Source organism: Bolinopsis microptera, chromosome 13 (assembly GCF_026151205.1).
Source record: "Bolinopsis microptera isolate Bmic1 chromosome 13, MBARI_Bmic_1.0, whole genome shotgun sequence".
Classification (NCBI taxonomy): Eukaryota; Metazoa; Ctenophora; class Tentaculata; order Lobata; family Bolinopsidae; genus Bolinopsis; species Bolinopsis microptera.
The window spans coordinates 4,073,841-4,218,019 of record NC_087084.1 but is presented as its reverse complement, the minus strand read 5'-3'; the positions used below and the strand labels follow the sequence as shown (position 1 = coordinate 4,218,019).

Below are 144,179 nucleotides of genomic sequence, written 5' to 3'. Positions count from 1 at the left end.
TGTTATCTTATTTATTAGCTAACCTGATAAACTGTTATCTTGTTTATTAGCTAACCTGATAAACTGTTATCTTGTTTATTAGCTAACCTGATAAACTGTTATCTTGTTTATTAGCTAACCTGATAAACTGTTATCTTATTTATTAGCTAACCTGATAAACTGTAATCTTATTTATTAGCTAACCTGATAAACTGTAATCTTATTTATTAGCTAACCTGATAAACTGTAATCTTGTTTATTAGCTAACCTGATAAACTGTTATCTTATTTATTAGCTAACCTGATAAACTGTTATCTTATTTATTAGCTAACCTGATAAACTGTTATCTTGTTTATTAGCTAACCTGATAAACTGTTATCTTATTTATTAGCTAACCTGATAAACTGTTATCTTATTTATTAGCTAACCTGATAAACTGTTATCTTATTTATTAGCTAATCTGATAAACTTTTATCTTATTTATAAGCTAACCTGATAAACTGTTATCTTGTTTATTAGCTAACCTGATAAACTTTTATCTTGTTTATTAGCTAACCTGATAAACTTTTATCTTATTTATAAGCTAACCTGATAAACTGTTATCTTGTTTATTAGCTAACCTGATAAACTGTTATCTTGTTTATTAGCTAACCTGATAAACTGTTATCTTGTTTATTAGCTAACCTGATAAACTTTTATCTTGTTTATTAGCTAACCTGATAAACTGTTATCTTGTTTATTAGCTAACCTGATAAACTGTTATCTTATTTATTAGCTAACCTGATAAACTGTTATCTTATTTATTAGCTAACCTGATAAACTGTTATCTTGTTTATTAGCTAACCTGATAAACTGTTATCTTGTTTATTAGCTAACCTGATAAACTGTTATCTTATTTATTAGCTAACCTGATAGACTGTTATCTTATTTATTAGCTAACCTGATAAACTGTTATCTTATTTATTAGCTAACCTGATAAACTGTTATCTTATTTATTAGCTAACCTGATAAACTGTTATCTTGTTTATAAGCTAACCTGATAAACTGTTATCTTATTTATTAGCTAACCTGATAAACTGTTATCTTGTTTATTAGCTAACCTGATAAACTGTTATCTTGTTTATTAGCTAACCTGATAAACTGTTATCTTGTTTATAAGCTAACCTGATAAACTGTTATCTTATTTATTAGCTAACCTGATAAACTGTTATCTTGTTTATTAGCTAACCTGATAAACTGTTATCTTATTTATTAGCTAACCTGATAAACTTTTATCCTATTTATTAGCTAACCTGATAAACTGTTATCTTGTTTATTAGCTAACCTAATAAACTGTTATCTTGTTTATTAGCTAACCTGATAAACTGTTATCTTGTTTATTAGCTAACCTGATAAACTGTTATCTTGTTTATTAGCTAACCTGATAAACTGTTATCTTATTTATTAGCTAACCTTATAAACTGTTATCTTGTTTATTAGCTAACCTGATAAACTGTTATCTTGTTTATTAGCTAACCTGATAAACTGTTATCTTGTTTATTAGCTAACCTGATAAACTGTTATCTTGTTTATTAGCTAACCTGATAAACTGTTATCTTATTTATTAGCTAACCTGATAAACTGTTATCTTATTTATTAGCTAACCTGATAAACTTTTATCTTGTTTATTAGCTAACCTGATAAACTGTTATCTTGTTTATTAGCTAACCTGATAAACTGTTATCTTGTTTATTAGCTAACCTGATAAACTGTTATCTTGTTTATTAGCTAACCTGATAAACTGTTATCTTGTTTATTAGCTAACCTGATAAACTGTTATCTTGTTTATTAGCTAACCTGATAAACTGTTATCTTGTTTATTAGCTAACCTGATAAACTGTTATCTTGTTTATTAGCTAACCTGATAAACTGTTATCTTGTTTATTAGCTAACCTGATAAACTGTTATCTTATTTATTAGCTAACCTGATAAACTGTTATCTTGTTTATTAGCTAACCTGATAAACTGTTATCTTATTTATAAGCTAACCTGATAAACTGTTATCTTATTTATAAGCTAACCTGATAAACTGTTATCTTATTTATTAGCTAACCTGATAAACTGTTATCTTGTTTATTAGCTAACCTGATAAACTGTTATCTTATTTATTAGCTAACCTGATAAACTGTTATCTTATTTATTAGCTAACCTGATAAACTGTTATCTTGTTTATTAGCTAACCTGATAAACTGTTATCTTGTTTATTAGCTAACCTGATAAACTGTTATCTTATTTATTAGCTAACCTGATAAACTGTTATCTTGATTATTAGCTAACCTGATAAACTGTTATCTTGTTTATTAGCTAACCTGATAAACTGTTATCTTGTTTATTAGCTAACCTGATAAACTGTTATCTTATTTATTAGCTAACCTGATAAACTGTTATCTTGATTATTAGCTAACCTGATAAACTGTTATCTTATTTATTAGCTAACCTGATAAACTGTTATCTTGTTTATTAGCTAACCTGATAAACTGTTATCTTATTTATTAGCTAACCTGATAAACTGTTATCTTGATTATTAGCTAACCTGATAAACTGTTATCTTGTTTATTAGCTAACCTGATAAACTGTTATCTTGTTTATTAGCTAACCTGATAAACTGTTATCTTATTTATTAGCTAACCTGATAAACTGTTATCTTATTTATTAGCTAACCTGATAAACTGTTATCTTGTTTATTAGCTAACCTGATAAACTGTTATCTTATTTATTAGCTAACCTGATAAACTGTTATCTTGTTTATTAGCTAACCTGATAAACTGTTATCTTGTTTATTAGCTAACCTGATAAACTGTTATCTTGTTTATTAGCTAACCTGATAAACTGTTATCTTGTTTATTAGCTAACCTGATAAACTGTTATCTTGTTTATTAGCTAACCTGATAAACTTTTATCTTGTTTATTAGCTAACCTGATAAACTGTTATCTTGTTTATTAGCTAACCTGATAAACTGTTATCTTGTTTATTAGCTAACCTGATAAACTGTTATCTTGTTTATTAGCTAACCTGATAAACTGTAATCTTATTTATTAGCTAACCTGATAAACTGTAATCTTATTTATTAGCTAACCTGATAAACTGTTATCTTGTTTATTAGCTAACCTGATAAACTGTTATCTTGTTTATTAGCTAACCTGATAAACTGTTATCTTGTTTATTAGCTAACCTGATAAACTGTTATCTTATTTATTAGCTAACCTGATAAACTGTTATCTTATTTATTAGCTAACCTGATAAACTTTTATCTTATTTATTAGCTAACCTGATAAACTGTTATCTTATTTATTAGCTAACCTGATAAACTGTTATCTTATTTATTAGCTAACCTGATAAACTGTTATCTTATTTATTAGCTAACCTGATAAACTGTTATCTTGTTTATTAGCTAACCTGATAAACTGTTATCTTATTTATTAGCTAACCTGATAAACTGTTATCTTGTTTATTAGCTAACCTGATAAACTGTTATCTTGTTTATTAGCTAACCTGATAAACTGTTATCTTGTTTATTAGCTAACCTGATAAACTGTTATCTTGTTTATTAGCTAACCTGATAAACTGTTATCTTGTTTATTAGCTAACCTGATAAACTTTTATCTTGTTTATTAGCTAACCTGATAAACTGTTATCTTGTTTATTAGCTAACCTGATAAACTGTTATCTTGTTTATTAGCTAACCTGATAAACTGTTATCTTGTTTATTAGCTAACCTGATAAACTGTAATCTTATTTATTAGCTAACCTGATAAACTGTAATCTTATTTATTAGCTAACCTGATAAACTGTTATCTTGTTTATTAGCTAACCTGATAAACTGTTATCTTGTTTATTAGCTAACCTGATAAACTGTTATCTTGTTTATTAGCTAACCTGATAAACTGTTATCTTGTTTATTAGCTAACCTGATAAACTGTTATCTTATTTATTAGCTAACCTGATAAACTTTTATCTTATTTATTAGCTAACCTGATAAACTGTTATCTTATTTATTAGCTAACCTGATAAACTGTTATCTTGTTTATTAGCTAACCTGATAAACTGTTATCTTATTTATTAGCTAACCTGATAAACTGTTATCTTGATTATTAGCTAACCTGATAAACTGTTATCTTGTTTATTAGCTAACCTGATAAACTGTTATCTTGTTTATTAGCTAACCTGATAAACTGTTATCTTATTTATTAGCTAACCTGATAAACTGTTATCTTATTTATTAGCTAACCTGATAAACTGTTATCTTGTTTATTAGCTAACCTGATAAACTGTTATCTTATTTATTAGCTAACCTGATAAACTGTTATCTTGTTTATTAGCTAACCTGATAAACTGTTATCTTGTTTATTAGCTAACCTGATAAACTGTTATCTTGTTTATTAGCTAACCTGATAAACTGTTATCTTGTTTATTAGCTAACCTGATAAACTGTTATCTTGTTTATTAGCTAACCTGATAAACTTTTATCTTGTTTATTAGCTAACCTGATAAACTGTTATCTTGTTTATTAGCTAACCTGATAAACTGTTATCTTGTTTATTAGCTAACCTGATAAACTGTTATCTTGTTTATTAGCTAACCTGATAAACTGTAATCTTATTTATTAGCTAACCTGATAAACTGTAATCTTATTTATTAGCTAACCTGATAAACTGTTATCTTGTTTATTAGCTAACCTGATAAACTGTTATCTTGTTTATTAGCTAACCTGATAAACTGTTATCTTGTTTATTAGCTAACCTGATAAACTGTTATCTTGTTTATTAGCTAACCTGATAAACTGTTATCTTATTTATTAGCTAACCTGATAAACTTTTATCTTATTTATTAGCTAACCTGATAAACTGTTATCTTATTTATTAGCTAACCTGATAAACTGTTATCTTGTTTATTAGCTAACCTGATAAACTGTTATCTTGTTTATTAGCTAACCTGATAAACTGTTATCTTGTTTATTAGCTAACCTGATAAACTGTTATCTTGTTTATTAGCTAACCTGATAAATTGTTATCTTGTTTATTAGCTAACCTGATAAACTGTTATCTTGTTTATTAGCTAACCTGATAAACTGTTATCTTGTTTATTAGCTAACCTGATAAACTGTTATCTTATTTATTAGCTAACCTGATAAACTGTTATCTTGGTGGTACCCCAGCAGGACCCTGAGATAATTATTTTCAACTAATAACTGTAACCTTATAAAGTCGTTTAAAAATGTTACTGAGTAAATTAAACGGATTAAACGATTCAAAAATAAAAATACAATGGTAATGTCTGACCCAATATAAAGCGTATTTGCACCCTTATTCAAAAATGAGGTATGCAAGAAAATTAGAATAAAATTAAAAACACCATTTAATTATCAATAATGAAGAGAGATCAAATGCCTTCCAAAATATTTTGATTGAGACTCATGTTTCATATTTTATGTTGAAACTTTGAATAATGAACTTACCAATGCTAGTCACAAATAACAACAGGATCATCATGGTTACTAAAATAGTTACTAAAATGGTTACTAAAATTATAACTAAAATGGTTACTAAAATGGTTACTAAACTATATTTTGTAGATAATCACACTAATGTGCTGTTTACAAACTACAGTAAGCCCTAACGTCAGGAATACAAAATAAAGCCAAAGGGAAATTTCAAGAAAACTTATGCAGCAATGTACACTTGAGGTGTTTGCACGGAATTGGCACAGCTTTACCACGTGACAACATGTGTAAGGTAAGTGAGTGGGGAAGTTTTAATTTTAACTTTTTAATTATCCCGGGAGAGAGTGTTATAGATTGTAACATTTGCTCCGTGATCAAAAGAGGTTGCAGCGTGTGTCAATAACATTTGCTCCGTAATCAAAAGAGGTTGCAGCGTGTGTCAATAACATTTGCTCCGTGATCAAAAGAGGTTGCAGCGTGTGTCAATAACATTTGCTCCGTGATCAAAAGAGGTTGCAGCGTGTGTCAATAACATTTGCTCCGTAATCAAAAGAGGTTGCAGCGTCTGTCAATAAGATTTGCTCCGTAATCAAAAGAGGTTGCAGCGTGTGTCAATAACATTTGCTCCGTGATCAAAAGAGGTTGCAGCGTGTGTCAATAACATTTGCTCCGTGATCAAAAGAGGTTGCAGCGTGTGTCAATAACATTTGCTCCGTGATCAAAAGAGGTTGCAGCGTGTGTCAATAACATTTGTTCCGTGATCAAAAGAGGTTGCAGCGTGTGTCAATAACATTTGCTCCGTGATCAAAAGAGGTTGCAGCGTGTGTCAATAACATTTGCTCCGTGATCAAAAGAGGTTGCAGCGTGTGTCAATAACATTTGTTCCGTGATCAAAAGAGGTTGCAGCGTGTGTCAATAACATTTGCTCCGTGATCAAAAGAGGTTGCAGCGTGTGTCAATAACATTTGCTCCGTGGGGTTGTCGTAAGATAATGGGGAAGATCACAAGTGTTCTAAAAAGGATGAGATATTAATTGATTTGAGAGATCACAGCTGCAACTGCGGCACAATTTGTTAAGGGAACATGCTACCTGACTCACCTGAGGTTACACATTTGAATGTCACATTTGAAAGTATGACATTATGACAATCCAAATAATATTCTAAATTTTTTATTGAGTTTGGCTTCGCGATAACCACTATTTGAGCTTTGTAAAGTCACGATGGTACTAATAGTATCCTATGATAAGCCCCACCCATTTCTTTTATCATAATATAGATTACCAAAATATTAATAGCAATGGTTATGTTGGTGAGTATCCACTCACTGTTTCAAAACAAATTAGTTGTAGACGTTTCGGCAACATGCCTTTGTCATAGACAGGACGTTACAATACCAGCTTACAAAGCTCAATGAGAGGAGCGAGCAATAGACTAGCAAGCTAAGTAAGGTTAAGACTGGATCTGGATCGAGGAAGCTCTACAGGAAGCTCCTTTATACGTGAGAGGAGCGAGAAATAGACTAGCAAGCTAGGTAATCATGTCTCAACTTCATTCACACACTTGAAAACTTAAAAGAAACATATGACGTCATCAAACTACATTTAGACCACAAGTCAGTGTTCAACATATTTATTCTAGATTTGCAGGTAGGAAACTTTAAAATCATTAATTATTAACTATCCTACAATGCTTACAGCACAATACAATGCTGCATGTTTAGTCACCAATCATTATAGCTCAATGAAAAATATCTTTAATTTTATTTACTACTACTATATTACTATATTACTATTTTGCCTTAATTCAACGTTTTATCCGTAATTTATATTTCAATGAATATTTAACAAGTGATTGACTGAATTGATTAGTTCTTAAGTTAAAACTGTGCATGCATGATGCCCCCCGATGTGCCATTCCATTGCTCTTACTATGCAGAATTAGTCACTTCAAATGCCATGATCAACCGGAGGCGTTTAAGGTAAAAAGTTTAACTTCTTTAATCACATGAAAGGTAACCTGTCGTTTCTTGTTGTGATTTTGTTCGAATCTCCAAAATTATTTAATTGGTACGTCTTTTTCACGTAAAAAATTCTGAATGATTCTGAAAATGCGGCTCTAAATGAATTACATTTAATAGAGCGTTTCTTCGTTCTGATTTATGCTTGCTACATCTTAATATTGCTTAGTATTTCTTTTTGTTGCAGTGCAGTTGTGTGTAGCGAACGTATGTACGATGGATCTTACTACAATTAAACGGTAAACACTCTTCACCGCTCAAATTGCAGCCTTCATCTCAAATTTTATTTGGCTTTATTCTTTTACTGTTGTGCTGTTTAACTTCAAGTCAACACTTAAGCCTGTTGGTTTAATCAAGGATTCTGTTTCTTTAGGTTTACGTTTGGATTCTATTGTTGGCTTTTGTTTGCATTTTAACTTTCCTTGACGACAATATACAAAAGTTGTATATAGATCTGGATTGTAACGTGGAGATTAAGAACATATTATTAACATATTATTAGCATATTCACATCACAGTCCACACCAGTACTCAGTATCCGGATCTATTACTCACGAAATACACGACCCCTCAGTGACGAGACACATGCTGATCATCTCCGACAAGCCTATGGGTTTGATATAGAGCAGTTGCAGGAGAAGGTTATAATCTACCCGGTGGGAGTTGAGGATCTTGATTATGAAGGATGGAGTACTTTCCACCATGCAGCAGCTGCTAATGATACTGAGGTTATACTTTTATATTTTAGTTTTCGAATAGGTTTTACATCAATGTATTATGATATTACATTTACACAAGACCAAAATATCGATAATGATTTATGAAGGTTAGGGAAATATCAACACTGTCAGACAGTGAGTGGAGTGAGAAAATGTAAGTAAAATCTATTTCGGCTAAACGAAATCGTGGCGGTTAAACCATAATTTGACATAGTTATCCCTTCTAACCCAACAATATATATCATTAGATATTGGAAGACGTGATAAACCAAGATGGTTTCTGTCATCTTGAGTCCAGAACAGACATATCAGATGGCTGCAACATGACACCTCTACTTTGTGCGGTTAAAGGCAACGCTGTGGAAACCTTTAATATACTCATATCAAATGGTGCTGATATTGCAGCTAAAGATCTGAATGGTCATGGCGTAGTGGAAGTGGCGGTGTCGTTTGCTAGCATCGATGTCTTTGAGCATCTTCTTGTGCATAGGTTTTGTAAAATACTCTTATAGTGGAGTTCAACTTCAAAATACCGTTATTTTTATAAATTTTGTGCTTCACTATTTCTCACTCTGGAGAATGATATTATAACTAAGGTTTAACATATCAACCAGATACGAGCTAAAAGATCTTGATGTATGGCAGGGGCTACTCTCCATGCTCTTCACGAGGGACGGAGAAGAGACAAAAGCAAACACTGACTTCAGACACTCTGCTTTACAGATGACTGAGATCTTAATGAACCGGGAACCGCGTTATGTTGAGAGCTTTATACAAAAGGGAGGGTTGGGCTCCATTAGAGATTTGTCGGCAGCCTGTGCTGATAGAAAGAGAATGAAGTTGGATAAGGAGGCAGTCACTGAATATAGCAAGCTCAAGGTAATTAATCAATAATCAAGTATGTAATTAAGATTTCTCAGATCCGTCACTACAGTAATACGCAAATGTCATTGTCAATCAGGTCTAGCTGGTTGTTTATTTCCCAAATAAATGAAAAATAAAATAAAAAATAATAAATAAATAAGGCCTCTCTCTTTTCTCTAGCTGATAGAACAGGAGGAGCAAGAGGAAAGATTAGACCAGGTGTATTTAAGAACTTTAAAGACATTGGAAGGGATTCTGAAACAAATGACAGTGGAGCAAGGGAAGATTCTGTCTTCTCACTACAAAGAGATTATCATGTCTCTTGTAAGGATCATGAATAAAGGTTTGTACAAATTACCAAATTTGAGTTATTTGTTGAATTCCTGGTAGCACATTTTATAGTCGAATTGTTAGTGGAATTTGTTTGAGTTTTGGACGTAATGGATAGTGTGTCGTCACGTGAGGAAACTCTCATTTTAAATACCATACTATTTCAATCCACCATGTAGGAAGTACAGATGTTGAGTCCCAAGAGGAGTCCCAGTTGGCAGGGCAATGTCTGCAGCTGATAGCTGGAGCAGATGAGTGGGGTGTGGTCTGTCTTGCTAAGAGTTGTACTATTACCCAGATACTGAGGAGTATTCTGTTAGATCCGTACTCTCTCATACAGTTCCAGATCATCAAGACAGCCTATAGGTCAGTCAATGGAACGACCAGCTATTAACCGGCTAATACCCGGCTAATACCCGGCTAATACCCGGCTATTAACCGGCCAATACCCGGCTATTAACCGGCTATTAACCGGCTATTAACCGGCTATTAACCGACTATTAACCGGCTATTCACTGGCTATTAACCGGCTATTAACCGGCTATTAACCGGCTATTAACCGGCTATTAACCGGCTATTAACCGGCTATTAACCGGCTATTAGCCGGCTATTAGCCGGCTGTTACGGTAAACAATAGCGAAACGTCAGTAGCTTAGGGTATTTCTTATAGTGTTACATCATTTAATTTTCTAGAGCAAATTAGGACTCATTTTTAATGTCCCATAAACTTTTTCGATCAAACTTATCAAGGTTTTGTGAAGATTGTCAAACATTTAAATTTTTAGCGAGAATCCGACGACGTTACTGGACAACATATCGTCCTCTGAAATAGAAGTTATGCTAACCATTATGGAAACAGAAAAACGAACAGATATTAAGAAGTTTTTCATTTCTCTTCTGAAAGATTTCTTTAAAAGCGGAAAGTCAAAGCACCACTTGTACGGGGATAGTGGGATTGAAACTTTACTATCAGGTTTTTATATTGATCTATTAGTTGTAGTTCTAGCATGACATTACCAGTTATTATAGTAACATAATGACACGTCGTCGGTTTAACAATTATATTTCAATCCAGGTTTATTTGGAAACACGTTTCTTTTATAGGAACAAACGAGCCAATTGATTATCTCCTACGCGGAACCAATTCTTATTTCTATATTTAACTATTTAACGAATCCGAGCTTGTCGCGGTATTTCACCAAAAAAATGCTCAGACGAGAATTATAAAAGGATACGGCTTAAACTAAATAATCATGAATATATATCTCTGATAAATATTTCTGATTAACCATCTCCGTACTGAAAGTAACACTGTTATACTCCACAAGGACTGGATGGACCAGATACTGAAGCAACAGCTATCAGCCTGGATCTACTGTTACTGATAGCAGGTGACGAGGCAGGAGTACAGGCTATATTCAAGTCAGCCAACAGTTTTACATACTTAGTTAACAGGGTCATCCTGGAAACTGAAGACAGGTTAGTTGGTAGCTGGTAATAACAATAAAATAACAAATAAATAACAATTAAATAACAATTGAATAACAATTAAATAATAAATAACTTACTTGGGGAACTTATAAAGTTTATTGATATCAGAGATTCTGTAATTTAGATCTATATATTAGTCTCTATAATCGGGCAGTATTTGTGACACTTTCGCTGGTATATGATTTAATTTGCTGATTGCTCAAAAATAATATATCATTACCATTTTACTATCCAGAAGGATAGTAGTATTAAACGGTTACGTCTCATTTGTGACTAGAATAAAATGTTTTACAGGTTTGATAAGTGCATAAAGCTTCTGTGGAAGTTGATCCAAAGTTTCAGCAACCTCCAAGATTCAGTGAAAGTCATTGAAAACATCGGTAATATTAATTTAACTAATTAAAATAAATGTTTTTCCATTATATGACTCATTAGTTTTTTATTTTACAAAGCAATAATTCAGCCCCACATATCAAAAATGACGAAAAATTAACAGGAATGACGACAGTAACTTTACAAATTAACAGGAATGACGACAGTTATCAGGATGCTGGATAGTCACGATAGTGAGATCGTGTGTATTGCTTGTGAAGCTGTCAGAATACTGCTCAACTCTGATAAACACGACTACAGGGGTGACTTAGTGAGGAGAGGTGGGTATTCTTTATTTTTTAGATGATGTTTTTAATCATATTTTTAATTTTTTAATCATATAACAGGTAAAGTATGGACAATAAAACCTACATTTTTTTTAGATCTTAACTTTTTAGATGATAAGGTGATGGTATCTCAACTGTAACACTGAGCAGTAAACTGTAAATAAAATACCATAATATTTATTTAGCCAACTAATTAAACAGAAATTTTGAGGAAATATAAACCCCTCCGTAATATGAAGGACTTGTTTTAATTATATGTATATTGTATAATATGAATAAACTCTACTCAGAAGTGCACCTCTAAGTGCACCGTTATCCTCTCAGAAGTGCATCTCTAAGTGCACCGTTATCCTCTCAGAAGTGCACCTCTAAATGCACCTTTATCCTCTCAGAAGTGCACCTCTAAGTGCACCTTTATCCTCTCAGAAGTGCACGTCTAAGTGCACCTTTATCCTCTCAGAAGTGCACGTCTAAGTGCACCTTTATCCTCTCAGAAGTGCACCTCTAAGTGCACCTTTATCCTCTCAGAAGTGCACCTCTAAGTGCACCTTCATCCCCTCAGAAGTGCACCTCTAAGTGCACCTTTATCCTCTCAGAAGTGCACCTCTAAGTGCACCTTCATCCCCTCAGAAGTGCACCTCTAAGTGCACCTTTATCCCCTCAGAAGTGCACCTCTAAGTGCACCTTTATCCCCTCAGAAGTGCACGTTAAGCTGGTGAAGCTGCTGTCAGGGTTCTCTACAGGTCACGTGTTATACTGTGTGATGACGTCACTAGCCTCCCTTGCTATCTCCTGGTCCTCCCTGCACCCCGTACCAGCTGTTCAGGTTTTACTATTTTCTGTACTGTCAACGTAAATTGATATACCTTAATTGAATTTATTTGAACGGACATTAATTGAACAATGGAGGCCCCAGCGTTCATTTTAATGTCTTCTTAAATAAAGTCTACTATTTACTGATTGTTATCATAAATCATTATAGATACTCTCAAAATGCAATTCCCATAAAAAACATGACCTCCAGTACGAACAATCTGCTAATATTAATGCTAACAATAATGCTAACCTCTCTTTACTCCCCGCAGAATTGTGTTCTGCAGCACGACTGCCTGGGTAAGCTAGTCCAGATCGCACACACCAGCAAGCTCAACAGTTCTAACCTGCAGAGCGCTGCATTCCTCCTCATTGCTGCTACTTTACTCGGTCAGTTAGCTTAACTTTAAATATTACTCACATGTTTAATTTAGTGGGGAATGTTTTGTTTTTAAACATAGTACGTTACATAGTAAGTTAAAACGTACTATTTGATTTCTTGATTTGACTTTTTATGAGATTTTCAAACATCCTTTTTAGTGGTCTAAATATATTCTCGACCCACTTACATAACGTGGCTGTTCACATATTTTTAAACAATGTCAAGATAGTAAAATTACGTGAGTGACTAAATTTCGAAACGATGGATTTTACAGTTTTTATTTCAGGGAATCCGATAACAGAAAAACGGTTATCAGAACTAGATATTGACATAGAGGGTGAACTTTTGAAACAGAGTAAACATAACGAACAATCAAGTAAGGACTGTTAATTTCCTACTTATAGTACTCTTCGTGTAAAATTATAAACTAGCCGCTTATTTATTTGTTATTTCGTAAGACTTTGAGTTTCATTTGTTTATCCCTCAATCCTATCTGGGGTCGAGCATGTCTTGCTGTACAATTCAATAAGCGAATCATTTACTTTATCGTTCATCTAATAATCCCTTCTCCGCACTAGTGGTTACCGTAATGGGTGCCACTTGTGTAGGTCTGTAGAAGCATTAGTATCGGGCTTGTCTGCTACAGACTATCCCGAAACTAGAAGCTTGCTTTAATGATAATCCCTTCTCCGCAGTGCAGAACGCAATAAGAGCTATCAGCATGTTCAGATACCACGCCTTACTTATGGACAATGATAAGTACAGGTTCAGATGCCGGTTTGAGAATGACACTACCGTTTCTCTATTCAATGTGAGTGCTCAATACTTGATTAGGAATTAGGAAATGAAGCCACGAAGACATCGTTTTATTTTCAGTAAAGCAGTGTGGTAAATCAAATTTATCGTTCCGCTCGTTTAAATAACGTGCTGGGCATATCGACGAAGAAATGAAGGTTCTTTACCGATAGTTGAAATTCGACATCTAACGTCATCTAGCGCTAGATTGCGCTAGATTGCGCTAGATGACGCTAGATTGCGCTAGATGACGCTAGATGACGCTAGATGACGTTATATGACGCTATCTAGAGCTATTTGCATAGAATTTCTGGCCTTTTTGTGGGCGACATCTAGATGATGACATTGGAATGGTGCCATGCAATTGGCGGCATTGTGCTATAACGGGTGATGACTAAAAAATGGGACTTTTTTCAAGGGTCTTTTTAGTGTCGATAAAACTATTTTTGGTTCAAACCAATGAAACAGCGTTGTAAAACGGGCAATTTTAAACGAGTATGGTCAATGACAAGCGCCCATGAGCCCATTTTGATTGGTTCAGGAGGGCTTCTTTCATCAAGCTCAAAAATCCGTCTGTACAGTTGGGCCTAAAATCGTGTTGGCGCAGTCTCTTCTTTTGTGCCCTAAGGCCCATGTATGCTTGTAAGCCATATTCCGGGCATGTACATGTGTTGCCAGGACTCTAAAGAAGTCCTCTATGGGTTGAGATTGTCAAAATTTACTTTGGTCGATAACTTTTGGGACGAAATTGGCCCTTATGGCAAATAAAGATGTGGTTTTCCCAGAAAAATACGATCTAGCCCCATCCTAACGAACCACCTTCCACCCTTAGGGATATTTTCTTGTAGGAACAACACCTGGCAAGGCTTCAAGCACTTTGATTTTTACGTGGTACCGTTATAGACCATGCTAAAGCCGATAGTGGACCTAGCCTCGATCTTTCACACGGTAAAATTTTACCCCTCAGGTGGTTTTGAGCTCAAATATCTTCTTACTGGTTTTAGCTACGCTGATGGGTGTTGAACCCTCGTCTTAAGCATAACATTCGGCATACTCTCTGCTAAATATTTTTTGGTATGGAAGCTTTAACTACCTGTGAGGCGACTTCTGTGAACAGAGCTTTACTGTAAAGTTTTTATAGGACCCCTCCCCTAGTTCGAGACCATTATCGGGGACAAAGATCAACCAATTTTATCAAATGGGGGTGGAAACTGTTCGAGTATCGTTCAGAGTAACTGGTGGTTGTGGTAAAATATCAAAATTTTGTTCAGGTGGAATCTGAGGGCTAAAAAACATGTAGTCCCATTTTTTATTCATCACCCGTTATAGTGCTATCTAGTGCTATCTAGTGCTATTTATTGCTATTTAGTGCTATCTAGCGCTATCTAGCGCTATCTATCGCTATCTAGCGTCATCTAGCGTCATCTGACGCTAAATGACGCTAGATGTCGAATTTCAACTATCGGTAAAGATACTGCGTATCCTCAATTATTATCGGAATTTTAAAATTCATTCGTTGTCTTAATGCGGGAAACATTGATTCTTGTATCTCCAGATAATCCTGGGAAATTTATCCAGCAAAGACAAAACATCAAAGATAATGGAAATGTTAGAACACCCCGACATAGAAGCCTATATTTCCATGTAAGTACAGATCTTTACGATCGCAGAATATTCCTCCGAAAAACTAACAAACTTATAGGTTGAACCTATATTTTATTTATAATTGGGCTGGTTGTGATTCTAATTACTTTTGATCACCAGAAACATTTTTATTTTATTTAGTACAGTTTCATGTAGATGTTTCTACGTGAAGTTATTGTGATCAGATAACAGGATTAAGCACTGATTTTAGCTGGAAGATAAATGACTCCATCTGATCACATCCTGTTTCAGAGCTACACTGAGCAAGCTGAAATCGTGTGCTGATGACGTAGTGAAACACGGAATTGACTTTTTAACAAAAGCTCTATACGAAGGGAGTCTTAGAGTTCAGGAGTCAGCTGCCACTGCTATCGCATCTTTATCTTATACCAAGGTATGCACACATTATGTGTCACCAATGATATATATATATATCCACCAGCGGGCTATATTTGCGCCAGCAGGACCGTGCAGCCCGCTAGTTAGAAGACATGATATATCCCGGCCCGCTCTCACAGCCCGCTGATATAGCGGGAGCCCGCTATACCATCGGGCGATATAACATCAACACTGTTGACTGTAATCAGCTGTATTTCTTGTAGTCGGATATGAACCAGAGCAACTGGTTAATGCATCCAGCTCAAACATAACATCATATTTTATGAAAGCTAAATAGGATGAATACCTCTACAGAAGATCATCAATAACCTATTCCAACAGTCAGGAGTAAGCCAGCTACTGGTTGAGACCCACACTAATAACCTATTCCAACAGTCAGGAGTAAGCCAGCTACTGGTTGAGACTCATACTAATAACCTATTCCAACAGTCAGGAGTAAGCCAGCTACTGGTTGAGACACACACTAATAACCTATTCCAACAGTCAGGAGTAAGCCAGCTACTGGTTGAGACCCACACTAATAACCTATTCCAACAGTCAGGAGTAAGCCAGCTACTGGTTGAGACCCACACTATAATAACCTATCCCAACAGTCAGGAGTAAGCCAGCTACTGGTTGAGACCCATACTAATAACCTATTCCAACAGTCAGGAGTAAGCCAGCTACTGGTTGAGACCCACACTAATAACCTATTCCAACAGTCAGGAGTAAGCCAGCTACTGGTTGAGACCCACACTAATAACCTATTCCAACAGTCAGGAGTAAGCCAGCTACTGGTTGAGACCCACACTAATAACCTATTCCAACAGTCAGGAGTAAGCCAGCTACTGATTGAGACCCATACTAATAACCTATCCCAACAGTCAGGAGTAAGCCAGCTACTGGTTGAGACCCACACTAATAACCTATTCCAACAGTCAGGAGTAAGCCAGCTACTGGTTGAGACCCACACTAATAACCTATTCCAACAGTCAGGAGTAAGCCAGCTACTGGTTGAGACCCACACTAATAACCTATTCCAACAGTCAGGAGTAAGCCAGCTACTGGTTGAGACCCACACTAATAACCTATTCCAACAGTCAGGAGTAAGCCAGCTACTGGTTGAGACCCACACTAATAACCTATTCCAACAGTCAGGAGTAAGCCAGCTACTGGTTGAGACCCACACTAATAACCTATTCCAACAGTCAGGAGTAAGCCAGCTACTGGTTGAGACCCACACTAATAACCTATTCCAACAGTCAGGAGTAAGCCAGCTACTGGTTGAGACCCACACTAATAACCTATTCCAACAGTCAGGAGTAAGCCAGCTACTGGTTGAGACCCACACTAATAACCTATTCCAACAGTCAGGAGTAAGCCAGCTACTGGTTGAGACCCACACTAATAACCTATTCCAACAGTCAGGAGTAAGCCAGCTACTGGTTGAGACCCACACTAATAACCTATTCCAACAGTCAGGAGTAAGCCAGCTACTGGTTGAGACCCACACTAATAACCTATTCCAACAGTCAGGAGTAAGCCAGCTACTGGTTGAGACCCACACTAATAACCTATTCCAACAGTCAGGAGTAAGCCAGCTACTGGTTGAGACCCACACTAATAACCTATTCCAACAGTCAGGAGTAAGCCAGCTACTGGTTGAGACCCACACTAATAACCTATTCCAACAGTCAGGAGTAAGCCAGCTACTGGTTGAGACCCACACTAATAACCTATTCCAACAGTCAGGAGTAAGCCAGCTACTGGTTGAGACCCACACTAATAACCTATTCCAACAGTCAGGAGTAAGCCAGCTACTGGTTGAGACCCACACTAATAACCTATTCCAACAGTCAGGAGTAAGCCAGCTACTGGTTGAGACCCACACTAATAACCTATTCCAACAGTCAGGAGTAAGCCAGCTACTGGTTGAGACCCACACTAATAACCTATTCCAACAGTCAGGAGTAAGCCAGCTACTGGTTGAGACCCACACTAATAACCTATTCCAACAGTCAGGAGTAAGCCAGCTACTGGTTGAGACCCACACTAATAACCTATTCCAACAGTCAGGAGTAAGCCAGCTACTGGTTGAGACCCACACTAATAACCTATTCCAACAGTCAGGAGTAAGCCAGCTACTGGTTGAGACCCACACTAATAACCTATTCCAACAGTCAGGAGTAAGCCAGCTACTGGTTGAGACCCACACTAATAACCTATTCCAACAGTCAGGAGTAAGCCAGCTACTGGTTGAGACCCACACTAATAACCTATTCCAACAGTCAGGAGTAAGCCAGCTACTGGTTGAGACCCACACTAATAACCTATTCCAACAGTCAGGAGTAAGCCAGCTACTGGTTGAGACCCACACTAATAACCTATTCCAACAGTCAGGAGTAAGCCAGCTACTGGTTGAGACCCACACTAATAACCTATTCCAACAGTCAGGAGTAAGCCAGCTACTGGTTGAGACCCACACTAATAACCTATTCCCAACAGTCAGGAGTAAGCCAGCTACTGGTTGAGACCCACACTAATAACCTATCCAACAGTCAGGAGTAAGCCAGCTACTGGTTGAGACCCACACTAATAACCTATTCCAACAGTCAGGAGTAAGCCAGCTACTGGTTGAGACCCACACTAATAACCTATCCAACAGTCAGGAGTAAGCCAGCTACTGGTTGAGACCCACACTAATAACCTATTCCAACAGTCAGGAGTAAGCCAGCTACTGGTTGAGACCCACACTAATAACCTATTCCAACAGTCAGGAGTAAGCCAGCTACTGGTTGAGACCCACACTAATAACCTATTCCAACAGTCAGGAGTAAGCCAGCTACTGGTTGAGACCCACACTAATAACCTATCCAACAGTCAGGAGTAAGCCAGCTACTGGTTGAGACCCACACTAATAACCTATTCCAACAGTCAGGAGTAAGCCAGCTACTGGTTGAGACCCACACTAATAACCTATTCCAACAGTCAGGAGTAAGCCAGCTACTGGTTGAGACCCACACTAATAACCTATTCCAACAGTCAGGAGTAAGCCAACTACTGGTTGAGATCCACACTATAATAACCTATCCAACAGTCAGGAGTAAGCCAGCTACTGGTTGAGACCCACACTATAATAACCTATCCCAACAGTCAGGAGTAAGCCAGCTACTGATTGAGACCCACACTAATAACCTATTCCAACAGTCAGGAGTAAGCCAGCTACTGGTTGAGACCCACACTAATAACCTATTCCAACAGTCAGGAGTAAGCCAGCTACTGGTTGAGACCCACACTAATACCTATTCCAACAGTCAGGAGTAAGCCAGCTACTGTTGAGACCCACACTATATAACCTATCCCAACAGTCAGGAGTAAGCCAGCTACTGGTTGAGACCACACTAATAACCTATTCCAACAGTCAGGAGTAAGCCAGCTACTGATTGAGACCCACACTAATAACCTATTCCAACAGTCAGGAGTAAGCCAGCTACTGGTTGAGACCCATACCTAATAACCTATTCCAACAGTCAGGAGTAAGCCAGCTACTGATTGAGACCCATACTAATAACCTATCCAACAGTCAGGAGTAAGCCAGCTACTGGTTGAGACCCACACTAATAACCTATTCCAACAGTCAGGAGTAAGCCAGCTACTGGTTGAGACCCACACTAATAACCTATCGCAACAGTCAGGAGTAAGCCAGCTACTGGTTGAGACCCACACTAATAACCTATTCCAACAGTCAGGAGTAAGCCAACTACTGGTTGAGATCCACACTATAATAACCTATTCCAACAGTCAGGAGTAAGCCAACTACTGGTTGAGACCCACACTATAATAACCTATCCCAACAGTCAGGAGTAAGCCAGCTACTGGTTGAGACCCACACTAATAACCTATTCCAACAGTCAGGAGTAAGCCAGCTACTGGTTGAGACCCACACTAATAACCTATTCCAACAGTCAGGAGTAAGCCAGCTACTGGTTGAGACCCACACTAATAACCTATTCCAACAGTCAGGAGTAAGCCAGCTACTGGTTGAGACCCACACTAATAACCTATTCCAACAGTCAGGAGTAAGCCAGCTACTGGTTGAGACCCACACTAATAACCTATTCCAACAGTCAGGAGTAAGCCAGCTACTGGTTGAGACCCACACTAATAACCTATTCCAACAGTCAGGAGTAAGCCAGCTACTGGTTGAGACCCACATTAATCACCTATTCCAACAGTCAGGAGTAAGCCAGCTACTGGTTGAGACCCATACTAATAACCTATCCCAACAGTCAGGAGTAAGCCAGCTACTGGTTGAGACCCACACTAATAACCTATTCCAACAGTCAGGAGTAAGCCAGCTACTGGTTGAGACCCACACTAATAACCTATTCCAACAGTCAGGAGTAAGTCAGCTACTGGTTGAGACCCACACTAATAACCTATTCCAACAGTCAGGAGTAAGCCAGCTACTGTTGAGACCCACACTAATAACCTATCCCAACAGTCAGGAGTAAGCCAGCTACTGGTTGAGACCCACACTAATAACCTATTCCAACAGTCAGGAGTAAGCCAGCTACTGGTTGAGACCCACACTAATAACCTATCGCAACAGTCAGGAGTAAGCCAGCTACTGGTTGAGACCCACACTAATAACCTATTCCAACAGTCAGGAGTAAGCCAGCTACTGTTGAGACCCACATTAATCACCTATTCCAACAGTCAGGAGTAAGCCAGCTACTGGTTGAGACCCACACTAATAACCTATTCCAACAGTCAGGAGTAAGCCAACTACTGGTGAGATCCACACTATAATAACCTATCCCAACAGTCAGGAGTAAGCCAGCTACTGGTTGAGACCCACACTAATAACCTATTCCAACAGTCAGGAGTAAGCCAGCTACTGCTTGAGACCCATACTAATAACCTATCCCAACAGTCAGGAGTAAGCCAGCTACTGGTTGAGACCCACACTAATAACCTATCCCAACAGTCAGGAGTAAGCCAGCTACTGGTTGAGACCCACACTAATAACCTATCCAACAGTCAGAGTAAGCCAGCTACTGCTTGAGACCCACACTAATAACCTATCCCAACAGTCAGGAGTAAGCCAGCTACTGGTTGAGACCCACACTAATAACCTATTCCAACAGTCAGGAGTAAGCCAGCTACTGGTTGAGACCCACACTAATAACCTATCGCAACAGTCAGGAGTAAGCCAGCTACTGGTTGAGACCCACACTAATAACCTATTCCAACAGTCAGGAGTAAGCCAGCTACTGGTTGAGACCCACATTAATCACCTATTCCAACAGTCGGGAGTAAGCCAGCTACTGGTTGAGACCCACACTAATAACCTATTCCAACAGTCAGGAGTAAGCCAACTACTGGTTGAGATCCACACTATAATAACCTATCCCAACAGTCAGAAGTAAGCCAGCTACTGATTGAGACCCACACTATAATAACCTATCCCAACAGTCAGGAGTAAGCCAGCTACTGATTGAGACCCACACTAATAACCTATCCCAACAGTCAGGAGTAAGCCAGCTACTGGTTGAGACCCACACTAATAACCTATTCCAACAGTCAGGAGTAAGCCAGCTACTGATTGAGACCCATACTAATAACCTATTCCAACAGTCAGGAGTATGCCAGCTACTGGTTGAGACCCACACTAATAACCTATTCCAACAGTCAGGAGTAAGCCAACTACTGGTTGAGACCCACACTATAATAACCTATCCCAACAGTCAGGAGTAAGCCAGCTACTGGTTGAGACCACCACTAATAACCTATTCCAACAGTCAGGAGTAAGCCAGCTACTGATTGAGACCCACACTAATAACCTATTCCAACAGTCAGGAGTAAGCCAGCTACTGGTTGAGACCCATACCAATAACCTATTCCAACAGTCAGGAGTAAGCCAGCTACTGATTGAGACCCATACTAATAACCTATCCCAACAGTCAGGAGTAAGCCAGCTACTGGTTGAGACCCACACTAAATAACCTATTCCAACAGTCAGGAGTAAGCCAGCTACTGGTTGAGACCCACACTAATAACCTATCGCAACAGTCAGGAGTAAGCCAGCTACTGGTTGAGACCCACACTAATAACCTATTCCAACAGTCAGGAGTAAGCCAACTACTGGTTGAGATCCACACTATAATAACCTATCCCAACAGTCAGGAGTAAGCCAGCTACTGGTTGAGACCCACACTAATAACCTATTCCAACAGTCAGGAGTAAGCCAGCTACTGCTTGAGACCCACACTAATAACCTATTCCAACAGTCAGGAGTAAGCCAGCTACTGGTTGAAACCCACACTAATAACCTATTCCAACAGTCAGGAGTAAGCCAGCTACTGGTTGAGACCCACACTATAATAACCTATTCCAACAGTCAGGAGTAAGCCAGCTACTGGTTGAGACCCACACTAATAACCTATCGCAACAGTCAGGAGTAAGCCAGCTACTGGTTGAGACCCACACTAATAACCTATCCCAACAGTCAGGAGTAAGCCAGCTACTGGTTGAGACCCACACTAATAACCTATCCCAACAGTCAGGAGTAAGCCAGCTACTGGTTGAGACCCACACTAATACCTATTCCAACAGTCAGGAGTAAGCCAGCTACTGCTTGAGACCCATACTAATAACCTATCCCAACAGTCAGGAGTAAGCCAGCTACTGTTGAGACCCACACTAATAACCTATTCCAACAGTCAGGAGTAAGCCAGCTACTGGTTGAGACCCACACTAATAACCTATCGCAACAGTCAGGAGTAAGCCAGCTACTGGTTGAGACCCACACTAATAACCTATTCCAACAGTCAGGAGTAAGCCAGCTACTGGTTGAGACCCACATTAATCACCTATTCCAACAGTCGGGAGTAAGCCAGCTACTGGTTGAGACCCACACTAATAACCTATTCCAACAGTCAGGAGTAAGCCAACTACTGGTTGAGATCCACACTATAATAACCTATCCCAACAGTCAGGAGTAAGCCAGCTACTGCTTGAGACCCATACTAATAACCTATCCCAACAGTCAGGAGTAAGCCAGCTACTGGTTGAGACCCACACTAATTACCTATTCCAACAGTCAGGAGTAAGCCAGCTACTGGTTGAGACCCACACTAATAACCTATTCCAACAGTCAGGAGTAAGCCAACTACTGGTTGAGACCCACACTATAATAACCTATCCCAACAGTCAGGAGTAAGCCAGCTACTGGTTGAGACCACCACTAATAACCTATTCCAACAGTCAGGAGTAAGCCAGCTACTGATTGAGACCCACACTAATAACCTATTCCAACAGTCAGGAGTAAGCCAGCTACTGGTTGAGACCCATACCAATAACCTATTCCAACAGTCAGGAGTAAGCCAGCTACTGATTGAGACCCATACTAATAACCTATCCCAACAGTCAGGAGTAAGCCAGCTACTGGTTGAGACCCACACTAATAACCTATTCCAACAGTCAGGAGTAAGCCAGCTACTGGTTGAAACCCACACTAATAACCTATTCCAACAGTCAGGAGTAAGCCAGCTACTGGTTGAGACCCACACTATAATAACCTATTCCAACAGTCAGGAGTAAGCCAGCTACTGGTTGAGACCCACACTAATAACCTATCGCAACAGTCAGGAGTAAGCCAGCTACTGGTTGAGACCCACACTAATAACCTATCCCAACAGTCAGGAGTAAGCCAGCTACTGGTTGAGACCCACACTAATAACCTATCCCAACAGTCAGGAGTAAGCCAGCTACTGGTTGAGACCCACACTAATAACCTATTCCAACAGTCAGGAGTAAGCCAGCTACTGCTTGAGACCCATACTAATAACCTATCCCAACAGTCAGGAGTAAGCCAGCTACTGGTTGAGACCCACACTAATAACCTATTCCAACAGTCAGGAGTAAGCCAGCTACTGGTTGAGACCCACACTAATAACCTATCGCAACAGTCAGGAGTAAGCCAGCTACTGGTTGAGACCCACACTAATAACCTATTCCAACAGTCAGGAGTAAGCCAGCTACTGGTTGAGACACACATTAATCACCTATTCCAACAGTCAGGAGTAAGCCAGCTACTGGTTGAGACCCACACTAATAACCTATTCCAACAGTCAGGAGTAAGCCAACTACTGGTTGAGATCCACACTATAATAACCTATCCCAACAGTCAGGAGTAAGCCAGCTACTGCTTGAGACCCATACTAATAACCTATCCCAACAGTCAGGAGTAAGCCAGCTACTGGTTGAGACCCACACTAATAACCTATTCCAACAGTCAGGAGTAAGCCAGCTACTGGTTGAGACCCACACTAATAACCTATTCCAACAGTCAGGAGTAAGCCAACTACTGGTTGAGACCCACACTATAATAACCTATCCCAACAGTCAGGAGTAAGCCAGCTACTGGTTGAGACCACCACTAATAACCTATCCAACAGTCAGGAGTAAGCCAGCTACTGATTGAGACCCACACTAATAACCTATTCCAACAGTCAGGAGTAAGCCAGCTACTGGTTGAGACCCACACTAATAACCTATTCCAACAGTCAGGAGTAAGCCAGCTACTGGTTGAGACCCACACTAATAACCTATCCCAACAGTCAGGAGTAAGCCAGCTACTGGTTGAGACCCACACTAATAACCTATCCCAACAGTCAGGAGTAAGCCAGCTACTGGTTGAGACCCACACTAATAACCTATTCCAACAGTCAGAGTAAGCCAGCTACTGGTTGAGACCCATACCAATAACCTATTCCAACAGTCAGGAGTAAGCCAGCTACTGATTGAGACCCATACTAATAACCTATCCCAACAGTCAGGAGTAAGCCAGCTACTGGTTGAGACCCACACTAATAACCTATTCCAACAGTCAGGAGTAAGCCAGCTACTGGTTGAGACCCACACTAATAACCTATCGCAACAGTCAGGAGTAAGCCAGCTACTGGTTGAGACCCACACTAATAACCTATTCCAACAGTCAGGAGTAAGCCAGCTACTGCTTGAGACCCATACTAATAACCTATCCCAACAGTCAGGAGTAAGCCAGCTACTGGTTGAGACCCACATTAATCACCTATTCCAACAGTCAGGAGTAAGCCAGCTACTGTTGAGACCCACACTAATAACCTATTCCAACAGTCAGGAGTAAGCCAACTACTGGTTGAGATCCACACTATAATAACCTATCCCAACAGTCAGGAGTAAGCCAGCTACTGGTTGAGACCCACACTAATAACCTATTCCAACAGTCAGGAGTAAGCCAGCTACTGCTTGAGACCCATACTAATAACCTATCCCAACAGTCAGGAGTAAGCCAGCTACTGGTTGAGACCCACACTAATAACCTATCCCAACAGTCAGGAGTAAGCCAGCTACTGGTTGAGACCCACACTAATAACCTATTCCAACAGTCAGGAGTAAGCCAGCTACTGGTTGAGACCCACACTAATAACCTATTCCAACAGTCAGGAGTAAGTCAGCTACTGGTTGAGACCCACACTAATAACCTATTCCAACAGTCAGGAGTAAGCCAGCTACTGGTTGAGACCCACACTATAATAACCTATTCCAACAGTCAGGAGTAAGCCAGCTACTGGTTGAGACCCACACTAATAACCTATTCCAACAGTCAGGAGTAAGCCAGCTACTGGTTGAGACCCACACTAATAACCTATTCCAACAGTCAGGAGTAAGCCAGCTACTGGTTGAGACCCACACTATAATACCTATTCGAACAGTCAGGAGTAAGCCAGCTACTGGTTGAGACCCACACTAATAACCTATTCCAACAGTCAGGAGTAAGCCAGCTACTGGTTGAGACCCACACTATAATAACCTATTCCAACAGTCAGGAGTAAGCCAGCTACTGGTTGAGACCCACACTAATAACCTATCCCAACAGTCAGGAGTAAGCCAGCTACTGATTGAGACCCACACTAATAACCTATTCCAACAGTCAGGAGTTAGCCAGCTACTGGTTGAGACCCACACTATAACCTATTCCAACAGTCAGGAGTAAGCCAGCTACTGGTTGAGACCCACACTAATAACCTATTCCAACAGTCAGGAGTAAGCCAGCTACTGGTTGAGACCCACACTAATAACCTATTCCAACAGTCAGGAGTAAGCCAGCTACTGGTTGAGACCCACACTAATAACCTATTCCAACAGTCAGGAGTAAGCCAGCTACTGGTTGAGACCCACACTAATAACCTATTCCAACAGTCAGGAGTAAGCCAGCTACTGGTTGAGACCCACACTAATAACCTATTCCAACAGTCAGGAGTAAGCCAGCTACTGGTTGAGACCCACATTAATCACCTATTCCAACAGTCAGAAGTAAGCCAGCTACTGGTTGAAACCCATACTAATAACCTATCCCAACAGTCAGGAGTAAGCCAGCTACTGGTTGAGACCCACACTAATACCCTATTCCAACAGTCAGGAGTAAGCCAGCTACTGGTTGAGACCCACACTAATAACCTATTCCAACAGTCAGGAGTAAGTCAGCTACTGGTTGAGACCCACACTATAATAACCTATCCCAACAGTCAGGAGTAAGCCAGCTACTGGTTGAGACCCACACTAATAACCTATTCCAACAGTCAGGAGTAAGCCAGCTACTGATTGAGACCCATACTAATAACCTATCCCAACAGTCAGGAGTAAGCCAGCTACTGGTTGAGACCCACACTAATAACCTATTCCAACAGTCAGGAGTAAGCCAGCTACTGATTGAGACCCATACTAATAACCTATCCCAACAGTCAGGAGTAAGCCATCTACTGGTTGAGACCCACACTAAGAACCTATTCCAACAGTCAGGAGTAAGCAGCTACTGGTTGAGACCCACACTAATAACCTATTCCAACAGTCAGGAGTAAGCCAGCTACTGGTTGAGACCACACTAATAACCTATTCCAACAGTCAGGAGTAAGCCAGCTACTGTTTGAGACCCACACTAATAACCTATTCCAACAGTCAGGAGTAAGCCAGCTACTGATTGAGACCCATACTAATAACCTATCCCAACAGTCAGGAGTAAGCCAGCTACTGGTTGAGGACCCACACTAATAACCTATTCCAACAGTCAGAGTAAGCCAGCTACTGGTTGAGACCCATACTAATAACCTATCCCAACAGTCAGGAGTAAGCCAGCTAACTGGTTGAGACCCACACTAATAACCTATTCCAACAGTCCAGGAGTAAGCCAGCTACTGGTTGAGACCCACACTAATAACCTATCGCAACAGTCAGGAGTAAGCCAGCTACTGGTTGAGACCCACACTAATAACCTATTCCAACAGTCAGGAGTAAGCCAGCTACTGGTTGAGACCCACATTAATCACCTATTCCAACAGTCAGGAGTAAGCCAGCTACTGGTTGAGACCCACACTAATAACCTATTCCAACAGTCAGGAGTAAGCCAACTACTGGTTGAATCCACACTATAATACCTATCCCAACAGTCAGGAGTAAGCCAGCTACTGGTTGAGACCCACACTAGAATAACCTATTCCAACAGTCAGAGTAAGCCAGCTACTGGTTGAGACCCCACACTAATAACCTATCCCAACAGTCAGGAGTAAGCCAGCTACTGGTTGAGACCCACACTATAAAACCTATTCCAACAGTCAGGAGTAAGCCAGCTACTGGTTGAGTACCCACACTAATAACCTATCCCAACAGTCAGGAGTAAGCCAGCTACTGGTTGAGACCCACACTAATAACCTATTCCAACAGTCAGGAGTAAGCCAGCTACTGATTGAGACCCACACTAATAACCTATTCCAACAGTCAGGAGTAAGCCAGCTACTGGTTGAGACCCATACTAATAACCTATTCCAACAGTCAGGAGTAAGCCAGCTACTGCTTGAGACCCATACTAATAACCTATCCAACAGTCAGGAGTAAGCCAGCTACTGGTTGAGACCCACACTAATAACCTATTCCAACAGTCAGGAGTAAGCCAGCTACTGGGTTGAGACCCACACTAATAACCTATACCAACAGTCAGGAGTAAGGCCAACTACTGGTTGAGACCCACACTATAATAACCTATCCCACAGTCAGGAGTAAGCCAGCTACAGGTTGAGACCCACACTAATAACCTATTCCAACAGTCAGGAGTAAGCCAGCTACTGGTTGAAACCCACACTAATAACCTATTCCAACAGTCAGGAGTAAGCTAGCTACTGGTTGAGACCCATACTAATAACCTATCCCAACAGTCAGGAGTAAGGCCAGCTACTGGTTGAGACCCACCACTAATAACCTATTCCAACAGTCAGGAGTAAGCCAGCTACTGGTTGAGACCCACACTAATAACCTATTCCAACAGTCAGGAGTAAGTCAGCTACTGATTGAGACCCACACTAATACCTATTCCCACAGTCAGGAGTAAGCCAGCTACTGGTTGAGACCCACACTAATAACATATTCCAACAGTCAGGAGTAAGCAGCTACTGGTTGAAACCCACACTAATAACCTATTCCAACAGTCAGGAGTAAGCCAGCTACTGGTTGAAACCCACGAGGACGTTGCCCTCTTGGAGGAAGTGACCCGACTCAGTCCTAATGTGCCTGTTTCAGACGCTCTGGTGTCCGCTGTGCAGGGTAATTCTATCAGGGAACACAGGAGAAGGGTTCTCAGTAAGACTAACCCTGAAAAGAGTACCAAACTTCCAGGTTTGTGTGGTTGTTTGTGGTCTTCGTTCTGATTTGTAAATGTGGGTTAGGGTTTGAAAATTGGTAACGGTTTTGTCAAATTTGATAACATTTTTTGGAAAAAAGTGATGAGCAAAATGATATTTCCTTTTTTGTAATTAAAAACATGTGATAACAGCACTATATTATTATTGGACCATTAAATTCATTTGTTTATAACGTAAATTAAAATAGCAATATTTCAGATATCTCAAGGTCTAAGAGTATCGTGATGACGTCATCAGGTTCAACATCCCCGAACAAGGGAATGAGGGAGGGATCTAAGACACCCGTCCCTGGAGACAAAATGCTTTCGGTTTGAAGCTTTCTTAATAATCATCATATCAATTAATTAAGAAACCGGAAAAACAATTACTTCGCCAGAAACCTTTTGGTAACCTAAGATTTTATACAGTTGATTTTGGAATATCCCAATTTTAAATAAACATGTATACCGTTACAGAAGGTAGATACAGTGAAATACGAAGATATAACGAGACTGGGACTGAGCCGTCCTTACTCCAAAGTAGCTCCCCTCCCCCGACTGCTAGTGGAACAGAACTCCGGGTTCAAGCCTCAAGATCCCAAGTAAGTAGCTCCCCTCCCCCGACTGCTAGTGGAACAGAACTCCGGGTTCAAGCCTCAAGATCCCAAGTAAGTAGCTCCCCTCCCCCGACTGCTAGTGGAACAGAACTCCGGGTTCAAGCCTCAAGATCCCAAGTAAGTAGCTCCGCTCCCCCGACTGCTAGTGGAACAGAACTCCGGGTTCAAGCCTCAAGATCCCAAGTAAGTAGCTCCCCTCCCCCGACTGCTAGTGGAACAGAACTCCGGGTTCAAGCCTCAAGATCCCAAGTAAGTAGCTCCCCTCCCCCGACTGCTAGTGGAACAGAACTCCGGGTTCAAGCCTCAAGATCCCAAGTAAGTAGCTCCCCTCCCCCGACTGCTAGTGGAACAGAACTCCGGGTTCAAGCCTCAAGATCCCAAGTAAGTAGCTCCCCTCCCCCGACTGCTAGTGGAACAGAACTCCGGGTTCAAGCCTCAAGATCCCAAGTAAGTAGCTCCCCTCCCCCGACTGCTAGTGGAACAGAACTCCGGGTTCAAGCCTCAAGATCCCAAGTAAGTAGCTCCCCTCCCCCGACTGCTAGTGGAACAGAACTCCGGGTTCAAGCCTCAAGATCCCAAGTAAGTAGCTCCCCTCCCCCGACTGCTAGTGGAACAGAACTCCGGGTTCAAGCCTCAAGATCCCAAGTAAGTAGCTCCCCTCCCCCGACTGCTAGTGGAACAGAACTCCGGGTTCAAGCCTCAAGATCCCAAGTAAGTAGCTCCGCTCCCCCGACTGCTAGTGGAACAGAACTCCGGGTTCAAGCCTCAAGATCCCAAGTAAGTAGCTCCCCTCCCCCGACTGCTAGTGGAACAGAACTCCGGGTTCAAGCCTCAAGATCCCAAGTAAGTAGCTCCCCTCCCCCGACTGCTAGTGGAACAGAACTCCGGGTTCAAGCCTCAAGATCCCAAGTAAGTAGCTCCGCTCCCCCGACTGCTAGTGGAACAGAACTCCGGGTTCAAGCCTCAAGATCCCAAGTAAGTAGCTCCCCCCCCCGACTGCTAGTGGAACAGAACTCCGGGTTCAAGCCTCAAGATCCCAAGTAAGTAGCTCCCCTCCCCCGACTGCTAGTGGAACAGAACTCCGGGTTCAAGCCTCAAGATCCCAAGTAAGTAGCTCCCCTCCCCCGACTGCTAGTGGAACAGAACTCCGGGTTCAAGCCTCAAGATCCCAAGTAAGTAGCTCCCCTCCCCCGACTGCTAGTGGAACAGAACTCCGGGTTCAAGCCTCAAGATCCCAAGTAAGTAGCTCCCCTCCCCCGACTGCTAGTGGAACAGAACTCCGGGTTCAAGCCTCAAGATCCCAAGTAAGTAGCTCCCCTCCCCCGACTGCTAGTGGAACAGAACTCCGGGTTCAAGCCTCAAGATCCCAAGTAAGTAGCTCCCCTCCCCCGACTGCTAGTGGAACAGAACTCCGGGTTCAAGCCTCAAGATCCCAAGTAAGTAGCTCCCCTCCCCCGACTGCTAGTGGAACAGAACTCCGGGTTCAAGCCTCAAGATCCCAAGTAAGTAGCTCCCCTCCCCCGACTGCTAGTGGAACAGAACTCCGGGTTCAAGCCTCAAGATCCCAAGTAAGTAGCTCCCCTCCCCCGACTGCTAGTGGAACAGAACTCCGGGTTCAAGCCTCAAGATCCCAAGTAAGTAGCTCCCCTCCCCCGACTGCTAGTGGAACAGAACTCCGGGTTCAAGCCTCAAGATCCCAAGTAAGTAGCTCCCCTCCCCCGACTGCTAGTGGAACAGAACTCCGGGTTCAAGCCTCAAGATCCCAAGTAAGTAGCTCCCCTCCCCCGACTGCTAGTGGAACAGAACTCCGGGTTCAAGCCTCAAGATCCCAAGTAAGTAGCTCCCCTCCCCCGACTGCTAGTGGAACAGAACTCCGGGTTCAAGCCTCAAGATCCCAAGTAAGTAGCTCCCCTCCCCCGACTGCTAGTGGAACAGAACTCCGGGTTCAAGCCTCAAGATCCCAAGTAAGTAGCTCCCCTCCCCCGACTGCTAGTGGAACAGAACTCCGGGTTCAAGCCTCAAGATCCCAAGTAAGTAGCTCCCCTCCCCCGACTGCTAGTGGAACAGAACTCCGGGTTCAAGCCTCAAGATCCCAAGTAAGTAGCTCCCCTCCCCCGACTGCTAGTGGAACAGAACTCCGGGTTCAAGCCTCAAGATCCCAAGTAAGTAGCTCCCCTCCCCCGACTGCTAGTGGAACAGAACTCCGGGTTCAAGCCTCAAGATCCCAAGTAAGTAGCTCCCCTCCCCCGACTGCTAGTGGAACAGAACTCCGGGTTCAAGCCTCAAGATCCCAAGTAAGTAGCTCCGCTCCCCCGACTGCTAGTGGAACAGAACTCCGGGTTCAAGCCTCAAGATCCCAAGTAAGTAGCTCCCTCCCCCCGACTGCTAGTGGAACAGAACTCCGGGTTCAAGCCTCAAGATCCCAAGTAAGTAGCTCCCTCCCCCGACTGCTAGTGGAACAGAACTCCGGTTCAAGCCTCAAGATCCCAAGTAAGTAGCTCCCCTCCCCCCGACTGCTAGTGGAACAGAACTCCGGGTTCAAGCCTCAAGATCCCAAGTAAGTAGCTCCCCTCCCCCGACTGCTAGTGGAACAGAACTCCGGGTTCAAGCCTCAAGATCCCAAGTAAGTAGCTCCCCTCCCCCGACTGCTAGTGGAACAGAACTCCGGGTTCAAGCCTCAAGATCCCAAGTAAGTAGCTCCCCTCCCCCGACTGCTAGTGGAACAGAACTCCGGGTTCAAGCCTCAAGATCCCAAGTAAGTAGCTCCGCTCCCCCGACTGCTAGTGGGAACAGAACTCCGGGTTCAAGCCTCAAGATCCCAAGTAAGTAGCTCCCTCCCCCGACTGCTAGTGGAACAGAACTCCGGGGTTCAAGCCTCAGATCCCAAGTAAGTAGCTCCCCTCCCCCGACTGCTAGTGGAACAGAACTCCGGGTTCAAGCCTCAAGATCCCAAGTAAGTAGCTCCGCTCCCCCCGACTGCTAGTGGAACAGAACTCCGGTTCAAGCCTCAAGATCCCTAGTAAGTAGCTCCCCTCCCCCGACTGCTAGTGGAACAGAACTCCGGGTTCAAGCCTCAAGATCCCAAGTAAGTAGCCTCCCCTCCCCCGACTGCTAGTGGAACAGAACTCCGGGTTCAAGCCTCAAGATCCCAAGTAATTTGCTCCCCCTCCCCCCGACTGCTAGTGGAACAGAACTCCGGGTTCAAGCCTCAAGGATCCCAAGTAAGTAGCTCCCCTCCCCCGACTGCTAGTGGAACAGAACTCCGGTTCAAGCCTCAAGATCCCAAGTAAGTAGCTCCCCTCCCCCGACTGCTAGTGGAACAGAACTCCGGTTCAAGCCTCAAGATCCCAAGTAAGTAGCTCCGCTCCCCCGACTGCTAGTGGAACAGAACTCCGGGTTCAAGCCTCAGATCCCAAGTAAGTAGCTCCCCTCCCCCGACTGCTAGTGGAACAGAACTCCGGTTCAAGCCTCAAGATCCCAAGTAAGTAGCTCCGCTCCCCCCGACTGCTAGTGGAACAGAACTCCGGGTTCAAGCCTCAGGATCCCAAGTAAGTAGCTCCCCTCCCCCGACTGCTAGTGGAACAGAACTCCGGGGTTCAATCCTCAAGATCCCAAGTAAGTAGCTCCCCTCCCCCCGACTGCTAGTGAACCGAACTCCGGGTTCAAGCCTCAGATCCCAAGTAAAGTAGCTCGCTCCCCCGACTGCTAGTGAACAGAACTCCGGGTTCAAGCCTCAAGATCCCAAGTAAGTAGCATCCGCTCCCCCGACTGCTAGTGGAACAGAACTCCGGGTTCAAGCCTCAGATCCCAAGTAAGTAGCTCCCCCTCCCCCCGACTGCTAGTGGAACAGAACTCCGGTTCAAGCCTCAAGATCCCAAGTAAGTAGCTCCGCTCCCCCGACTGCTAGTGGAACAGAACTCCGGGTTCAAGCCTCAAGATCCCAAGTAAGTAGCTCCGCTCCCCCGACTGCTAGTGGAACAGAACTCCGGGTTCAAGCCTCAAGATCCCAAGTAAGTAGCTCCCCTCCCCCGACTGCTAGTGAACAGAACTCCGGGTTCAAGCCTCAGATCCAAGTAAGTAGCTCCCTCCTCCCCCGACTGCTAGTGAACAGAACTCCGGGTTCAAAGCCTCAAGATCCCAAGTAAGTAGCTCCCCTCCCCGACTGCTAGTGGAACAGAACTCCGGGTTCAAGCCTCAAGATCCCAAGTAAGTACTCCCCTCCCCCGACTGCTAGTGGAACAGAACTCCGGGTTCAAGCCTCAAGATCCCAAGTAAGTAGCTCCGCTCCCCCGACTGCTAGTGGAACAGAACTCCGGGTTCAAGCCTCAAGATCCCAAGTAAGTAGCTCCCGCTCCCCCGACTGCTAGTGGAACAGAACTCCGGGTTCAAGCCTCAAGATCCCAAGTAAGTAGCCCCCCCCCCCGACTGCTAGTGGAACAGAACTCCGGGTTCAAGCCTCAAGATCCCAAGTAAGTAGCTCCCCTCCCCCGACTGCTAGTGGAACAGAAAAACCCGGGTTTTAAGCCTCAAAATCCCCAATAAAAATACTCCCCCCCCCCCCGCAATGGAACAAACCCGGGGTTTAACCTCAAGTTCCCCAATTAAATAGCTCCCCCCCCCGACGCTATGGGGGCAGAACCCGGGTTCAAGGCCTCAAGGGTCCAATTTAAAAAAAAGACCCCCCCCCACTGGCAAATGAAAAAGGCCGGTTCAAGCCTCAAGGGTCCCCAATTTAAATACTCCCCCCCCCGACTGCTATGGGAAAAAAACTCCGGGTTTCAAGCCTCAAAATCCCAAATTTAATAGCCCGCTCCCCACTGCTTTGGAACAAACTCCGGGGTTTTAGCCTCAAATTTCCCCAATAAGATAAACTCCCCTCCCCCAATATGGAACCCCCAACCGCAAGAACCAAATGGGTTAAATCCCCCCCCCCCCCCCCCCCTCAAATCCCAAGTAAATAGCTCCCCCCCCCACTGCTATGGGAAAAAACTCCGGGGGGAAGCCTCAAAAATCCCAAGTAAGAGCTCCCCCCCCCCCCGACCTAGGGAACAGAACTCCGGGGTTTAAGCCCAAACCCAAGTAAGAGCCCGCTCCCCCACGGGTAGTTGGGAAAAGAAAATCCGGTTTAACCTCAAGATCCCAAAAAAAAAGTAGCTCCCCTCCCCCGACTGCTGTGAACAGAAATCCCGGGGTTTAAGCCTCAAACCCAGTAAGTACTCCCCTTCCCCCCACGCTAGTGGGAAAAGAAAAATCCGGTTTCCCAAACCCCCCAAAATCCCCGTCGTAGCTCCGCCCCCCGACTTTTTCCAAATGGGAAAAGAACCCCCGGGGTTTAAGCCCCCAAGATCCCAAATAAGTAGCTCCCCCCCCCCGACTGCTAGTGGAACAGAACCCCCCGGGGTTTAACCCAAGATCCCCCAAATAAGTCCCCCGCTCCCCCGACTGCTATGGAAAAGAACTCCGGGGTTTTAACCTCAAAATCCCAAATTTTAAAAACCCCCCCCCCTCCCCCCCCCCCAAAACCCCCCCCCCCCCCCCCCCCCCCCCCCCCCCCCCCCCCCCGACTGCTAAATGGAACAGAAACCCGGGGCAAGCCTTTAAGATCCCAATTAAAATAGCTCCCCCCCCCGACTGCTAGTTAACAGAACCCGGGGTTTAAGCCTCAAATCCCCAATAATTTGCTCCCCTCCCCCCCAAATGCTAGTGAAAAACTCCGGGGTTTAAGCCTCAAGATCCCAAAATAAATTTGCCCGCTCCCCCCACTTTCTAAGGGGAAAAAACTCCGGTTTTAAACCTCAAGGGTCCCCAAATAAATACTCCCCTCCCCCCTCAAATGGAACAAAACTCCGGGTTCAAAACCCAAATCCCAATAAGGGACACCCCTCCCCCGACGCTAAATGGGAACCGAACCCGGGGTTTAAACCTCAGATCCCCAAAAAGTAGCTCCGCCTCCCCGACTGCTAGGGGAACAGAACTCCGGGTTCAAGCCTCAAGATCCCAAGTAGTAGCTCCCCTCCCCGACTGCTATGGAACAGAAACTCCGGGTTCAAGCCTCAAGATCCCAAGAAGTAGCTCCCGCTCCCCCGACTGCTAGTGGAAACAGAACTCCGGGTTCAAGCCTCAAGATCCCAATAAGTAGCTCCCCTCCCCCCGACTGCAAATGGAAAAAAGAAATCCGGTTTTTAACCCAAGATCCCCCAAATAAGTAGCTCCCCACCCCAACCAAGGAAATTAAAATCCGGGTTTTAAACCCAAAATCCCAAAATAGGCCCCCCCCCCCCCCACTGCTAGTGGAACAAACTCCGGGGTTTAAGCCCCAGGGTCCCAATAAGTGCTCCCCCCCCCCCCCCCACGCTAGTGGAACAGAACTCCGGTTCAAGCCTCCCCGATCCCAAATAAGTACCCCCTTTCCCCCCCCCCGCTAGTGGAACAGAACTCCCCGGGTTTTAACCTTTAAGATCCCAAAATAAAAAGCTCCCCCCCCCCCACGGGTAGTGGGAAAAGAACTCCGGGGTTTTAGCCCAAGGGTCCCAATAATAATCCCCCTCCCCCACGCTTTGTGGAAAAAAGAACTCCCCGGGGCAACCTAAGATCCCAAGTAAGTAGCTCCGCTCCCCCGACTGCTAGTGGAACAGAACTCCGGGTTCAAGCCTCAAGATCCCAAGTAAGTAGCTCCGTCCCCGACTGCTAGTGGAACAGAACTCCGGTTCAAGCCTCAAGATCCCAAGTAAGTAGCTCCCCTCCCCCCGACTGCTAGTGGAACAGAACTCCGGTTCAAGCCTCAAGATCCCAAGTAAGTAGCTCCCCTCCCCCACTGCTAGTGGAACAGAACTCCGGGTTCAAGCCTCAAGATCCCAAGTAAGTAGCTCCCCTCCCCCGACTGCTAGTGGAACAGAACTCCGGGTTCAAGCCTCAAGATCCCAAGTAAGTAGCTCCCCTCCCCCGACTGCTAGTGGAACAGAACTCCGGGGTTCAAGCCTCAAGATCCAAGTAAGTAGCTCCCCTCCCCCGACTGCTAGTGGAACAGAACTCCGGGTTCAAAGCCTCAAGATCAAGTAAGTAGCTCCCCTCCCCCGACTGCTAGTGGAACAGAACTCCGGGTTCAAGCCTCAAGATCCCAAGTAAGTAGCTCCCCTCCCCCGACTGCTAGTGGAACAGAACTCCGGGTTCAAGCCTCAAGATCCCAAGTAAGTACTCCCCTCCCCCGACTGCTAGTGGAACAGAACTCCGGGTTCAAGCCTCAAGATCCCAAGTAAGTAGCTCCGCTCCCCCGACTGCTAGTGGAACAGAACTCCGGGTTCAAGCCTCAAGATCCCAATAAGTAGCTCCCCTCCCCCGACTGCTAGTGGAACAGAACTCCGGGTTCAAGCCTCAAGATCCCAAGTAAGTAGCTCCCTCTCCCCGACTGCTAGTGGAACAGAACTCCGGTTCAAGCCTCAGATCCCAAGTAAGTAGCTCCGCATCCCCCGACTGCTAGTGGAACAGAACTCCGGGTTCAAGCCTCAAGATCCCAAGTAAGTAGCTCCCCCCCCCCCGACTGCTAGTGGAACAGAACTCCGGGTTCAAGCCTCAAGATCCCAAGTAAGTAGCTCCGCTCCCCCGACTGCTAGTGGAACAGACACTCCGGGTTCAAGCCTCAAGATCCCAAGTAAGTAGCTCCCCTCCCCCGACTGCTAGTGGAACAGAACTCCGGGTTCAAGCCTCAAGATCCCAAGTAAGTAGCTCCGCTCCCCCGACTGCTAGTGGAACAGAACTCCGGGTTCAAGCCTCAAGATCCCAAGTAAGTAGCTCCCCTCCCCCGACTGCTAGTGGAACAGAACTCCGGTTCAAGCCTCAAGATCCCAGTAAGTAGCTCCCCTCCCCCGACTGCTAGTGGAACAGAACTCCGGGTTCAAGCCTCAAGATCCCAAGTAAGAAGCTCCGCTCCCCCGACTGCTAGTGGAACAGAACTCCGGGTTCAAGCCTCAAGATCCCAAGTAAGTAGCTCCCTCCCCCGACTGCTAGTGGAACAGAACTCCGGGTTTCAAGCCTCAAGATCCCAAGTAAGTAGCTCCCTCCCCCGACTGCTAGTGGAACAGAACTCCGGGTTCAAGCCTCAAGATCCCAAGTAAGTAGCTCCCCTCCCCCGACTGCTAGTGGAACAGAACTCCGGGTTCAAGCCTCAAGATCCCAAGTAAGTAGCGTCCGCCCCCGACTGCTAGTGGAACAGAACTCCGGGTTCAAGCCTCAAATCCCAAAAAGTAGCTTTCCCCCCCCCCCCGACTGCTAATGAACAGAACTCCGGTTCAAAACCCCCCAAGATTTCCCAAATAAGTACCCTCCCCCCCCCGACTGCTAGTGGAAAAAAAACCCCCCGGGTTAAAAAACCTTTTTGATCCCAAATAAATAGCCCCCCCCCGACGCTAGTTTGGGAAAAAAACGCCCGGGGTTCCCAAACCTCAAACCCCCAAAAAGTAAACTTCCCCCCCCCCCCCCCCCCTGCTATGGGAAAAGACTCCCCGGGGTTTAACCTCAAAAAATCCCAATAATTTCCCCCCCCCCACTGCAATGGAAAGAACTCCGGGTTCAAAAACCCCCAAGATCCCAAATAAGTAAATCCGCCCCCCCCCCCCACTGCCCAGTGGAACAAACCCCGGTTCAAAAACCTCAAAATCCCAAAAAAATTCTCCCCTTTCCCCCCCCCCCCCCCCCCCGCTAGGGAACAGAACTCCGGGGTTTTAACCCAAACCCAAGTAATAGCCCGCTCCCCCCCCCCCTGCTAGGAAAGAAAACCCGGGTTTTTAAACCTCAAGATCCCCAAATAAGTAGCTCCCCCCCCCGACTCAATTTGGAAAAAGAAAATCCGGTTAAGCCCCCAAGATCCCAAATAAGTTTGCTCCCCTCCCCCCCCCCCCCCCCCCGCTATTTTAACGAAAATCGGGGTTTAACCTCAAATCCCCCAAATAAAATAGCTCCCCTCCCCCACTGCTAAGGGGAAAAAAAACTCCTTTCAAGCCTTTAAGATCCCAAGTTTTGGGACTCCCCCCCCCCCCCGACTTCTAGTGGGAAAAACTCCGGTTCAACCTCAAGAACCCCAAATAAAATTAACCCCCGCCCCCCTCCCCCACTGCAATGGAACAGGGAATCCGGTTTTAACCTCAAGATTCCCCAATAAGTACCCCCCCCTCCCCCGACGCAAATGGAACAAAACCCCCGGTTCAAGCCCTCCCAAAATCCCAAGTAAATACTTCCCCCCCCCCACTGCTATAACAAACCCCGGGGTTTAAGCCCAAGATCCCCCCAAATAATAGCCCGCTCCCCCCCCCCCGCCCAGTGGAAAAAAGAATCCGGGTTTTAACCCCCAAGATCCCCCAAATAATACTCCCCCCCCCCCCCCCCACCTATTGGGAAAAGAACTCCGGGGTTTAACCTAAGATCCCAAGTAAAACCCCCCCCCAAACCAGTGGAATCCGGAAGGTCAAATTTCCCAAAAACCCCCCCCAATTTTAAAAAAAACCCCCTTTTAACCCCCAAAACCCCAATTTAAACCCCCTTTTTCCCATGGGGAACGGGAAAAACCCGGGGGAAACCCCAAAATAAGGGAATAATTTCTCCCCCCCCCCATCTATTCAAAACCCGGGTTTTAGCCCACCTAAGGGTTTCCCCCAAAAAAGGAAAAAATTCCCCCCCCCCCGAATTCTAGGAAAATGAAAGGTCAAATCCCCTTATTGGATTGGGGGGAACTTTTCAATTAAGAAATAAAAACTCACCCCCTTCCCCCCCTGTGGTAAAACTGGGGTTTAAAGGGGAAGGAAAACCCAATAAAGCTTTCCCCCCCCCCAAATGTGGGCAAATTTGGGTTTAACCAAAGATCCCAAAAATTTTCCCCCCCTGCATAAAAACCCCAAACCTCAAGATTTAAAATTATTTTAAACTTGGGGAAAAAGATCCCTTAAACCCACAAAACCCGTTTAAAATTTTTCCCCTTCCCCCCTTTTTTTAACAAACCCTTTAAAAAGTAACCCAATAAATCCCCCCCCCCGAACCCGCTTAGGGGAAAAAACCCTTCAAGTTAATCCCCAATAATAGTTTCGTTTTGAATTGAAAAACCCTTTAAGAAAAAACCCAATAAGGCTTCCCCCCCCCATTAAAAAGGGGCCGGGGCAACCCCCCGTTTGTGATTTATCAAAACCCAAAATGGGAAAAGAAAACCCAAAAACCCCCCCCCCCCTAAAAAACTGGTGGTAAATTAAAATGTTTAACCCCCTTTTGGCAAAACCGGGGTTTGCCACCTTTTCCCAATAAAGCTAGACTGCTTAACAAGAATTGGGTTTGCCCTTTAAGGTCCCCTTAAGAACCTTGGTTTGAGGGAAGGGAATTTTAACCCCAAAAAAACCCCAATAATCTATTTGTGCTTTTGGGCAAAATTCATTAAAAAAGAAACCCGGGGTTTTCCCCCCCCGGGCTTGGGGGTGAAAGAATGGGTTTAAATCAAATCCAATAAATTCCCTTTTCCCCCCCCAAAAAAGCGATTAAAGAATCCTCCCGGGTTAAGGCCTTTTTGGGCCCGGTAAGTGGCCCCCCCCCCTGGTTTATCATTAATTTTCTTTTTGAACTAATCCCTTAAATTTTTTTTTCCCCTTTTAATTGTTCAAAACTTTCAGGCTGTACACAACCGTTGATAGAATCTACAAAAAGCTGTATCTAAGACCCGCAACCAGTGAGAAAAGTAGACCAGCAACAGAAAGTGGGAAGAGGAACAGAGCGCAGCTGGCTAGAAGTCTTTCCTACGTTTTCTGAGTGGGATTCTGCGAATAGAAATCGGAAATTTGTTATTTTTAGTGTGATTTGAGACAACATCTAATTTGCTCCTTCATTAAAAAATGTATCATTTAAAAACCATTCCAACATTCTCTTTGAATCACCCTGTAAAATGCTAAATTGTAGTCTCGATTTAGTTTAATATTGAACTGATTTTGTTTGTGAGATTTAACAATTACGGTTGATGAAAATGGAATTAATGTTTATTAAGTGAAAAAATAAACGGTCACATTATTAATAGCCTTGCTTAATAGTAAAATCTTATTTATTCATCAAACTCAAAATTGCTTCGTATACCAATTGTTTGTCTTTTTCGTTAAACCGAGCAAAAACTACAACCCAAGGATTATCTATATCCTTCGAATTGAGCTGATCGGATTTATTAAAAGAGAAAGTACCTTGTCTGCTTTTCTGACATTCATGATCATTAAGTTCAGAATTCCTAGTTCGATGATCAAGGAGCTCTAGATAATGTAATTGTATCGGTACTGTAACAACATTAAGATTATCCTTGGAGGTGAGGTATTTCGGCTGTTTAAAACTGATTCGTCTGTCTGCTGACGCTTTCGTTTCTTTTAAAAACGACCTACGTGCAGAACGGTTAACTGACTTTAATCTCGAATATTGCTTCAGAGTTTTTAAGTTTTTGGTTCCGCCCACGTTTTTGATTGTGTGTCGTTCAAAATCACCATCAGTCATGTAGTGATTGCATTTGCAAGGAAAAACATCGCCAGTCGAGATAGAGAGATCATTTGCTGAATTAACTGTTTTGCTGGTTGATCTGTAATACGGCAAATCTTGTGTTACCAACACTTTCCAATTATGTTTACTTAGCAGCCTGCTTTCTTGAGATTGGGAATATTTCGTCACTTCCTCATTTTGAGGCAAGGTACCTTGTGACTTCTCTGAGGCTGATAGGTGTGTTGATAGGTTTCCAGAAAGCTGACTTGATAGCAAATTGTTCACATCATCTTGTTGTTGAGCTAAGATATAATAATCCCACGAAATATGTGGATGAGATAAGCCAATTGTACTGGAGTTACAGTGAGGCTGACTGTTTTCAGAGCATAAAATACTGGTTTTATCATTCACCATGATATCTCCCTTCTCCAACTGTAATTTGGCACTAGAACATGTTTGGTTAGAATTCCACCGTGATCTATTGGGGGAAGTATGGTTTTGGTTTGAGTTCCACCGTGGTCTGCTCACTGTGCTACTCGGAGAGTGGCTTTTTATAGTTTTTCCGGATGGAAGAATGCATTCTGAGCAGTACGGACCAACGAAGGACTTTTTCTGCTTATATGAAAAACTGTCCTTTGTTTTATGCACGTCTTCTGAATCATGATGCAAAGGAGCTGTAGGATCCTGTTCTGTAGGCTGATGAGGTAACGTGATCGTGTTGACACGTGACTCTGTGTATACGGCTGATTGGCTGGCTGGTAAAGATACCTCTTTCTCGTCGAGGAGGGGAGTGCTGTATCTCTCATCCTGAAGAGTTCACTATCAACTCATGCTATAAAAAACTTGTAGTTTCAAATATGGGAAATTGCAATTGTGCGACTGGCGAGGAGGACTTGCGCTATGGCTTATTTTTGTTAAATTATCCATGAAGTTGAAATATTACTCAAATTGTATTACCCCACTTATTGATGACATAGGTTCAGAAGTTACTGTCGGGGAACTGGAACTGCTGATCCCAGGTGATGATTTTCTTTCTCCAGAATCTTCATCTTTTAAACTGTGAAGAGCAAATATTTTTAGGGGTCCTCATCATCAACCAGAACATATTTTATGATACGTATCACTTTACGATATTCATTTCAAACCTGCTTTCAGAAGGAAATCTTGTACTGCAGTTTCGTGATGGTCCCCTTGATGTACGATGTACCTGCTAAAATTATACTCCAGATTCTAAATGATACGCGCAAACGTGAATGAATTGCTTTATATGACCCTAATATTAATCATAAAGAGCGAAATGCAATTATACTACCAGCATATCTGAGAAAGTAAAACAAACTTTTAGATTGATGAAATGTAAATGTGTTGCAAACCAACCTCCGCCAAGCTTTCAATACTCTCCGCAAGATCTTTTATCTTTAATCTCCCTCTTTTGGATGATATATCACAGTTTGCATTGGTAGAGGAAGTGTCGTCATAGCCATCTGATGACTCTGGAGAACTCAGTTTTGTAGATGATGGTTGGCTGAAGGAGTGTGTTGTTGGAGATGATGATTGGCTGATGGAGTGTGTTGTTGGAGATGATGATTGGCTGATGGAGTGTGTTGTTGGATATGATGATTGGCTGATGGAGTGTGTTGTTGGAGATGATGATTGGTTGACGGAGTGTGATATTAAAAATGGTTTCTGTTGGGAGGAGTGACATCCTGGAAATGATTGTTGGTTGAATGAGTTTGCTGTTGGAGATGATGGTTGGTTGAATGAGTTTGCTGTTGGAGATGATGGTTGGTTGAATGAGTTTGCTGTTGGAGATGATGGTTGGTTGAATGAGTTTGTTGTTGGAGATGATGGTTGTTGTAAGGAATGGGATTTATCAGTTTGCTGCAGTGAAGATCTACCAACTGATTGCAGCTCGATCACAGCACCAGTTACCAGCCGATCAGAAACTCTTGATATGTCCAAAGATTCTGATGATGCGGACTTGTCCGTGAGGTATGCTTCATTTATCGGCTGAACAACTATTTGAGTTTCGTGATTCTTGGAGCCTAGGTAAGAGACTTTATCTTTTAAATAATATTCAGTTCTGGTTCTCCTCTCTGAGCATGCGATGTTGTTAGTTTTAAACCAAGTTTCCTTTTGATTTTCTAAGTCACTAGAGTTAGAGATAGACCTAACAATTCCTAAATTCGGTCCTAACAAATCATTAATTTGGTTAGCCGTGGGGTCCGAAACTCTAACAACATCCCCTGTATTTTTTAATGAATTGGTCGCCTCCAACAAATGTGTGCTCAACTTTCTTATCATTTCCCGACCGAGGATAGGATACGAGGGATTCAATTTGGAGTTCTCTTTCTGCTCGTTATAGGAGCTAAAATAACCACTTATGTGCGAGAACATACTATTTTGAGCGATACCCACGCCTGGTACTTGCAGAACACTGTCGCTAAACTCGTGACTCTCCTTTTCCTTTGAATAACAGACCGTTTCAGAGATTCTGACTCTCTTTTGCTGCTTATTTTTACCCCGGCTAAGATTTGTATGTTGCAAGTTAGACTGGTGGTATTTCCCGCCGACTTCTCTCCGTTTATTCTTTGGAGTGAAGCTAGATGGGCCAGCATTTTGAAACTTAGAGAGTATGTGTGAAGACTGCTCAAACGACTGCCGACTGCTGGTTGCAGGGTCTGCAGGTAAAATACTCTTCGTTGAATCTACCTCGAGGTCGTGTCGATCTTCACACCTAGCTACTTCCATTGTATCTAACTGCAGAGGTACGTAGATAGCGGATTTCTCTTTTTTCCGTCTATCTTTTATCTCTTTTGCTCTGGATGACTTAGTTGAAGACATGTATCTTCTAGAGGGTAGACCTCCGGGTCTACCTTTACATATGTTGTGCTTACAACAGTCATATCTTGCTCTTAGCTTACAATTTGAAATACGTTCAGACGACGAATTTAATGAATCCACACGCCTTCGAGTTGAGATAGTTATCTTTCTGGGTAAAGTGGCTGGTTTTTTGACAGATATCGGGAATTTAACTTTTAGTTTCTTTGGGATCAGTTTTGGTTTATCTAAAGGATCTTCCATTAGCGTACGAATCTGATTATTGCTAGGCTGCTGATTTTCCTGAACGTCATTTGAATTACACCTGTTTGCAGAACTAGCATAGCAGGTGGAGTTTTGCTGAAGGTATTTCCCAGAAGTTCCCAGTGTTGAAGGGTTGGTGCCAGAACCACACGTGGTGCCTCCCCTTATCTTGTGGTAACCGTGCCAGTACGGGTTCCACAAATGAGTCTTCATGCTTCAGAAACTAAAATAGAAGACGAGTTAACAAGTATAACCTGAAAATAGCACACTGGCTGGTACCACATAGTATTTAACAAGGGCGCCGCAGTTTTCACGTTAACTTTTCCGGGTGTGGAGGAGGAGCTTTGGATACATTTTACAAGAATGAAAGCCAATCATTTAAATGTTTTTAATTTATTAATTTAATCCAAGGTAAGTCTATAAGTGGGATACTTATGTACTAATGAGCAAGGTAATCGGTTTAAATCGGCATCAGGCCGGCGTGGCCTAGTTTCGCAACTTAAAACATTATTATTAATTTCAATTCTGTTATCAGTCAAATTTATTATTTTAACCACGACATTTTTTCTGTTTCTGGTTATAAACTGTATGTTCATTGCCCACTAATGTACTGACCATATACTACCGTGCAAATATACCATAATTAATTCGATGTTATAATGAAAACGATGCTCTTGATTTTTCCTTGCATCTTTTCTCCAGAACTTATTCCTGTTAATAAAGTTAATGCATGGTTAAAGATCACTCAGATTATCTCAAGTCTCTTGTTTATATCATGGCTTAAAATACCGCGTAATCCTGATAAGACCAAATTTACAACCGGGTCTAAAGATAAAAATGTTTTATTGATGACCATACCAAGGGTAAAACTCGAAAATTATTGTAACTGAAGAAGTCATCCGAGCAAGTGGTGTGATGCCTGATGATTCACCTCTCCAGTTCAACTCTCCCTCTAGGGACTACAGGTGGGGCATGAATTCTCCGCATTCGCACAGCTGACAGCATCTTGTTCTGTTCATTATGCTGATTCCGGGAAGCATTCTCTTTACGTGATCATCATATCATACGATGAGATATTATTCATTTAAAATTGGGTAATTATAGGCCTGTCAAAGATTGCAGCCCAATTAAGAGCTGATCAATTGCAGCTACTTGTGCCATATAAGAAATAACAAAGGTCACGTTTTGCGATTCTATCACATGGGGGAGTTTCCCTCCCCCAAATTTATTATGAGCGAGAAATGGCGAATATGTTGCTGAGTAAAGTGATATAAGTGATACTGTTATCACGTTGACAATGACCAATGAATGAGCTGATTAATTTAAACGTATCTAATAAGATTAGGTTCACCCTAGATTACCATCCCCACTTGAAGGTGTCCAACATGAGAATAAATTACATTGACAACACCACATGATAATAAGTGATATTAGAGTATTTGCCAAGACACAAATCTACTGACCAAGATTATAAATATTGAAAATTATAACGCTTAATTCTAATTTCTAACTTTCTAAGGAGCAGAATCTCAAAAATTTAGCAGCAGTTTCCTTAGTTGTACAGAAGTTGGGCTTTAACGCGGCTATTTCTTTTTAAAATCAGTTCATTTAAAAATAAACCTTAGTTTATTTGCAATAACTTCCAAGGCATTCGTGACTATTATATTTTGTGCTTCTTAACTTTGCTGTTTAAAATGTTTGTCTGTAACAAGGTTCCAAGCCGTGCAAAGGTAAAACATTTAAAAGATCACCCAAAACAATGGAGTGAGGAACGTGGCGGCACGAAAAAGGCTTGTGTTTGTAAAACTTAAGAAAGTTAAAATTCGAAGAGCTCTGCAATTTCTGTAGTGTCTTAAGCGTGCAGCTGTCTCATTCTGGCTTGAGCTCGTGTCCTTTAGCCTGATAGAGGCGCAGAGAATCATAATAAAATATCTAGGGCTGGATATCTTTATACAGAATGGAAATCTATAGATGATGTTCCTAAACTTGATAAGTTGGTCAACTGCGTAATACAAGCCATTTCCCTGCGTAATTTTAGATGTCAACACTCGGTTAAGAGCTAAAAGGACGAGAAAACAAAATAACTTCTGCGGTTTTGAAGTGAGAAGTTTGTAATTAAGATGGGGGCGGGCTTTTTACTTTACCGGATTATATGGATGTAAATTGTAAACAGCTAGATTGAATTTGAGACTTGCTTAACTTGTGTCTTGCCCAGTGTGTTGCAAATGTCCAAATGTTGCCATGTGCATTATGCAGACCTCGTGAATAACAAGGATTTATATAACCAAGGTGTTATCATGACATGAGAATGACCAAAAGGTGTAAATTTACGGTGTGAGTTAAGTGGTGGGCCTTTTTATACAAATACCTTTTAGTAGCAAAATAAAAATGAAAACGGAACAGCGAACTATGAATGAGCATTAAAATGTTTAGAATTTCTTAAATGAACAATGGTGGGCTAGAATTTTGGCAAGAATCAGTACTTATGTAGGGTGCAGTTCTACTTGTGAAGAAAATTTGAGAAACCACCAACATTCGTATTGGCAAACTCAACTTCATACTTCAATACATATTCAAATATTTGGGATTCATTATGAAGATACTGCATATATGCTTCATACTCTAACGTCTTACTTGTTTACTTCATTCAAGCACCCTGGCAAGCAAGTTGTTGAAATATGAAATATGAACGTGCTAATTCGACGGAATCTAGGATCCTAAGTTTTGACGGTCTCGGCTCTAACGTGGGCTGATGTAGAACAATAGGTCATGAACTTGAAGGATCTCAAGTATACAATCCATGGCTAAGCTGTAGGTTGAAGGTTCCTGTGTCAAATTTTCAGCTTTGCTTTCTCTTCAAAACGGCCCCAAATGTTAAAAGAATGGAAATATTTGATGAGCAACTTTTGATGAAGAGATGAAGTCATTGACTGTCAAGCTTGTAGAGCTTGTAGACTGGACCACTTATGTTGCCGTTTAGTATTCCAACTTCTGATCTAATAACTCCTCGCTACTGATCTAATAACTTGCGGAACTACTGATCACTTCTCCCCCAAATAACAAGTATATCTCATTGATTAGGCTAATTGATTAAGTTGTCAGGCATGCCATGCTAACGACCCTGCAAGATGTCCCACCATATTTTGCAACATTGTCACACTTACCAATCACTGATTTCACTTCCCCCTCACCAACCAATCAGAGCTCGGATACATATTACGTGATTTATCCTTTTACGCCGATAAGAAAGTTTCCCCGAATTTCAAGGCCTATCCTGAAACCCCTGGATAAATCAAGAATTACTCGCATCATGATAAACATGGTAAATTAAGAACCATGATAATGTTCCTATGGTCTGCAGGGAGGAGGAGATTGCAAATTAATCCTCGGCACTAATTTGCAACTTTTTCCACTCGACCGCAGGACCGTCAGCCCATGACGAGCAGAAGGAGGACCAGGTCCACTGTCAGAGTGGCTTTGGTACGGTATTTTCTACATTAATACACGCCACGCAGTATGTTTTGTGTTTAAAATATTTAAATTAAATGCCAATATTTGCACGGATGACCGATTTTGTCCTTTTTTAGTATTGCAGATCCTTATCAAATTATTGCGGTTGCAATTATTTTAAATTCGGTCGCGGTCATCACATACTTTATATTAATACTAACATTTTTGTCGGGATTGAAAGACTAGTGTTTCAGTGGGTAATGACGGCTGGATCGCATACAAGTGTTAGATATTATATCGTGATTATAATTAGGTCGCATTTTTTATTTTAGTACTCATCATTCTTTCAGGTGTGTAAATTGCTCATAAGATTAAGATCATTGTCGGTTTCACCGAACAACCAGGTAGAACATATTTAGATCAGTTAATCAACATATTTAAATTAAATACCAATATTCGCACGAATGACCGAGTTTGTAGATTTTGTTTTATTTTAGTATTTCAGATTCTTACCAACTTATTCATATTGCGGTAGCAAAGACTTAAAGTCGGTCGCGGTCATCACATTTTTTAGATTAATACTAAAGTTTTTGTCGATTGAAAGACCAGTGTCTCAGTATAAAGTAATGACGGCTGGATTATGGTTAAGTCCTATTTTAATTTTAGTACCTCCTTTCAGATGTACTGTCAATTGCTCGTAAGATTATTGTCGGTTTTACCGAACAACTATGAAAAATATAAAATGTTTTCAGCTGCTCAGCCTTCCGCACAGCCTTCTCCCCACAAATAAAGGGTTAAATATATTAAGTGATTGCAGTCAGGTACATACCAGGATATTGTAACAGATAATTATGAGAGGGGTCATGCTTGGGCATTTGTTTATGACCACAACTATCCCCTCCTCCCATTAGCAGATCCACACTCCCATCCAATAACCCCCATTCACACAAGCACTAATAAAATTGTCCCACCTCTCCTCGCCCACTTCCGCCCGAGTTGAGGTCTGTGGTATAGTGAAGTAGAAGGAAACACAATCAGAAACGTGGACCACACGGCCCCGCACACTAAACGTGACTCCCTGATATTGATCCGTGAATGTCATGCTCTGTAAAATGTAAACACTGCTGACGCTGAAATGTAGACTGGGCTATTTCAACATGTTGCAGTCGTGTTCGCCATTTCTTGTAAATTCACACCTTTTTCCCAACACTGATCCCTCCTCTGAGTTACACAAAACGCTCGATGACGGTATCTGAACCTACTGTTATTGTGTTACACCAGCATGCTTGTGTATCTCCCTCCCGCCCCTATCACTCACAACGTCTTGTGGAAAAGTCGGAGGATCATTGGATGCAAGACTCCAAAACTCGGCCACCAGAGCCCACTAACTGCCACCGAAATTCATGAATCGCCAAACATTTACCTGACTGAATGTGGACCAATCAGAGCTCCCCACCTGATCACGTGGTTTGCACCTATTTTCCAAGTTTGCAGGAGGATTGTAGCTTCTGCATGTTGCGCTCCTGCTAAGTAGGTTGAGGCGGATTTAACATCCCGCTCCCCTCCCCCATTTCTAGCCTGCCATACTCAGATCTCTAGTACTGTAACCTAGGGGGTTTTAAACAACTACTTTAGGGCCCGGTCTGAGGAAGCAGCAACGTGTTGTAATTATTATAATTTCTAGTAGGATTGACGCGATTTTTCGTATTTAAATTACCCTGGGAACTTTGTGATGTGGCTATGCAGTTGTTTTAACAAGGGTTTGGGAATTATATCGTAAGCACGCGTCATTAGCTCATCGTGCACACGCTCTTTGTTAAGCGTATTTTGGGTTTTACTCCTGCATCGGCAGTGAAATTTTCATTTAGGTCTATTGTTTAGAAACCACAGTAACCATTTTTTAGGGATTTGCGGTTTGAATCTAGGAATTACATTTGTATCAAATTCAGTATATTTTAAATGTTTACTGGGAGGGCTATAGTCCTAGTCCGTGATATTACAATATTACAGCCAGTCTTGCGGTCAAATTTTAATGAGATAAGCGCCCCTTCTACATGGAATCCTGCAACCTTGGATTTTGTAAAAGTTATCTAAATTTATTAAATATTATGCTTAGAGCTAAGAGCAGACGTTTAATCATCGTGCATGCTTTATTTGATATTTACAAGCGAGGTATATGTGATCACATGTTGGACCATCTCCTTGCAAGGTATATGTAGTCACGTGTTAGGATTTTTCCTAGGCCCGATTAGTTCGGATTAATCTCTGTTTTGTCGTGCATATCACCGTGTCACCTGACCTTTATAAGACCTAATGAAACTTGGGGCTGTGAAGATTAGTAAATATTAATCGTTTAAACGTCTGTTAGAATACAGAGGTTCGCCCTTTGATCGGTTCCTCCGAACATAATCGTCATCTTATTTCTTTAAACTTCAGTGAAAGTTGCATATTCAGATCATTAACATCTATATTATGCTCATTATGACAAATCAAGGTAATAAACAGTTGTAAATCTTCCAACCCATTTGAAGATATTCCTGGCCGTCCATTATCCTCTTTTTCAGAATAATTAGGTATTAGCTGAGTATCGTTGAGAGGTGATTTTGATTCCATATCATATTTGGATATTTTGTTGTGTTGAACAATATGTTATGTGACTTTTAATCAGTTTATAATTGTATAGATTGACTGATCAGTTTATAGCAATCTCCAAATTCATAAATGGTGACATGTTAAGGATTGTCGTAAGTTTTAATTAGATTTATCGGTTTCCGCTTTATTAGTTTATTAGCAGCCGATGAAAGTAACTTGCTGTTAGTGTTAAAATGTTAATGTTTCTCCGCTTTTATTAACATTCAGTTTCAAATCCAGAAGTATCAAGTTAAGTTATATTTATGTTGAATTCACGTGCGCTAGAGTATTTAAATTCTTGCAGAAGTAGTTTGGTAATTCCTTTCTCCTTCTTTAATCCTTATAATTTCATAATTCATCTAATTTTTATGATCTGTAGTATACTCGGCGTAATCCCTTAATTTTGTAACCGTACAGAGCCCTGTGGCATCACACGGTTGCTATAGAGTGGGAAATCCTGGAAACTTAGAGTCATTACAGATCGATATCACGCATTCCTAACTGTCGAGTTATTATATTGATTGTAACGATTTTAAAACCCCACGCACCCGGTACAATAACGTGCAGTGACATTTTTATCGCTAGAATTCCACAGTTTTGTAGAATAAGTTTATCTATTTTCGTTTTGGAATTCGTTACAAATACAAACCGTTGATGATAAATTGCAAGTTTAAATAAATGTTTTCAGCAGCTGGGTTTTTCTTAAAAAAGGTAAGATACTGCATTCCGATCCAATTTTCCCTAAATCATATCCTGGTACCATTATGATACGAAAGTTTTCCAACAAATTACCCGAACGTCAATATTAGTTGAGACATACTATTTAAAGGTGATGTTAATATTTCATAAAGTTAGCCTATGTAATTAATAATTATACTTTACAGTAAGTTGCAAATATTTAATATTTATACCTTATCATACATATTGAGTTATTAGATTATTTCATTACAGTTATTACTACGCAATTACAATTAGTACCTAGACGTGCTGCCTGTCGACCATTTATATAATAATAGAGTTCTGGAAGGATAACATAAAATTAAACAGGCACTGCTTTCCGCTTAATAAGATTTGGCGGGTCACAGTCACTCGTATTTTGACGATCTTGGCCTTAATCGGGCAAAATTGGGGCTCTAGAAGCTTCTGCAGGTACTACAAGAGTATAAGCTGTGAATAATGAAAAATAACATTATAACTATAAGGGCCATGATAACTTTTTATTTTGCTCTCATTTTCAAATTCGCAGATTTACGATTTTATAATTCTAAGCAATTCTAAGTAAAAGAAAAATGTTTGCTTTTGGTTGCATCACTATAATTACTGAGCTCAATTTTGACCATGTTTAAATGCACATCAAGGATCCGGATGCTGCAAATTCTTAATTATAAAACACTGCATAATTTTGATCTGTTATAATGATGGTAAGTTCTACGAATCGATTGGTGAAAAAAATACTGCTGATGAATTATAGCTTTATGGGACGTTAAGAAATTTAAAAAATTCAACCACAGCTGATTTCTATAATTGTCAATCATTATCAAAATCATAGTGGTCCGTATTGCGGATAGACCACTTCTTTTATCTTCTCAACTCCATCATGCTGTCCGGTGAACAAGTTTCTTATTGTTTGCCAGGAACATGAACTTAGTTATGTTTCAATAAAACAAGGATAATCTTTCTTTTTCATATTCTCAGTTTGACGTTCAAACTTTCACGACTTAAAAGTTAAAAGTTCAACTTTCATTATCAAACTTAAGTAGCCTCGCTTTTCGGCAATCACGAATCAGGCGGCGTGCAGAAAGTTTACCTAATTCACCCGTTCTGGAATCTGGTCGGTAAATCATTCAAAAGAAGATGTGATGTCATGATTGGACCGCCGATGTGGGTTCAGGAAAAATGTTAAAAGGTTAAAATACAGTTTAAATCATTAGAGACAGCATGTAATTTAGTTTTCGCTGTCTGCGATGTAGCTATTTTGCTTAAAAACCCAACCCAAACATTTCTAATGTATTTTTCATCGTATCATTTTGTAAATGTTCACCACAGCATCAATTGTTTTAAATATTATAAATTTAAAGTAGCGGCCTTTTGAAATCTTTCAAGCGAACATTCGACCAATCAAGAAGCGACCTCATGATGGTTAAAAGTAAATGGATTTGCTTGCAAAGATATTAAGATTAAACACTTTTTTAAATTGGTTTTTAACAACACCGTATCATATAACTTAATTTTACGTTAATTAACTTTAAGTACATACTTTTCAAATTTTACGGTCTGTAAACTCAATGCTAAAGATCGCCGTTTGTTTAAAAATCGACTGCACCCAATGAATAATAATGATACCTATTAAGTAGTGATACCCTTTTGCGCATGTCAACACGGTCTATAAAATACTAAAATAGACAAGTTTATGTAAATAGAGGTACTTAAATTTGTTTGTCCCTTTGCATAAAAACAAGGAAAAGATCACTAATTTTGATCACTATTTGCGACACTTACACTTTTAGATTTACACTATAAGTTAAAATGTTTTTATCCATAGATTCTATCCAGCTCTTCTTCATAGCCTCTCTAAATAAAGATCCAGGCCAAATATAATTAATATAATCATTCTGGCAATTATCAGCTTTGAGGTCAGCACTATAGCACGTTGTTCACGGCATTATTGAGTGATTATTGAGTAATAACAATACTTTTGTTTTGTCTGTTTCTTTGACGCATTCACCTCTAATAAAATAGGTGACCGCAATGTTTTATTAGTTTACAAGTAAATTATCTTTCTAATTGGTGTAAAGAAAAGGTCACGTTTTGCTTTGACCTCTAACTTAGAGGGAGGAATTAAGGATTCCCTTAGAGTCTAAGGGAATCCTTAATTCTTCCCTCCTCTGTTCAGATCAATATATTGGACAGACCTGTCACTGTTAAGATACAAATATTCATATTTGGAAAAGGTAAACTACATACTAACGTATTATATACGATTCACAATTATAACCCTAGCACGTCCTTTTTTCGGCGGAATTGAGCCTATTATATCATAGGACCAGTATCCCAGACATGAATTTAAGTTTCTTATCCGATTCAACTCAATTCGTTTAATGATAACGGACACAATTACAGACATAATTTACAATTTATTTACAAACGCATAGATTCTTCTTTGCTTAATTTTCTACCGTAATGGAGCATTTATAAATTTCTTTTAGTCCCAGAAATTGTATCAGAATTTTCGTTTATTTCGATTTATATTTTGCCGAGTTTCGGGATTTCTAGCTGGTTTTTCCTCGATCAACAAATAACTGTACCATATCAGCTGTAATCGGAATGACAATGTTGTTCAACTTTACTTTTGTTGAGTTTTGATATCCCAGCCGATTTTGCTACTACGTTTAAATTCAATCCCTCGCTGGCTGTGTAACTTCAATAACTTTACGTTGAGCTACCAGTCGAATCTGCCGACATTTTGATTATATCGTTTGCTACAAATACAATTTGATCGTTGAATGAAACGTATTTATCATTCAATTGCAAGAATTTTGATATTTTCTTGCCTTAAAATTGATCGTATTTCAGAAAATCGTTCATAGCATTTATAGCTTATTATGATATTCTTACAAAGTTGTTAATTGAATTTGTGTGTACCAATAGTATTCTAATCTGACGTTTATTGTCTAAGTTAAGTTGCACGAATTGCCACTGTAACTTTTCAACCATATATTACACTTACATTACAGTGTTACAATATTTATATCACAGTGCTGGCAAGCGTGATGTTGAATTTATATCACAGCATTTCGTGTTGATTTAAACATCAAGATATTGAGAATTCAGTAGTCTTATAATTTCATAAAATTTACTACCATTGTCGAATTACTCAATCTATTTGATTGTAGACATTGGACTTGATAGGGTTGAGAAAGGAGCCTTAGTCGCACGATCTACCCATACTCAAGTGCACAAGTTATTCATGATATTCCAATATCCTGACTGCATCCTGACTGCATTCTGTGATTCTGTCTCTGACTGCATACTCAAACCTCGACATGTTGCACATTTACTACAGATATCAAGCGAATAGATTCCACCCTATCAAGTTCAATGGTCCACTGTTACCAGTCTAAGGCTCCTTTTCAACCCTTCATCCACATGCACCTGTTATTATTTCAATGAGTCTGAAAATATATTTCATCAATGATCCATAGACTTGGTTAAAAGTAGGGAGGTGTTGGATATCAGTTTTTACACGTGATAGAAATTATTGGAATTCATTGGTCACTGCTAGAAACCAGTCGTGTTTCAGATGAATGTTAATCTCATCCCCTCACTTTTAACCAAGTTTATAGACGATAACCAAATTTGGACATTTTATTGTAACAAGATTGTAATTTTTGTTGGTTTTAGTAGCCGTCCCTACTGCGATGTGACAAGTTGGAGTGGTTTCAAAGATGAGACTTCTGTATCTGCTATTCCTGATTGCGCTCATCAATACTACTTTTCAACAGAAACAGAACAAAAAGAAGGGAGGAGGAGGAGGAAAGAGAGTGAATAAGAAGTCGACCAAAAAATCTCGGAAAAGTTCTAGTCTCCAATTCGCTCAATTCGATGATTACGAGTCTGTTCAGGTGAATGTTAGAGATCCTGATTTCCTCGGCCAGTTTGAGTCTGCAACTGATGAACCAGATCCAGCCTGCTGCAGTAACCCTGTTAAAATCAACCGAGGAAGACAAGGTCGAACCGGAAAACCAGGAGATACTGGATTAGCCGGGGATCCTGGACCTCAAGGTTTGCCAGGAAGAAGAGGAATACAAGGTCAAATTGGAGATAAAGGTGGCATTGGTCTCCCTGGTGCTTTTGGACTGCGAGGTGTCAAGGGTGATCCTGGACTACCTGGTGTTCGAGGAGAACCTGGTAAAGATGGGAGAATTGGTATTGATGCAATGAATGGATTGAACGGTATTGATGCTACTAATGGTACGGACGGTGAAAAAGGAGATCAAGGAGCAACCGGGGAACAGGGGGTCAAGGGACACCTTGGATTTGATGGCGCTAAAGGAGATTTAGGTCAAAACGGAGATCGTGGAACAACGGGCATTGTCATAAAAGGAATCAAAGGACTTCCTGCGCCTCCATTTGGAGAGTTAGGAAGCAAAGGACTAAAGGGACAAAAAGGAGTAGTCGGACAGCACGCTCCTGATGGTTTTGACGGTGCATTTGGTCTACCCGGAGTACAGGGTAGCAAAGGAAGGATTGGCCGAATAGGGTTTACCGGATTGGAAGGAGCGAAGGGCCAAAAAGGTGATACTGGTCCTACCGCACCTGATGGCGCTGATGGGGTTGACGGAAGAACTGGTGACTTGGGTGAAAAGGGTAGAAAAGGTTGGCAAGGAACTATCACTGTTGGCCCAAAAGGTTTAAAGGGTTTGAAGGGTGAAGAGGGAATCAAAGGCGAAGAAGGACTGAAAGGAATAGATGGACTTAAAGGTCGACTTGGCGGGTTAGGTGTCAAGGGCCAACAGGGTCTTAAGGGCGATCAAGGAATCACTGGAGCCATCGGAGAAATCGGAGAAAAGGGGTATATTGGTTTGAAAGGGGAGATTGGTCTCAAAGGAGATCAAGGGGTTGTCGGAGTACCGGGAGAAACAGGTCGAAAAGGTTTTCTGGGTAGTCAAGGATTACCTGGTTTAAATGGAGTACCAGGAAAGCACGGTCCGGAAGGTGCTGTCGGGCAAAAGGGTGAGCTGGGCGTAAATCCTCCTGAAGACCTTATCAGCAAAAATCCTGGTGATAAAGGTTTCACCGGCTCCACAGGTCACAAAGGAGTTACAGGTTTTCCTGGAGACTACGCGGATAAGGGTGAGCCAGGTCGTCCAGGGTTTCATGGTGACGATGGTATTCCTGGAATAAAAGGCGAAAAAGGTCTGAAAGGAGTAAAGGGATTTGTTGGTGAACAAGGAACTGATGGAGATCAAGGACCAAAAGGAGACGTTGGAGATCTTGGGCCAAAAGGATCTCAAGGTTTTCCTGGTGTAAAGGGTTACAAAGGTCAAGTTGGATCCCAAGGACCCACAGGTGAACAAGGTCCTTCGACCGTAGGTGATCAAGGTCGAGATGGTCAAAAAGGTTTAAAAGGACAGGAAGGAGAAATAGGTGATATTGGACCTAAGGGTGCAGACATCTACGGTAGAAAAGGAGAGTTTGGACTTGTTGGGAGACGAGGACCAGTGGGACCTAAGGGTATTGATGGAGAGAAGGGACTCGAAGGAGTCAAAGGGTTTTTGGGGGCAAAAGGATTGAAAGGAGGAAAAGGAGAAGAGGGGGATAATGGCAAACCAGGAAAACGAGGAAAGCGAGCGAAAAGAGGTAAAAAAGGAATGTTTGGTCCTGAAGGCAGACACGGTAAAGCGGGAAGAGATGGTGATCCTGGATATCATGGGTTTCCTGGAGTTCCTGGACCGGAGGGAGAAGTTGGAGATAAGGGAGGAAAGGGCGCACAAGGAACTGATGGGGTAATAGGTGAGAATGGAGATACAGGAGAAAAGGGAAGCAAGGGAACTTACGGCTTGTATGGGTATGACGGTACATTTGGCAGACACGGTATTCCAGGTTTCTCCGCGATTGGTGGTGGTCCAGGAGTAGATGGAAGGAGAGGAAAACAAGGAGATGTTGGTATAATGGGTATTAGAGGACATAAAGGACAAAAAGGTGAACTAGGCCTTGAAGGGTTTATGGGTATGCCGGGTTGGACCGGGAAGAAAGGTGAGCCAGGTATTCAAGGTGGTTTGGGTGCTGTAGGGCTTCCCGGTAACGTTGGAGAGATAGGAGACCCTGGTAATAAGGGTCCTCTTGGGGCTCCTGGAGACACTGGACTACCTGGAAAAACTGGGGTTCATGGCATTCCGGGACAAGACGGCATTCATGGGACAAATGGTGTGGACGGTCATGATGGTATCAAAGGAGTTAAAGGAGATGTTGGAGATGATGGCATTCAGGGACCATCTGGCTTACCAGGAATACCGGGAAATCGTGGTTTCAAAGGAATCGATGGTTATCAGGGTTCAAAAGGGAAAAAAGGACCAGCTGGGTTGCCTGGTGATGAAGGACTTATTGGAATTGTTGGCTTTATCGGACAAAAAGGTGACCCTGGTGTGCATGGAAGTAATGGTATTCCTGGATTACCTGGAGTTGATGGTTCGAACGGGCTAGATGGACTGCTTGGTATTTATGGAGAAAGCGGTTTGAAAGGATTGAAAGGTACACCAGGAATAAAGGGTAAACTTGGTCGGCACGGACCCCCAGGTCAGCATGGAAGCCCTGGAAAAAACGGGGACCACGGTAGGCCTGGTATAACTGGAATACCTGGTCATCTCGGAATAAATGGAATTGATGGGAAACCTGGATCCACGGGCTTTGGTGGTTTCTTTGGGCGACGTGGTGACGTCGGACCTGAAGGAGAACCAGGAAACGAGGGAAGGAAAGGGACACGTGGTATTGATGGCACAGAAATCAAGGGTGATAAAGGTTCTATGGGTCGAAACGGGTGGGCTGGTTTTGTTGGACGCAAAGGAATGAAAGGCCTTCCAGGAGGTGTTGGTCCAGTTGGTGCGCCAGGTGATAATGCAAAGAGGGGAGAGCCAGGCCCTCAAGGAGTTAAAGGGTATATTGGACGTCTTGGTGATGATGGTTTCCCTGGGCTTCCTGGATTTAGAGGATGGCCTGGAGAGAAAGGCGAGCAAGGGAGACTAGGAAAAAAAGGCAGAATTGGAGATGCTGGAATTGAAGGACGTGCAGGAGCAGTGGGTGCTGATGGACAAAAAGGAGAAGATGGGGAAGTTGGTCCTCCAGGAAAACAAGGATACCTTGGACCAAAGGGAAATCCTAGTCCAAAAGGCAAAAGAGGTCCCAGAGGAGATGTTGGTAACAAGGGTGTGCAAAGACGAAAAGGGTATCCTGGCGAAAAAGGAATTAAAGGTTATGTTGGGCAATATGGAAAACGAGGCCCTAAAGGATTGAGAGGTCCACTTGGACAAAAGGGACGACAAGGAATCAAAGGTTATCCTGGAGATATTGGTGTACAAGGTGAAACAATACCTGGTCCGCCAGGTGATAAGGGTCCAGCCGGATTGCCAGGCTTAGTAGGAGAAGATGGAGCAGAAGGAGTTCCAGGTTCTACTGGTTCACTTGGTCCTCCAGGTTATCCTGGAATGAGAGGAAGAACAGGTCGTACTGGAAACCCTGGAGATCCTGGTCAAAAGGGAGCGGTCGGTGAGGGTGGTTTTAAAGGTGTGATCGGCCTCAAAGGTGCACCTGGAACCCCTGGTGAAGATGGAGACCAGGGAACTCCTGGAATGGAGGGGTGCCCTGGACGTCCTGGAAACTTAGGACAGCAAGGCTCTCGAGGTCCTGTCGGTTACACAGGTATTAAAGGTCTCCCGGGCGATAGGGGAGACAGGGGAGAAGTAGGACGTCCAGGTAAAATAGGACCAAAAGGAGAGCCACATCCCGATTATGTGATCAACCCTGATCTCCCTAAGGGTGAAGCAGGTGACGTTGGTGATCCCGGTGAAACTGGTTACCCAGGACCGAAAGGAGATAAGGGGAAGACAGGAAGGTCTGGAGAAAGAGGAAAGAAAGGATCTCAAGGACAGCTTGGTATGCAGGGTATTAGAGGAATTGCTGGCGAAGAAGGGGACGTGGGAAATACGGGTACTGCTGGAGGACCCGGAGTAAAAGGGTACCCCGGACATCCCGGTTTTAAAGGACATCCAGGTGATAACGTGGTGGGAGATCCAGGGAATCCAGGGATGAGAGGGAGGAATGGTAGACGTGGTGGCAGGGGAGGCCGTGGTGCTATCGGACCAAAGGGACAATTTGGTAAAGATGGTGATGAAGGTGAAATAGGTTTCCCTGGTAGTCGGGGTTTAAGAGGTGCGTTAGGTCCAATAGGAAAACAAGGGAATAAGGGAGAAACTGGAAACAAGGGAAAACAAGGCTTCGAAGGTTCTCAGGGTTTCAGAGGATTCCCAGGGACAAGGGGTGACCAGGGTTCAACTGGAACACCCGGGCTCAAAGGTGATCAAGGTAGAGATTTTCTCATTTCTGATCATTACGACCCCAAAACAGGAATCAAGGGAATGGACTTGATTGGAAGAAAAGTTGTTGATATGCTCGTTGAAGATATCAGGGCCTTGGACCACCCTTCTTTACTAGGTAAACCCGGGGAAACTGGAACTACTGGGAATAGAGGTGGATTCGGAGATGATGGAGACTCAGGGATTCCTGGGGCTGATGGTTCCGATGGAAAAAGTGGAGTGGTCGGTATTCCTGGTACTCCTGGTATTCATGGTATGCCGGGAATTCAGGGATCTCCTGGAGACGTGGGATTAGCTGGCAACAGAGGACCTTCCGGAAGGAATGGTTTTAGAGGCAACAGAGGAGATGTTGGTGACAATGGTGCGAAAGGGGACGCAGGTATCATTGGTTTTATTGGTAAATTTGGGAGAGATGGTGATGTGGGGGAGGCTGGTCAGTGTACTGAAAGCTGTTCTGGAACGGGTCCCCGTGAGAAGAAGGGGTGTCATTGTGATACCCACGTTATTACCATGCACAGCCAGACAACTGACATACCTCAATGTCCTCAGCATTGGAAATCACTCTGGGTTGGGTAAGTTTCGAACTATTTTTATTTTCATATTTTCCATCCCATCATCCCACAATCATTCATTCGATTTTTGAGCCTTAGGTTGGTGCCGTGGACTTTTCAACGTATCCAAAAATTTACTAAATTTCTCAATGTATAGTGACATGCCCTTATCGTGTAGAGAAAAGATGATGTGAGACATACAATCGACAATGATCCTCGGCTTCCTCATTATCTCGTTCGTGTCTGCAGAATCTGATCCGGACCCTGCACGGAGGAACAGACTAGGGGTTGTTAACTCAAAGAATGACACCGCAATTGTTTGCTGTAGTGAGCCTGTAAAGTTTGTCAGAGGAGATACAGGTCTACCCGGTCTAGTGGGAGTGATAGGAAAAATCGGCCAAACTGGTGTTAATGGTTTACCTGGCCGTGATGGAGCTCTGGGTCCAGAAGGAGAACAAGGACCCCCTGGTTTACCTGGTGACTTAGGAGGGAGGGGAGATCAGGGATATCAAGGACAGCCAGGCAGTCCTGGCGTGTCAGGGCATACTGGTAGAGATGCTCTGCCGGGCATGCATGGCTTAAGGGGAATAAACGGAGTAAATGGAACAAATGCAGAAAATGGACTGAAAGGAGAGACAGGTGCACCAGGCGTTACTGGAACTTCAGGAATTGACGGTCTAGCAGGAAAACTTGGATTCAAGGGAGACAGGGGTTCTATCGGTATAGTACTGAAAGGAATTAAGGGTGTAGAAGGACATATAGGACGAACTGGAATTAAAGGAGACACTGGCCTGACCGGTGATAATGGTATACCTGGTGATAAAGGTAGGAGGGGGCCAATGGGATTTTGGGGAATAGACGGAGAGAAAGGCATGATGGGAAAAATCGGTCCTGATGGCGTAAAAGGTGTGAAGGGTTATAAAGGAAACACAGCAGAAGACGGACTGAATGGTATGAATGGAGCGGATGGAGCAGATGGTGCAGTCGGATATAAAGGAGAAAAAGGAGTTCAGGGAGAATTTACGAGAGGCCCGAAAGGAACTAAAGGAGTTGATGGCTCAAAAGGGCGCAAAGGACACTGGGGCCAGATTGGATTCCCTGGTCAAGAAGGATCGAAAGGTATACATGGAGAAAAAGGGAGTACTGGTGCTCTAGGAGATGGTGGTGTGATCGGGATTATCGGAAGAAAAGGCATGAAAGGAGGTGATGGTCCCAAAGGTCCTATTGGAGAGAAAGGTGACGGTGGTGTTACAGGCCTTGAAGGAGAAAAAGGTCTTCCCGGGATTCCCGGACCCCATGGAATCCCTGGTCGACCAGGTATTCATGGTATGCCAGGTATGAACGGACTCAGAGGAAACAAAGGAGATCCAGGGGAAGAAGTAATACCTTTAAGAGAACAAGGAGATCAAGGCGAAAAGGGTGACACTGGATATGAAGGATTTAAGGGCCGTACTGGACAAGGTGGCAATAAGGGTTTCAAAGGTGAACCAGGAATCGACGGTTTAGATGCTCTAGACGGAATTGATGGGTCAAAGGGTGTGGAAGGAGTGGTCGGAGAGATGGGGGAAAATGGAGAGATGGGAGGACCTGGACGAGTTGGCATAGGCGGTTTTCACGGCAGACGGGGACCTCAAGGGCTACCAGGAATCAAAGGTTGGCAAGGAGTGAAAGGTATTACGGGAGATTTTGGAAGCAAAGGAAATGCTACGGTTGGCCCTCAAGGTGAACAAGGAGACAAGGGTTTCCGAGGAAATCGTGGCGTTATTGGTGATCGTGGTGTTAAAGGAGCCACTCTGCCTTCACCAAAAGGTAGCTTTGGAAGGCTTGGAATTCCTGGAGACCCGGGTCCTAAAGGAAAAGAAGGGTGGCGTGGTCCACCAGGTCCACAAGGGGAGCAAGGTTCCACTGGACTAACAGGTGGAAAAGGAATTCCAGGAGACGATGCAGTACCTGGGATTCCTGGTTATGATGGAGATAATGGACAGAAAGGTCATCCAGGATCTTTAGGTGCCGATGGTAAAGACGGATCGGTTGGACCACATGCACTGCATTCTCTTCATGGAACACACGGTATAACAGGCTTAAAAGGATTCACGGGTAACAAAGGTATGTTTGGACTCCCAGGTTTGCCTGGTGTTCCAGCAGAAAGAGGCGAAGTCGGTACCCCTGGAATAAACGGTAAACGTGGAGCGAGGGGTTCCAACGGAATTCCCGGCACACCTGGTACACCGGGTAAGCCTGGAAAACCTGGAACAGATGGAGCAGAAGGACAAGATGGAGATATCGGCCCAGTCGGTGAAAAAGGTAAGCCAGGAACCAAGGGTTACGAGGGAGTAGACGGATATGCGGGAGTTCGTGGAATGTCAGGGAGAAAGGGTTTACGGGGCTCCAAGGGTGTCCAAGGAAGCAAAGGAGCTACAGCATCAAAAGGAAGACGTGGAGCTGAGGGTATCAAGGGAGAAACTGGGGGTGAAGGAGAAGTTGGGAGGCAGGGAGAGTTTGGTCTTCCTGGCGTGCCAGGCACGAACGGACTCCCAGGACAGAGTGGTAAAATTGGTCAAAAGGGTGACAAAGGTGTTACCGGTGATGATGGTGATGATGGAGCAGAGGGGTTAAAAGGAAGTCGAGGACACCACGGCTTGATAGGATTACCAGGAATAAACGGGATACCTGGGCAAAAGGGAAAACATGGACATTTTGGTATCGCTGGTGATCAAGGAAGCAAAGGACAAAAAGGAACAACTGGTTTTACCGGCGAAGCTGCTCCCGATGGCACCAACGGCATTCCTGGCCGACCCGGAAAATCAGGAACCCATGGTAATAAGGGGGTAGTTGGCGAAATTGGAGACAAAGGAGCTGATGGTAATCAGGGTCAAAAGGGTGAGCGTGGTCCGCGTGGAGAATATGGTGTTCCAGGAATTCCCGGCCAAGCTGGTTTAAACGGCTTTCATGGTAGACCAGGTCTAGTTGGTGCTTTCGGAGAAAATGGCAGTAACGGTGTACCTGGTCGTAAAGGTCAACTTGGTTCAAAAGGTACTCGAGGTGCCCCTGGTCGCCAGGGAAATCCCGATGATATCGACATTCAATCGTTAATAAAAGGTGTTGAAGGTCCAAAGGGAGAAAAGGGAGAGCCTGCACCAAATGTTCCAGGTGAGAAAGGAAAACAAGGAAGAACGGGTGTCAGAGGAAGACCAGGATACCGAGGATTGAAAGGTAACAGAGGACTTAAAGGTATCAGCAATAACAAAGGTGAACCTGGTGAGCCCGGCCCACAAGGCATAGTTGGTATCAAGGGATACGTCGGTAGAATGGGAGCAGACGGCGAGCATGGAGCACTTGGACCGAGGGGAATTGTTGGCGTACCTGGAGTACTTGGCAGAGAAGGAAAAGTTGGAAAGGTTGGACTGACTGGTGTCTCTGGACTTGATGGGAAAGATGGAGCAGAAGGTCAAAAAGGATCGGCTGGTATTGCTGGCATAACAGGTTTGAAAGGAGTTCCTGGTCCCAAAGGTTTAGATGGCAATAAAGGACCTGCAGGAGAAACTGGTATTCAGGGCGTCATTGGATTGAAAGGAGAGAATGGGGATGAAGGGGTGAACGGTCCTCAAGGTTTTGTCGGGGTTGCAGGAGCCAATGGTGTCAATGGAACATCAGGTCTGCAGGGTTTCAAAGGAGAAAAGGGTAGACCTGGTGAACACGGTGATACCGGACAGCCTGGTCCTGATGCAGTTGGTACACCAGGTGATAAAGGTAAGGATGGTGACAAAGGTCATTTTGGGGGACGTGGTCCGCGTGGGTTAGATGGAATGGATGGTGCGGATGGTGCGGATGGTTTACCTGGTACACCAGGAGTTAAGGGTACGCCTGGGAATGCGGGCATCCCAGCAGAAGGAGGAATTCCTGGGCCAGATGGACGAAAAGGATCAGTAGGGCCTAAAGGTCTACCAGGTCTCAACGGAAATTCTGGCATTAAAGGTTTGGCTGGATTAGACGGCTGTCCTGGACGGCCTGGAAGACAGGGACAACAAGGAATTCGGGGACCAATTGGTGACCAAGGACGTAAAGGGCCCTTGGGTGATCAGGGAGAACAAGGAGAGCCCGGCCTACAGGGAAAGAGAGGTCCTAAAGGAGAACCTCATGAAAATTGGGTGATAGATCCGGATCTGCCGAAAGGTGAAGACGGTGACGTCGGTGACCAAGGCCCAAAAGGTCCAATTGGATCCAAAGGAGGCAAAGGTAGAAGAGGAAGACGTGGACCCGACGGAAAGAAGGGACAGCAAGGATTTTTCGGCTCAACTGGTCGCAGAGGGCCAACTGGTGACAAAGGAAATACTGGATTTGACGGACAGCCAGGGCTACCAGGAATTAAGGGTTTTCCAGCATATAAGGGTTTCAAAGGTGCGATGGGTGATTCAGCGGTGGGTAGGTCAGGACGTGATGGTGTTAATGGTGCTGATGGTGAGAAGGGACAGCAAGGACTAATTGGCATCACAGGTGTGAGTGGTATCCCTGGTGATGTAGGTTTTCCGGGCAACAAAGGTTCAACTGGTCTACCAGGATTAGAGGGTGCTGAAGGAACTGTTGGAAGGGTTGGTCCAATCGGATACAAAGGATCTATTGGTGAACCTGGTGAGCGTGGAGAGGATGGAAATTACGGTGAAGAAGGAGCGGATGGAGCAGAAGGTGAGGTGGGAGATCCAGGAACCAAAGGCAACAAAGGCAAACCATTATCCGTGAGAAACATTTACAATCCTTCCGAAGGTCTGGATCCTTTAGGCGCACATAGGGATTTATTTGATTTTGTTCTGGAGACTATAAATGTTAACGATCTGATTGTTTCTCCGGGACAACCTGGAGAACTAGGATCCATGGGTGCCAAGGGAGCAAAAGGTCTTTATGGTGATGTGGCTTTACCCGGTGTTCCCGGAGTGAATGGAGAACCTGGAACTGATGGAGTACCAGGCTTGGAAGGATTTGAGGGCCTGCTCGGACAACCTGGAATGAGAGGAGATTTAGGAATCCCTGGAGCCACAGGTGTTGACGGGAAACGAGGGGTGAGAGGTGATCGGGGAGACGAAGGTGATCAAGGTGCTCAAGGTGATCTTGGTGTAGAGGGTATACTTGGTGAACATGGAAAAGATGGACAAAACGGAGAACCGGGAGTCTGCAGTCAAATATGTACCCCAAACAATGTCCCTCTGACGGCAGGAGCTCAGAAGAAGTGTGGCTGTGATACACATGTTCTTGTCATGCACAGTCAGAATACTGATATACCCAGGTGTCCTGACAAGTGGAAGTCCTTGTGGATTGGGTTAGTTGGCTAATACACTCATTTCACCCCCTTCATTCTCCAACATTCGCTCATTTTAGGTATACTCTGTTGATTTTTGTTCAAATGGGAAATTGGTAGATCACCGACCGGCTATAAGCCGGTTATAAGCCGGCTATAAACCGGCTTATAGCCGGCTACAATTTTTATAGCCGGCTATAAGCCGGCTTATAGCCGGTTAGTAACTGAATTTCTTATAGCCGGCTCCTGACTATCGTTCAGTACGATGTAGTTGAGTTAATATCTTATAACCGGCTTATAGCCGGCTTATAACCACTTTTAATACCAAAACTGCTAATAGCAGGCTTATAACCGGCTAATAGCCGTCGCTCAACAACAAATGTAAGCGGCTACTAACCGGCTATAAGCCGGCTTATAGCCGGCTATAAAAATTGTAGCCGGCTATAAGCCGGCTTATAGCCGGTTAGTAGCCGGCTTATAGCCGGTCGGTGATCTACCAACTGGCCGTTCAAATTTACCCTAGCCTCATTATACTGTTACAGGACTAACTTGTAAAATGTAAAGTTGCAATCACCAACGGAATTTCCTTCCTCTAAATCCCACTTTTTCTACAGGTACAGTTTCTTAATGATATTTGAGAACGGAGTGAACATGCTGCAAGACCCGGGGAGTGCGGGCAGTTGCATGGAAACATTCCTTCCCACTCCATTCGTCACCTGTGACAGGTAGTTTAGATTTGTGTTTATTAATCCAGTGGAAGTTTTGAACTTTTACTTAACGGCGCTTGGGTGTTCAGTTATTAGGTGTAAGTTTGATTTTGATAAAAATTATTTATTGAATTGTAATATGGATTGTGTTTAGGAGTGGTGAGTGTGGACACAACTTCAGAACTGAGAAGAGTGTTTGGATGGGAGCAGAAGTAAGGTAGGGTGAATCGCTACCGCTTTTAGCAGCTTGTGGGGTTACCTTCCCATACAATTTGTTCAATAACTTCCCATGCGATTGATTTACAAATCGATGTCAAATCCACATTTGGTTCAACCAATAATTAAGATTTTCCGAAATTCTTTATAAGTTAATCGTATGTAAGATAACGTCTTCTCTCTTTCTCTTCCTAACCCCGATCATATCTCCAGTGAAGACCCAATGATACGACTAACGACGATGGACCAGGTTGAGGCGCATATCAGCCGTTGTAATGTCTGTATGGGACCTAGTCTTGTACAAACAGTGCACTCTTTCTCGACAGATATACCTAACTGTCCCATTGGATTCGAAGAAATCTGGGCGGGGTAAGTTTTAAGTTTTGGTAATTGGTTATGATAGCTATATAGGACCATGTCTTTTTGTCTTCTGTACTCGTGGAGGTCCTTGGTACTGACTTAGTACTGGGACTGAACCACTACTGGGGCTGAACAAGTAATCGAACTGTTTAACAGTGTTAAGATAGAGTTAGGATACTTTTCCGAAAAGTCTTTTCGAACTGAATTATAGAAATAGTCACGATCAGAAGACAGAAAACGAATCGGCACCACATTTTGCTATCATATTATATTTAAATTAACTACTAACTTTGATAATAATTTATATAATATCTTAACAGGTACAGCTACCTGATCCCTATTTTAGACGCAATGAACCCAGCATCTGATGGGAAGACAGGTAGAGCGGGACAAGGCATCCCAACCAACTCTCCCGGGTCCTGTCTACCTGAACTTCAGACACCTTCTTATCTTGAGTGCCTCAGTGAGTCTTGCTATAATATAATATATAGTATAATACCTTTTTACTTTGAATATACAATAAACACAATGTTATGAGCTTTCTTTATAATCTTATTATTATATGTATATAAAGCGAGACGATATATATGTCTGTTGCCATTTTACTGACACTACGGTCCACGACATCAACTTTAACACGACTTTCTGCAACAACTGTGAGAGATATATATCTATAATAATTATACCCTTCAAACTTTTTTGGTTGGGTCAAATGTTTTTATTTGACTAGTATTAAAAAATAAAAAATTGGCCAAGGAATAAGAACTTTAGTTCACGAAATTTGGAGCCCCAAGTGGTGTCAAAATCGCTTAATAAATAAATAAATATCGTCTCTTTACACCACTTTAAAGTTAGACGGGTTCCTGCTAGTTGTGTAGGAACTGTTAAATTTAGGTTGATTTACGACCATTATATACTGTGTCAAAACAAATATTTGATTTTCATTTTAAAATCAAATAATTTTATGGGCCGGCACAGTTATGGGTTAAATTAGCTTAATTTCTGCGAAGTTGCAAATAAAATCTTTCTCTGTTCGACCAGTTTTAAAAGATAACCGCTCTTTCAAACAACATGAAAGGTGTTTGACTGTGCGATGTGAAAATAATCTATCGTGGGAAACCACATTTCCTTCTGAGATCGAACTAGGAAGATCAAGATGGTCCAGAAATTATTCACAAACATTATGTTTATGTAGAAACATGTTGTAGGTCTCCTAAATCATTCGAGTGATAACATATGTTTTTAATGAATTTATTAAGAGATATTTCCGTTGACGGCAAATCAAAAGGTCGTCTTTATATCCGTCAACAGCAGGTTGTGTTACCGTTTATTGAGTTACAATTATTAGCTATTTGTATTATAAGTTATTTCCATTTTGTTGCAAATTGTTTATTTGCACTTTATATAACCTCTTCGTCTGTTAACCCCCTCAACTCTTAGGCCGCGGGTACTGCACATACAACACAGCCTTCTCCGATTATTGGCTGCGAGCAGACGACATCAACAACACGGACAACGTACCCGGTGCTAACGCAAACTCTAGCATCTACGACACCACTATTGATGCTAAAAAGAGGCTCGCTAATGTGAGTAGATGTGCAGTTTGCAAGAAATCCAGCCGATGGAATGGCAGTAGGCGAAAATAAGTAGTAGACACGTAATCGATGAAGCTGCTGAACTGAAGAGATGACGTACAATTACTTGAGAGTGTTGAAAATATTTGAGATTGTATGCGGACCGAATTTATAAAGCTTATTCCATCATTTTGCAGAATTCTGATTTCTCGATAGCAGCTCATCTTTATACATGACTTACATTGTATGTATTATAGGTTAATTTACTGTATGATATATCGCTTGTCATTAACGTTTGATTAAACAACTTTCTTATTAATACAGGGTAGGATGAAGGACGCGATTTTTAGAATTAAATTGGTACTCCTCGTATTTCATATTTGAGGGTTTTTATTAAGTTTTGATATAAACGGCTTTTTTTATTTTGAAGGTGATCTTATTTTACTAACACCGTGAATCTTAATTCACCGCCCTACTTATTTTTAAGGAGTTCACTATTGCTAATCTCAACCATTTTTAATTTATTATTTCAAATTTTAAAATAAAAAACGATTTGCCGTGTGCCGACTCGAGCTTTTGGTCATGCAAAATATAATCAAAGTGTTGCTTCGACCATGCAAAATGTGATCAAAGCAAAATAAGACGTTTCTTTTATTTTCAATGTTTAAGAAACTATGAATTTGTTGTTTTAATTTTTTTTTTTTTTTTTTTTTAATTATAAATATGCAACCTACTAAAACCAATGGGGCCCTCCCCGGGGTCATTACTCTCGCATTTGCGAGAGTCATCCCAAAGGTGTGAAAGTAGGTCAAGATTTGTTCACACCAAGCCCTAGCATCGCTATTTGCTGACCATCTGCCTTCACTGAAGGTATGTTTTTAGAGAGTGGAGGCCGACCGTCAGCTTGGGATGCAGGGCTAAGTGGTCAACAACGTCAAGGCCCCCTTCCACATGGGCCATGTTGGTTTTGGCAGATACTGTGGTAATAAGATATGAAGTGAATGAGTGAAATGAAGTGATTGAAAAGGGTGTAAAAGAGGAAGAGCTTGTAAGGTAGTTTAGGAATGGAAGGAAGCAGGGCATGTACTACAAAAAACAGTTAGTAGTACTGTAAGATAGTAACAATAACCATTGATAGTAAAATAACAAAGACAGCAATATAAATGGGGTGGACAATTTGCCCTAATCGGCCAAGATCGACACAATAGAACTTTTGTGGCCTATTTTGTCTCCAGTAAGTGAAAGTTTAAGAAGTTTGATATATCCCTGCCAGATCGGCATGTCCCCTGCCTGAAATCTTTTGCTAATGTACCATTTGGCAACAATATTAAAATAATTTATAATTTGTGAAGTGTGATTACAAACTATAAAATTAATTTTATTGGGGTCTTTGTAATTTCTATCGATTTTCCTTTTTATAAAGTCTTCAAGTATTGTGATGAAGCTATTTGTGTGGATACAATAGATATGAGGAATTGTTTCTAAGTATGTGTTACACAGACTACACATGGGAGTATCTGTAACAATTTTCATTTTGTGTCTCATGTATCTACACGTCGTGATCCTCATTAAAAGCTTGTACTGAAATTGAATCAACTTAAAATTTTTAGATACTAAGAAAAATAGGTTGCTAAGAACGACCGCCCAATCTATTGGTTGATTATTTAGGTCAATAACCCAATACTAGGTAGTGCGCCATCGACAGTGAGCCGCGCGTGCCGACTGTAGGATGGTTTTTTAGCGCTAATTTCGGCCAGCACAATTTTCTTCAAACAAATAGATATTAAGTATCCTTCCCGACCTCTGATTGCAACAAAAATTGGTAAGCTTACTCATAGACTTACAAGGAAGGTGTCCGAAAAGTTTAAAGCCGATCCACCCATCAGACATTATGTTACAGCTAAAAGCAGGGTATTTTGCCCCATTTTGATCACTATATCAACTCCGATATCCACCAAATTTTTCGGACAGTTGTGAAAGCCTTATTGGAAGGTAGTCGCCAATTTTCAGAATGATCTCATACAAGGAACTGAAGATATATCCAAATAATACGACAAAAATCAACGAATTTGGTCGAATTTGGTCAAATTTGGTCAAATTACGCGACTTTTACAGCTAATTTTGCTCCAAAAGCCGCGCACCATCAAATATGGCACCTAGCTGCGACAATCACTGATCTTTCCAAAAAGGTATGACAAATTTGGTATTGTGAAAATTCTCACAGTCTCTAGAAAACAATGGTACAAAAATTTTAAAAATCCGAGCAAGTTTATTTTTATGGTGCACCCCCTACCAATACCCATTGACTTAATGGGGACAGCTCGTTTGGGCAAATAGAGTCGTACATTTTATTCCGAATTTTACTTCCCTTCACCTGTCCAGTTACAGAATGTAAAAATTTAAGTTTTATATTTGAGTCAACAAACTCAATATTCCTTGAGTTAATAGTGGGGCAGTTATATCTCCGTATTAGTGTAATGTGTGGGCTGGTTGCAGCGATCTTTAAGCAGTTTTTAGTAGTCATGTTTTAGTTAGGATATTGCAGTTAAGTGAAGAAAAACCGTTAGGATTAGTGTAGATTTAGAGTAGTTAGGTTTAGTGATTTGTGTAAAGTAGGGCACGTGTTAGTCGGGCGTGTAGGTTTTGTTATAGTATTATGGCTGGGCCGAGCCGCGCGGTACCACGTGGGTGACCACGTGGTATCACGTGGCGCGGGTCGTTAACGCAGTTCTGGACACGTTGGAGTCAGTTCTGGAAAAGCTTTTTAGGTGACGTGTTTAACTTTCAATATAAGGGTTAACCGCTGATCTGGAACGAACCCGGCGTGGCCCGTATTGCCACAGTTTATAGTTGTTAATTGTTGTTAATTAACCGTATATTTCATCTTCGAACGTTATTAATCGATTCAACTGTTTCCCTTGTTCAACACTAGCGTAGGAACGTATTGTACCACATTTTACCGTTCAAATTAAAGTTGCCTCACCTATTTCCGTGTGGGGTAAATTAGTAAGCTTTCGATACTCGGAGATCGTGTTTCAGTCAATTCAGAGTAAGTGCAAGTTCTAAGAGTTTAGTGTTTCTACTAGCGTTCGTAACGAGTTTATATTTCCCATTTGACTCATATTCTCGATATTAACACCTTGGTATCCCTTTCTGTTAATTCCGTGTACGGTACTAGAATATCGTATTTGTTATATTAACGTAGAGTTCAATACTTAGATATTGTGAGTTATTGCGGTTGTCAGTCGCTAAGAACGACTGAGAGTATAGTGTGTAGTGTGAGAGGACTTGTGAGCAGGCACTGTATACCATTGGTACGCCCGGGAGGACTGGTCTAGGTGCTATCTTATTTTACACTATCTGGAGAACCTAGGAAAGTGGTACTATGTCTGGACTCACAGGAATGGAGCAGGAGATGAAGGAACTAGTAGAGGAGGAAAAACGGATTGTGGATCAGATTGTGGAGGTGAAATTGGAAATGAGGTCCTGGGACACAAGTGAGAAAGAGACGGAGATAAAAGAGAGAAAAGTGGAGTTGTTTGATTTGGGCGAGAAGAGAGAGGAGTGTTTGAGCAGAGTGAGAGAGTTGGAGAGAGATATGATCAAGTGGAGACAGGACGCAGAACTTGAGCGAGAGGGATTGATGAGGGATCAAGAAGTAAAGTTGGAGCACACGAGCAACTTATTTCAAGAAAGAGTGAGAACTACTGAGAGTGATGATTTGCAACCCGGAAATACAGAGAGAGATAAGGGAGTATACACGATGAAGTGTAAGGCGCCTAGGTATAGGAAGAATGATGACTTTTGTACATTCTTACAGAGATTCGAGCAATGGGTCCTGTTATGCGGAGTAAAGGACAATCTAGACTTGAGGCTAGCAAATCAGATAGAAGACGATGCAAAGTTCAAAAAAGTCAAGAACATTCGGCTGTTGAGTGAGGAGAGAGGTGACGTGAAAATGCTGATCAGTGCGGTGAAACGAGAGCTATATCCCGCTACTGATGCGAGAATTATGAGAACAACGTTTCACAAGATGAGACAGGAAGCGTTAGAGAGCGTGGAGCAGTTCGCAGAGAGAATACAGGACACTGCTGAGAAGATATACCCGAGAGCTGTGGAGAGAGAGAGTGCAGGTATCACTGTGTTGATACAGGGCGTGAGAGACCCTGCTATTAAAAGACGGCTCCTTCAGATGAACACGGAGACAGAGGATTTTGATAGTGTGATCCGTTTAGCTGTACAGGAGGAACACATATCCAAGGCAGTAGAGGGAGAGCTTGACAGTGATCCAATAAATACACTGGAATTCCGGGCACCTACTTATGGTGTTGGCAGGCAAGGTGAGAAAGAAGAGGATGAGAATGACTGTCAAATGTGTGGGAAGAAGGGTCACAAGGCTGACTCGTGTTGGAGCAATATAGTGTGCCAGCTGTGTGAAGATAAAGGGCACGTTGCCAGTGTTTGCAGGAGAAGAGTGGGTCCGGTTGAGCAGAGCAGCAGAGGAGCGAGTAGAGGTGCGAGTAGAGGAGCGAGTAGAGGGGCGGATAGAGGTGCGAGTAAAGGAGAGAGTTGCAGGCCATTGATTTGTTATAATTGTCACGGTGAGGGTCACATTCAAAGATTCTGCAACGTCGACAGAGGGCAATCTGGAGGACGAGGAGGGCAGTACAGACCCACAGAAACTGAACAGTATGGAATGCAGAGAGACCATTTAAACTAGCGTGCGACTGGACAAAATTAATTCCCCGTCAGTCGCAATCAAAATCATCTGGGGAGCAGAAGGAGATAAATGCAGTAAACTGGGAGCACATCTTGGTGGCTGGGAGTTGCAGAGGAGTGGCAGCCTACCTTTTTGTTGACAGCGGGTCGGCTGTGAGTATTGTGTCCACGGGTTTTGTGAGAGAGCTGGGTCTAGAGAGCGGGATCCGACCGTGTGGCATGACATTGAAGTCATTTTCTCAAGACAAGATACAAATCAGGGGAGAGTTAGAGCTACAGGTGGTAGTTGCTGGCAATAGATTTATACACACCTTCGTGGTAACTGATCTGTTAGACACAGAATTCCTGATTGGAGATGATTTCTTGAGGTCAAATAGGGTAACTCTGGACTACAGCAAGTGCAGACTGGTGCTGACTAATGGAGATAGTGTACCATTCACGGAGAAGCCGGAGAATGTCAAGCAGCAGATAAAAGTGAGATGTAGCAAGGTCACAATTATTCCTCCTAACACGGTGCAGTACATCAGGGGAAAATTACAGGCGAAAGGAGTGAATTTTAAAGGTGTGATTAAGCCACAGTACAAGCGAGGTATTGGGGACACGGGCATTTCATTCGCTCATGAAGTTGTGCACTCTGATAAAAGATTGGTCCCGATAAAGTGTGTTAACTCTACTGATGAGCCAATAACGATCCGCAAGAACAAGATCGTCGCACTATTGAAACCTGTTGGCGGTAAGAAATTTATACACGGCGTGCAGAGGATCAGAGGTCACGATATCGGTGTTAGAGGGACTGCGATTGATAGACAAGCTCAGGAGAACAGAGGTCAGCCAGAAAAGTTCTGTGGTGAAAGATGGACTCAGAGTGATTTGTTTGAGAGTCACGGGCTGAACATGATAAAGGCGACAATGTCTAATGCTGAGGAAGACAGACGAAGCAGAGTTCCATCCAGAAGGAGTTTTGCGGAAGCATCGTGCCAGACAGAGGTCATTCTAGATGAGAGATCGGGAGGAGAGGAGTTTACCAGGTCTGCGGGTGTCAATACCATTCTGAGTCACAACGCTTCAGCCATTAGTGAGTTAGATAGTATTAGTAACGTAGAATGTGATTATAACGCTTCAGCCGTTAGTGAATCCTTCAGTAATGTTACACGTGATCACAACGCTTCAGCCGTTAGTGAATCCTTCAGTAATGTTACACGTGATCACAACGCTTCAGCCGTTAGTGAATCCTTCAGTAATGTTACGCGTGATCACAACGCTTCAGCCGTTAGTGAATCCTTCAGTAATGTTACACGTGATCACAACGCTTCAGCCGTTAGTGAATCCTTCAGTAATGTTACACGTGATCACAACGCTTCAGCCGTTAGTGAATCCTTCAGTAATGTTACACGTGATCACAACGCTTCAGCCGTTAGTGAATCCTCTAGTAATGTTACACGTGATCACAACGCTTATTCCGTTAGTGGATCCTCTGAGAATAGTTTTGGTGTGATTAGTGACGTAGATAACGTCATGTGCGGTATGGGAGAGAACAACAAAGTGTGTAGTAGTGGGAGCGAGATAGTAATCGGTGATGGAGCACATGGCTGGAAGAATGAGATAATGAGAGACACGGTGAGAAGTGATAGTGGGGATAGTGATAGCAATAGTGACGAGGAGTTGTGGATGCCTGAGCATGTGGAGAGAGGGAGTTCTGTGGTTCGAGAGAGTACCTTGTCTAGTCAGAATATTGATATTCCTGACGTACCTCTATCACCGGAATATACACTTCCTTTCAGAACGGAAAGTCAGGACATTTCAATCCAACATGACCCTCAGACACCAGATAGGGTTAACACTCCGATTCACATTTCATCACCGATCCAGGAGACGGGATCAAGTTTTGGATCTTTCTACACACCCGGGTGGAGCAGAGGGGTTGAGGAACCTACATCCGGGATAGAGGACAGTTTAAGTCCTGTCGAGCTGGGGGAGAGTAACAGTACACTAGCTTACTTACCTGAGGAACAGAGTACGCCTGTAGTCAGTGGAGGACGTTCTCTAAGAAATAGAGCTCAGTTAAAGAGGCCGGATTACTTTAGACCGGTATCAAGAATTAATGCTGTATTGAAGAGGGTAAAGAGAAAACTTGGGTTTTAGAGGATTGCTGGTCACGGGATGCCAGTTAACTACCTGTTGCTCGGGCAGATACGACGATTGTTGTCATGTTTTGCAGACTACCTGGTACCTGTGGAAGGTGGTCATCGTTGCATTTCTTATCTCCCGCCGTGCTTAGGGTATGCCTGGTGTCCTTGATATCAGTTGATATTTTTAGTGATGTCTGTGTTTTTTTTAGGAGGGCTTGCTACCCTGGAGAGTGGAGAGTTTGCGAGAGGTGGAGTTAGTTGTTGAACCGTGGAGTAGAGTAGAGTGTAGAGTGTGAGTCACCTTTAAATCCGGTAGAGCATCGCTCCTGATGCCTAGATTCGCCTTTAGTTGACTTTTGATATTCATGTGCCGATAAGGTTTAATCTAGATGATTTGACTTCATATCTATAAATATGACGGTCTGCAGTGACTTATGTGAAGTTCGTAACTAGGTGTACGGAGATAATTATGCAAGTTATGTTCGTAACTAGGTGTACGGAGATAATTATGCAAGTTATGTTCGTAACTAGGTGTACGGAGATAATTGTGTAAGTTATGTTCGTAACTAGGTGTACGGAGATAATTGTGTAAGTTATGTTCGTAACTAGGTGTACGGAGATAATTGTGTAAGTTATGTTCGTAACTAGGTGTACGGAAATAATGGTGTAAGTTATGTTCGTAACTAGGTGTACGGAAATAATGGTGTAAGTGTAGGTTCGTGCCTAGATGTACGGTACCTGGATTAGGAGTATGGTTGCGGAGGACGTGTTCAACAACGGGTGGTGTGGACAGAGACGGTGGATGGTAGACGGTGCTACGACTTCGACAGAACAGCAGAAGAAGTAAGGGAAGTAGGAGGGACAGTTTAGGAGAAGGACAGTTAGTAGGGTAGCAAGTTTTGTAAATATTTTGAAGTAGTTGAAGTTTGTAACGTGAAGTGTATCACGTTAGTTTTTATAATTTATTTGTATTGTGTCACGTGTAATTTTAATTATTCAGATTTGGTACGTGATGGTACACGTATTTTTTAAATTTTATATTTTTGTAGCACGTGTAAATTTTTTAAAGGGTAGTTTTTTTCGCGTGAGTTGCATCACGGGGATTTTGTTGGTATTTTTATTTTTAGGGTGTTGTTTAAGAGGGAGTTTTAGGATTTATTTAGGATTTAGGAGGTAGGGGGGGATTTAGTCGAATTTGTCAATACCTCCTGGAGATATTGACGAAATCGATTAAATCTTCCCGGGGGATATAGTGTAATGTGTGGGCTGGTTGCAGCGATCTTTAAGCAGTTTTTAGTAGTCATGTTTTAGTTAGGATATTGCAGTTAAGTGAAGAAAAACCGTTAGGATTAGTGTAGATTTAGAGTAGTTAGGTTTAGTGATTTGTGTAAAGTAGGGCACGTGTTAGTCGGGCGTGTAGGTTTTGTTATAGTATTATGGCTGGGCCGAGCCGCGCGGTACCACGTGGGTGACCACGTGGTATCACGTGGCGCGGGTCGTTAACGCAGTTCTGGACACGTTGGAGTCAGTTCTGGAAAAGCTTTTTAGGTGACGTGTTTAACTTTCAATATAAGGGTTAACCGCTGATCTGGAACGAACCCGGCGTGGCCCGTATTGCCACAGTTTATAGTTGTTAATTGTTGTTAATTAACCGTATATTTCATCTTCGAACGTTATTAATCGATTCAACTGTTTCCCTTGTTCAACACTAGCGTAGGAACGTATTGTACCACATTTTACCGTTCAAATTAAAGTTGCCTCACCTATTTCCGTGTGGGGTAAATTAGTAAGCTTTCGATACTCGGAGATCGTGTTTCAGTCAATTCAGAGTAAGTGCAAGTTCTAAGAGTTTAGTGTTTCTACTAGCGTTCGTAACGAGTTTATATTTCCCATTTGACTCATATTCTCGATATTAACACCTTGGTATCCCTTTCTGTTAATTCCGTGTACGGTACTAGAATATCGTATTTGTTATATTAACGTAGAGTTCAATACTTAGATATTGTGAGTTATTGCGGTTGTCAGTCGCTAAGAACGACTGAGAGTATAGTGTGTAGTGTGAGAGGACTTGTGAGCAGGCACTGTATACCATTGGTACGCCCGGGAGGACTGGTCTAGGTGCCATCTTATTTTACACTAGTATTCCCATGATAATGTTACAGTACTCAGTTTTGGAAATACATATTTTGCAATCACTTCTCTCACAGATCTGCGAGTAGCTCGAAAAGAGCGCCGCGCATAGCGACTGATATGTAAGGTACTAATTTAAAAAAACATTAATTCTTTACCATTTACACTCAGAAGCATTATTTTTTATTTTGTTTAACATTTAACCGGTGATTAGCGCCGCGCATCAAGAATCAAGAAGCATTACACATTACTTATTATTCATTATTGGATGCGCGGCCATGTAGTGCATCGCGCTATTAATTGACGCATCTCGGCGAGGCCCAGTAGCGCATTTCGCGGCCGATCTAGCGGTTGCGAGAAACATAATTAAGTGCGCGGCCCAGTAACACATCGCGCTACAAATCGCGCTACAACATCGTTAATTGAAGACAAGTCCAATTTTAATTAACTCGACGAGTCCAACTTGGCGCGCATCTTGGTAGGTTATTAACAATAAACTTGTTGCTCGCTTTTCTCGAAAAGAGCGCCGCGCTTAAGTATAGTGTCCTGTGTGGTTAATGAGAGCCAAGAAAACAACAAGTTCAGTTAGAAAACAATAATTTATATATATACCATTCTTACTGATCCCGGACAAGTCCCGGACTTTAATCGGTCTCGGTTTGCCATGATCAGGTTTCCGAACACTAATTACGTTTAATGTCAAAGTTGACACGTCAAATTGCCAAGTCTATGATAAAAGCGTATGACAAGTTTACAGGCATAACAGAATGAGGCACACACCTTTACCCTCACAACCTAAGCTACGTGTGATGTTTTAGAATTGACAGACAATTACCTCTTGAGGTGGAATCTTTCATAGTGATCTGGTGCAATGTTAAAGTATGATGTAGTACTATTATACCCCTTTAGTACATTACAGTCCACTGAAGGCGCATATATCCTTAGAAGATTCTTTTATCTTTTGGCAGGGCCCCTCTTCACTTAACCCTAGTTTTCCCATCATTCGGCTGAGTTGACTGCATGCTATGGGTTGACCTTCTGTGCAGATGGTCCAGAGGTCGAATTCCAGGGTCACCCAGTCTAGGGAGTAACTAAGGATTCATTGGATCTATGCGATATCCTCGGTCGACTCAGACGAACGATAGGAAACTTGATTGAGGGTTAAATGAGGAGGGGGTGTGTGAAAGAATACCCCTTCAGAACATCTACATTGCAGTGTACTGTAAACAAGGGCAGTTAAACTATTTGATGGCCCTGTAAAGGAATTTACGAACTTTCCAAATTATGCAACAAAATTAAAAATCTATTATTTATCTATCAAACCTCAAGCTGGTTTAACCAGATATTGAATAGTCGGAAAGAGGATGTGTGAACCTATCATGCTTTACTGAATACTGATAGATCCACTTTTTACCTGTTTATACCAGAATAGAGATCTAAGTAGCCCTTCTGGTCTTCAATGGCCCCTAAAAACGTACAAGGACACACCAACTTAAAGTTAAGAGATGTAGACAATCTTTTCTAGACTAGATGATGAATTTTATTTGTTTGCAATGATAGCATTACCAATGATTAAATGTTTTAAAAGCGACTGGAAAACATTTTATTTCAACTTTTGATGATGTTTCTAACGATGTTTTTCAATTTGATAACAAATTTGGAAATAATACATAATTGTATAATATTGACATTTATGCACTAAATCTCGCTTGAATAGCTTAAATATTTTGTTTGGATAGTTAGAATTTAGATATTAAACCTGACTAATTAACAATATTTTTAGGTTTCCTTATGACTGGACCTAATGTGATGAGGTAAGTGTAGTTTATAAGTTTAGATATAATAATATCTGTCAACCAATTGTTACTTTGAGGTAATAAGAAACTTAATCAACAATGACTATAAACATGGGGTGTCAGTAATGTGACAAATCTTACTTTTAATTACTATTTATTACTAAGTCCTCATGTCTCAGGGTTGCTCCGGCTGTCCTGTGGGCCCAGCGAAAGGACAGAATATTTCTCACAATAAATGTTAGAGAGTGCCCTAAAAATTATAAGCTCAACATAGAAAGTAAAAAGATCATTTTTAGGTTTGTAAATTTTGTATTATTTTGTTGGTATGGATACATGGTTGTAGGTGTATTTCTGAAAAGTTGCAAGTTGTCATATTCCAAAATAATCGTTATATAACCTTTTTTTCCCTCTATACTAGACATAATGTTAATTCTAGTATTGTTCATAGATCTGATCTATGAACACTTTAATAAACTCATTGAAAAGCTTTGATGAACAATGAAACCCTATTTTCCAGTGGAAAGAACGAGCAGAGCAACAAAGAATACGTGCTGGATCTGGAGCTGTACGGGGAAGTGAACAGTGAGGTGGGCTTAATTATTTGATATAGTTACAATCTAATTAAATTTATTATTATTATTAATTACAACACTACACATCTATTAAATTTATTGAGGAAGCGATGTAACAGAGTCGATATATTTTAATGTTGCCATGCCATGGGGTGGCAAGTCCCCATTCATCGCAGTCCGATAAGTTTTACTGCCTGTTAATATGGCAGGAGAGATACTAAAACAGTACCTGGTTGATTGCATCTGCGAACCTATTTAAAGTTTAAGCTAAATGCATGTTAAGTTTTGTTATGCAAGCAAAGCAGCATGTATCATTGCTATCTATGTCCTATGATTCAGTACATAATGTCGAAAATAATTCGCTATGCATGTGTAAGATTGCTGTGTTTTACTCTCTTTGTTCAGGCGTCTTCTTCTCCCTTCTAAACCACAAGGGGTCATTAACATATTACGTAATCACTGAGGGGTGAGGGCCTAGTGGGGGGGGGGTTTCAAATGATTACTCTAGTACTTGATTACGTAATATTTGAATAACCCCCAAGGGGGATTCTCTAACGGTACTAATCCTTAGAAGTACAAGATGAAAGCCTCAGACGCCAACATACAGCTGTGTTTGACTCGGGCTGAAGAGGGACATTACTGGCCCAGGCTAATCGAAACTAAAACCAAGGTATGTTAATTATCAGTTATTTAGAATATATATTCGCATGTATCCACACTATATTTACATTACACGTTCAACGTGATATCACTATCAGTGCAGTGTGTACAACACCAACTACACCGATCAATTGCCAATCTGCGAAACATTTAATTATTATTATCTCGAAGTGATATGTTAATTATGTTTAAACTTTGATATGTTAAGTATGTCAAGTATGCTTAAAATGTGTAATGTGTTAAAACTTGTCTCTGGTTTAATGGGTTTAATTTCAACCAAGTTCGGGTATGTTATGTCTTTTGTTCACAGTTACCCAAACTTTTATCATATAATAAAAACATTTATAATAAACGTGATATAATTTCAGTGCCACTTTCTCAAAACTGATTTTAACAAATGGAAAGATGAGGACGAAACCGATGATGAAGATGAATCAGGTAGATAAATTTGTACCTATATTGTAGAGCTTGATCTAAATTTTCAAATGCTTTTTTTCGGCTGCCGACAGTTGCGCCCTTTCTCGCCCAATCTAGATCTAGTTACCATGAGAAGATGACGAATCGAAACCAACAAAAAATCTACTTAATCAGATACGACAGTTTCGCCCTGTTGTGAGCTTCAGATTTAAAAAGACTTAGAGACAAAATATTCTGGTAGATAATTATTTCTGTGTCTTAGTAACACTTTTGATCTCATAATCTCATAAATCAAATAAGTTTATTTATTATCAAGCCAATCAAGTCTTGTCACAAGCCTCATCTGTTGTGGTGGTGGTGGTGGTGATGGGCTAGGCGTCTAAGGGTCCCTCAAGCAAAGTCTTCTTAGCAAACGCCAGGATTTCTATCGGGTTGGTGGTTAGAATGTCCAAGTTTAAGTCAGATTTTCCGAAGATTTCTTCTCTCGTCCTGATCGTTGCAGGGCACCGAATCCAGTGTGGTACCGTTTCTTCTTCTTCTCCGCAACGGGGACAAGTTGCACTCTTTGTAGAGTCGATCCTATTTTTGTAGTGGGACAGGTGAAGGCAATGGCCTGCTCTGAGTTGTGCTAGCAGCGCTCCGTCTTTCCTGCTCTCTATTTTGCTGTCCGCTCTTTTTCTGTTGTATCCCTTGTAAGTCTGGGAGACCAGGTGGTGTTGTTCAGGTCTCAGGTCGTCTTTGAGTCTCAAAATTATCTCAGAACTGTATTTTTTCAATTTGTACATTTAGTTCCAGTGAGTCTCACCCCGTATATAATATAACCGGGTTATGATACTTTAACACCCAGCCTTGATAAGGCTAGGCCGCTCTCTCTCTCTCTCTCTCTCTCTCTCTCTCTCTCTCTCTCTCTCTCTCTCTCTCTCTCTCTCTCTCTCTCTCTCTCTCTCTCTCTCTCTCTCTCTCTCTCTCTCTCTCTCTCTCTCTCTCTCTCTCTCTCTCTCTCTCTCTCTCTCTCTCTCTCTCTCTCTCTCTCTCTCTCTCTCTCTCTCTCTCTCTCTCTCTCTCTCTCTCTCTCTCTCTCTCTCTCTCTCTCTCTCTCTCTCTCTCTCTCTCTCTCTCTCTCTCTCTCTCTCTCTCTCTCTCTCTCTCTCTCTCTCTCTCTCTCTCTCTCTCTCTCTCTCTCTCTCTCTCTCTCTCTCTCTCTCTCTCTCTCTCTCTCTCTCTCTCTCTCTCTCTCTCTCTCTCTCTCTCTCTCTCTCTCTCTCTTCTCTCTCTCTCTCTATCTCTTTCTCTCTCTGCTAGGTCATTACTATTATCTGACTTTGTTGAATTCTTATTCTTATATCGAATTAAATAAAAGTACGAGGAAAGTTATCTTCCCTTACTGAATGAGAATAAAAACTTATTTGTCAATCTTAATTTGGAAAACGAAAGTTTCTGAAGTAGGATTCTTATGTTCTTAAACCACGGAGAAGTTAATTGGAGGGATCCTTCACAACAAATGATATTTGTTTCAAAAATCATTTATTTTTTTCATCAGAAGTTTGATGAAATGGTTGGGGTGACAGCAAAAGCTTAGATGCGTTTAGATACTTCAGGTTCTGGAGACTTCTATGAGAATTTTGTCCCACATCCTACCATTTGAGAAATATCCATCCATTATCATAGAGAAAGATAATTATTAATTAACTGCATTTGAAATATAATATAATTTCAATCTTTTAAAGATATTCAGCTCTCACCCGTATCGGACAAACGGCTGTTCGAAACTTGAAAAACTGACCTTCCTTTAAATGTATATAAATCATTATTTTTAAGATCGAAATATTGACCAGCTGATGCAACGTTTAGAATTTAGATGAGTAATCGCTTACGCAATCCAGTTTTCAAGATTACACCAAAGATTAGACCAAACATTTGACCAGTCCTTCATCAGATGGACACACATACTTCCGGGTCATACTAGATTCTCAGAAAATAACACTGCTTTTACATTTGCAGTTAATTCTTCGTCGCCCTGCATATGAGCGGATCATTTGAACAGTAAATATACAAATATATGGCATATGCGTGTATAAAATGTAAATATATGTATAAATATATGTATAAATATATGTATAAATATATGTATAAATATATGTATAAATATATGTATAAATATATGTATAAACAAATGAAGCCTTTACATTGTAGACAGGCGATGGTGGATTGGGACCCATTCATATCACACATTACACCCTCATTAATCCATCCGCTAGGACGAAAAATTAAGCATTATTAAATTTAGGAAATGTTAGGGAACTTTAAAGCTAAAGACTACAAAAAAATATGAATTTTGAAGCCCAATCAGTGTACGACTATCACTTCTGGAAAACCTATCTACTTTGATTTGATTTGATTTGATTTTGATATGACGTTAAATATATTCCAAATTTTCCCAAAATGTCAAATATTTATCTACGACATGATACAAAATATAAACAAGATGACAAATAATACATAAATATACAGATAATAGTACAATGACGGTCGATCTGATTTCAGCAAACTGGGAGAACATGATGAACAATATGAACATAGGAGGCACGGAGCTAGGTAGTGAAGACGAAATAGCTGACTCAGATGATGATGGTAAATTTTGATTAATTAAATAATTACATCGATAAGTTTTCATTAAACTTATACCGTAATATTAAACGTTGAGTTAGTTAGTAGATTGATTTATGCCAAATTTCTGATTGTGATAAATCATAAAACACCGATTTGTGTCAAATGCTGGCATGTGTGGTGTACGTTTTGCTCACCAATTAACTCACTAATTTTCTCTCCAAGAGTTAGATAAAATTGGTAATGAATCACGATTTTCGTAGAGAAACCCACAAATCCAAATATTTGTCCAGCGTTTAAAAAAGTGACATTTATCATTATCTTGAACATTTAAATCTACCGCTCAGAACTTTGACGCCATTATCCTGTATCTGATCTTATGATATTATCACAACAAGTTCTTGGCTGGGGGTTTGACTGCCGATTGAATCATTGTAACGAGACGACAATCTTTGTGGCAAAAATGTATACTAATACGGAACGCGCGGATGAATTCCTATGATTCCGAGTTTGAACCCTCATCCCTTATGCCGCGCTCTCGCGCGCTTTTCCGGCTTGATCTCGATCATTCTACAATTTAATTGTGGCAGTCTACCGACTGTATTGAACTGAAATGTTTCTCGAATCAACCACTGCACTCCCTTAATTAATGTTCAATCACCTTGCCTACTTTATTTTTCCATATTTATGTAATACAATCTACATTTTGTGCTCAATGTCAACAAATTCGTCTCTAGCCAATTCTACGCCATACACAATCGTATTGTTTCGTTAATATTCCATATTCACGTGTTAATTCTATGAACTGTATGGAAGCCGCGATCTTGAATATCATGACCCTGAGTCTTAAATGTCAATGAAAACTTTAATATTATTATCTTTCAGATCTTCCAGACTTAGAAGACGATAAAGACATAGAAAAACTCGAATGATGAGATGCCAGAACACTAATTCTAATTTCTTTAAACACATTTGACTCGCTTTTTCGATCGAGTTTTTGTTTATTTTCAGTTCATTGATCTAAGTTTTAGCGACTAATCTACCTCTCTGGCAGAAAGATTGAACCGTTTTTCTATTATAATTTATCACAATTGTTTATGACTGAAGCCAAATTTTTATTTAATTTCTCCAAGAAAAAGATAAGGATTTTAGTGGCAGTTACAAAATGTACCGTTAAAACAACAAAAATCGAAAACATAACTCATGTGTGATATCATAGGTAGCTCAATTGGGCGGTAGATAGATAGATCGAATTCACAACCTGCAATGATTACGGTAACCTATAGATGGTACTCGTTCAATTAAATATATTCGACCCAATTAAACTACAGATTATATCACATATGTGTTTAATTCTACACTACTCATACACTTCTGCAATCTATCTTCAAAAAGAATTAAATTCGTAAAAACATTTCACAGTATTCCTATAAAGTAAAAATCAAATTAATAAAACTTCTGGTCCCGAACTGAGCCATCGCCAAATACTATCCTAAACGGTTCGCCAGAAATTAACATTTTCCGCTTGATATTAGGTTGTATATTCAATATCCTGGTCAAATGAATCAGCTGCACCCTGAACAATAGAATTTTCGTGTCTCTGTTACTAAAACCAATTTGAACAGGGAAGCTATAATATTAGTATTATGTGGTTCGGTACGACAGGGTCCAAACTATATAGATTCACGCAAATAATTGTAGTGAATTTTATTCCCCCAAGGCCGTACCTGAGGACTTTATGCCTCTTTACCTTTGTAGTACCTTTCGAATAGGATTAATATATTTAGAAATGTTTTGCTAGAAATTTACAATTTAGTACATAGTGGTGCTCTCTCTGTGACCTTAAGTGCATTGTGTAGCGTACGAAAGCGAAAGTATTAGATAAAAAACCATTGTCTCGCTGTAACCACTGTATAAAGTTAATTAAATATCTAGAGTGAACAATAATCAACTAACACAGATCACATAAAACAAACAAATGTTCGAAGTTTTCAAGGACAGCAATCATAATCCCTCCTTCAACTTATATTAATCAAATTGTATCTGGTTAATCGTGTTAGTGGTAGATTCTAATGGACAATTCCGGGGAACCTTAAAGGAGGAAACTATGAAATGGTGTATCTTAAACTGTCAAAGTAAACCAAAATTCTACATATCATAAAAACTAGGCCCTCCGTACGAGGGTGCGGGAGCGGACGGTTGTGCTGATTGGTAGGAAATGGGGGCGCTGCTCTGAGCAGAGGTCATCAGGCTGGTAAACTTTCCGGTTCCTTGCCACAGGCTGCATAACTGAAAAGTAAACAAGATAATAAGTTTAGCTTCTTATCTACGGTTTTATTAACGGTTTGATAGATTACTTTAAGAGCGCGCATATATTTTAATTGTTATTAATTTTAACTAATTTAATTTTAATTAATAACCAGCATCGCCGCGCGGACGCTATCACAACTTCTTCCAATGCGCCCGGCGCACTACGATAAACATGTTACTAGTATTTTCGATCGCGTGCCAGAAAATTCCATTACAGACAAACTTCGAGAAATGGAAAGACTTACATCATTGTGGGCTGAGAGTTGAGTTTTAACGAAACAATTCCAGATCACTCCAAAATGAGAGAGATACGTGTAAAGTTGCTTCATTTCCCAGTGCAAGCACAGAACCGAAAAGTTATTCCTGAAATGAATATCCTGTTCAGTTCATCAGAAAGTTATGTAATTCAAGATTCTAATATGAAATACTTCAGTATAGAATTACTTGACTTGGTGTCTGACCACATGCTGTAGGAGTGACCAGTAGTTTTTAAGAACGCTTTGTAATTGGCCAGGTTTTGAAGCTTAATAATAAGTTTTAAAACGACCAAGTCTATCTATAATTAAATTAATGCAGAACAGTTTAGCCTAATCTCTTTGCTCCCCATGTTTTCTTCTATGATCTACCTTTTCCTTTTTAATACTTCCAACATCATATCACATTTCCCCCACACACCTTCTCACTGCATTTACATTAATGACCATATCAGATTTGTATCTAATGTATCTGAAATTTGACGTATTTAAATACCAATTTTATCTATAAAATATCCACAGTTATTCAACATTGATTTGTTTGTTCTTCAATATAGTTTTTCATAAAGTTTTGGATTTAGATTAATTTGATATATAGGGAGGGTCCAAGTTATTGCTAAAGTTAAGTTAATTAGGGTAAAGTAAAATTTATGACATCACATCATCACACATGTGACATGTCTACAAAATATAATCGCACTATGTGAAAAAATATATAATAAATATTTCCCCACCAACATTAATTATTTATCAAATACAATATTTAAAAAAAATGTATCAAAACATTATCCTATTTTAAAAACCTGACATAGTTCACTATGTGTTACCGTGTTTGGGTGCCCATCTCATTTTACAGATGGGGCAATATTTTGAACGATTCTATTTTATATTCATTTATTGCTGTACTGTAAAATTTGAAAAGTATTTAATAATAAAAATGATTATCTACACTAAAAATAAAACAGTGGGAGGTACCTGAGACCAATGTTGTTGATGAGCGACTCTTGTTGCTCTATTTTCTCTTGAATACCTGCTCCTGTCCCTTGTCCACTTGCTGCAATGCTTCCCTTCTGTTTCTTTAACTGTTGTACCTGTAATTATTATCTTGTTGGGGATCTGAAGTGTTTCTGTTTCTTGATTCTGTCAATAGTTTGCAGCGCACCTTTATTTTGACACATGACAGCGATAAACTAATCAAATCATAGAACCACAATCACGTGCCACAACAAAACAGTGACACGTGTCACAAAACATAATCACGTGTCACAACAAAACAGTGACACGTGTCACAAAACATAGTCACGTGTCACAACAAAACACTGACCCTGCTAAAACATAATCACGTGTCACAACAAAACAGTGACACGTGTCACAAAACATAGTCACGTGTCACAACAAAACACTGACCCTGCTAAAAGCTTGCTGGTGCTCCTTGTTTACTCCTTTCTCTCGCCTATCAACTAGATCCTTTACTCCTTGCAGTATATCCAGGAGAAGGGCGATGTTCTCCAATATTCCTGCATCTTCCTGTGAAATAATACTGAGATAATACTGCGAGATAATACTGGTGAGATAATACTGATGAGATAATACTGGCGAGATAATACTGGTGATAATACTGGTGAGATAATACTGGCGAGATAATACTGGTGAAACTGTTTGATTTAGGTACAATGCGTGAATAACGGGAAATAATACGTAGTATACCTGGGAATAAACCACTGTGGATATCTGTGTTCTGTGAGTAAATGGTAGAATAGGCAGATAATTGGTGAATATAGCGAGTAAGGTGAGTAATTGCGTAATATGAATAAAATGATATCGCGATAGGTGTATATGGTGATAATACGGCGATATGGTGAATTGGTTGGATTACTGGGAAATAGGAAATATGGTGAATAATAGTGAGTAATGGAATAACTCATGAGATGTGGATTATGTAGTATATGTGGTAATATGCAGTATATGTGAGATAATACGCGGTATAGGTGATAATGGCGAATCTGGTGATATTGGTGAGATATATAGTATTATGTGAAGTATACTGGTGAGAATAGGTATGGTTAGGGAATTAGATGGTTACAGTACGTTTTAAACGGAGGGGGTATTCGTACTACTGGTGAGTTAATACTAGTGAGATAATACTGGTGAGATATTACTGGTTCAACTGGTTTCTCAGGGAATTTTAGATGGTTTAACAAGTAGCGATTTTTCGAAAAGACAGGGGAACTATTATATATTCGTAGTAGTTCACAGGAATGGAGGCAAAACTACACTTAGATCGATCTGGATACTGGTGCAGTTGCGGGGAATTCCTACATTCAACATTGGTCGTGGGGTTTGACTGGCAGCAAATTCTGGAAGCTGATTCACTGATTGGTTAATCGATGTCACGTGATCTATCACTCACCTCAATTCGCTGTCGTCCCACTCGCTCAGATAGATTAGAGAACTGAGCAGAGAGTCCCCGCATTCCTTCTCTCAGCTGGGGGGAGTGTTCTGTACTTATATTAGCATTTAATTTAATAAATATTATATTTAATAATAATATTTAATAAATATCTAATAACTTAATATCTAGTGACTAGGATTACTGATCTAACTTCAAATTTCTCTGCAAAATTGGAACTGAAATAACAATCTCCGACAACCGATTTAATATAACCGCAAACAGAAGATCATAGAAACCGATGGTCAGCATAAAACATCTGAATCACGTGCCAAAAAAGAACCAATCAAATCGAAGTATTTTAATTACGTGATCACCTTGCTCCAAGCATCACCCTTGTGTGAACTCCACGCGCTCACAGTCTGTCCCTCACCAGCAAGGACCGACAGTTCGTTGCTGTACATTTGGAGGTCGTATGCTGCCGCTTTGGTCCGGTTAACCCATCGCTCCGAGAGATCCCTGAAGAGAGGGTCTTGAGCGGTAAGTGGTAAAATAAAGTGGAGAGTGGAGATGTGGGGTTGTTCGAGTGGTACTCGCAAAGGAAAAGTTGGAAATGATGCTCAGTGGCTATGCGTCCAATTTTTCGCCATTTTGCAATGGACAAAATTAGTCACAATAGAAGTAATACAGATACAAGCCAGCCATAAATCCACAAATCAGTCACGTGACCCTGATGGACCAATTAGAACTCACCTCAGGACAGTGACACTCTGTAACATGTTAGCCAGCTCTGTCTTCATTCCGTTAACGTCTCCGGACACCACATTTAGTTGCTCTTCTATTTTATCCTTTATCAGGATTCGTAACAAACTCGTCAAGACAGTTTTTAAATTTGTCCTGGGCGAAAGACAGTTTTTTAATTTGTCTTGGGTAAACAATAGTTTTTAAGCTTGTGCTGGGTTAAGATAGTTTTTGCGGAGTAAAAAGCACTAGATTCAAATTGGTCCTTGATAAAAGACAGTTTTAAAACCTATCCTGGGACCTGGACAAATGCAATTAATTTTTTAAAGCAGTATGCTTATACCTTCAAGTGTATGTGGAAATCGTGGACCTCCACTGTGAAGAAGAACTGTACAATTGGGTCTTTACGCAAGACTGGGTGCCGGCTGATGATACTTAGGAACCTGTGAGATGTCTCTGTCACGTGGTACAGCACATGTCACGTGGTACAGCACATGTCACGTGGTACAGCACATGTCACGTGGTACAGCACATGTCACGTGGTACAGCACATGTCACGTGGTCCAGCACATGTCACGTGGTACAGCACATGTCACGTGGTACAGCACATGGAACGACACGTAGCATGTCGCGTGATACGTACAGTTTTAAGTTCATGTTTGTGTTAGGGGTCGTTCGCGTAATCATTTGGCAACCCACCCTCCCCCTCAGCTGATTACGTAAGTTGAGCGAATAAAAACAAAGTTTAAAAAGGCAAAAATGGAAATTGATCAAAATTTCATACATACTAACACAGTTACCTGGCAAGTGCTTTCCGTCGCTCGTTGATAAAATGATCCGTCATCCCTATCTTCTTAGGGGGTAATCTTGGTACCATCCTGAAATTTAGATACATTAATTGTCGTGTAGTCAAACTAATAAATAAATAAAATTTTTATACAGCACAATAACTAACAAGTGACCTAATATTCAAATATTATTGTACCTGTAAGGATAACATGTGATAACCACGTGACATCATATTGTACCTGTATGGATAACGCATGACGAGTAAATCGTAGAAGACTTCAAAATCAGTGTATCTTCTCTGAGAGGAGGAGTTGTAATTTGTGGACCGGATCAAGTACTCTGTGTGCTTCATTATCATTCCCTGATAATTAATGATCAATTAGATGTAAATTAGCTATCAATTAACCATCAATTAGCTATCAATTAACTATTAAAAATAGCTGTTAATTAGCTATTACTTTAAGTTATTTATATGGAAAATGTATGATAATTTTACTCTATAATGATTATTGATTGTCAACATTCGTAGTTTCATTTAGTTATGATACTATACATGATACATCTAATAATAATAAAATAATTATAGTAAATCAAAACCTTTTTCTCCGGTAATGTATCCACAGTAACGTCATCAAGTGACATGAGCTGATTGTACGACAGAGACAGATCCCCATCCAACTGTACGTTATTCATCTTAACCCCTTATCTTCCTTATCTTCCTTATCTTCCCTTGAAATTTTCTTATCTTTTGTAAACCTGGAACCCGTTTTTCTTTCTTTTGTCGTTTTCTTTATCCTTTACAGTCTATTTTTGTAGCAACTACATTTTGAAGGCTTGATTCATTTCATTTTGCTGTGAAATTATGTTGTATTAATAATTAATCTGTATTCAACTTATTTTTGTGAACCGAAGATACATTTGTTAAGAATGTAAAAGAAGGAGTATAATTAATGTGACTCAATAAGTCCTTACCTCTTTGCGCACAAGAATTTGTTTTCTATTGTATTAAACACCTTTTTTTATTCAGTTACATACGCAGTTATGCGATGTTAAGAGTTCACTTTTGATTTTTGAATTTACAGTGTCTTAAAGGAGAAATTCAAATAATACAACGCAATTCTGGTATTCAAATACTTTTTCAACATTTTAGTAGCAATTAAAGAAAACCTTAATGAAAGTTCATAAGTTTACATGGAAACAGTGAAATAATTAATTAATTTACAGTACAATCTGGAAGTGCAATAAGGTCGCGTCGACTGAAGCTGAAGGTCACGGCAAGGACCGACCCGCTAATCAAAGGGTCACGGTCGCGGTGATAGCCTCGAAAATTCAAAAATGTCGCAACAATATCTAATTTTGAATCATAAATGAATATTTTAAAGAGGAGTGTTTAAAACAACTGAAATGCTAGGTGGTGAAATCATTTATTTTTGCACATCGAATTTAAATATTCATCAAAAATCCATAGACTATAAAATCAAGCAAATGAATGCAAATGGTTTGAGTGGACTTCACTGATGGAAGATTGGTCCCAACTGCCAGAAGCCTTCTAATTGATCTTGACTCAAAAAAACAATCTCCAGAACAGTGTTCTTTTTCTCAATTCTCACACTTCACTTTTTCTTTCCACTCGCCAAAATACTGAGTATTCTGACAAACAGATTAATAGTGCTCATGTAGATGCCAATGCTAGCAGATATGGGATCGTAGTTCATGTAGTGGGGTGTTCGTTCGCATTGTTGGATGATGGACTGTGTCTGGTAGAGCATTAGAGCGGAGAAGAGGACTACTCCTCCGTAGACTGCTATCATGTAAACTCCTCCACCAAGGGTACCTGGGGGAATGGTTTAATAGAATTAAGTTTTATACTCGGGATAATTATTGTGGATTTTATCTCTAACCCAGTTGTAAAGATGAGATGAGCTGAGTAGTGTTAAGGTTGAGGTTAAAAATTTAGGGTAGGACCAGGAAGAGGTTTGTCAGTATTTATATTGATATCATGATTATCAAATAATATCATGATTAATACAATATCATGATTAATACAAATGTCAAACACCTACCAGTTGGGGGAAGGAAAGCTGTTGCAACGCTGGCAGCAAACACAGCAGCGAATCCCATCATTAGCGGCCCCGACATTTGGAGGTACTTTTCTGAAGGAGCAGTCATTGCGGCAAGCGTCAGACCTGAGACAAGTGCACCTGTGTACATTGCAGCGCGCGTCACCATCGGCCCTCCAAGGTGCATCATGGGACCTAGCAATGTGCCTATCATTCCGTATAAACCTGGAAAAAGTTGCGTTATGGTTAACTTGAATGAAATGAAATTTTCGTTCTGTAATCTGTATCATCAATCAACCATCATTTTTATTTTATATATTCTTCATTTTAGGAAACAACATTAACAATTCATAGAAAGGATCCCCAGTTTTTGCTAGAATTGAGACAAGATTCAATCTGTGTCAACTGCACTGACCTGCTGCCAGCATATATTTAGGGATCATGTTTTCACTTGTGTAGGGTAGGCTATGCTGGATTCCATTGATTGCTATCTGAGCTCCAATAAGGCCTACCATAGCCATAATGGGGTGTCTGGCTAATATGTTTTGGAGTCCGGTAAAGTTCTTTGTCAATGCCATAGTTCCTGTGGTGAAATAATGTCAAAATTACATTTTACTTTAAGAATCATAATGCAGTAAACAATTAATAGACTCATAAAAAGTTTACTTAAGTAGACCAATCAAACCTCCGGTAGCAGCGAGTCCCAGTCCAAAGTAAAAGTATGTGCTCTTGATCCTACTGGTGATGTACTCTGGCCATATGATGGAGCGCGCCAGGGCACTGACCTCTACATCAAGGGCATCATGCTTCAAGCCTGATTGGGGAGAAATGTGGATTATCAAAGCATCAAAATTAACAGGCACACACTAAATACTCTTCTAGATGGAGGCTCAAGATCTTCGATAAAATTTAAACTCTTTAGATCTACAGAAAATTATTTTAAATACTGTTTAATTTAGAAAAGAAGAATATAGGGTTCCTGCACGAAAAACAAATTTGAATGTTCAACTAATAATTCTAATTATCATTCAACTTACCAATGGCACAAACGGAAACTCCCCCTACAACAGCTGAACCAGCAAGAAACTGAAAAGCAGATTACAATGTTAGAAATAATGAAACACTTCTTTGATCGTTTTATTTTTTTCTTTGCCTATTTTGTCTTTGCCTTATAATAAGTTATACTTTTGCTCACATTTACACATTTGCTCATATCACTCACAGTCAGCCGCTCTGACATGGTTAACCATATGAGCGGGATATAAATACCTCATTTCATTCTAAAAGCTTTAAATTTCGATTTGTAAGTTGAGTATTAGCAATATATTTCAACACCAAAATTAAATCATCAGTTACTTCTGAACAAAATCATAGTTTGACATACATACCATTTTACCATAGAAGTGCCAGTCTTTCTCAACAGCTCCCTTTCGGGCAACTGGAGTTTGGATGGTGGTGCGAGCATGTGTACGCAGGGTGGCAAAACATGTCTTGAAAACAGGACCTCTAACAAGGCCTTGAAGTCTTGATAACATGATGACCTAGAAGGGTTTTTTGAATTGTAAGAATTATAATTCATTATGCTCAGGTAATGATATTAAGTTAGTTGGGGGTGAAACAAATCAAATGAACCTAAAATCAATATATATGATGAGATTTTAAGCCTGGGAAAATAAAAGAACCAAGAGTGTAAGACCAGATTTGCACCAGCCCCCTGGCCCTGAGTAGTTGAACCTCAAAAGTAAAAACAAGGATATATTGACCAGCATAAGGTATCATATTTTACCTTTAAGTTATTATATTCATAGACATGTCTGAGTGGTTATGTTTTGTTGTTTCACACACACTCATTCCCTTAGCATGTAAATACAACAAGGATGTAAATATAGAGGATTCAGGTGAACGGAACGAGAGCTAACCCTGAAGGGCAGGTAGTGTAATGTTTAGCTTATTTTGGTTTCTATGTAGTAGTTTCAGTTTCTTTGTAGTAGTTCCTTTAGTCCTAGGTTTGTAGTTTTGGGGTTACTACTTTCTAACATACTTTCTTATATTTACAGGGTTGTTTTTTTACATGCTAAGGGAATGAGTGTGTGTGAAACAACAAAACATAACCACTCAGACATGTCTATGAATATAATAACTTAAAGGTAAAATATGATATAAGGTCGTATGTTAACTTTTAAACAGTTTTAATACTGCATTGCGGAGGCAACATTTAATTGCGGCAGGTTTGGAAATGTACTTTAAGCTGTTTTCTGCCCATATTAACAACACCTAATTATTGTTAAATCAGCTAGCTACATCATGGCTATTTGCTGTGAAGTGGCCGCACACTAACAAACTTTTGCCTGGCAGGCCTTGTATCACGTTGCGACCCCCACGGTCGTTTCACAGCGTGGGGCACAGTCACATCAATAAGTCACATCTCCAGCAAACTGCTGAGGACTGGATCTTTGTCAAATCTAGTTAACTGAAGCTAGGACGACCCTAAAACATTTACTCAATCGTTAAAAATTATTCGATTAACCCCTGGTAATCATACTTAATATAGATTCACTATTGCCGCACGTTTTAAAACAATTTACCCACTAGAGCCGAACTATTCGTTAATTGGTCGAGGGATAAATTAATATTAAATGACCCAAGTGGGGGTACAGACGTACTGTACTGCACTGTTATAGACCTAAAGACAATAGCACTACACCATACTATATACTGCACTACAATATACTTTAATTCAAATTGATAAACCCAGTCAAATCACACCACCTTGAAGAACAAAAGAACGTCAGAGAGACACTAACACTACATATAAAATAAACTGTTTAAAACCATAATGAGTATACAGCTTCTGTTAAGAAAAATTTCGTGGTAGCGCTCGATTTTACAAACGGAATTTTATGGTGCGCGGCGCCGGAAAAGATTTTTATCGCTTAAACTTTTAAAACTTGCAGTTGATGATATAACTGGTAACGTGATCCGATCCGAACGTTGCCTGTTGGCGCCCCCGCTGAAGAAGCGCTTAGTGCCCCTCCCTAAAAATAAAATTGGACAAATTAAATGATTTTAGAGGATATGCCGGTAAAATTTAAAAAAGTGTGTTTCTATTATCAATTATAGAGCTAGCGAAACGCGCAGTTTAATTGCTATTCCAGAAGTAGCTATTCCAGAAGTAGCGCGCGCCGGGCCAGACCATTAACAATGGTCAAGCTGGGGGTCCAACTTTGAAAGTAAAATGTAATATGTAATAGAGATGAACTATTATATAGAGACTTCCTATTTTTGCAAAATACTCGCCTCATTGCTCAGTGTAGGTAGTGCTTGTATCACGTTGCGACCCCCACGGTCGTTTCACTATGTCCTGACGATACGAGGGGAGCCGCGCACTTCGTGCGCGGTGGGTCATACAACGTATGACAAGGTAGTGCGCCATCGACAGTGAGCCGCGCGTGCCGACTGTAGGATGGTTTTTAGCGCTAATTTCGGCCAGCACAATTTTCTTCAAAAAAATTGATATTGAGTATCCTTCCCGACCTCTAATTGCAACAAAAATTGGTAAGCTTACTCATAGACTTACAAGGAAAGTGTCCGAAAAGTTTAAAGCATATCCAACCATCAGACATTATGTTACAGCTAAAAGCAGCGTATTTTGCCCCATTTTGATTACTATATTTGACCAAAACCCATAATCATGGGTAGAGTGTACCGCTGCCAGTGTCTCTCTTTTCCAAACAAAAGGAAATGATATTAATTTGAATAACCGTCCGCAAATGCAAATTGATACCGAGAATGAAATCGGTCGCTCGCTTTTTCCAATCAATAAGCTTTATTACAATTCGTAAGCCGTAATCGAATGGAAAAAGCGAGCGACCGATTTCATTCTCGGTATCAATTTGCATTTGCGGACGGTTATTCAAATTAATATCATTTCCTTTTGTTTGGAAAAGAGAGACACTGGCAGCGGTACACTCTACCCATGATTATGGGTTTTGGTCAAATATCATCTCTTTTTGATTATAATGTCAGGATAATTTACAAAGCCGAAATGTAAACTCATAACTTCATTAATATTTATATTAATAATTAGGAGGTAATTTCATCGATTTCGAAATTTTACCTGACTGAATATGGCACTTTTTACTCATTCAAGTTGGCATTAAATTCATATATAATTCCATTTAAATATCGCGGGAAAGCAGAATTTATTCGAAATCGTGATCACGAATGAGCAAAATTCTCACCTTTCGCACGTGCAAACTCAAAACTTTGAGCGGACTTTGCGTGCGCATACAATATTGAATCACCGTAAATTTTTGCATATCAGTATTTTATATATAATTTAATAAGCAAGCAAAGTTTCAGAAGATTTCATATAGAACTTGGATCACAACGGGACTCCAAAGTTGATAAAAATGGTGAAAACAGCAATTTTCAGTAATTTTAGCAATTTTCTATCAATTTGGGCGTGTCCCCACGTGTGCAACTTTTCGATTTTCAACTTTAAAACTAGCCTATAACACAATTTAGACCTTTAGAAAGCACAATCGAGCTCCACAACTAAAGGGATGGCCCAACACCAGAGAATACTAATTCACAACTTTTGTATTTTTATAAAATTATTCTTCAAAAAAGCACTAACTTCAATAGCGAATATCTTTATGAAGGAGCAAGGTAGGAAAATTTTCCGGTAGATTTTCAGAATGCTTGAACAATTATCTAAGATGAAAATGTCCTCAGATTTTGAATAAAATTACTCCTTAATGGTTTAAAATCGATTTGAAAAGTTGTTATTTTGTTAAAAACCAAGTTTTAAAAACACTTAACTTGATGACGTCATCAAGTGATGATGATGACGTTAAATTATTTTGTAATATAATGGAAACTGGAGTGTAAACGATTATCTTCAAGACCTGTGGTTCGAAATGACTGTATCTTTTATACTTTTGAATCTACGGACACTTAAATGTAGGCTATAATTGACTGCAAAAGCGTCTATACATACATCACCTTAATAACACCAGAATGTGTGTGTGTGTGTGTGTCTGTCTGTCTGTCTGTCCGTGTGTAATTTCCGGTCGGTTATACAAAAAAAACGGTAAGAGTTACGGGACTGATTTTTTCGGTATAGTGTCGACAAAACTCTGATGAAGCCCATAGGAAATTTTTTTTAAAATCGGCCGATGGTAAGTGGTTTAATTGATGGTTTTGTACCACAAATGTTACATAAAATTGCGTGAGCAGAACGGCAAGAGTTACGGGACTTGCTCTCTCTCTCTCATTACTGTGTAATATGTTATAGCTGCATTTAAGTAGCGTCATAATTGGATTAGCCTGGAAGATTTGCTGTAATGTTATACCTTAAGCTTATTAGGGGAGGGGGGACTGTTAGTGTTTGGGGTCTGTTTGGACAGCAGAGAGAGAGAGAGAGAGAGAGTTCATACGACAATGTTATGCGTGTTTTCAAATATAATATGCGGGTGTGGTGCGGAGTTAACAAGGGTTAATTTCTATAACGATTTAAATAAAAATAGAAAGCGGTTCAAGACGGGAGTGATGAGGTGTAATAATCGGTGTTCAGACCTTATGATCATGGAGTGTGGTGCCTCATGGCTAATAATGACTTAATTATCCACAAGAAATAACTGATTATGAGATTATTGTTTAAGAAACTATTGGGTCACCTAATGCGGGTTTTGACTCTGCGGGTAATTACTCCTACCCTTTTTAACTGCGGCAGTGAAATCCCGGCCGTAGGCCGGGTTACACTAGTATATATATACTAGTGTAACCCGTGCCTTCGGCCGGGAATTTACTGTCACAGTTGCAATGTAAAAGTATACAACCGCATTATATATTTGATATCACGCATAATGCTGTCTTATGAAAGTATGAAATCTCCCTACAGTTAAAACAAAGCGGCCGCAAGAGTGAGCTCTGCTATTACGTGGGGCTAAACTAATTACGGTACATGTTATCCTCCTCGTTCTCTCTCCCATCCATTTATGTCACATTTCTGGAACAAAATCATCAATTAAACCACTTACCACCGGCCGATTTTTATAAAATTGTCTTATGGGCTTCATCAGAGTTTTGTCGGCACTATACCGAAAAAACCAGTCCCGTAACTATTACCGTTTTTTTTGTATAACTGTTCGGAAATTGCACACAGACACACAGACACACAGACACACAGACACACACACATTCTGGTGTTATTAAGTTGATATAATATATATATATACTTCACGACAATCTGTTGTAAAACAGGGGTTCCAGAAAACCCACTTCCCGATACTCCTGAAACATGAAATTTTTTTTACAGTCGATTTGGACAAGGTCTAGACGCCCTGCAAAGTTTCATATCTCTAACTCAATTTTAACATGGTTTTTAAGGCACCTGAATATGGCGATTTTGGGTTTTTTACCTAATTTCGTATAACATGCTGGCGCGTATTTTGCGCAAATTTCTTAAAAACCTCCACATAACTATTTCTTATTCCTGTCATCTTTAACATTGAATTAGAATGTTTTGAACTTAAATATGCCTGCTGAACTACTTTCGATGAGTCTTAATGCCTGGAAAACAATAAAGGGGATATACTAGTATAGGGGGTAAATAGTATTGTGAATATAAGGGCGACGGTAATGCTTGCCAGCATTGTGATCAACCCCGATTTCTACCAAATTTTTCGGACAGTTGTGAAAGCCCTATTGGAAGGTCGTCACCAATTTTCAGAATGATCTCATTCAAGGAACTGAAGATATATCCAAATAATACGACAAAAATCAACGAATTTGGTCAAATTTGGTCAAATTACGCGACTTTTACAGCTAATTTTGCTCCAAAAGCCGCGCACCATCAAATATGGCACCTAGACGAAACTCACTGATCTTTCCAAAAAGGTATGACAAATTTGGTACTGTGAAAATTTTCACAGTCTCTAGAAAACAATGGTACAAAAATTTTTTAAATCCGAGCAAGTTTATTTTTATGGTGCACCCCCTACTCAGTGCTCTCGAAAATAAAGTTTCCTCCCCAGTTATACAGGAGGAAAATTAGGGATATTGTAGATTTTGAGTTATCCCGAAAAGTATGATTTTGGACCGAATAAAAGGTTGCAGCTTTATAACTTTGTATATTAATGTGATTGTCATGAATCTCTGGCTGAATTCAGATGGTCATGTAAAACTTGACCATTGTTAATGATCTGGCCCGGCGCGCGCTACTTCGTAGCTCTTGCCATCGGGCCATCGAGAAGAAAGCGGCGCGCGCTACTTCGAAGAAATTTAGACGAGTAACATCCGTCAAATGTAAAACGAGCAGCGACCTCAGACCTTTGGCTTTATATCACATATCACGCGCGACGACAAATATGCTATTGTATTGAAAAATTATCACAGCTCTGGCTCTAGTAACACGGCCAGCCAGTAAGATTTCTTGGGATAGCTCTTACAGTTACTGGGCCGCGCTCACTCGCTCAGCCTGTCAAATTCCGCCTAATCTCTATTCTATGTTTATGAACATAATCTCTATGTTTATGAACATGATAGCCTGAGATCCCCAGGTACGTAAGGATAGTATAGCTCTAGTACCGCAGTTAAGTTTTCCAAATTTTCCCACATTCGTTTGATCAAACGAAGATTTGCCCCCCCCCCCCACTCAGCGGGGTCGGGCCCTTCGTTATAACGTTGTTCTATCCAGCACATGCAGTTAGGTGAAGTTATAACGCGCCACTGGCTGGAACTGGAAGAGCTGCATACTATCCACTACTATTTACAATTTAGGGTTAGCCCCGTCCCCGAGCGAGAGGCCGAGAGCTAGAGACAAGTCTCAGATTATACATGATATACATTGATATATATTATATCATCTTGTGTATTGTGTAATCTATCACACATGATTAAGTTTAGTTTGAAATTAATTACAGTCTGATTGACAAGAGAAAGATTTGCTTTGAACTTTGAGCGAAGGTTTTATAGATAAGATCGCCACATACACAAGTCCTTCGTAGGGTAAATAATTTAGGCTTCAATTCTGCTCTATTCTATAACATAAAAGTATAACAATAGGAAAATTGTATTAAATATCAACACCATCAATTATATCATATTCATATTTTGTATCTAATCTAATAAAATATCTAATGTGTAATGATGACTAACTAACTTAATTCTGATACATAAAGTAAGTTTTTCCCATCAATAACAGTAACTTCTTCATCCATAACTTAAAAAACATTCAGCTTTGATCAGCAACATAAAATAGCTTAGAATTAGATCATAGATGTACAACATATTATTCTAGGTATACATCACAAAACCTTTAGATCATGGGAAATTAATCTCACTCAAATCTGAAATTTAAAATCACTCAAACATACAAATTCTGATGATCGTGGCGCTACTCCATTGGTAAACTAATAAAAGTGAAACGAAAAAACAACAACGCTTGTAACCCTAACATTATTACACAAAAACAAACACACATTTAATTAAACCCTTGTCAACACAATTTCTGAGAATGTAAGTAAACTGTAAAGGTTTCAAAACTAAATAACGGTATTTTTTATTTTTTGTTCAGGGAGCAGGCTTGCCACATAGGTCCGGGAGTTCCGAACGTTTAGGCAGGATGCTAGGTTGTGGTACACACTCAACTAGCAGGACACTCAACTAGGTAGCAAACAAGTTAACAACGCCCTTACTTGTGGCATACAACAAACGTAGTCTTCAAAGATATGAGAGATTGCGTGTGGCTGATAATAACATTTTCACGGACACATCAAATCGGTAAATGACAGGGATCGTTCACACATTACGCAGGCACATCCACATTATACATTATACATAAATATTGTGTAGAAATTACACTATCGTTAACTTTTCCAACTCTCTCTTGAGCTGGCAGACGTAATAAGTGAACAATCCCTTGCTTTTAAATCTGGACCAAATGTTGTTACTTTTATTAGTAGTTCAGTAACGAGTGAAGACTTTACAATGAGGTGATATCGACTGTGATATTGTATTTGTACACAGTGGAGCTAGCAAGTAATAGTTTACTACGCGTTGTGAACTAGTTTTGATAGCTTAGTGACCTCCAGCAAAGACGTGGTCACGTGGTCACGTGGTCACGTGGTCACGTGGTGGTAACACTGTGAGTAGACTGTGGTTATGAATAAATAAATTGATTTTCCTCATGATTTTCAACCTTTATCGTAGGACATGAACTAATTTAACATTATTTAACACAAGATGAAAATAAATACCTAAATACCTTAATGTACATAATAAAGTGATTGTCACTCTTCCCAAACGAATGTAAATGTAGAAAAATAGTCGACGCGATATTTCTTCGAAAAAATCCTCGAATCTTGGTAAAATGCCAAATTAGCTATGATTAATCACGTGACAACACAAGCGTGCACTCCTCCCCCACTTTCAGTCCCACACCTCCTCTACATTTCATACTTCTGATTAGTTTTTATATCGGGATATTTCTGATAAACGTCGTCTATAACCCGCGTAAGACCGTCCGTGTCCTCTTTTGGGATTCTCACGAAGTATGTCTCCCACTGTTCCACCATTATTTTGGCATACTTTCCAGCTTCTACTCGGTCAGCCGAACTGAAAATAGAGAGATGTGAGGGGCCATCTACGTCCGGTAAGTAGGGAGGGGGGGGGGTGGTTTTGGAATTTCGGACAAATCCTGACAGGGGGAAAATCCGGACGTCCGGAAATTTGTGCAGAATTAACGAAAAAGTCTCATTTATTTCAACTCTTTGACATGACAATGAATTTGAGTCGGTTTTATTTGTACTCTTAAAAGTAGCTGGAAATCCGGACGTCCAGGGGAGGGTGCAGGTGGTCTGAAAATCTGCGATTTTGGGGACGTCCTAAGTAGATGGCCCCTTACTAGAATGTATTAGTAAAACTTATTAGAAATTTACAGATAACATTGTGAACATCCAGATTTGGGGAGAAACTCCTGACAAACTAAAATTGAATTGGTATTTAATTGGCATTTAATTGGTATATAATTACCCAGCCAGGTTGTTGTAGATAAGGTAGCAGATAACACCGTAGTTTTTGTTGTGATCAGCAGCAAAGAGATTCTTAATCACACCGTCTTCACTCTTTGTAATTAATGTGTCGTACGCACGTTTATAAAGCTGAAGGGTTAATCAATTAGTTAATATTGAACTAAATCCATTAATTGATCACTGATCTGTAATTTGGATACGTTAAATCTTTTGTCGGAATCAGGATTTCAAAACCGTCCAAGAACAACACAAAAACAATCAAATGTAAATACTCGGACACAGTGCTGCCGGCTCAGTAGTGAGTACAGCATAAATTGTATTACCTAACCACAAGGATATATCTTGTAAGTTAGAACATATCGAATTTCCCGACAGACGGTTAGTAAAATTGATGAAATTATTATATAATGAGGTTCAAAGTACTCAAAATTAAACTGTAGGACAGAAAATTGGAACACAAGGAAACTTCTTGTTACACACCTTGAATATCCTAACAAGAATTGGCAGGTTTTTGGGTTGCAGGTAGGCGTTAGATTCGATGGTTATCATTCTGTGAGCGTGTTCGGCCGGGAAGAAGGCGGTGTGTCCACAAGATTCTGCTATCACGTACTCCCAGCTACGAACTGTGATAAGTTGGTTTTAACCTGATTTTTAGTCGAAAATTAATTAGTATTTCATTGACGATTAATTAGTTATAGAATGTTTGTAATTCCCCAAACAAACGGAGATCTAGAGATTTAGAGACCGCTGTTTAGAGACCGCTGATCTGCGCCTGTGAACAAGATGAGGCATCAATTTGGTTTCAGGGTTGTTTAAGATACTTTATACACATCAAGTCATCCAAGAAAGATGTATAAGTATACTGCTATATACAACTATACAATATATATAATACTATATATATATTTATGGTATATATAATATATACTATATAAATAGTATACTATAAGTATATAGTATATACATATTTAACGCAGGATATTTTATTCCTTGTTTTACTAAGCCACAGAATACCAAACATCACGATTAGTTTTGATTCGTAATTATATACTATGTAATTGTTTTATTATATTATATTGCATATCATTCTTTGTATCGCACTGTGGTAACAAAACAGCTTTATGGATTCTATAGCGAATTAATAAATAAACACAACTTCTGTTGAGAATATTATCTGGTCAAACTTTCCACAGAATGTTCTAAGAATTTACACGTGCAATTTGATAGGAACGCTAAAAGGAATTCATGTAATGTTTATGGTAATTTCTATAGAGCCCCTGTTGAATTGAGTGAATATGTGGATTGAGCAGTGAAATGAATGATTATTTGCTAAATTTTTCCATTTCCCGTTTTACCTCCTATTTTATCTCTTCGTAACCAGGGGCTGATGTAAATTTTTCATTTCATTCTGGCCCTGTTATTGTGGTATCGTGTTATCGTGGTATCAATGGTATATAATAACGTTATACGAACTTCAAAATTTATTTTAGCTTGTTAACATCAAGTTTGACATTATTTTTCAGTTTTAATCAAGCAACAGATATGGCAATTTTCAAATCCTTATACATGTTAAACGTATATGATGTTTAAATGTTTCAAAAAAATTTGTAAACGTTTTAAAATTTTAAAAACCGTAAAACCCACCAGATACGCTATAAATCAGTCAACCTAATAACACAACAGTAACCACAACGTTCAGCTTGACAAAATAATGGTGAAATTTATTTCGTATGCCGTAAAATGACTCATCTAGATCCAGCTGAAGTAGCTCTCATACGTCGGATTAGAACCTGTAACTATTGAAGTAAACGCGGTGGCAGGATTTTAATTTTATATCGTTCCAACTGCCAACGCGTTCAAGTACTTGTTTACGAAAAAAAAACACGAGGTAAGAACGTCCGGTACTTAAATATAGTCATAGTGCCAGTTATTTGGTAGACGCGGGTAAAGGTGAGGAGTTAATTTATATTTTTGGTACACTAATATTGCATATAATTTAGTGGAAGTGGGACGAGCTTTTCAGGTTTTAATTCCAAGAAGTTGAACATTATGAACGTAAAAATTATATTTCAGATATTCTGAAGAAACAAATTATCTTTCCACAGAATGTGCCAATACAAGGGGAGAATGGTACGCTTTTCAGATTTATATTGCACTTCTCTTTGCAAATTCATATAAAAGTATAATAGTACTACTATAATAAAAGTAGATTGAGTAGAACGTTAACAGAAAATTGACAGTTCGATATTTTCTCCCTCTTCCCGTAATGTCTCTTAGCTGATGAATATTTGTCGGTAATACGACCAAAAGCGACTGTCTTCCGAAAAATTTGCTCAATTTGTTAAGTGCCACGCCCGTCGTCCACTATTTCCGTTTTACTTTCTTAATTTGATTTAACTTTTAATTGCTATAAAAAACTCTTGAACTTGAGTTTGATTAATGATTTGTCGAGTGTTCAGTAAGGAATTGCTGATCGCAAAGTTTATCTTCATCATTAATTTAACCATGATATCCCTTTAACCAGCACGATTATGAACCAGTCGAGCGTAAAACACATTTCTGACCACAGCGTCTTCCTAGTCTTCAAAGGAACATTCTTCTACCTATCCCCTCTCACCATACCTTTGAGTCTGATAGTTGTGATCCAAAACATTGTCATCTTTATCAACTACTACAAGGACAGAAACAAGCTGATTCCAAGTCTGTTCATGGGTATTGCCCTGTCTGACATTCTCAGAGCACAAGGAGAGTTGGTACTCTCAGTGATCAGTATCCTAGCGTACACAGGACTGGTTGATGTGACTGTTCTTTATAAGAGCTTGGTTTACTACATGCTAACTGCCCTCCCTGGTGTCAACTGGTCCAAGGTGTTCAATCTCGTGATGACCATCTCCATCACCATTAATGTCTCCAACCCATTCCACAGGATCAATTTCCAGCGTCTAAGGAAAATTGTAACTTACCTTTGCTTTGCCATAATGATGCTTCATGTTGCAGATGCCATCACAGTAATCGTCAGCGAATATAAACCGATATATCCTGATTTTCCATCTGAATCATTCCTGTATCTCTACTTACAGTTTGGGTTCATTATACCTGGATTCGCGACAGCTGCTGCTGTATATTGCAAACCTGATGATTCTGGATTGTCTAGGTGTCAGAACCTCCAGGTCACTACACCTTACTTAGTTGCCTTTCTATATATAGTTGCAGCTGTCTACTGTTTAGGCCCCCCAATTTTCATGCTGACTTGTATGATAATACAGGTTATATACCTGAGGAGATCACTGCAAGAACAAGAAGAGGATGAAGTTACCCCACTGATGCCAAACACCAGCCGTCACGTGTCAATCACAATATTCTCCATATCTCTCCTCTTCTTCATCTGTAACGCTGCGTACATTCTCAGCCAACTCGTATTTTGGCTTATTGCCAACGCTGAACACTTTGAGGGGAAGCATTACAGTGATAAAGATATAGCAGATATGGGAGTATTTCTGGGGTTCACTGAGTTCACACTGCCTCTAATATACGCGGTGCTATATCCAGTCATCTTGATCTGCAGGAAGGAGGAGTTGAGGAGGAGATATGTCGGGTACTGGAGAAGACTTACTGCCTGGTGTAGACTCGTTAGAAACGAAGAGGAGACTGAAGGTCTGAACAACTAGAGATTTGACTGACTAAAGCCAAGCTGATCATCCCTATCAACAACACTGACGATGTTTTTTTCTTCATAATAATGCGTGCAGAAAGGTTAGACGATTATACTATCAAGTGCTGAGTTATCATCATAAGTTCAGTTTGAAATGAAATAATTTGGCATAATTTTGATTTTACAATTTTGTTTTGTTAATTTTACTATTTTAACTTACTTATTTACATTTTTTTTCTAATCTTGTTTTGTTTTTGCAAATAACTTCTTAACTTCATTTTACCATGATTGATAACCTTCTAACGCCATGATTTGATTATATTTAATTTCGAAGGCTTGGGAATATGAAATGAGGATAAAGATAGAACTCGAAGTTGATTTTATTTCCCCCAGAATGTTATTTAATATCGAATATGCATACATTTTTCGTTCTAAAATGTCAATGTTTGTTTGACTGTTTTAAAATAAATTAACGGAATAAAAATAACATTATTTCGTCAAACAGAAAGAAGTGTCTAGCTGCAGCTCGGTTATATTTCATTTTTTAATAATGGTTATCTTTTTTTTATAGGCAACAAATGCACACATTGTGCACTTATCTTAAAACGCAACGTTTCAGATATAATAACTCGAGGTGTAATAAACGTTTATACCACAGGTGAAAGGTGATACCACAGGTGAAAGGTGATACCACAGGTGAAAAGTGATACCACAGCAGGTGACTGGCAGGATAAAAATTAACTTATCTTCTCAACATAATGTACCACGTTGATATTATTTCGTATTCAATAAGCTGGTCACAACAGTCAAGACTCAAGACCACCACACAAAACCTGCTGTGTCACTGGATTTGAAGATTTTATCATTCGAATTTTGATGCTAATTGGTTAATCGCTTTAAAGCTTCTTTTGGACTCGTTATCGCATCCGTTCATTTTAATGTTCAAGTTATTGAAAAATTTTTGGGACAATTTCTGAATCCTGAAGCTGAAGTCCTTCATAACTGGCTATCATCATCTGGTGAATTACCAAACGTATTACGTCATCACACGTCTTAAATCTAACTTATAACGGATAGCTCATAGTCATAGTAACGGCTGATTCATGATCGGTTATTTATTTATAGACTGAATAATTAATAGATGGTTAATATGATCACTAGCAGACTGATTGACGTGTTTGACTGTTTGTCTATATCATGATTAGTTTTAAACTAATTACAACAATACAAATCTTTTACATTTATTGAGGACGTTACAGAAGGAATTGATTTAATGTAGTTGGAGGAGTCCTAACTCTCCTCAGGTCCGTAATGGAGTTTTCTTTGTATCATATATTACGGAAAAGCAAGCCGTATTTTCAGATTTATGTCTCAACTCTCAATGTATTACTATATCTTATGTCTACACTCTACACTCACATGTTGTAAAAGTAGATTGATAGAAATTAACAAAAATGTATGCTTGGTTTTAATTTCTGGACTAAAAACTAAAAAAATAGTTTTTGATGCCATTATCTTCGTAGTAACTAGGGAAATGAAATATAATATGTAATAATAATAATATTGTATATTAATCACGCTGAATGTGTAATTAATTAAGTCAAAAATAGTAAGTGGCAAAAGGTGGAAAATTTAAAAAAAATCTAATAGTGAGGATCGAAATTTCACGTGGAATTCCGCGGCCAGGACAATTGGATAATACCCTTAACTTTCTTTTTTTTGTATTTGGCGTGTACAGTGGGTAGGATAGCTTGAATCAGCGCTCAATGGAGGGAAAGGTTAAAACATTTTATTTTGGTTTGAGAATAAACCGTCCGAGTGCCCGGGAGATCTCTAAATCATTATATCAGAGATTTTTATCTAACTATAAATAGAAACTGAATTATATGATATTCAGATGAAATCAAGCTTAATATAAAGAGAACTTAATGTAAACTCTAAAGGACAAGTAAGACTAAAACTAAAAAAGGGTATAATCAGTACCTGGATATAAAGACCCGTCACAGTACGCCATGTTATCGTTAAAGTTGTAATCTTGTTCGTAAGCTATGTCCAAGAACTCCTCCACCGTGTACGAGTTTTGTTTGTGTCGAACTGGATGGTTTTAATTTAGTTACTGATTGTTTTAATATTCATTAGTAATAATATTATTAACAAAATATGTAAGTTGTGGTGTTAGTGATTAGTAAGCCTGTATCGGGTTGATTTGTAAAACATATTATGGTAACTTTAGATTATGCACGAATCACGTGATTAATTTAAATCAAAATCTAATTATAATTAATATACATTTTTAATTCAAACCTTCGTAAAGCATGTTAGTTGGCAGTAAATCGTAGAATTGTTTATAACCCTCATCCCCCTGCTTCATAAACGGGTATATGTAGAGTGGGACCCTAAAGGTGGGGTCAAATTACTAACAAGTAATGTAATACACAGTGAAACTCTTTAAACAAAAAAACTAGAGTTGAAATGAACATGATGATGGACTGTTTTCGTGTTTCCAAAACCCCCAAGAATAGAGTACCTCGTGAACAATCCCAATCATATTTCAAACATTTCTATCATCAATCAAACCATTAAAACTTTAAATGATAATGCTGCATGAATCATGCAGTATCAAGAAGATGCTCTCTCCCTCCCTCGCCCCCCACTCCCTCGCTCCCCCCACCCCCACTCCCTCCCTCCCCGCCCCCCACTCCCCCGCTCCTCCATTCCCTCGTCTCCCCCGCCCCCCCCACTCCCTCGCTCCTCCATTCCCTCGTCTCCCCCGCCCCCCCACTCCCCCGCTCCTCCATTCCCTCGTCTCCCCCGCCCCCCCCCACTCCCCCGCTCCTCCATTCCCTCGTCTCCCCCCCCCACTCCCCCGCTCCTCCATTCCCTCGTCTCCCCCGCCCCCCCCCCCCACTCCCCCGCTCCTCCATTCCCTCGTCTCCCCCGCCCCCCCGCTCCTCCATTCCCTCGTCTCTCCCGCCCCCCCCCACTCCCCCGCTCCTCCATTCCCTCGTCTCCCCCGCCCCCCCCACTCCCCCGCTCCTCCATTCCCTCGTCTCCCCCCCACTCCCCCGCTCCTCCATTCCCTCGTCTCCCCCGCCCCCCCCCACTCCCCCGCTCCTCCATTCCCTCGTCTCCCCCGCCCCCCCCACTCCCCCGCTCCTCCATTCCCTCGTCTCCCCCGCCCCCCCCCCACTCCCCCGCTCCTCCATTCCCTCGTCTCCCCCGCCCCCCCCACTCCCCTGCTCCTCCATTCCCTCGTCTCCCCCGCCCCCCCCCCCACTCCCCCGCTCCTCCATTCCCTCGTCTCCCCCGCCCCCCCCCCACTCCCCCGCTCCTCCATTCCCTCGTCTATCCCGCCCCCCCCACTCCCCCGCTCCTCCATTCCCTCGTCTCTCCCGCCCCCCCCCCACTCCCCCGCCCCCCCCCCACTCCCCCGCTCCTCCATTCCCTCGTCTCTCCCGCCCCCCCCACTCCCCCGCTCCTCCATTCCCTTTCCCTCGTCTCCCCCGCCCCCCCCACTCCCCCGCTCCTCCATTCCCTCGTCTCTCCCGCCCCCCCACTCCCCCGCCCCTCCATTCCCTCGTCTCCCCCGCCCCCCCCCACTCCCCCGCTCCCCCGCTCCTCCATTCCCTTTCCCTCGTCTCCCCCGCCCCCCCCCACTCCCCCGCTCCTCCATTCCTTCGTCTATCCCGGCCCCCCCCACTCCCCCGCTCCTCCATTCCCTCGTCTCCCCCGCCCCCCCCCCCCCCCCCACTCCCCCGCTCATCCATTCCCTCGTCTCTCCCCTCCTTCACCAAAAAATGTTTAAACTCACCCAGCTTGAGTGTGTACATCAAATACCGTCTGGAAGTTGTAAGAAAAAGGAATGTTGTCACCTTTACGTGCCAGCACGTTCTTAAAGTAAACCTCTCTGAAGAGTTGTGTGTTATCAGTTATTTAGAATATATATTCGCATGTATCCACACTATATTTACATTACACGTTCAACGTGATATAATGTGTGTACAACACCAACTACACCGATCAATTGCCAATCTGCGAAACATTTTAATTATTATTATCACTTCGAGATGGCCAGGCCTACTCTCATGCTGTCTATATGTGATGATTAATTCTGAAAAACTTGGGACAACTGGGGAATGATCCCAGAACCTCGAGATTTCGCGTCTCTTGCTCTACCAATTGAGCTACTGACCCTGATTCTCAGAGCGAAATCACCACTCATATACAGCTCAATTTCATGCTTTGTGTGGAATATCATTTATCAGTTATTTAGAATATATATTCGCATGTATCCACACTATATTTACATTACACGTTCAACGTGATATCATTATCAGTGCAGTGTGTACAACACCAACTACACCGATCAATTGCCAATCTGCGAAACATTTTAATTATTATTATCACTTCGAGATGGCCAGGCCTACTCTCATGCTGTCTATATGTGATGATTAATTCTGAAAAACTTGGGACAACTGGGGAATGATCCCAGAACCTCGAGATTTCGCGTCTCTTGTGTGTTAGTTCCTAAACTGGCCTTGACAGCTGGCATAATTACCAGCTGATGATTATCCGAACCCACCGTCAGTATTGCACTATATAATCACCGTCAGTATTGCACTATATAATCACAGTCAGTATTGCACTATATAGTCACCGTCAGTATTGCAATATAATAATCACTGTCAGTATTGCACTTTTATGTATTAAGAAATAGCCAAAACTGGTAAACTTTGTCTCCATGATAATCAAATTATTTTAATTAGTTACATCTTACTATATATAAAGCGAGACGATATATATATATATATCTGTGCCATTTTACTGACACCACGGCATCAACTTTAACGCGACTTTCCGCAAAAACCGTAAAAGATATACAACTGAAACTTTTTTGACTGGGTCAAATGCTTTTATGCTTTTCAAATCAGCATGAAAAAATAAAAAATTGGCCAAGGAATAAGAGTTTTAGAGCCCAAAATTTGGACCCCCAAGTGGTGTCAAAAACGCGAATTAAATAGGTAATAATTATTTTAGTCTCTTGAGTCTTGACACCATTTTAGGGTTATACGGGTTCCTGCTAGTAACTAATAATTTGGATGGGCAATTAGTTAAATTAGTTACCTGTCGTAAGGGAAAGTGTAGTGCCTAAAGTTGTGTTTGTGCATTGGTTTGTACCAATTAAACCCAATTAGTTCTTGATCCACAACATCCACATCCGGTCTGTAATTCTCACAGTACCGCAAATACCTTAAACACAAGTAGTTAATTAATTAATTAATAATTACCTACTAATTTAATATTAATTATTATCAATACAGACACGCAGTGACTAATCTATTTTATCTTTAATACATATCTGATGTCTCGTGACTCGTACTAGCTCTATAAAATTAAATAAATGGTCTTTCACATAATATTACGTAATCAGCCGAAGGGAGTTTTCGAAAATTGGTAATAACTAATATTAATTAACTACTATAAATAACTAATTAATAACCTGGATGTAAGGGATGGCATGTCCCCCTCAACTAGAAGAACTCCGTTTGCAGGGAGAGCGTCCAGGAGTTTCCTTCCGTAATCCCTCATGATTAAGTTACTGCTCATGTCACATATTGTGTAGTTTTCTCGCTGTGTGAGAGGAAATGTCAGCCAGACATATTGACAAGGGTATAATCACGGAAAGGTGACAAATTATTTGAACCTTGTTTTTTCTGGTATTGATTAATAAGATACATTTTTCTAGTCAAAAGACGGGTCCCCAAGGAAGGGACCTGTTACCTAAGCTGAAGTTTATACTTACAATTTGATAAGCTCCCATAATCAGAGCACCAACTCCCAACCCATAGTATAACACAGTTCCAAGACTGCTGCATTTTCCTTTTATCGGAGAGTACAGACACCAAATACCACACCCGGCTAGAATACTGACAGGGATGTTGGACTGCATCCAGAACCGTTCCAGCTGTAATGTTTAGTAAGTTCATAATAGTTAGTTAGTTAATAATAGTTAGTTAAACCGAGGTGATAGTTAGTTCTGTTAGAACGCATCCTAAGTTAAGATTTCACCGCTACAGATCATTGTGCTTACCCATTAATTTGTTTACTGATATTTTCTCTTTAATTTTCACTTCCTAGCTCCACGTGCATGGACATGATGCATGCAGCCTGCAGCAGCGCATGTACGTGTATATCGAATCATGCAACTGGATCGGAGCGGCAATCAATTCAAGCGCGCGGCGCGGCGCGGGTCTCACGAAAAACTGGCGCCTAGCTTCACATAAAGAGTACGTTTGGCGTTCGCGCCAGACGTAAATTATCCGATTTTTGCTCTCAATGCGAGCTGACGAAACGTTCGTTATTGTAACAACTGAATCACGACACGTCAACGAAAATATTGAATGAAAAACTGAACATGCATGAACAGACTGTCCACAATGACACTTACGTGAGTAATATCATGTTAATGTAACGTGATAAATGTACTGAGATACATAAAGGAAGGAATATAATATTAGAGTCGTTGCTATCAGAGATTCTGTCAGACTTAATCAGTTGATGAAGTCTCGTGTAGAATGTTTCACAATCTTAACCAGTTAATGAGGAGCTAATGGAGTGCTAATGGAGTGATAATATGCCATGCATTGACTTGGTTGAGGTCATGGTAAAATGACCAATATCCTCGGAGATTTGTAGCAACCGGGAAATTGTTGACAACTCAACTATGTACAGTGTACATGTTCACCAGATCCTTTAAGCACAACATAAATAATAAGGGGCCTAAAACTGACGCTTAAGGTAGGCCACTTAAAACATTCTCTGTAATGATAGAACGTTTTATGATGGTCGATCAAGATTTTTTTGTTGTCCAAAGAGTAAGCCATATACGCCAGAATAACCTTTTATAATCAAAATTTGTGCCAACTTCCAAAATAAATCAAGTACAATCCACAAATAATTTAACCACGCTTTATCTCTGCTGTTCTCTCCCTGTTCCTCGAATTGCTGGACGCAGATACCGTGAAGTGCAAACTTTTAAACGTGAAGTGTAAACTTTCAAATGAGACACTTTTTATTGTCTTTTTTCATCCCTCATTTTACAGCAACATTCATTTAGGCTTTAGCTTTTTAAATGTTAACCATTTTAAATATTTGAAATTTGTTAGCCATTATTAGTATTTGAAATTGCACTCATACTGAAAAATAGCAACTTTCTAACAGAGCTAAGTTAAGGATAATTCAAATCCGATTAAAAAAAACATGCCGGGTCCTTATATTCCGCCCTACGACTCTATAGCTACGGGAATTAAGATTATTAAGTTAAATCATTAGGTTTACATAACATGAAAATTTCGTCACAATAATATGAAATCATTAAAATGAGTGTACTTGGTAATTAAATGAATAGCGAAAGGAAGCAAATTGCTAAGTGATGTGATAGGCATTTACCAGTGAATGTGCTCCTTTGCGCCATTCCTCCCCTATCAATATAGCAACCCCCGAAGTGTCACAGTTGACCCACTCAGAAAAAGGTGAGTTGGAATCAAGCCAAGACTCGAGTCTTCTACGTAATTTAGAGATTATTAGTAGATTTAGTGCTGTCGGAATACTTCAAGAATGTAACGAATATGCCAGAAATTTATGAACTTAAAAGGCTTCCAGATCAAACTGTGCAAGATTAACCGAGTCATTGAACGTGGAATATCTCTGTTAACGCCAAACTTAATTTAACCAAATCATTTATCTGATTTGCATAATATGTTGGTTTTTAACAACTTTCCTTCGAAGTTTAGGGCAGTTTAACTAATTTAACATATTATAATGGTGTAGTAAGTCTGTACAATCAACGTACAATATCAGGGACAAGTGAGCAGTGAAGCCATGTTAGAACAGCATATCATCTGGGTGAGTTTCTGTTGCTAGGTACTATCGCTCATGTGATAATCAGTATTATAGTTATAAGATAGGAAAAGTGAGGAATGTTCATGGAATGTCTTCAGATTCTGTCACACATCTTCCTGTCTGCCTTATTTTGATAAAACTCTAAATTGAATCTTGATTAATGATCTATCAATTTGAAGAATACATACATAATGTATAATACTGGTATATAATAACTAAACGGTTCACCAAATGTGGAAAAAACAAAGTTTAACTTTTTTCCACTAATAAATATTTTACCGGGGTAAGCACAGGGTTCCAATGCTCTATCTTATAGTGGTAACCCTGACTACAGCCCCCTACGAAGAAGAAGAAATACTGGTATAATGTATAATTTAATGGTAAAGATCGACTAGCTAAAATTAATTTGATAATTAACGTAAAATTGAGAACGGGGCATTATTTTTAGAGAATCTCACTTCATATTTTGGACAGCACTATTGGTCATATTTAATCAAGTAAAAAGTTCTTAAATTTGTTAAAGCTTCATCGCAACTTTGTCCATAGAAAAATACATATCATTGTCTGTTCCATATTCCACTTCTCCTTGTAGTTTACCACAGTGTCAAAATAACGATTGCTGTATCATTCTTTTCCACGTCTATCAAACTTCTGTCCAGGATTTCCCTCACCATTATCTGGAACCTTCTTCTCAATCAGCACGAACCCACTTTTTGTTTTCCTATTTTCCAAATCAGCTAACATGTTTTCTAGTCCCGGCTGTTCCCCCAACCCGCCACTTTCCCGCTCCACATGAGAACAAGACATCGTCTTCTCCCCCTCTTCCATTTTAATTTGAGCTAACAAGTCTTTACTTTTAGTCTTTTTTAAGAAGACTATTTTTCTTCCCTCTTGTGCAGTGATGTCGACTATCACATCTGAGGATTCGACTAGAGCCCCGTCATCTTCATGGCAACCACAAACGAAGATGCTGTCTCTTTTTTCCATGAAAGGAACTAGAAGATTAAATGCGCGTCCTTCTCGTTCATATGGTAGAGATCCCCCGCTGCACCCATCCTGTTTTCACCTGGATTATTAGGAACTTTCATGTTTGATGCATGTTGTCCTGTTTTATCCTTTAAGGAACCGCTCCGATCTTTTACGGTGTCTTCAAAACTGTGAACTGAGACTACCACAATCAGTAGCAGTTCTATAAGACGTGCCATTAGATTTCTATACTGTTGATACTGTTGATTATGTTGACTTTATCGGCACATTTCCTGAAATGTTAGGATGAAATGCCTGTGATGTGTCAAGATCACTGAATTAGACCTAAACCCTGTAACATATCTTTTCAATACCGCAAGTAGTTCTAGCTGGCTATTTATCAGTTATTGTTTAATAGTTTTCTATATTAAGAGCTGGACAACTGAAACGGTTAGGCTTTATTAAACTTTTGATATAACGGCGTTTACGGACAAACGATCAAAAAGCGAGGAGAAAGAAATACTCGATTTAAGAAAAGAAAGTGAACTGTTTATTAAAGTTAGAGACTGAATTTTCACTGCAAGAAGTGATTATCACAAAGTCAAGGTTAATCTCAGAGCCAGAAATGACATGCATTGCCGCAAATGAATAAAAACTACCAAGACTCCTATCCAGACATCCACCCAAGGTGAAGATATGGCTGCCATGGCGACAATAAGGGATGTTCAACTGAAACATCAGCATATCATCCCTTATATATATCATATCACTACAGCTGGTAATTATATTATGAAATCTGAATAAACAGTTTTGTTGATTTTAATCGAAGGGACTTCTAATTCTATTTAATAGCGTACGCGTACATAACAGATGTTTATTTCATATTATTTGAGGTTATCTTTGGATATCTAAACAATTCATTTTGGCTATTACATGTTTTTAATATTTTGAAATCTGATAAGGATTTGCAATAAAAACAGATATTTTTCGCTTAAACAGTGTTCACTGTTTAAAAACCAAGAGATGCTAAAAATAGCATTATTCTCCGAGTCTAATTATAAGAGTAATCAACATATGTTTTCTCTAGTATTTGAGAAAATGATGAACATTTAACCGTGGCAATTTACCATCGTCATGTTCTCTATAGGCAAGTTAAGTGGTAACGCACGATTGGTTTTAAAGAATCTTAAATATGTATGTATTACTAAACCTGAATTATTATAATATTATTAGCAATTCGCTAAATGTTATTTGTTTTATGTTTTGCCATCTTTGTTATTCATCAGTTTGATTTTAGCACCAGATTTGGAAGGATAGTATCTCTGTTGATTAACACTAGGCATACCGTTCTCTTCGTATCTCAAGGAAATCACAAAAAAAACATAAGAGATTCCAATTTTAAGAAGAAAAAAAAACCAACTTCGTTCGCAAGTCACAGCAATGTGGAGGTAACTAAATTTTAAATGAATCTAAGAAATTAAGAAGGTTTGCACGATTATAGTGCACTTTACTTGCATTAATTTACTTAACTTTACTTTACTTTCATTAATTAAGAATTAATTAATTATGTCGTAATAGCATTTAGCAAGTACAGTAGTATACGGAAAAATTGTGAATTAATACGTCAAAAAATAAGTTTCTCATAAACTAACTAATTGGTTAATTAAGACATTAATAAAAGTAATTAAGAAATTAAAAGTTTAAAATACTTACTACACCCTTCATGAGCTCTCTTGAGTGATCAATGTTGGCTTGGTTACAGAAGAACATCATGTACACAAATATGTTTGCTACGTACACGTACACTACCTGTTAATTAAGCTATTACTATTAGATAATTAGTTAATTAATAAAATTATCGGGCATCGATTAAAACACCCTTTCAGTCAATACAGATTAACAATATGAATAGCATAAGCGAAAACTTAAATCCACAAAAAATCTTATCAATTAATTAATCATTAATTATCAACCATTAAGATAATTAGTTAATTAAAGTAAACTTACAGTTCTGATACGAGGAAAGAACCAAGCAGTAGCTACACACAGTAAACACAGAACCAGTGTTATGTTGGTTAGTTCGTGTACTAGATCACTTGTGTACGTTCTGAGGGGGGTGAGGTTAGAGTGAGGTTAGAGTGAGGTTAGAGCGAGGTAAGAGTGAGGTTAGAGTGAGGTTAGAGTGAGGTAAGAGTGAGGTAAGAGTGAGGTTAGAGTGAGGTAAGAGTGAGGTTAGAGTGAGGTAAGAGTGAGGTAAGAGTGAGGTTAGAGTGAGGTAAGAGTGAGGTTAGAGTGAGGTTAGAGTGAGGTTAGAGCGAGGTTAGAGTGAGGTTAGAGCGAGGTAAGAGTGAGGTTAGAGTGAGGTAAGAGTGAGGTTAGAGTGAGGTTAGAGTGAGGTAAGAGTGAGGTAAGAGTGAGGCCAGGTAAGAGTGAGGTTAGAGTGAGGTTAGAGTGAGGTAAGAGCGAGGTAAGAGTGAGGTAAGAGTGAGGTAAGAGTGAGGTTAGAGCGAGGTAAGAGTGAGGTTAGAGCGAGGTAAGAGTGAGGTTAGAGTGAGGTTAGAGCGAGGTAAGAGTGAGGTTAGAGCGAGGTAAGAGTGAGGTTAGAGTGAGGTAAGGACCCTTAACCTGGTAACCTGGTAACCTGGTAACCTTGTTGCCTGCACAAGATAAATTTAACTGTACATGCACGTTTTTTGTGGACAAACTGATACGAATATATCAGCACAAAATTGCATGTTGTCTGTACAATAAACTTTTCTCAAGGCATGTAAGTAACGTAAACAAAGGTTTTGCAGAGATTAACATCACATGAAAATTATACTGATAATTAGTATTGAGCAAGAATCTAACAATGGTTCATTATGAGATTCAGTAGGAACTATAAAATTATGTAAATAGTTGTGTACTTTCTGTTTACTGATCTTATATTATAAGTTATAACAACTTTAATTCTTGTGTTAGTAAGATGAGATGACGTCACAATTCCATCCTCCGCACAGTTTGCTCAGCTGTAGTAGTAGTTCCACTACTTTAATACGGAGAGAATTCGATATTAGATATTTCCACACTAAGTCTCGCTTGAATGACTTAAATGATATCTTAGGATCATTTTTAATGTCGGAGGTTGTAAAAAATACTAGAATTTATTTATTTATCTAGAATTTATTCATCTATCTATAAGCAGTGAGGCTTCACTTAGATGAGAGCGAGGTAAAATGAGGCTAGAAATATAATGAGGTTAGAAAATATAATGAGGTTAGAAAATAGAATGAGGTTAGAAAATAGAATGAGGCTAGAAAATAGAATGAGGCTAGAAAATAGAATGAGGCTAGAATAAGGTATTAGAAGACATTCATGATTCAATCGTATCAGCTCCAGCACGAAGAGCGGCTGCTAATATACACTTAAAAATATACCTTAAATAACTTTAACAAACGTCAAATAAATTCAGTAAAATTGACTTATTGAGAGAATAGTGGTTTATATCAACTGCTTTGTCGTGATAATTATATAATTAGAGGCAAGTTTCCATAAACGAAATTTTATTATCGGCGCTGATAATCGCTTATCGGGCGCTTTTTCGGCGCTTTAAAAAAACCGTTTATAATCGATTTTTTTACGATTATAAACGGTTCAAAAAATAATCGCTTATAATCGACTAATTGTCGCGACAATTAGAAAGAATAGAAGTTTATTATCAACTGCTTTGTCGTGATAATTATATAGTTAGTAAGAATAGGAGTTTATATTATCAATATCAACTGCTTTGACGTGATAATTATAATACAATAATACCTTGGCTGTTGAGTGCTACGTGCTTACGAAAATAAACTGGTATGTCTGTCGTGTAAAGTATAAATAAAAAGATAAACACTTTTTATCTTTTTCAAAAGTGTTTTATTTAGACCGAGCGGATCTAAATAAACTTCTATGACAATTAGTAAACTTACTTGTAGACAACTAATTAATAACACTAATTAATAGCACTAATTATCATGACGTTGTCTTATCATATTATCTTCTATCTCGTAAGATAGGCGTGGTATTTAACAAGTATATTATATCTGCACTGTCCCTCACGGAGTACCTTACAACGATTAGTGAGTGTAACAACTAACTGTAAATATCAGTACATGTATCTAATGTACAGTTTGTAAGTTGCTGGAGTATTATTGTTATGTTGAACTAAAGTAAGCAACCTAGCAGTTGGACTAACCTACAGTTCAATATCTGTGTGCAGACTGCAGGTTCATATTATATTGGTACACTACAATAACATGTACAAAATAATATATTTTATAAGACAATCAAGATTGCGTAAGCCTTAATTAAGTTATCAAATATTACTAGTATTAGATACGTGAGGGGGACTCAGAATTAAATTGTGGTATGTTTGAACTGAGCGAGTTCATACTTTCGCACCGTGTTTTCGAATGTAATAGGCGGGTTTATACTTTTGCATTTCAACTATGTACAATAGTGAAGTCCCGGCCGTAGGCAAGGGTAACACTAGTTATTATAATAAGTTCGATATTTAACACAATAAGACACTTTAGATCCCCAGAGTATTAAAGTATTGACAAGTGATACGTTTTCAAATGAGTAGCGTACGAACTGTTCAACTCTAATCAAACAATTGAATTATAAAAAAGGCCTGATGTATGTTATCGGCCCTAATTGGTCCGACCCTAGTTTGGCTTCTGTTGCCATACTTAGTATATTCACACGTCACTTCAACTCTTAGATAGGAAATCTGTCTGAGGCACATTCATTGAGATAGTGTTGTTCATGAATGCTACTGAATACATATCATGAAGTCCCCTATAAACTTCCTACTCTAGGTTGCACAAAATCAATAGTATCTCCTTGTTCCCATTAATTGTTTAATTGTTTAATTGTTTAATTGTTTAATTGTTTAATTGTTTAATTGTTTAACTGTTTAATTGTTTAACTGGAACATCCAGTCGGGTGGTCTACTTATAGTGACCCTGATCCGTAAAGTTTAACCAAATCATAGTATGGTAAATATCAGAATACATCGTTTAGACTTTAGAGCTCATTTATTTCCGCGACTGATAGATCAGTCATCAGTCATCAGTCATCAGTGCTAATACTCTAATATAATATGTACTATGATGGTTTTACGATCAACTCCCGTAATTCTCATCAGATGTTAAAAGATTTTACCATTTGGTAAAACATAACCAATTGTTAGTTATTTTACAGGTGGAAGTAAATAGGAAGTATGTGTTTGTCACCAAGTAAAGTGGCACAGTATTCGGTACTACAACCAGTAAAGGTACTTTGTAACTTACCTCAATATTACCGATAATACACGCTTCCTGGAGACCTACTAAAATACATACCTTTATAGCTTTATTACCATAGCAACCAGGTTAAGGTACAGGGTTACACAATACACAGTTAACTACACCTTAACTACAGCTTAATTACATGAGGAATTTAAAGTTATAACTACATATCTAACTAAACACTAATCCTATAAAATGTAATTTTTAGAACCTTAACTACACAATAATATTATACACTGTATAAAAACTACACCTTAACTACACCTTAACTACACAACATTATTCACATTAATTTATATCAATGTATTATAATGTGATGGTACATGTTCTCAATAATATTGATTCTTTTTATTACAATAACCCTGAACTATATTATTACATTTACTACATAAAATAATACACTGGACATCAAATATTTTAATATCACTATAGTGTTTACAGATTGTAGACTATAATATCATGCAGTAGTGGGATCTTGTTGTTTGTGACAGGTTAATTATAGCTCACAAGGTTAAGTTCCATAACTGTGAACTGGTTATTTCGTCAGTTTTAGACTGTATTGGTATGACTAGACTGTACTGGTATTACTAGGATTTTACCAGGATGATAATAGGCCATTTACCATGGTAACCATGGTAATGAATTGGTATCTTTTTCGTTTCAGACTAATAATGCATACAAGTTTTCTCGAGAGTTGCAGAAACATTTTTCAAATTCGTGTAACGGAATGCTTGTTACTTTTATCTAATCAATATGATCACGTCAAACTGTTTATACATATAACATTATATAATATTATTTTTGTTTACACTCGGTCACTTGTCAAGGCATGTAAGGTCATTCGGCGAATTTTCTTTGAAATAAAATGATGTATTTGTAAACATTTTGAAAGTTTATTGATAAAAAATAATAACATGTTTTTCAGGAAAATGTATGCTAGACTGTACATAGGTTTCTACGCTACAGGCGTAATTATTTTACTATCCCTCTGGGTAGTAAGGTTTTAACTTCACCTTTACTACACCTTTACTACACCTTTACTACACTTACGTAGTAAGGTTTTACTGATACACTGCATTCCTTAATCCTTACTCTTAACGTGCTGGTAAAATAGAAATAAAAACCTAAGTTCCATGTGTAACACTTTTATAAGGCAGGTAATTTACTGTAAATTGTCAATAATTAATCAATAATTACATAATTACATAATTACATAATTACATAATTACATAATTATATAATTGCATAATATAATAATTACATAAAGATTTCATTAAATGGATAATAAAGAACAGTACACTAAAGTTCAGTTCGCTTCGATTAATTCATGATCCAGCGGCCCGTTACTCAACGTTTATAATACATATATACCAGACAATATAGCACTCAAGAATTCACCCAAGCCGTGATAGAGTGGTAACTGTTACAGGGCAACAATGTGAATTGTGATGTTGCAGCAAAATGTGTTAACTGTTAAATTAGTAGTTTAAGTAATGTGTTAAATATGTTAAATATGTTAACTCACGCCATGTTTGCAAACAGATCCCCAGAAGTATTGTCATCAGCCGTTAACCTGAACGTTCCATACTCTTCTCGAGCAACATGCTTCCAGATACCTGAATAGGAAATAGTCAAGAAAACGACAAATTCTAAGGAAAAAAAATGTTTATTTGAATCAACAATTTTATAAGACAAATTATTCCATTATTCAGGAAGATAATATAATATTATTCTATATTATTGTTTTATTTAATTACCAGAGTGGCTATACCCAGGTAGCCCGATTTTTCCTTTCTATACTAGTAATTTTAGGTGTTACCACCCTAGTAACCACCCCTATAGTGTTACCACCCTAGTAACCACCCCTATAGGCTATAGCCAGTCTAGAATGAGTATTCTAGACTGGTATTAAACTTATACCATAAGCATATGCTTCAGAAAATAGTGAAGGAAGGAGATTAGAGGAAGTTGGAGGGGTTTAAACTTATTGTGTGTAACCGTACACCCTGTACCCTGTACACGGAATCACAGACCAGTTGCAGTGTACAGACCTGTACACAGACCTGTACACAGACCTGTACACAGACCTGTACACAGACCTGTACACAGACCTGTACACAGACCTGTACACAGACCTGTACACAGACCTGTACACAGACCTGTACACAGACCTGTACACAGACCTGTACACAGACCTGTACACAGACCTGTACACAGACCTGTACACAGACCTGTACACAGACCTGTACACAGACCTGTACACAGACCTGTACACAGACCTGTACACAGACCTGTACACAGACCTGTACACAGACCTGTACACAGACCTGTACACATACCTGTACACAGACATGTACACAGACCTGTACACAGACCTGTACACAGACCTGTACACAGACCTGTACACAGACCTGTACACAGACATGTACACAGACATGTACACAGTTCGTGCCCCATTGATATTGTAATTCGTTCCTCATTTTACAGGTAGTTATTTACTAAATCTAAAGCACGTGTAACTCACTAACTCTGACTCTGCATGTTTTCTACAGATACCTACATAGTACATAGTACACACAATTGTGGGGCACCTGGTTCGTTAACAGCAATAATTGAGGGTTTCGTACAACAATTGAGTCCTCAAAGTTGAGGGTCACACTAACGCACAGGTTAGATAACGAAGTTACAGGCGCCGGCAGTAAGATTGATTATTATATAATAATATAATATTCTCTTATCTTATGTATATAATATTAACTTTGCGTATAACATAATGCATAAGTATATCAATACAATGATAATGCATTATAATATCCCATCAGTATTATAAATTATCTATTGTACAGTATAATATGGAACAAGGCCAACCAGTAATACCATTATATATTTATATATATATAATAATAAGAAAATCAGATAATGAACATATTATTATAATCCACATGCATAATTACTGATTGCCCCGAGATTAAACTATCCGATCGCAATTTGGAATATAAATTGGTTTAACTACGTTACATAGAACAGCCACGTGACGTCACAAACTTCCACCACTAACAAAAGCAACCCGTAGCTGTTATTTAAATTTTAAACTTCCATCTGCAATTCATCGACGCTTTTCGTTTGAAAAATAAGAACAGAAAGTATAATTTTACAGCGCGGTAACCACGTTTACCATGTGTGATACATTCCAAACATAACTCCCGACTCCGTCCTGACAAGCTTGCAGTTTAGAAAAACAGCCATACAAAAACATTTAAATCAGTAATTTAAATATGTTAAATATGTTAAAAACATAAAAACACTGTCTAATTCTTTACAGAACCGCGCGCAAAACTACTTTTACAGACCGTTTTTTCAACACATCAGTTCTAACAAGTCTACTGAACGACAGATATTTTAAAACTCAGCAGTACTGGTTTATAAAGCTATCTTGTGTTCTTGAAAATGTCAGTTTTCATCAGGCTGGAACATCTTACTCAGCTGACTCAACAACAGTTCACAGCTGACTCAACAACAGTTCACAGCTGACTGAATAACAGTTCACAGCTGACTCAACAACAGTTCACAGCTAACTGAACAACAGTTCACAGCTGACTCAACAACAGTTCACAGCTGTATTTTTGTGTCTGTAAAACTGCAGTCTACACCGGGGCTTGCAAGACGTGTTAAAATGCTAACACTAAGTGTTGAACTTATAAAGTTCTTCCTTTAGGACGTCTACACGCAGACAGATGCTAATGACAAAAGTAGTGAGACTTTGAGCTCTGAGAAACATGGCACAGCAAAAGGTCCAAAAATGTGGGCTAAATTTTGTAGCTATCTTCAATTAGAAAAATGGGCTGTGTAAAGTAGCCAACACTTTCCTTTATATTAATCGTCACTCCACCATCCTTCAGTGTAAGTAAGTATTACAGCTAACACTGTAAGTAAGTGTAAGTGTTATGTAACAGCTAACTGTGTTTTGTTTGAAAGATCTAGACAAATCTTACTGCAGATTTAGTACGAAGTCAAGAGCTGTACAATGTCAAGAACTCTATTGTTATGCAAATGTTGTTTTAATTTGCATATTTTAGTGAACAATCTAAGCAGACCGTATAATTCTCATTTGCATAATAAAGGAGAGAAGATAATATTATGGAGATGAGAAAATCACCATTTATTTAGTTAGTCCAACTTTCAGTCGTATTTAATTAAAATTCAAATATTCACGACTATTATCTGCAAGATTACATTGTTATAGCTCACGTAGTTTCACACAACAACAGACTCTAAAGTAAAGAACATTATAATTAGGGTACGACGTTACATCTACCAGGTACAGTATGTAAACTATGTTTGAATGTAGTACGTCAGCATTCCACACTTACATAAACGACAAAAATGCTGAAGTTAAATCGATGAATAAATTAAATCGATGAATATCGATGAATATCGATGAATATCGATGAATATCGACTGAAAAGGTGTTTTGGGGACACAAACTTTCTATTTTTCCTTACAGTACTCCTAAAAATTAACCATAATTTGGTTAAACTAAACCATTCAATTGATTAATTAAGATATTACATATTTATAATAATTATAAATATTTGTTATATTTGTTAGTCACCTGCTACAGTGCGCTGATCGCCCCATGTGCTAGGTGCTTTAGCAAAGTAGGCACTAACAGGGAGTTGTATGTAAGGTGTCAGTGCTGCTCCAAATGCCACTCCTGTATGCAGAAACTGTTGCATTGTTATCGCCTGAAAGAGGAATTAAGTGAATTAAAACAGTATACTGCTTTGTTTTAGGTTATACTTGTTCTTGATTAGATTTCGTCCGAAATCAACTAAGTTTGAGTTAGTTCATCCAACCAAAAGTACAGAATCTCGCTAAAATATGCTAAAAACTCACGTACCTTATCTTTTAGAAGAGATAAGAACATCCAACCACCTATAACTACAATGAATAATGCACTGGTATGTTGATTGCACATACTAAGACCAGATAAGAAACTTGCCTCCATTGCTACCTGAAATGGATATTTATCGTTAAATTAAAATTCCCGTGAATTATTCCATTGTAGGATTTAAACCTTTAAAAAGCCTAATTCTAAAATAACAAAAATTAGGTAAAAATCATAAGTACTAACTAAATAACGAGCTAGAGGTGAAAATGAGAAGTAACGAAGTTTTTACACTATATTTATGCAATACATTATGTACATTTATGTTATAACATACCCTTGCTCTGTTTGACACGTCAGCCTGCTGAAACCTGACAACCCAGTATAGAAGTAGAGAACAAAACAAGTTGTTAAGGGAGAATATCTCAGCTCCCACTGAGTGAAACCAGATCAAATGGGAGAAACCAAAAACTGTACTTGCAAACACCGCGCTTGGGATGAACTTGGTGATCCTGTAAAACAGTGAACTTAGAAATCAGCTTGTTTTAAAAATTGATTTGTTACTATAATCTTTGGTCTTACTATTAGTTGAATGCAGGTAAAAAAGTAAGTTAAACATCAATGGAATCATTTAAAAATGTTATCCTTCGACAAAAATGTACTAACTTATACGTGGTGAGGTAAACAACAAAAGCAGCTAAACCACCAATGAAACTAGTGAGAACGTTGAGCTTGAAAGCAGGGTTTCCAAAAGGCATAAGTTTCATCCACACGTATCCAGCTGTTACGTAGAGAGGGTACCCTGGAGGGTGCGCTACTCCGAAATGTTGCGCCGCCATGATGAAGTCTCCTGAGAAAATTTAGTGATTAAGAAAAGACAATTTCTTTTGGGAAAGCAGAAAGGTAAGATTAGTCTAGAAGACTAGATAAAACTTGTTTCTTTTTATTTGTCTTTTCTCAAAAAATAGCCTTTTCTCATTTCTAGACTTTCTAATACCTTAATAAGGCAGGATTGCTGGCACTAACAAAGCAATTGGAACAAAATCATCCACTAATAATCATAATAAATTTTGTATTCAAGATTATTTGTTTTATGTAATTTGCATTATTTAAAGTCATAATTGTGTTTAAAATGTTCAATTACAAACCTGCATCCCCACTAGGGATTGAAGCTGATGTACACTTAAGATAGACGCTAACGAATAGTCCTAGAGCTATGTAAGAGTGCCATTGAAGATCAAATATGGGTTCCAACTCTTTCTGCTCCAACTGTTTTTCTTCCACTGCTTCGATCTTTGGAGATCCTGTAATAGGATACAATTTCAATTTTGGTTAATTACTGAACTCTATTATTTAAATATGAACTCTGATCTGTTATTATATTTATATGACTGTTTTCAATATTGAATGATCTAGCTTACTGTAACTAACACTTTAATTTGGACCTGTAACAATAAACTTACCTTTGTTTGCATGCCCATTTTTTGGAGGTTGATATTTTCCTTTTGATTTTCCCATTAATTATTATGCTGGAGTGGAATCTAGTTATTGAGTAATATTACTAAGCAAAACAACAATGATTAGTAGCCATAATCTTATTTGATAAATGAAATGAAATAATGTGCTTGTATACCGCCTATAATATGGTTAGCAACTGACACAAGTGTCAGGTACTAACCATGTCAGAGCGGTTCTAAAGGGTGAGGTGAAAATATTCAGCAACAAACAACTACATTATCTCAAAATAAATCTATTCAGAAAATATCACTTTAATTATAATTATATCATATAGTAATCATATGAAGTTTTATTGATATATTCCACACTACGATTAACAATATACCACAATATTCCGTTGTTTCCTTTTGGCGGACGCTAGATTTCCATTTCCTATAACTATAAATATAAGCTCTAATCAGCTCATTTCATAATAATAATATTGAAACACATCAGTACACTACGCGTGCTATAACGCCACGCACAAATTGGGCTTATTACCTAATATTATACATTACATAGTAGTATACATTAAAATCGCGTTGCGCATTCATTGACCACAGGCTAGCTATACACCACATCTCCGCAAGCAATCCTCGTGCGCACACATGGTAAGTTGTCATGGTAACTAACGAACGAATGAAAGGAATGACACCATATTCAGACCCGCTTACCGCTATCTCCAAATCCACGTTTTTCTGCAAAAACGACCATTTTTAACCTTTCACTATTGCCTTCGGAAAAAATCTGTGATTTGACTTAGTGTCAAGGACATATTGTGATTGATTGATCTAATGATATATTTGATAATATTGTGATTGAGTAATCTAATGATATCATTGATAATACATTCTAACAATTAACTTATACAGGATCAACAGTTCAGCTGACTAAAATCAGTTCACAGCTGACAGAAAACGATCACAGCTGATCAACATCAGTTCACAGCCTGACTCAACATCAGCTAAAGCAGACACAACAAGTTCACAGAGACTGAACAACAGATCACAGCTAAACTCAAACAACTGTTCAAAGCAGATCACACAACAGTTCACAGCTGAACAACAACAGTTCAAGCTGACTCCCACAACAGATCACAGTGAACTCCAACAACAGTTCCAGCTGATCAACAACAGTTCAAGTGACTCAAACAACATGTTCTCCAGCTGATCCAACAACAGTTCACAGTATGACAAAAACAGTTTCACAGCTGCTCCCCTCATAACTACAACCATACAGTTCACAGTGACCTCAACAAACAGTTCACAGCTCCTCGACTCAACAATGTTCACAGCTTGAGTCACTGTCATACAACAACAGTTCAAGCTGATCAACAACAGTTCACAGCTGCTCAAACAACAGTTTCCAGCTGGACTCAATGTGTGTCCTCCGTGAGTACAGCAGACTCAACAACAGTTCACAGCTGACTCAACAAACAGTTCACCGTGACTCAACAACAGTTCACAGCTGGACTCAACAACAGTTCACAGCTGATCAAACAGTTCACAGCTGAATCAACAACCGTTCACAGCAAACTGTTCACAGATGATGAAAACAGTTACAGTGACTGAACAACTGTTCACAAGCAAAAGACAGTTCACACTGACTCAACAACAGATCACAGCTGACTCAAACTGTTCCCAGCTGATCAACAACAGGTTCCAGCTGGATCACAACAGTTCACGCTGATCAAACAACAGTTTCACAGCTAACTCAACAACTGTGCAACGGCTGACTCAATACAGTTCACAGTACTCAACAACAGTTCACAGCTGACTCAACAACAGTTCACAGCTGAATCAACAACAGTTCACAGCTGACTCAACAACAGTTCACAGCTGACTCAACAACTGTTCACAGCTGACTCAACAACAGTTCACAGCTGACTCAACAACAGTTCACAGCTGACTCAACCCCATATCCAAAAACCCGCATTCTCGCATTCTAAGAATGTAGGAAATTTTTAAAAGTAGGAAATTTTTGACAAAAAGTAGGAAATTCAAGAGCCAACTCTGAGAATTTTCGATAATATTTCAATAGGAATTTAAGTGAAAGAGCAGACTAAAAGTTGCTGGACCGTTATTTAAATGTCCTCAGTCAGGGATCCACTGATCCAGTCTATCAAATTTCGTTTCACAGACCAAAGTTTGTTGCTATTAGCTACAAAATCTGTGCATCAAGTAACCACTAACCAGATGCTAATTATTGGGGCATTTTCGAGTACACGACATAAATAGTTGTCATTATTGGGGGGGGGGGTGACATGTCTCCAATGTCTCCCGCACCTTATCTTTTCGAAAAAGACAAAGACATTGGAGACATTGGAGACATTGGAGACATTGGAGACACAGCTTTTGGAGACATTGGAGACATTTGGGACATTTGGGACATTGGGGACATTAGAGACACAGCTTTTGGAGACATTGGAGACACAGCTTTTTGAGACATTGGAGACATTGGGGACATTTGGGACATTGGGGACATTAGAGACACAGCTTTTGGAGACATTGGAGACACAGCCTCCTCCTCCTCCTCCTCCTCCTCCTCTTCCTCCTCAGTCCTCCTCATTCGTTCTCCTCCTCCTCCTGAGTCCTCCTCCTCCTGAGTCCTCCTACTCCTCTTCATCCTCTTCCTCTTCCTCCTCAATCATCAGTCCTCCTCCTCAGTCCTCCTCCTCAGTCCTCCTCCTCATCAGTCTTCCTCCTCCTCCTCAGTCCTCCCCAAGTCCCCCTCCTCCTCAGTCCTCCCCCAGTTCCCCTCCTCCTATTCAGTCCTCATCCTCCTCCTCCTCAGTTCTCCTCAGTCCTCCTCCTTCTCAGTCCTCCTCCTGAGTCCTCTTCCTGAGTCCTCCTCCTGAGTCCTCCTCTTCCTGAGTCCTCCTCCTCCTAGGTCCTCCTCCTTCTCCTCCTCCTCCTCCTCCTCCTCCTCCTCCTCCTCCCTCTCAGTCATCCTCCTCAGTCATCCTCCTCAGCCGTCCTCCTCAGCCATCCTCATCAGTACTCCTCAGTCCTTCTCCTCAGTCCTCATCCTCCTCCTCAGTCCTCCTCCTCATCCTTCTCCTTAGTCCTCCTCTTCCTCAGTCCTCCCCAGTCCCCCTCCTCCTCCCATTCACTCCTCCTCCTCCTCCTCAGTTTTCCTGAGTCTTCCTCCTGAGTCCTCCTCCTCCTCCTGAGTCCTCCTCCTGGGTCCTCCTCCTCCTAGGTCCTCCTCCTTCTCCTCCTCAGTCCTTCTCCTCCTCCTCCTCAGTCCTACTCCTCCCTCTCAGTCATCCTCCTCAGCCATCCTCCTCAGTCCTCCTAAGTCCTCCTCCTCCTCCTCAGTCCTCATCCTCATCCTCCTCTTAAGTCCTTCTCCTCCTGGGTCCTCTTCCTCCTCTTCATCCTCCTCCTCTTCCTCCTCAGTCCTCAGTCCTCTTCCTCATCCTTCTCGTCAGTCCTCCTCCTCCTATTCAGTCCTCCTTCTCCTCCTCCTCAGTTCTCCTCAGTCCTCCTCCTTCTCATTCCTCCTAAGTCCTCCTCCTGAGTCCTCCCCCTCTTCCTCCTGAGTCCTCCTCCTGGTTCATCCTCCTCCTAGTTCCTCCACCTTCTCCTTCTCCTCCTCAGTCATTCTCCTCCTCCTCCTCCTCAGTCATCCTCTTCAGTACTCCTCAGTCCTCCTCCTTCTCAGTCCTCCTCCTTCTCAGTCCTCCTCAGTCCTCTTCCTGAGTTCTCCTCCTCCTCCTCCTTCTCAGTCCTCCTTCTGGGTCCTCCTCCTCCTAGGTCCTCCCCCTCCTCCTCCTATTCACTCCTCAGTTTTCCTGAGTCCTACTCCTGAGTCCTCCTCCTGAGTCCTCCTCCTGGGTCCTCCTCCTCCTAGGTCCTCCTCCTTCTCCTCCTCAGTCCTTCTCCTCCTCCTCCTCAGTCCTCCTCCTCCTCCCTCTCAGTCATCCTCCTCAGCCATCCTCCTCAGTCCTCCTCCTCCTCAGTCCTCATCCTCATCGTCCTCTTCAGTCCTCCTCCTCCTGGGTCCTCTTCCTCCTCTTCATCCTCCTCTTCCTCCTCAGTCCTCAGTCCTCAGTCCTCCTCCTCATCCTTCTCGTCAGTCCTCCTCCTCCTCAGTCCTCCCCAGTCCCCCTCCTCCTCCTATTCAGTCCTCCTCCTCCTCCTCAGTTCTCCTCAGTCCTCCTCCTTCTCATTCCTCCTAAGTCCTCCTCCTGAGTCCTCCCCCTCTTCCTCCTGAGTCCTCCTGGTTCATCCTCCTCCTAGTTCCTCCACCTTCTCCTTCTCCTCCTCAGTCCTTCTCCTCCTCCTCCTCCTCCTCAGTCATCCTCTTCAGTACTCTTGAGTCCTCCTCCTTCTCAGTCCTTTTCCTGAGTTCTCCTCCTCCTCCTCCTGAGTCCTCCTTCTGGGTCCTCCTCCTAGGTCCTCCTCCTTCTCCTCCTCAGTCCTACTCCTCCTCCTCAGTCCTCTTCCTCTTCCTCCTCCTCCTCCTCCCTCTCAGTCATCCTCCTCAGCCATCCTCCTCAGCCATCAGGGACAAAAGGATTTCGCGGCATGTACGAAATCGCGAAATTTCCCATTCTCCGCGACAAATTTTATGTATAGTTTAATGTATAGCCTGTTAAATTTCGCGGTACCGCGAAATTTGGCCAAAATAATCGCGAAATCCTTTTGTCCCTGTCAGCCATCCTCCTCAGTACTCCTCAGTCCTCCTCCTTCTCAGTCCTCCTCAGTCCTCTTCCTGAGTCCTCATCCTCCTCCTTCTCCTCCTGAGTCCTCCTCCTGGGTCATCCTCCTCCTAGATCCTCCTCCTTCTCCAATCATACATCTACGTCTCCAGTGTCTCCAATGTCTCCAATGTCTCCAAAAGCTTTGTCTCCAATGTCTCCAATGTCCCCAATGTCTCCAATGTCTCCAATGTCTCCAAAAGCTGTGTCTCCAATGTCTCCAATGTCTCCAGGACATGTCTCTGCACCCTATCTTTTCAAAAAAGACAAAAGACATTGGAGACATTGGAGACATGTCACCCCCCCCCCCCCCATTATTACTTTATTAACATTTTACTATCTACTTATCTAGTCTATGAAACCGGATATGTCTACAGTGTCACCCGATATCTGTATTGGCAAGCAGTAGCATATACACATCACGTCTTCAATGTGTGTATCACACTGCACACACCCAGCCCAAATTCATGTGGCGTGAGAAAATATCAGAAAAACAGGGCGTTTTAACTAATCTGTACGATGATGCTAGAATGGGCGTGAGAATTGGACTTTTTCTAGTTTTTTAATTAGTCGCTCTGCCCGCTTGCTTTTGTTGCTTACATTGGGTTGTTGAACTTCCTATTAATCATGAATCGTCCAAAGTTCAAGTCTAAATCCGAGGTCCAATGCGGTATATGCAAAGAAGTTTGTACTCGAGCCGATAATCTAATAGTTCATTTTAAGAGGTGTCACCCAGGGCATCAGCCCTATGAATTCATACCGAATCAACCTAAGTTGAGGTAGCTATCACATTAAGACATTAATCGGGTGGAAATCATTTTTGCATGAATTATCTTTACATGCTCCTGATCCTAGTTAGGTATCACTTTGCTAAATATACATATCTTGGATTGATCTTGACGGGGGGGGGGGGGGGGGGGGGGGGGCAATGACTACTTTTGGGGACTTGGGGAATTACGTCAACGATTTTACCCCGAGTCCCCATTTTTAGTCCCCATTAGTCCCCAAAAGTCTCCATTAGTCCCCATTTAGATTTCAAAAAATCTGGCTTCTCCAGACCAGATCGTAAACTTCTCAAGACTGAAGTCTAGAATATTTATAAATGGTCACTGGACATTCCTGACTTCTTGGGAGCTACTTGAGGGCTGTTAGAGTACCTAACTAACTTGAAAACCATAAATAACTGTCAAAAATTCTGGGGACTTATGGGGACAAATTACGTCAACGAGTTGACCTCTAGTCCCCATGATTTTTAGTCCCCATTAGTCCCCAAAAGTCTCCATTGGTAGTCATTGGCCCCCCCCCCCATCTTGACTCAGAATTTATAAAACTGATCAAGAGCTTTAAGTATGAGCAAAATTTACAATCCCGTATTTATCGTTAAAACATCGCATGTAACAGTTTTCAGAAAGCACGTGATACAACTAAAGTAACGTCAAACATTGACTTGTGATTCTTGCCAAAATTATAAACTCTTGATACTTCATGCTGTCTCCTATTTCGTGCTTTAGTTAAGCCAAGTGTTTAGGGATTCTAGAATCCAGACAATTTATCCCAATAAAATTGAAATCAGAAAATAGTATGCTAAAATCGTTCTCCATTGTCAGATTCGTTCCAGGAGGCCAAATCTAGTTTAAATTTCCAAAATTTTCGGGGGCTTCGCCCCCAAAAGTAACCTAGGAATATCTATTAAAAAGCATTCCGGGCCCAAAAAAGTAAAATTGAGAATCTGGAATCCGCCATGAAAAATCTTTGAACCGCGCGAATACAAAGACTCGCGAAGCGAGCGGGCCACGGAAAACGAAAAAATTGAGAATGTAGGAAATTAAAAATTTTTTGGATATGGGGACTCAACAACAGTTCACAGCTGACTGAACAACAGTTCACAGCTGACTCAACAACAGTTCACAGCTGACTCAACAACTGTTCACAGCTGACTCAACAACAGTTCACAGCTGACTCAACAACTGATCACAGCTGACTCAACAACAGTTCACAGCTGACTCAACAACTGTTCACAGCTGACTCAACAACAGTTCACAGCTGACTCAACAACAGTTCACAGCTGACTCAACAACAGTTCACAGCTGACTCAACAACTGTTCACAGCTGACTCAACAACAGTTCACAGCTGACTCAACAACTGTTCACAGCTGACTCAACAACAGTTCACAGCTGACTGAACAACAGTTCACAGCAGACTCAACAACAGTTCACAGCTGACTCAACAACAGTTCACAGCTGACTCAACAACAGTTCACAGCTGACTGAACAACAGTTCACAGCTGACTCAACAACAGTTCACAGCTGACTCAACAACAGTTCACAGCTGACTCAACAACAGTTCACAGCTGACTCAACAACAGTTCACAGCTGACTCAACAACCGTTCACAGCAACTGTTCACAGCTGACTGAACAACAGTTCACAGCTGACTCAACAACTGTTCACAGCTGACTCAACAACAGTTCACAGCTGACTAAACAACAGTTCACAGGTGACTGAACAACAGTTCACAGCTGACTGAACAACAGTTCACAGCTGCCTGAACAACAGTTCACAGCTGACTCAACAACAGTTCACAGCTGACTCAACAACCGTTCACAGCAACTGTTCACAGCTGACTGAACAACAGTTCACAGCTGACTCAACAACAGTTCACAGCTGACTCAACAACAGTTCACAGCTGACTGAACAACAGTTCACAGCTGACTGAACAACAGTTCACAGCTGACTGAACAACAGTTCACAGCTGACTCAACAACAGTTCACAGCTGACTGAACAACAGTTCACAGCTGACTGAACAACAGTTCACAGCTGACTCAACAACAGTTCACAGCTGACTGAACAACAGTTCACAGCTGACTCAACAACAGTTCACAGCTGACTCAACAACAGTTCACAGCTGACTCAACAACAGTTCACAGCTGACTAAACAACAGTTCACAGGTGACTGAACAACAGTTCACAGCTGACTGAACAACAGTTCACAGCTGCCTGAACAACAGTTCACAGCTGACTCAACAACAGTTCACAGCTGACTCAACAACAGTTCACAGCTGACTCAACAACAGTTCACAGCTGACTCAACAACTGTTCACAGCTGACTCAACAACAGTTCACAGCTGACTCAACAACAGTTCACAGCTGACTCAACAACAGTTCACAGCTGACTCAACAACAGTTCACAGCTGACTCAACAACAGTTCACAGCTGACTGAACAACAGTTCACAGCTGACTCAACAACAGTTCACAGCTGACTGAACAACTTTTCACAGCTGACTGAACAACAGTTCACAGCTGACTCAACAACAGTTCACAGCTGACTCAACAACAGTTCACAGCTGACTGAACAACAGTTCACAGCTGACTGAACAACAGTTCACAGCTGACTCATCAACAGTTCACAGCTGACTCAACAACAGTTCACAGCTGACTCGTCAACAGTTCACAGCTGACTCAACAACAGTTCACAGCTGACTCAACAACAGTTCACAGCTGACTCAACAACTGTTCACAGCTGACTCAACAACAGTTCACAGCTGACTCAACAACAGTTCACAGCTGACTCAACAACAGTTCACAGCTGACTCAACAACAGTTCACAGCTGACTCAACAACAGTTCACAGCTGACTGAACAACAGTTCACAGCTGACTCAACAACAGTTCACAGCTGACTCAACAACAGTTCACAGCTGACTCAACAACAGTTCACAGCTGACTCAACAACAGTTCACAGCTGACTCAACAACAGTTCACAGCTGACTCAACAACAGTTCACAGCTGACTCAACAACAGTTCACAGCTGACTCAACAACAGTTCACAGCTGACTCAACAACAGTTCACAGCTGACTCAACAACAGTTCACAGCTGACTCAACAACAGTTCACAGCTGACTCAACAACAGTTCACAGCTGACTCAACAACAGTTCACAGCTGACTCAACAACAGTTCACAGCTGACTCAACAACAGTTCACAGCTGACTCAACAACAGTTCACAGCTGACTCAACAACAGTTCACAGCTGACTCAACAACAGTTCACAGCTGACTCAACAACAGTTCACAGCTGACTCAACAACAGTTCACAGCTGACTCAACAACAGTTCACAGCTGACTCAACAACAGTTCACAGCTGACTCAACAACAGTTCACAGCTGACTCAACAACAGTTCACAGCTGACTCAACAACAGTTCACAGCTGACTCAACAACGTTCACAGCTGACTCAACAACAGTTCACAGCTGACTCAACAACAGTTCACAGCTGACTCAACAACAGTTCACAGCTGACTCAACAACAGTTCACAGCTGACTCAACAACAGTTCACAGCTGACTCAACAACAGTTCACAGCTGACTGAACAACAGTTCACAGCTGACTCAACAACAGTTCACAGCTGACTCAACAACAGTTCACAGCTGACTCAACAACAGTTCACAGCTGACTCAACAACAGTTCACAGCTGACTCAACAACAGTTCACAGCTGACTCAACAACAGTTCACAGCTGACTCAACAACTGTTCACAGCTGACTCAACAACAGTTCACAGCTGACTCAACAACTGTTCACAGCTGACTCAACAACAGTTCACAGCTGACTCAACAACAGTTCACAGCAGACTCAACAACAGTTCACAGCTGACTCAACAACAGTTCACAGCTGACTCAACAACAGTTCACAGCTGACTCAACAACAGTTCACAGCTGACTCAACAACAGTTCACAGCTGACTCAACAACAGTTCACAGCTGACTCAACAACAGTTCACAGCTGACTCAACAACCGTTCACAGCAACTGTTCACAGCTGACTGAACAACAGTTCACAGCTGACTCAACAACAGTTCACAGCTGACTCAACAACAGTTCACAGCTGACTAAACAACAGTTCACAGGTGACTGAACAACAGTTCACAGCTGACTGAACAACAGTTCACAGCTGCCTGAACAACAGTTCACAGCTGACTCAACAACAGTTCACAGCTGACTCAACAACCGTTCACAGCAACTGTTCACAGCTGACTGAACAACAGTTCACAGCTGACTCAACAACAGTTCACAGCTGACTCAACAACAGTTCACAGCTGACTGAACAACAGTTCACAGCTGACTGAACAACAGTTCACAGCTGACTGAACAACAGTTCACAGCTGACTCAACAACAGTTCACAGCTGACTGAACAACAGTTCACAGCTGACTGAACAACAGTTCACAGCTGACTCAACAACAGTTCACAGCTGACTGAACAACAGTTCACAGCTGACTCAACAACAGTTCACAGCTGACTCAACAACAGTTCACAGCTGACTCAACAACAGTTCACAGCTGACTAAACAACAGTTCACAGGTGACTGAACAACAGTTCACAGCTGACTGAACAACAGTTCACAGCTGACTCAACAACAGTTCACAGCTGACTCAACAACAGTTCACAGCTGACTCAACAACAGTTCACAGCTGACTCAACAACAGTTCACAGCTGACTCAACAACAGTTCACAGCTGACTCAACAACAGTTCACAGCTGACTCAACAACAGTTCACAGCTGACTGAACAACAGTTCACAGCTGACTCAACAACAGTTCACAGCTGACTGAACAACTTTTCACAGCTGACTGAACAACAGTTCACAGCTGACTCAACAACAGTTCACAGCTGACTCAACAACAGTTCACAGCTGACTGAACAACAGTTCACAGCTGACTGAACAACAGTTCACAGCTGACTCATCAACAGTTCACAGCTGACTCAACAACAGTTCACAGCTGACTCAACAACAGTTCACAGCTGACTCAACAACAGTTCACAGCTGACTGAACAACAGTTCACAGCTGACTCAACAACAGTTCACAGCTGACTCAACAACAGTTCACAGCTGACTCAACAACAGTTCACAGCTGACTCAACAACAGTTCACAGCTGACTCAACAACAGTTCACAGCTGACTCAACAACAGTTCACAGCTGACTCAACAACAGTTCACAGCTGACTCAACAACAGTTCACAGCTGACTCAACAACAGTTCACAGCTGACTCAACAACAGTTCACAGCTGACTCATCAACAGTTCACAGCTGACTCATCAACAGTTCACAGCTGACTCAACAACAGTTCACAGCTGACTCAACAACAGTTCACAGCTGACTCGTCAACAGTTCACAGCTGACTCAACAACAGTTCACAGCTGACTCAACAACAGTTCACAGCTGACTCAACAACAGTTCACAGCTGACTCATCAACAGTTCACAGCTGACTCATCAACAGTTCACAGCTGACTCAACAACAGTTCACAGCTGACTCAACAACAGTTCACAGCTGACTCAACAACAGTTCACAGCTGACTCAACAACAGTTCACAGCTGACTCAACAACAGTTCACAGCTGACTCATCAACAGTTCACAGCTGACTCAACAACAGTTCACAGCTGACTCAACAACAGTTCACAGCTGACTCAACAACAGTTCACAGCTGACTCGTCAACAGTTCACAGCTGACTCAACAACAGTTCACAGCTGACTGAACAACAGTTCACAGCTGACTCCTCAACAGTTCACAGCTGACTGAACAACAGTTCACAGCTGACTCATCAACAGTTCACAGCTGACTCAACAACAGTTCACAGCTGACTCGTCAACAGTTCACAGCTGACTCAACAACAGTTCACAGCTGACTCAACAACAGTTCACAGCTGACTCAACAACAGTTCACAGCTGACTCAACAAAAGTTCACAGCTGACTCATCAACAGTTCACAGCTGTATTTGTGTGTCTGTAAAACTAATATGAGTCTCAACAATCGTTCACAGCAACAGTTCACAGATGACTGAACAACAGTTCACAGCTGACTCAACAACAGTTCACAGCTGACTCAACAACAGTTCACAGCTGACTCAACAACAGTTCACAGCTGACTCAACAACTGTTCACAGCTGACTCAACAACTGTTCACAGCTGACTCAACAACAGTTCACAGCTGACTCAACAACAGTTCACAGCTGACTCAACAACAGTTCACAGCTGACTCAACAACAGTTCACAGCTGACTCAACAACAGTGAACAGCTGACTGAACAACAGTTCACAGCTGACTCAACAACTGTTCACAGCTGACTCATCAACTGTTCACAGCTGACTCAACAACAGTTCACAGCTGACTCAACAACAGTTCACAGCTGACTGAACAACTGTTCACAGCTGACTCAACAACAGTTCACAGCTGACTCAACAACAGTTCACAGCTGACTGAACAACAGTTCACAGCTGACTCAACAACTGTTCACAGCTGACTGAACAACAGTTCACAGCTGACTCAACAACAGTTCACAGCTGACTCATCAACAGTTCACAGCTGACTCAACATCAGTTCACAACTGACTCAACAACAGTTCACAGCTGACTCAACAACTGTTCACAGCTGACTCAACAACAGTTCACAGCTGACTCAACAACAGTTCACAGCTGACTCAACAACTGTTCACAGCTAACTGAACAACAGTTCACAGCTGACTCAACAACAGTTCACAGCTGACTCAACAACAGTTCACAGCTGACTGAACAACAGTTCACAGCTGACTCAACAACAGTTCACAGCTGACTCAACAACAGTTCACAGCTGACTCAACAACTGTTCACAGCTGTATTTGTGTGTCTGTAAAACTGCAGTCTACACTACACCGGGGCTTGCAAGACGTGTTAAAATGCTAACACTAAGTGTTGAACTTATAAACTATAAAGTTCTTCCTTTAGGACGTCTACACGCAGACAGATGCTAATGACAAAAGTAGTGAGACTTTGAGCTGATCAGAGCTCTGAGAAACATGGCACAGCAAAAGGTCCAAAAGAGTGGGCTAAATTTTGTAGCTATCTCCAATTAGAAAAATGCGCTGTGTAAGGTCGCCAACACTTTCCTTTATATTAATCGTCACTCCACCATCCTTCAGTGTAAGTAAGTATTACAGCTAATAGTTTTGTAAGTGTAAGTGTTATGTAACAGCTAACTGTGTGTTTGTTTGAAAGATCTAGACAAATCTTACCATGCAGATTTAGTACGAAGTCAAGAGCTGTACAATCAACAATGTCAAGAACTCTATTGTTATGCAAATGTTGTTTTAATTTGCATATTTTAGTAAACAATCTAGGCAGACCGTATAATTCTCATTTGCATAATAAAGGAGAGAAGATAATATTATGGAGATGAGAAAATCACCATTTATTTAGTTAGTCCAACTTTCAGTCGTATTTAATTAAAATTCATATATTCACGACTATTATCTGAAAGATTACATTGTTATAGCTCACGTAGTTTCACACAACAACAGACTCTAAAGTAAAGAACATTACAATTAGATTTAGGGTACGACGTTACATCTACCAGGTACAGTATGTAAACTATGTTCGAATGTAGTACGTCAGCATTCCACACTCACATAATCGATGAATAAATCGATGAATAAATCGATGAATAAATCGATTAAATCAATGAATATCGACGGAAAAGGTGTTTTGGGGAAACAAACATTCTGTTTTTCCTTACAGTACTCCTAAAAATTAACCATAATTTGGTTAAACTAAACCATTCAATTGATTAATTAAGATATTACATATTTATAATTATAAATATTTGTAATATTTGTTAGTCACCTGCTACAGTGCGCTGATCGCCCCACGTGCTAGGTGCTTTAGCAAAGTATGCGCTAACAGGGAGTTGTATGTAAGGTGTCAGTGCTGCTCCAAATGCCACTCCTGTGTGCAGAAACTGTTGCATTGTTATCGCCTGAAAGAGGAATTAGGTGAATTAAAACAGTATACTGCTTTGTTTTAGGTAAAACTTATTCTTGATTAGATTTCGTCCGAAATCAACTAAGTTTGAGTTAGTTCATTCAACCAAAAGTACAGAATCTCGCTAAAATATGCTAAAAACTCACGTACCTTATCTTTTAGAAGAGATAAGAACATCCAACCACCTATAACTACAATGAATAAAGCACTGGTATGTTGATTGCACATGCTAAGACCAGATAAGACACTTGCCTCCATTGCTACCTGAAATGGATATTTATCGTTAAATTAAAATTCCCGTGAATTATACCATTGTAGGATTTAAACCTTTAAAGCCTAATTCTAAAATAACAAAAATTAGGTAAAAATCATAAGTACTAACTAAATAACGAGCTAGAGGTGAAAATGAGAAGTAACGAAGTTTTTACACTATATTTATGCAATACATTATGTACATGTTATAACATACCCTTGCTCTGTTTGACACGTCAGCCTGCTGGAATCTCACAACCCAGTAGAGAAGTAGAGAACAAAACAAGTTGTTAAGGGAGAATATCTCAGCTCCCACTGAGTGAAACCAGATCAAATGGGAGAAACCAAAAACTGTACTTGCAAACACCGCGCTTGGGATGAACTTGGTGATCCTGCGAAACAGTGAACTTAGAAATCAGCTTGTTTTAAAAATTAATTTGTTACTATAATCTTTGGTCTTAAAGTCTTAATACTATTAGTTGAATGCAAGTAAAAAAGTAAGTTAAACATCAATGGCCACAAATGTAATCCTTCTACAAAAATTTACTAACTTATACGTGGTGAGGTAAACAACAAAAGCAGCTAAACCACCAATGAAACTAGTGAGAACGTTGAGCTTGAAAGCAGGATTTCCAAAGGGCATAATTTTCATCCACACGTATCCAGCTGTTACGTAGAGAGGGTACCCTGGAGGGTGCGCTACTCCGAAATGTTGCGCCGCCATGATGAAGTCTCCTAAGAAAATGTAGTGATTAAGAAAAGACAATTTCTTTTGGAAAAGCAGAAAGGAAAGATTAGTCTACAGGACTAGATAAAACTTGTTTCTTTTTATTTGTCTTTTCTCAAAAAATTGCCTTTTCTCATTTCTAGACTTTCTAATACCTTAATAAGGCAAGATTGCTGGCACTAAAAAAGCAATTGGAACAAAATCATCCACTAATAATCATAATAAATTTTGTATTCAAGATTATTTGTTTTATGTAATTTGCATTATTTAAAGTCATGATTGTGTTTAAAATGTTCAATTACAAACCTGCATCCCCACTAGGGATTGAAGCTGATGTACACTTAAGATAGACGCTAACGAATAGTCCTAGAGCTATGTAAGAGTGCCATTGAAGATCAAATATGGGTTCCAACTCTTTCTGCTCCAACTGTTTTTCTTCCACTGCTTCGATCTTTGGAGATCCTGAAATAGGATACAATTTCAATTTTGGTAAATTACTGAACTCTATTATTCATATATGAACTCTGTTATTATATTTATATGACTGTTTTCAACATTGAATGATCTAGCTTACTGTAACTAACACTTTAATTTGGATCTGTAACAATAAACTTACCTTTGTTTGCATGCCCATTTTTTGGAGGTTGATATTTTCCTTTTGATTTTCCCATTAATTATTATGCTGGAGTGGAATCTAATTATTGAGTAATATTACTAAGCAAAACAACAATGATTAGTAGCCATAATCTTATTTGATAAATGAAATGAAATAATGTGCTTGTATACCGCCTATTATATGGTTAGCAACTGACACAAGTGTCAGGTACTAACCATGTCAGAGCGGTTCTAAAGGGTGAGGTGAAAATATTCAGCAACAAACAACTATTTACGTCTTCAGTTTACAAATCAGTGAAACACAAATATACTATTATCTCAAAATAAATCTATTCAGAAAATATCACTTTAATTATAATTATATCATATAGTAATCATATGAAGTTTTATTGATATATTCCACACTACGATTAACAATATACCACCAAAAACCAGGAAGTGACCAGGATTCCCGGTTCCGGGATCAAGCATTTTCTGTATCTCGTTAACAACATTGACTGGGTGATTATGTGACACCGTGACACGACACCTTAATTGGGCACCCTTAACAATTCCCATAATGGGGGGGGGGGGGGGGGTCAACCTCATTTTACCTCATTTTACCTCATCCCAATTTTGCCTTTTTTGGCTGGCCTCATGAGGTAAAATGAGGTAAATCTCGGCAAAAATTTTAACAGGTAAAATTATCTAAATCGTCAATTTAGTCACGAAGGAGTATGGAAGGAGTTCTAAATGTGTGCTCCTCTAATAAAAACAGTAGGAAATGGTTAACTTTAGTAGAGGTCTCAGGTCTCTACATTGTCGGGAAGTTCCTGCAGGAATTTGCGCATTGCGCTTGAAGCGCAAGATTCACAGCGCCAAAAGCGAAGGTCGTAGAGACATGAGACCTTGACTAAAGTTAACCATTTCATACCATTGCTATAAGAGTATGCCACTTTCAGAGTCCTGAACACACTCCCATATCTCTTAATCGTCAATTATATGAATTTTACCTGTTAAAATATATCATCTTTTACTGATATCATTTTAGTTTAACACTGTTAGTTTTAAAAAAGAAAATAATACTTCACACCAAACTAACACACAATATGAGAATATAAAAAGGAAGGTTTTCTTGGAGACCTGGATCGAGCATCAAAATAGTATACATTGCTACTGTCATTGTCAAGACTCAAGAATAAGAGGGTCTAGTTGTGGGATTATGCTGGATAACAGATATGATAAGTGGTAACATTCTACAAAAGAATGTTAGCTTACTAAGGAATTTTCCTCTTACCGAATCATACAAGAAGTTAACTAAGTTCCTCCTAGTCCTAAGCATTATCTTGTTTCAGAGGGAATGAGTGATTTAAAAAGATGAGGCCGAAGAGTTAGTTGTGAAGAAGGCATTTGTACTCTGTAATTTCTAAGCTAATTTTTTTCGATATTTTTAACTATTTACTGATCTTGTCTTGACGTATCAGCAAGAGATCACTGGACCTCGTTAGTTGTTAGTCATGTTATGCTGATCCAGTTAGTGACGAGCTATGAAGTAATCATTCGACCTCATTTAATACTGATCCTATCAATGACGAGCTATGAAGTAATCAGTGGATCTCGTCAATGCTCATCCTGTCCGGACTGTCACTGACGAGTTATGAAGAAATAAATGAAGACCTCATTAATTCTCTTGTTCCAAGAAGATATTCCTCTCGTAACAGCCCCTTCTGAACATAATATGAAGAATAAGAAGATTCGAAAACCTAGTCTACCTTAATTGGAACTTGCTGACTGCATTCAGCATTGGAAAATGGAGAACAATCGAGAAATGATAATCAGTGCCAGGATATAATCAAAGTTGAATTTGGAATCCAAGGAAAACCTTCCTTTTTTATATTATCATATTGTGCGTTAGTTTGGTGTGAAGTATAATATTTAAAAAAAAATTAACAGTGTTAAACTAAATTGATATCAGTTAAAGATGATATATTTTAACAGGTAAAATTCATATAATTGACGATTAAGAAATAAGAGATATGGGAGTGTGTTCAGGACTCTGAAAGTGGCATACTCTTATAGCAATGGTATGAAATGGTTAACTTTAGTCAAGGTCTCATGTCTCTACGACCTTCGCTTTTGGCGCTGTAAATCTTGCACTTCAGCACAATGCGCAAATTCCTGCAGGAACTTCCTGACATTGTAGAGACCTGAAACCTCGACTAAAGTTAACCATTTCCTACTGTTTATATTAGAGGAGCACACATTTAGAACTCCTTCCATACTCCTTCGTGACTAAATTGACGATTTAGAGAATTTTACCTGTTAAAAATTGGTGAAAAATATGGGCGTGGCCCAAGTCAGTATTATACGAAACCGTAGAGACACACACAATTTTTTGGTTGTTCCCGACCCTATAGAGCAACTAATTAGAGGTGATATCTAATTATTTAAACGAAAGGTGGTTTTGTGAACCGCCCTTTATTCTACAGCGAATCATGAACAATGAACATGTACATAAGAACTTAGAATTGTATGAAGTATGAGTTTATTACATGAGTAATCTCTACTATAATTCAAAGAATTATTTGTGATGTAGTCGAATGTCTGTATGTACGACCGCCCACGTGCTTACCTTTCACTATGCAATTTCGACTAAATTCATGTAGATATCCAATCCAGTTCCATGCACAACTGTTGTTTACATTTGGTCTAGTTAGACAAAATTTGTTTCAGAGTGACTCGATAATCGCAATATCAAATTAAGATATTATTTAAATGGTCCATGTCATGCAATGCGGAAATATCCCCATAAATTGGCAACTGCCAAAGTGACACTAAAGTTATTGCTAATTCCTTTACAAAACTTAGCAAGTGCTATTTACAATATCCTAATGGATCATGGAAATTGAAATGTCCAATTTTCTTTTCATAAATAATAATTATAATGCGAAGTTTTATTAACCCCAAGTTTGGAGAGTAAGTAGGTTAAACTGGGAATGCCCCTTCCCAGGGACCACATCACCCCTAATAAACCATTAAATATCATGGGAGACCATGCACAGCCTCGAATCATAGTATAATGACTTCGAATAAACCTTTTTTGTCTCTAAAAAAAGGCTTAGAAAACTAGATTTATTTACCTCATTTTACCTCATTTTACCTCATCCCAATTTTGCCTTTTTTGGCTGGCCTCATGAGGTAAAATGAGGTTGACCCCCCCCCCCATAATGTTTAACGGGGTGGTTAACGGGGTCACCTAATCACGTGATTAGGTAAACCAATCACCTGATCACACGTAATGAATAAACTCGTTATGCTTCATATCTCGGTCATCTGAGAAGCTTAAGTTCTAATTTTTTCAGGACAAACGTAATTCGAATGGCCAAACACAATTCAATGAAATTTAGCTCGATTCGACTATCAAAACTATCAAATAAATACAAAAATGAACCTTCATTTGAAAAAAATGAACTCTAATATTTATCGATTTGACAAATTCCTCGAACCAGTGGTGGCAGTAAGTCATACCAGAAAGAATTATTTCAATTGGGCACTTAGTGACTGAGCTATTAAGGCCAACGTAGGCCCACTGACTTTTGGCCCACCCTGTATAAATATAATATAATAATAGCTTGGCTAATGAGTGCTGAGCGCGATAATTCCCGACAGCTTGCTGGAGGGAACGCGCGGGCACGAAATTACCAAGCTATTATGTATTATAATATTTTCCGGTTCCGAATTGGAAGGGGTGTAATCCGATACGTGCGCATGATACAATATAGTGTCTAATATATAGAACGCCAGTGTTATTTGTTTTACAACTTGCCGCCAGCCAGTCTGAGGTCTATGCTGATAATACCTTGGCTTCCCTTGCGGGATATATCGGCAAATTATCAGCTCTCAGTGTCGGAGACTTTTAGTGGATATAATTCCCGGAAGGTATTATAATATAATAATAGCTTGGCTAATGAGTGCT

At 40.5% G+C, this 144,179-nt stretch overlaps 7 protein-coding genes across 11 annotated transcripts; 4 read left to right on the top strand and 3 right to left on the bottom strand.

Moving 5' to 3' along the window:
* The first annotated feature begins 7,409 nt into the window (after positions 1-7,409).
* On the top strand, positions 7,410-39,981 carry LOC134825085 (uncharacterized). Of its 3 annotated transcripts, none has more exons than XM_063837214.1 (21): positions 7,410-7,439; positions 7,666-7,717; positions 8,053-8,206; positions 8,446-8,687; positions 8,812-9,076; positions 9,242-9,404; positions 9,571-9,757; positions 10,177-10,364; positions 10,720-10,870; positions 11,177-11,262; positions 11,410-11,535; positions 12,240-12,367; positions 12,627-12,744; positions 13,023-13,112; positions 13,432-13,547; positions 15,087-15,175; positions 15,428-15,569; positions 28,078-28,264; positions 28,489-28,598; positions 28,746-28,870; positions 39,529-39,981. In XM_063837214.1, exons 2-21 carry the CDS (start codon positions 7,695-7,697, stop codon positions 39,662-39,664), a joined length of 2,826 nt encoding a protein of 941 aa, XP_063693284.1. In that variant the 5' UTR covers positions 7,410-7,439; positions 7,666-7,694; the 3' UTR covers positions 39,665-39,981. The 3 variants fall into 3 exon arrangements, with proteins under 3 accessions (XP_063693284.1, XP_063693285.1, XP_063693283.1); XM_063837215.1 differs by lacking the exon at positions 7,410-7,439 and adding an exon at positions 7,506-7,527; XM_063837213.1 differs by lacking the exon at positions 7,410-7,439 and having other exon boundaries at positions 7,603-7,717.
* A 13,926-nt stretch (positions 39,982-53,907) lies between these two features.
* LOC134825459 (uncharacterized) lies at positions 53,908-67,831 on the top strand. The gene is made up of 7 exons (XM_063837635.1): positions 53,908-59,192; positions 59,374-64,482; positions 65,076-65,186; positions 65,323-65,385; positions 65,598-65,753; positions 66,065-66,207; positions 67,185-67,831. The coding sequence occupies exons 1-7, from the start codon at positions 53,977-53,979 to the stop codon at positions 67,388-67,390; spliced, it is 11,004 nt and encodes a 3,667-aa protein (XP_063693705.1). The 5' UTR covers positions 53,908-53,976; the 3' UTR covers positions 67,391-67,831.
* Positions 67,832-78,048: 10,217 nt separating this feature from the next.
* Positions 78,049-83,460, top strand: LOC134825062 (prostaglandin E synthase 3-like). Its single transcript, XM_063837184.1, has 7 exons — positions 78,049-78,110; positions 78,272-78,388; positions 78,610-78,679; positions 79,236-79,334; positions 79,693-79,762; positions 82,286-82,372; positions 83,234-83,460. The coding sequence occupies exons 1-7, from the start codon at positions 78,088-78,090 to the stop codon at positions 83,278-83,280; spliced, it is 513 nt and encodes a 170-aa protein (XP_063693254.1). The 5' UTR covers positions 78,049-78,087; the 3' UTR covers positions 83,281-83,460.
* A 789-nt stretch (positions 83,461-84,249) lies between these two features.
* LOC134825458 (sorting nexin-8-like) lies at positions 84,250-89,668 on the bottom strand. The gene is made up of 11 exons (XM_063837634.1): positions 89,429-89,668; positions 89,071-89,192; positions 88,843-88,920; positions 88,386-88,485; positions 88,055-88,149; positions 87,679-87,820; positions 87,323-87,397; positions 86,320-86,439; positions 85,888-86,003; positions 84,904-85,021; positions 84,250-84,637 (listed from the first exon to the last, which is right to left on the bottom strand). Exons 1-11 carry the CDS (start codon positions 89,522-89,524, stop codon positions 84,497-84,499), a joined length of 1,203 nt encoding a protein of 400 aa, XP_063693704.1. The 5' UTR covers positions 89,525-89,668; the 3' UTR covers positions 84,250-84,496.
* A 288-nt stretch (positions 89,669-89,956) lies between these two features.
* On the bottom strand, positions 89,957-92,472 carry LOC134824849 (growth hormone-inducible transmembrane protein-like). The gene is made up of 6 exons (XM_063836826.1): positions 92,280-92,472; positions 91,929-91,977; positions 91,577-91,705; positions 91,307-91,474; positions 90,895-91,116; positions 89,957-90,665 (listed from the first exon to the last, which is right to left on the bottom strand). The coding sequence occupies exons 1-6, from the start codon at positions 92,424-92,426 to the stop codon at positions 90,445-90,447; spliced, it is 936 nt and encodes a 311-aa protein (XP_063692896.1). The 5' UTR covers positions 92,427-92,472; the 3' UTR covers positions 89,957-90,444.
* Positions 92,473-98,847: 6,375 nt separating this feature from the next.
* LOC134825059 (protein O-mannosyl-transferase TMEM260-like) lies at positions 98,848-140,293 on the bottom strand. Of its 3 annotated transcripts, none has more exons than XM_063837175.1 (18): positions 125,112-125,191; positions 124,797-124,952; positions 124,315-124,498; positions 123,986-124,160; positions 123,661-123,774; positions 123,373-123,505; positions 120,286-120,376; positions 115,456-115,555; positions 115,162-115,257; positions 110,384-110,545; positions 110,081-110,211; positions 109,705-109,830; positions 108,392-108,487; positions 106,885-106,976; positions 106,564-106,674; positions 101,409-101,551; positions 100,930-101,057; positions 98,848-100,512 (listed from the first exon to the last, which is right to left on the bottom strand). In XM_063837175.1, the coding sequence occupies exons 1-18, from the start codon at positions 125,164-125,166 to the stop codon at positions 100,344-100,346; spliced, it is 2,262 nt and encodes a 753-aa protein (XP_063693245.1). In that variant the 5' UTR covers positions 125,167-125,191; the 3' UTR covers positions 98,848-100,343. The 3 variants fall into 3 exon arrangements, with proteins under 3 accessions (XP_063693245.1, XP_063693247.1, XP_063693246.1); XM_063837177.1 differs by lacking the exons at positions 123,373-123,505; positions 123,661-123,774; positions 123,986-124,160; ... (1 more) ...; positions 124,797-124,952; positions 125,112-125,191 and adding exons at positions 138,493-138,625; positions 138,781-138,894; positions 139,100-139,274; ... (1 more) ...; positions 139,916-140,071; positions 140,226-140,293 and having other exon boundaries at positions 98,854-100,512; XM_063837176.1 differs by lacking the exons at positions 123,986-124,160; positions 124,315-124,498; positions 124,797-124,952; positions 125,112-125,191 and adding exons at positions 139,100-139,274; positions 139,434-139,617; positions 139,916-140,071; positions 140,226-140,293 and having other exon boundaries at positions 98,854-100,512.
* LOC134825369 (uncharacterized) lies at positions 107,743-108,327 on the top strand (the record flags this gene model as incomplete). The annotated part of the gene is made up of 1 exon (XM_063837547.1): positions 107,743-108,327. A coding segment is annotated over one exon (585 nt), but the record flags the coding sequence as incomplete, so codon positions are not given.
* Positions 140,294-144,179: the final 3,886 nt, after the last annotated feature.

Excerpts from the sequence above, each read along its gene's own strand:
- LOC134824849 (XM_063836826.1), bottom strand. The coding sequence starts at position 92,426 with ATGTTATCAAGACTTCAAGGCCTTGTTAGAGGTCCTGTTTTCAAGACA. Across the intron at positions 91,978-92,279 it reads GGCACTTCTATGGTAAAATG|TTTCTTGCTGGTTCAGCTGT; the intron begins GTATGTATGTCA and ends TCTGCTTTTCAG. Across the intron at positions 91,117-91,306 it reads TAAATATATGCTGGCAGCAG|GTTTATACGGAATGATAGGC; the intron begins GTCAGTGCAGTT and ends AACTTTTTCCAG.
- LOC134825085 (XM_063837214.1), top strand. The coding sequence starts at position 7,695 with ATGGATCTTACTACAATTAAACG. Across the intron at positions 10,365-10,719 it reads GATTGAAACTTTACTATCAG|GACTGGATGGACCAGATACT; the intron begins GTTTTTATATTG and ends ATACTCCACAAG. Across the intron at positions 12,745-13,022 it reads CATTGCTGCTACTTTACTCG|GGAATCCGATAACAGAAAAA; the intron begins GTCAGTTAGCTT and ends TTTTTATTTCAG.
- LOC134825458 (XM_063837634.1), bottom strand. The coding sequence starts at position 89,524 with ATGAATAACGTACAGTTGGATGGGGATCTGTCTCTGTCGTACAATCAG. Across the intron at positions 88,921-89,070 it reads GTCATGCGTTATCCATACAG|GATGGTACCAAGATTACCCC; the intron begins GTACAATATGAT and ends TCTAAATTTCAG. Across the intron at positions 84,638-84,903 it reads AACTCTCAGCCCACAATGAT|TTATGCAGCCTGTGGCAAGG; the intron begins GTAAGTCTTTCC and ends TTTACTTTTCAG.
- LOC134825062 (XM_063837184.1), top strand. The coding sequence starts at position 78,088 with ATGACTGGACCTAATGTGATGAG. Across the intron at positions 78,111-78,271 it reads ACTGGACCTAATGTGATGAG|GGTTGCTCCGGCTGTCCTGT; the intron begins GTAAGTGTAGTT and ends CTCATGTCTCAG. Across the intron at positions 78,680-79,235 it reads ACGGGGAAGTGAACAGTGAG|AAGTACAAGATGAAAGCCTC; the intron begins GTGGGCTTAATT and ends ACTAATCCTTAG.
- LOC134825059 (XM_063837177.1), bottom strand. The coding sequence starts at position 140,280 with ATGGGAAAATCAAAAGGAAAATATCAACCTCCAAAAAATGGGCATGCA. Across the intron at positions 108,488-109,704 it reads TACACTTTCCCTTACGACAG|AGAGGTTTACTTTAAGAACG; the intron begins GTAACTAATTTA and ends ACAACTCTTCAG. Across the intron at positions 106,977-108,391 it reads GATGTACACACTCAAGCTGG|GGTCCCACTCTACATATACC; the intron begins GTGAGTTTAAAC and ends CCCCACCTTTAG.
- LOC134825459 (XM_063837635.1), top strand. The coding sequence starts at position 53,977 with ATGAGACTTCTGTATCTGCTATTCCTGATTGCGCTCATCAATACTACT. Across the intron at positions 64,483-65,075 it reads TGGAAGTCCTTGTGGATTGG|GTACAGTTTCTTAATGATAT; the intron begins GTTAGTTGGCTA and ends CTTTTTCTACAG. Across the intron at positions 65,386-65,597 it reads TGGATGGGAGCAGAAGTAAG|TGAAGACCCAATGATACGAC; the intron begins GTAGGGTGAATC and ends TCATATCTCCAG.